The sequence below is a fragment of the Azolla caroliniana genome, unplaced genomic scaffold (genome assembly GCF_043228905.1).
Source record: "Azolla caroliniana isolate FFs.n. ecotype wild unplaced genomic scaffold, voAzoCaro1.0.p SCAF_1, whole genome shotgun sequence".
Classification (NCBI taxonomy): domain Eukaryota; kingdom Viridiplantae; phylum Streptophyta; class Polypodiopsida; order Salviniales; family Salviniaceae; genus Azolla; species Azolla caroliniana.
Genome location: NW_028230436.1, coordinates 32,897,859 through 33,039,083, shown reverse-complemented (window position 1 = coordinate 33,039,083; position 141,225 = coordinate 32,897,859). Strand labels below are relative to the sequence as shown.

Genomic DNA, 141,225 nt, shown 5'->3' with positions numbered 1-141,225 from the left:
AACATCCAAGAATTCCACAGAAGAACACCTTTCAATTTCTTCATATAGGCTTTCACCCCATGTCTACTATGAAACATAAAAACAAGATGCAATTTTCAATTATGTTACAATCCTCAATATTGAAAAATTTGGAATAACATCTCTAATTCATTTGGACCATTTCAAATATACTGAGAAAAAACCTAGTGTTGAGGCCTCAAATAACAATGGGTTAAATGTTGCCAAATGTTTGATAAGTACTTCCAAATGATATGCGCTATAACACATTTAATGAACCTATGTGTATTTTCCTCCACTGGACTGGTGCAAGAGAAGTACGTAGCCAAACCTAAGCCTTGTTTCTTTCAAGTTGAACCTAGCGGGAGCCCATCGATCATGAATACCTTTGCACGAAATGGCAAATGGGAATGCCAACCAAAATTGCAATAATTGCCACCACCTTGCATTTGGCTTACATATATATCCGGCTCGGCTCGGCTTGAGCCTTGCCAAACCGGCTTAAACTGGTTAAGCCGTTTAATAATTAGGCTTTAGAAAGTTAGAAATTAGACAGTTAGAAGTTAGAACTTGAATGTTGAGAGAGAGACTGATAGGAAGCCATAGTCTTTGTTGAGCGATGAGAGAGGGAGGGACAAAGAACTTGAATGTCGAGAGAGAGAGACTGATAGGAAGCCACAGTCAATAGACTTGTTGAGCGATGAGAGAGGGAGGGACAAAGAGGGAGAGGGAGCCCGCATAGTGGGCGATCACGAGGACCTCATTATTGTTGTTATATACATTATTTCTATACATATAGGTGAAATTTTAGTTCCAAATTCTCCCTTGAGTTGGACTTAGTACGCGGCGAGCTCAACCTAAAGGTGGTTGAGGGATGGGCAATAACATTCAAGAATGGACATATTGAGGTCCAGAAAGGGTTACATTGATCCACTCGTCGTGACTTTGCTATATTGGAGGTGCTCAAGGGTCGGGCGGTAGCAATCTACAAAGGAAGATGAAGAGGGTGGGGGCGGGGGGCATGCTAACTTTGGAGAAGGATTTGATCATCGAGAGTGAGAGGTTGCCATAGCCTCGGGGCTCGTGGTTTGGATGGTGGGAGGTAGGGGATTCGTGGATGTTAGTCGACCAACTGTAGTAGTATACGGAGTGGGAATCATGGAGGTGGGACTTGGAGTTGAATTCGGACTCATCAGTGGTAAGGCCGAGGGGGTGGGAGTTATGAGAAGGAGAAGAGTATGAGGAAATGGTGGTGGTATTTTTTGGGCACCTTTAAAGTTTTTTTGTCCCAAACCACTTCACAAAACGGTTTAGGGCAAACAGGTTTAGCCTAAACCGGTTTAGGGATCGGTTTGGTTCAAGTTTGAGAACCCCAAAATGGTTTAGGCTTAACTGGTTTGGCTTGGATAAGGCCAAACCGGTTAAGCCTAAACCGAACCGTTGCCGATTCCTAGTGAGGGCACACAATCTAAGACGACTGATAATTTGGGATGATGGATGCCATAAAGAAAGAAATGGCCTTCATTACGACTATTCCCCAACCACATGAATCACACCCAAAGGTAAGACAAGGTGAAATAGAGAAGACAAAGAAGGAGGATGGCGAGAGCTCCCTCGATGAAAAAACAAGTGTAGACAAACAATCAAAGAGACAAACATCAATACGAGAGAGGGCAAGGAAGAAAGGATGACCACGATTTAAAGAAATGTGACAAACTCGAAAAGATACAACAAAGACATGGTGAGGTGAGGCACTAGAAACTAACAACCAACAAGAAGAAGAAGAAGAAGAAGAAGAAGAAGAAGAAGAAGATGCCATAGGAGAGAGGAGCAGAGTGAGAGAGAACTTATTAGGGATTTTATGGTGACTTACGCCCACCGGTGTTGTTTGTATGCTCTGCACCCTACCTACTCCTACTATTGCTGTCACTATTACTACTACTACTACTCTATTCTCAACACTCGTCTCTTCCTCTCTCCCACTTCTCCTCTCCGCCGTCTTTCCTCTACTCCTACTTATTTACACACAGGTAAAGTAAGACCACTTTTTTTGTAGAGTTTCCTCAGAAAACCCTAACCCTAAAGCCCCCCCCCCCCCCCCCCCCCCTAAAAAGGTAATTTTTTTACTATCCGTTTTTTCTCTGTATTCTTTTGCTTATTTCCATGCTCTTCAGAGCATATTCTGTTTGTATTTCAGGTTGCTTTTCATCTTCTCCTTTGAACCCACCTAGAGTTAGATCATCGACGTCATCATCATCAAATATGGGCGTAGATGTGGTGGCTTCGATTCCCTCTGAATCAGTTCAAGGAGGTTATGATAAAGCCGTGATAAAGTCGCCTTCCGATGAACGAGAATATCAGCTTGTTCATTTGCCAAATGGCTTTTGTGCTCTTCTTATACACGATCCAAAGATATCAAACAATGATGAAGAAGAGGAGGACGAAGAAGACGACGACGAGAGTTATGACGAGGAAGAGGATGATAATGATTTAGAAAATGGCGCTCATGAGGACTACGATGATAGTGCTTCATCAGAAGAAGGTGGTCATAGACATGGATCCGAGTCCACTAAGAAAATGGTAATAAGCAACCTTAGTTTTTTGTATTGTGTGATTTTATAAGCAATGACAAAATGATATGATTTATAGAATTTTGTTTCTTGTGTGGTTATACCAATAAAGTGGTAGAATTGAATAGACTTGTTATTGTCATGTGGTTATATCAGCACCAACAAGATTGTAATTGATGACATTGTTATTGTTATGAGTGATAGAATTGTGGTAATATGGATTGGTGGCAAAATCACTCACATAAAATTGCTTTTTGTCATTTGGTCATGCGTTTATGATCCAAGCAAACTGTGTGATTGACAGAATTGTTTTTGTCATGTTGTCATATTGATCCCAATATATATGTATGTATGGTGACAAATTTGCTCACATTGTGATGCCATGTACTCTATGATTGACATATGTATGTATTCATGATGCAGTCATGGTGACATGGACATGGATGTGTCATGTGATTTTATGGATTTGACGTACATTGCAACGAAAATGCAATATATGCATTTCATGAAGTCAGAATCATTCCAAACAGTCATATAGCTGTGCGAATAAAAGTTTATTCATTCCTAGGTTCTGATTATATCTACATTTCTCATTTATACAGGCTGCGGCAGCTCTAGCTGTTGGGGTTGGAAGTTTCTCAGACCCAAAGGATGCCCAAGGACTTGCTCATTTTTTAGGTCAGTTAAATTAGGCTTGTAATGTATATTTGTGAAAATCTGAAATATTGTTTGAAATTTCTCTCATTACATCTGTTTTATGTATATGAAGACACATTTTTCTTTTCAAATTTCAACAACCTTGTTCATCTTTCAGTTTCATCTTTAATTAAATGCACGTCATTGACTCAAGTAATGAACTGATATAACAGGTTGAAATAACACTAAGAGAGTGCAAAATATAGGAACTGCTAAACATATATTAAGATGAGAAACGATGTTGTGGTGGTTGGGATGTGTGTGTGCACAATATTGAGACAATCTCCTAGGACACTGAACACACTTGTCCAGTGACATAAGAACGTGTAGACATTAAGTCTTCAAAAATTGCATTGTTTACCTTTCTGGATGTTGCAGCATGATCGCTCAAAGTAAGGTTTAATTTATGCAGAGCACATGCTTTTTATGGGGAGCTCAAAATTCCCAGATGAAAATGAGGTGATGTTCTGTAGCCTTCTGATTATCAATTCATTTGCTGGATCCGGTGATGTGACGCTTCTTGGTTATTTTTAGGACAACTGTAACTCAGTAAGCCTTTTTCATCATGTTTTTGCAGTATGATAGCTTTCTTTCAAAACATGGAGGTTCTTCCAACGCTTTTACCGACACTGAACAAACTTGTTATTACTTTGAGGTCAATCACAAGTTTCTAAAACCTGCTCTTGACAGGTATATGCTACTTCTAATGCATTGAAATTTGTTCAAGGTGCAAGATCAGTTGTTCAATATGATATTGCTTGTAGATTTTCGCAGTTCTTTATATCTCCTTTGGTAAAAGCAGATGCTATGGATCGTGAAGTTCAGGCAATAGATTCTGGTACATCTTTTGTGCCAGTGAAGATACGATGGAGGACAGTTGTATGTATGTCTGAATTTGATTTCTTGTATGGGGTTGAATGCAGAATTTGAAGGATATCTGCAGAATGATGATGCCCGTTTAGCACAGCTTCAATGTAACACAGCTTTTGAGAAACATCCATTCAACTGTTTTAGTTGGGGTATTTATGCTTCATTTACATGGTTTTACCTACATGTGATTAATATCAAAGCAGTTGAACAAATCAAGGATTATCACTATTGTGCCTGAAGAAAGCATGAAGCTGCCATATCTTTTTTTTGCTAATTCATTTTGCTTGTGCTTCTTCCTGAAGGAAATAGTAAAAGCTTACGTGAGCCTGTAGCTAGAGGTGTTGACATGCGAAGCAAGATTTTGAAGTTGTATGAAGATTATTATCATGCTGGGCGCATGAAACTTGCCGTCATCAGTGGAGGTGGGTAATTTTGAAACCTTCATAAGAAAACATATTTGTATGTGGTTTTTCTGGGATGCCAGTCAAATGTTTTTGGTGGGTTTACAGAACCATTGGAGACACTGAAGGAGTGGGTTGTTGAGTTGTTTAGTGAAGTTAAGTCTGGTATAAACAAGCCACTGCAATTTCCATGGGAAGGACCTGTTTGGGAGCCTGGAAAACTGTACCGGGTTAAGTCAGTTAAAGATCAACATTTTGTTTCGATTATATGGCCGTTTCCATGTCTTTCTGCAGAGTATGTGAAGAAGCCTTATGATTACATTTCGCATCTTGTTGGTCATGGTGAGAACACTGAACTTATATAATGCATACATATTACCTTGCAATAATGTACTTACGGTTTTTTTATTCTCATAAACAGAGGGTTCAGGAAGTTTGTTTTCTTTGCTTAAGCTCAATGGATGGGCCACTGAATTATCAGCTGGGATAGGTGAGGGTGGATTTGAGCGCTGCTCTGCAGGCTACATGTTTAATGTCAAAATCCACCTTACAGATACGGGTCTGGAAAAGGTTAGCTAGAACTTGCATATTGAATACTGTTCTATTGGCTATAAAAATCTGAGGTTTGAGACATATCTGATCAGCCCTGTTTGCATTTTCTTTAATTATGCTTGTTTGGATGGCTAAAGTACTGTTTTTGAGCATCTTAATTCAAATTTCAAATTGCAGTTTCCATGTTTATATTCCAAGTACTGATCTCCTTGGATCATCTATGCAAGTGGTTATTTTCAAATGTAAATATGCATCATCTCTGAGAGAAAAAAAATGTTAGTTTACTGCCTACTGGAAGCCAGTGGCCTAGATAGAGGGCATAGAAGAAGAATCCTTGAAGATGTTTATATCTGTATTCAGGTTCAAGAAGTTGTGGGTTTGCTCTATGAATACATTAAAATGCTACGCAAGATTGGTCCCCAAGAGTGGGTTTTCAAGGAACTACAGGATATGACCAATATGGAATTCAGATTTGTGGAGGATGATCACCCAGATGAATATGCAGTGAATCTTTCAAGTAAGGACAACCTTTACCTATTCAATATATGGATGATTTTATTTATCTTGGCTTGACTTTGGTTGACATTGCATAGCAAACATGCATATGTATCCGGAACATCATGTGATTTATGGTGATTATGCTCTTGAGCAATGGGATCCTGTCTTGACCCAAAAACTGCTGGATTTAATGGTTCCCAATAACATGCGTTTGGACATTGTATCAAAGTCTTTTGTTGCAGATAATGGTAAACCGACTTGTTTTTGTTACTAAAGATATATTGCCTTGTAAAATTCTTATCAACTCTTTTGCAACCGGTGGTTTGCAGGTGTACAATATGAACCATGGTTTAATTTCCCATATACAGTTGAGACAATTTCAGCAGATCTAATGAATCGTTGGGAAAATCCCACGATTGTAAACCCCTTGCTGCACATGCCTGTGGTTAATGAATTCATTCCAACAGATTTCTCTGTAAAGGAAATAGAAGGCATTGAGATAGAGAGTCCCCCCAAGTTCATAGTTGATGATTCCTCCTTGAAACTTTGGTACAAGCTGGATAAGAAGTTCAAGATGCCAAGAGCCAACACATATTTTTTAATTTCATGCAAGGGTGCTTATGACTCTGTAAAGGCTTCTGTTTTCACAGAATTGTATGTGATGCTTCTCAAAGATGCTCTTAATGAGACACTTTACTTGGTGAGCATTGGGAACGTCCAAAACCAATTGTAGGAAAAATGATAATTATTCACAGGCAATAGTTTTTCCTAAGTGAATTAAATCTTTGCCTGATATTCGCACAGGCTAATGTGGCAAGACTAGAGTCTTCAGTTTCAGTTTCTGTCGACAAAATTGAACTCAAAATGCATGGATTCAATGAGAAGTTACCCTGTTTGGCTTTAAAGATTGCTCAACTTTTGAAAACCTTTGTGCCATCTGCAAATCGCTATGAGGTAACACTGTCATTTATGCAAATTTTGTCATGTATGTATCATCCTTGATATAAAAAGTGGGTGCTTACCATCCTTATTTAGGTTATTAAAGAGGAATTGATCAGAGCTTACACAAATACAAACATGAAGCCTTCAAAGCATGCAACTTATTTACGCATACAAATACTGAAAGAACGATTTTTCCATGTGGAGGATAAGAAGGATTGCTTGATTTCGTCTTCACTTGAGGATCTTATTAATTTCATTCCTACCTTACTTAGCCAGGTATATGCATTACATATTACATGCATTTAATGTGTATACCTTCAACTTCTATGTCATCGCAGGTACATATTGTGTGTTTATATATGCCATAACATGTTATCTGCAAAACTCTTTATCATTTCCAGGTACATATTGAGGGTTTTTGCCATGGTAATCTTTTAGAACATGAGGCCATGGAGATTGCCACAATTTTCAAAGATAATCTCGTTGTGCAACCATTACCTGATGCAGTTGAGCCACGTGAGAGAATATTGAAGCTTCCTTCTTGTACAAGTCTCATTTATAATGCTGATGCAAAAAATAGCATGGAGGAGAACTCGGCCATTGAAGTGAGTATAACATATGTATAAACATACATACATACATACATATATATGTACTTACGTACATACGTACGTATATCTATATAAAGCTTATCCTGCTTTTTCCAGGATCAATGCATTATTTAATAAAAGCAATGGTGAAACTTGCAGATGTATTTTCAACTTGATCAAGATGTGGGTGCAGAAAGCATCAGAGAAAGAGCAATCTATGATCTCTTCGAAACAATTGTATCTGAACCTTGGTTCAATGAATTGAGGTAAATTATGAATACAACTACATTCTAGAACTCGGAGGTATATGTGAAATATCAAGATTTGAGATGGCATGATGAGGAAAGGCTGATTTAATTTGTTCAGAACAAAGGAGCAATTGGGTTATTCAGTGAGTAGCAGTGCAAGGATGACATACCGAGTTTTGGGATTTTGCTTCCGTATAGTGTCAGCTAAATATTCACCATCGTATTTGAAGAAACGAATTGATGCGTTTCTTGATAGCTTTGAAAGCTTTTTGGTATGCTGTCTCTTCGTAGTTTTATTTTACTTTTGTAGTTTGAATAAACAAATCTCATTCATGGAAAAGTTTTCACATGAACAAAATTCCTGTTGTAAATGATCTACGTTATTAGTTTGAAAAGCTATAAGGAAAATTGTCGTGCTCTGTTTGTATCAATCCCTAATAATTGAAAGAAGTAATCTGATGTTTTTTGTTAATAAATGAATTAGATCACTGCTCATACATCAATTTTGTCTAAGCCGAATTAAAATTTATAAAGTTGTCCAATAATTACACCCAGGGGAAGTGCTGCTTAAAACTAATTAAAAGTGGAAATTTTGGCCTTTCTAAGAAAGTAAGGAGGGGAGGGGGCTTTGTTGATGAATTTTGGAAATGAAGGGTATCCTTTCGAATACGGAAAGTATACACTTCATCAAAGAAGTTTCTTTTTATTTGGCATTCAATTTAGATTGAATCTCATAACTGACATGGCCTCTGTTTCTATGAAATGGTAGGTGGGGATGAATATTAGCGAGTTTGAAGAGTATGTCGAGGCATTAATTGAGGAGAAACTCGAGAGAGATCATCATTTGACTGAGGAAACTGATCGTCTCTGGCTTCAAATTGTGGAAAGAAGGTAATTGAGGAAACTCAGAAAACATATGATTATCACTTTTGTTCAGTTTTTAAACATGGTTTTAAGCCATGACTCATAACTAAATCATAGGTATATATTCGACATCAATCAACGAGAGGCTGAGGTGCTAAAGACTATTTCCAAGTCCGATGTGATTGAGTGGTACAAGAAATATCTCTGCCCGAAGTCTCGAGATGTCCGGAAATTGACAGTCTCAGTGTGGGGTTCGAATGCTCGGGCTGATAAAAACAACTCAAAAGCTGAAGGTGTAAATGAGGTGATTGAAGATATATTGGCATTCAAAGGAAACAAGGAGTATTTCCCGGCTTTGTGTTGATTGGATTTTTTACCAAAGGCATATTACGTACATCAAATTTTGCCATTTGATTCAAATTTTTTACCTTATGAGAACAAGAAAAATGTAATTTTTTGAACGAGTATTGTGACATTGAGGGGCATTCATTCTACATGATTTCCAATATTTGTTTCAATTATTTTATAATACGCACTGTGATAAATAAAAGCTGGGCATTTTCAAATTTAGTACCACGTAATAAAGCTGCATGAAAACCTTACCTATGTGTTGTAGCCAATAAATAAACTGTAAACCATACTGATATCATAGGTTTGAGGATAAGACATGCAAACGCACCTCATGACATGCAACAGACGCTCAATATTGTTCCACCTTATTGGCATGAATTTTAAATTTGGATCAAGCTGTAGTTTGTTGGTAGCAAAACATTGGTGGATAGTTATGGCTCACGTGTAATAGAAAGTTGAGAAGAATAGAGCAATATTGGCAGTCTCAAAAGCATGGATGAGCTCTATGGCCCAATGGTCGGGCTGGACATTAGCACAGGGCACTCTGTCTAGGATGGGTGGGAGCCCAATATCAATGGCAATGGACATAAAAACATGATATGGTGGCTAATCGAAGGTGAGGAACAAGATGAATGGGATGACATGGGATTGAAGTGGATCTGTTTGTCTTTTGGATGGGCAGATGGATGGACGGAAGGAGGCATAAAAGTGAGGAAACAACCCCTTCATGTAAGTAAGTAAAGGAAGTTATGGATGCTCCATGTGTGTGTGTGTGTGTGGCATTTAGCGGGTGGCCAAATATAATAAAAGAAGAGGTTTTGAGGTGGAAAAGCTCGGGAGGATGTGGGCCGTTGGATGTGGGGTTTTGAAAGATCCAACGGCCGTGCGTGTGGATAAGACCTCTTATCGTGTGTCTGTGGAAGGAACGTTCGTTTGGCTCCCGTCGCGCCCCTCTCTCAATCCATCCTCCTCCTCAAGATAACAAAATAAAAATAAAAGCAAAAGGCAAAGACGAGAGGAGCTCGTCTGATTCTCCATCGCCATGGCTTCCGTATCTTCACCTGCTGCTTCTCTCCACACCAAGGTCAGATCTCGCTCTCTCTCCTCGCCTCCTTATTGCTTCGGTTATGGTTTCTGCCAGAGTCCAACTTCAGCACTCATCTCCAACGAAACTTAGAGGATTTCCGATGTTCGGATCGTACATTAATTTCTTCTTGGAAAGTGTTTTAGTGACGAATTAGGTTGTGCTCCTTCCCATTCCCTTAGAAATCAGAAATCTGCTGGTAAAAACTTCACTGAATACCAGGTTCTTGTTCAGTTCATATTCTGGTTTGCACCCATGCGTCGGAACTATTAGGCTTGGAATAAGTTTAGATTTTTCGTCAGTTCTCATTTCTCATTTCTATTTGTTTCCTTTATTTGATCAAGTATTAATCTTGGATTAGCTTTGTACTACATTTCTTTTCTTTTCCTGTTGTATGCTTGCTACATGGAAAACTAATTTCGATCAAGCTAAAGCTTGGATACGATTATATTTCCCTATGTTTCAACATTTTTTCTCTGCGTAAGGATAGATAGTTTTGTTTCACTTGTTTCAACAGTTTATATGTTTCACATCTTATGCATTGTTACTTAGAGCTGATCTAGTAATGAATTGCAAGCTTGGATTTCCTTAGATTTATCGTCATTTTTAATTTCATTCGTTTCAACATTTCCTTAGATTCTGGTTAGAATGTCTCTACACAATGAAGATAACCTTGGATCGTGTTTAGATTATGTAAGCATCTCTTGCCACTACGCTTTATAAAGATAAGTATGAGAGCATTCGTGGTGTAATGAAAATATTCTTGGACCAGGTAAATCAGGTAAAACACTAGAATGGCCTAATGGTTCTGGCCATTTGCCAAAATATACTACTGCAGAGAAATATTCTGGTATTAAAATGGAAACTTGCTTTTTTTAAGGTTGCGTCTTCTAACAATGGAGTGTTTGCCTCTCAAGCCTTGCCTTTTTCACCATTAAGAGGGCAAATGATGAAGAATAAGCATGCTGGGAAAGTTGTGGCTATGGCTTCTGCTCCTGCAAGAGTACCAGATATGGGAAAGAGACAGACACTGAATTTGCTGCTTCTAGGTGCTATCTCCCTTCCAGCTGCTGGTGCCCTTGGCCCTTACCTCATCTTCTTTGTACCTCCGAGGTATAGAATTCTCTGCTTGAAACATCAGGTTTCATCATTAATTTGTTAATTTTCTGCTTTGAGAACATAAACCTAAGCCTCATGGTTAAGTAATTCCATCATGTAATTAGCAATACTATACCAATGTATCCTTTTCATTTTAACAAATGTCTGTTTTCCCTCTAGAAATATTACGATTTCTATGCTCTGTACACAAATGCTTAATAGATGAATGCAGCTCCAAAGTTCAGTTTCACGTTCAAAATCACATACTTCAAACCCACATTTGACAATGCAAACAGTGTACATGGTATTTGTATAATACATTTGGTTCTTGTTCAGAGTTATGGAAATGTACACAAATGCCTAATAGATGAATGCAGCTCCAAAGTTCAGTTTCACAATCAAAATCACATATTTCAAAAACACATTTGACAATGCAAACAGTGTACATGGTATTTGTATAATACATTTGGTTCTTGTTCTGAGTTATGGAAATGTTTGTATTGCTAAAGGGGGCTTAAAGTTTGGCTTTTAGGTGTCCTAAGTGCCTAAGAGATGAATATGACCCCCAATATCAATTCCACTTTCTAATCAATATCGAGATGTTGTATATCGTATATGATCTTGTGAAGGTGGTATATCACACTCTAGGACTCACAAGTAAGGTATCATTAAATATTAAACAATGAATTCCAAATACTGATGAACACTCTTAGTTTTTTAATCAGTGCAGATGTTTTTAAAGCTATGAAGGGTGTTTTTCATATCATCAATACAATCATTAAAACAGCCCAAAACTGGTAGATTGCTTAGAATGTATTCACTTAGAAGTGTATTTTCACTTGATGTACGAATTTGTTCTTTCTATATCATTGAGCTGGGGACTTGCTTTTAGGGACATTGTTTGGATGGGTGTTCACTGACTGGGTTACAAATGTGTGCATGCCAGTGTGGCTGGCAAACTATTTTGCCATTAGTGTTCACATTTGCCAACATAAAGGGGGCTTAAAGTTTGGCTTTTAGGTCTCCCAAGTGCCTAAGAGATGAATGTGCTCCCCAAACTAGAGTCCACTTTCTGAAAAATTGTTGAATGAAGATTTCTTTATATCTTATTTGATTGTATGAAAGTGGTATATCAATGTGGATGGTCTAATGTTTTTGTTGTTTGGGTTTGCAGTTGCCTGCATTATATTAATTGTGTGCACCAAAGTTTTGTCACATATGCTTTTGGGGTTATAAGTCTTTGTTTCTTCTGCTTTATTATTCTCTGTAGTAATGTAGTTTGCTCAACAAATGTTTTCAGGCAGAGTCTTGCAGGTAGGGAATTCTTTACGTTCGTTTCAAATGTATAAATTTTCTTATTCTTTTGTTATGTATACAGCACTGGAGGTGGTGGTGCTGGTCTCATTGCAAAGGATGCCCTAGGAAATGACATCACTGCCGCTGCTTGGCTCAAGGCTCATCCCCCTGGTGATAGAACTCTCAGCCAAGGATTGAAGGTAATGTAGAACTCTCAGCCCATGGAAAAGAAATTTCATTGATTCACAAGCAGAGATGCTTTAGTCTTATATATAAATCCTTTCTTTTAGGGAGACCCCACCTACTTGGTTGTCGAGAATGATGGAACTCTTGCCACCTTTGGTATCAATGCTGTGTGCACACATCTCGGTTGTGTGGTACCGTGGAATCCAGCAGAGAACAGATTCATTTGCCCGTGCCATGGTTCTCAATACAATAATCAAGGAAAGGTTGTGAGAGGACCAGCTCCATTGGTGAGTGTTTTGTTGGTCTCTATTTATGTTCATATGAAACAAAAAAGTAATTCAGCAGTAAAGCATAATTTAAAAGAAAGCATTGCCTTTTTACAACATATAAGAGACTTTACATTCCCACAAATGATTACTAATAGCTTCATCAAGGTTAGCTTGTTGAAATTTTAATAGATACAAATATAGTGCATCTGTAAAGTTTGTGCTTTTGGACATTAAGATTGTGGGCTCAAGTTTGTGGCAATGGGTTGTTCATCGTGAAAGCTCTTCATAAATTTAGTTGAGGTCATGGATACAGATACCAATAAAAAAACTGAGTGAAAACAACTACAGTAGGTTGAACTAGCTGAGTGACACAACTCAAGGGTACAAGAAGTGTACAATAAATAAAGAATGGTGGTTAGTTGCATATCATCACGGTGATAAAATGTGAAAGCATTGTATAATTCATACGAAACAAAGAAGTAATTCAGCAGTAAAGCATAATGTAAAAGAAAGCGTTGCCTTTTTACAACATATAAGAGACTTTACACTTCCCACAAATGATTACTAATAGCTTCATCAAGGTTAGCTTGTTGAAATTTTAATAGATACAAATATGGCGCATCTGTAAAGCTTGTGCTTTTGGACATTAAGATTGTGGGCTCAAGTTTGTGGCAATGGGTTGTTCATGGCGAAACTCTTCATAAATTTAGTTGAGGTCATGCCTACAGATACCAACTACACTAGGATGAACTAGCCTAGTGAGACAACTTAAGGGTACAAGAAGCGTGCAATAAATATAGAATGGTGGTTAGTTGCATATCATCACTGTGATAAAATGTGGAAGCATTGTATGATTTATAGGATTTATGCCTTGATTGATATGTTCTTTTCTATTTATTTGGCAGTCCCTTGCCCTTGCCCATTGTGATGTTGATGATGGCAAAGTGCTTTTGTCTCCATGGACTGAAACTGATTTCAGGACTGGCGAGGCTCCATGGTGGTCTTAGAGACATCGTTTTTCTGGATAATATCCAATATAAGAGGGGTTTGTTCCTCAGATATAGTGAATATCCTTTCTTCACTTCCTTCAACGGAGCAACCATCTGTATCATGTAATATTTTTAAAACTTGTTTTTGTGCTATATGGACAAATCCAGATTGCTGTCATCAATAAGCTTTGGTAAATGTATCTAGGGAGGAGGCCTCAATTCATCAAGTTTATGCAGGCAATTGGAACTACACATATTCTTTGTTCATACTAGTGTCTGGGCCATGTGTCAGGATATTGTTAGGATTCCATCCCTTCCATCTCTCTTGTTTGCATGAAAACTTTTTCAATTGATCTGTATTTGTATTTCATCCTTATACCTCAGCTAACTATGGAATTAAAATTTTCTGACAAGCAATTGGAATGTAGTAATTGTTTCTTTGAAATCTTTGTCAGAAAAGCTTTGAGAGAGCAAAACTAATAAAGTGGTTACGTTAATGACTCTCAAGGGGCAAAAATGCAGTATGCAAGGTTGTGTTTGAAAATAGTGAGTGAACCAAAATAAACTTGAGTGAATTTATAAAACGGTATCACCTATTAGCTACTAGCTGAAAGTGTTATGTTATGAGCTTCAGCAGGATTGAAACTATTAGTTGCCATATTGGATACAACAAACTGAAATAAACGTGAGCGAATTTATAGAACAGTATGATATACTAATTAGCTGAGAATGTGACGCTATGAGCTTCAGAGGGCTTGAAACTTTTAGTTGCCATAAAAAGTCCAATGAGATGTTTCAAGATCTAAAGGATACTAAAGAGAGATCGGCTTTGGTTGATAATTACTTTCATTTGACAACAAATTGATATTTTATCAGTTCTATTTGTATCCCCTTCAAGTCCATGAGCACATTACTCCCAGGCAGGAGAAAATGTTTCTTGTTTATTGTTAAAACATTAATTTAGATTGGACAAAATGATGCTAGAGAAATCTTCATGAGAGTTGGAAATTGACACAATTACAAATAATAATATATGTAGTGGCTATCTTCATCAAGCATACTCTTGAGCCATTCAATAGTTTTGCGCATCACCTCTTACCATTAATTGTGAACACATTTACTGTGACAAGAATTCATTTCGTTCCCAAATCCAAGGGTTACATAATTGGAAATCAAGCTTTACTTACAGCAACTAGAGGTTATGTAATAGTGCTATACAAGCTCAAACATTTATATGCATCGCACGTAGGAAAAATGCAATGAACTTAATTTGTACACAACATTACAGATCAATGTTGCATTTCTTTACCAATCCCTTGTAAACAATCTTCTTCCTTCCCATTAGTGCTAATAGAGTTAGCAATTACCCTTATCCATTTCAAAGTTTAAGTATGAATTATTTATGTTTACAACTCTATAGTTTTCTATATTTCACAATTGGCAAACCCAATCAAATAGTGTTACATTTATCCAAACTTTCCTAAAGTGTAAAATATATCTTGATTGACAAAGTCCTCGTTCAGTCCAAAGAGATAAAAAGGGTCTATTAAAAAGGCAAAAAAGGAATAGAGTCTAAACATACCAACAAACAAGTCAAAATGGAGGGAGAGGGCCTATGAAATTCTCATAGAAGGAAAGAGTAAACTCAAAGAGAAGATGAAACATGATCTAGTTGAAAACTCTAGTCACTAATGAACCATTGGTGAAATGAAAATGATCTATAAGATTGATCAACTTCAACAAAAAAGTGAAAATTACTATGTGTTTCTAAAAATATGCATAAGTTCATCATATGGTATTCATCCTATACAACATTATAGACATAAGGGATATTCACTTATTACCTCTTTATAATACGCAATACATGGGATCTCCACATCATATCATCAAGGTTGGGCATAGCAAGGTAACAACAAAGTTCATATTTCCCTAAAATATCATTAATTTGCTCCATTGAAGGAATGTACCGTCCAATTTATTTTTGTAAATTCACTCGTGAAGCTAATAAAAAATCTAAATTGTTATCAAGTAAACTGAGTTCCCATTTTGAGAGATAAACTAATCGGAGAAACTACATGAAATGTTGGGAGTCGGGACATTGAGCAAAGATCGTAAGTGGATTGTAGTGCTTCATTCTTACCGATAAAGCTATTTAAGTCGTGTGTACTTCACATAAATAAATGCTCCATTATTGATAAATTCTATGGGTTTCAAAAGAAAGTCTCACCATGTTGGAAGTTCCACAATCATCACTATTGCATGCGTTTATTTGACAAGTGGGGGATATTTATGTTGAAGCAAAACACTTCAAACATGCACATGAAGAGTTTTGAGCATAAACCGATACATTCTCAAGGCCATAGTCTATGTTATATTCCTTCCCCATTTCTTTCTTACCATGTGATAGGGGTCTAAATTTTCAAGATCCATGAATGTCACCACCCTCGCCGGTGCTCGAACAAACATTACCACTAGTACTACTGTGAATATGTTCAGGTATTTGATACTGTGAATGTACAAATTGCTGGTTAGGATACATATAATGTATGGGTTTGTGCATGCTTTGGAGGACCGAAGAAGAAGAAGCAGACGGAGAAGAAGAAGACCCACCGAGAATCCCGACATCTTTAGCTAAACCTACCCCTATAGCCAGGCCTTGAACTTCACCTTGTTTAGCCAATGTGCCTTTCTCACCTTCAAGCTCTCTATACTTGAGCAAATATACCTTGAGAGGTTCAAGGTAGTCTTCGAACCCAAGGGTTCCCATGGCCCATAGCAAGTCATCCCCATTCACCGTCTTCCTCTTCTCCCTTTGGCATTTATCCGAAGCTTCACCGGTGATGAAGCTAATAAACTCTGACACACATTCTTGGACGGTTTCCTTGGCTTCTTTCGAGATCTTTGCATTAGAAGGGAGGGCCTTTTTCATAATTCTACTAACATTAGCAATAGGAAGTAATCGGTCTTGTTCACGATGTAAGCCCAAATGTCCGCCTAAATGTCCGCCCAGCGACTCTTCATCAGATTGATAAGACATGGCTGAGAAAATGAACTGGAGGGGTTTTTCAATATCTCTGCAAACAAAACTTTATGGGTTATCTCTATGAATATGATTACAAAAACATGAAAGGGCAAGAAACCCTAATCTTTGGACGAATTACCAGAATAACCTTTACTGAATACCCCTTCTTTGGTGCTAAATAATGTGCTGCATATAGAGGAAAGGTTATTCTTGTCATTTCGAAAACCGATAAATCCTGGTTCTAGTTCTGATAATAGTAGCTCTAGTAAACCTTAATTCCGAAGCGGAAAGAGAAAGAGAGAAAGGAAAGAAAGACGTACATGGAGTACTTTTCTTTGCTTACCTGGGATGAGCTGAGCTTCCAAAAGCTTTTTCGTTCTGAAAGAATCGAACTAAATGTTATCTTTAACACAGTAGACCGCCATAGCTCTCAGAGAGAGAGAGAGAGAGAGAGAGAGAGAGAAGGGGGGGGGGGGGGGGGGGGAGCTCTCAACTTGCTCTAAATTTAGTGAGTAAGGCTACTATATAAAGGGCCCAACTTTAGAAGAGTCTCCATCATTTTTATTTCATACATTTGCACACTTAACACACATATGCTCATATTATGATCTCCACATTCTCTCCTCGACCCTAATGTTCTTCGGAAAATACACGTACACAGAAGATTACACAAACCTTTTTGTTTTGTCAGGCAATGATCCCCTCTCTCCCTCTCCCTCTCGGCACTCTCAAGACTCACATTTGAGGACATTCTGTTGCTCTAAGGACATCGAAATGTGTCAATCTGATAAGAACAAAAAAAGTATTGATTGCATTTCGTTCACTGTACGTGTGCGGGATTCTTCCTTTTCTGCTTCTGACCACCCCCAAAGGGTGCTCCAAGGCCCTGTAGGTGGAATGTCTTCTGAGTGGAAGATGTACCAATGATAATAAGACAAAATAACGTGTGTGTGTGTGTGTGTGTGTGTGAGAGAGAGAGAGAGAGAGTATGCACATTCCTAGTGAGTATGTGAAATGCAATGATGGTAGATGAAACCATTCCATCCGAAAAAGGGACAAAGTGATGCTTATTCTACCAATGGAATGACATTGATGAGATGTATTGTCCTATAAATCGATCTTTAGAAATGGCAAGATTTGATGTTGTATGCCTTATTGGTAAACTTGAACTCGTACTTTCTCCTTATGGCACGTGTACCTTCAACATTGAACCCTACAATCATCAAAGATAAAGAAATGTGTTAAAGGAGGTACTTATAGCAAAACAATAAGAAACATTTCTTTATTAATATCAAACCTCCTTTATAATAGGAATAATAGTAATCTTCTTATACTTTTGTCTCCCACATAATGTATAGAATTCACTTGTATACACATGTTTGTAGATAGCCCCTTCTATCAAACTCCAAGGGACTTCCAATTATCCATGCTTATTGACAAGTTAAAACACGTCACCCTTCACAAGACATTAAAAACATCAACAAATCACACAATATGTAAGAATACCTTGATGTTAATTTTACAATAAAGTTTTCCTACACAGAGTATACCAATAGTACATGGGGCATATTGAGCATAGACAGGGATTCAAGTCTCTCTCTCTCATAATTAGCTTACCCTAGTGGTAAGTTGTTAACACTATAAGCATTGCGTCTTGGGTTCGAAACCCAATTTTCTCACTTCTCTCTATTATATATTGTACTATCCCCAATCTAACATGGAGCAACCATGTTGCAACCTTGCAACCTTTTAATAGCTTATATATCTCTTAATTCACTAGATGCCACAGTGGAATGTAGGGGTTGAACCCATGACCACTTGGTTCTCTCTCTCTCTCTCTCTCTCTCTCTCTCTCTCTCTTTGGTGAAAACACACAATTATATTAATAAATATGTGTAAAAAACACTTCTTACAATGGGTGTGACAATGGAGTATGGTCACCCACTAACTACACTACATGGGTAGTGGAACATGTTGAATTGCCAATAGGCAAGACAAACACTCCACCGAGGTAAGAATTTCCACTTGCTCCAGTAAAGAAAATTGTCAAATTAGTACTCTCGTCAACTTTCGTAGATATGCTTTCACTCCATGTCTACAATCGAATACAAAAGTGTGGCGCATATTCCAGTTATGACGCAATCCCCAATATCTCATAAATAGAAAAACGATCTCCATCTCTGATTTTGGGTCAACCTGTGTAAATTGTGCAAACACCCACTGTCTAGGTGTCAAATAACATTGTGATAAGACTTGCCAAATTTGAATGTAACTCCAAATCTGACATGCATCGGACATTGTATAAATCGATGAGTATTATCTTCCATTTGAACAGTGCAAAAAAAGCAATTACCCGTTGCTAGTCTAGGACACTTTAGAGCTAATCCCAAAGGCAATCCTCCAATCAAAACTCTCCAAATGAAGATCTTTGCTACAAGTGGCAATTTAGAATCCAACTACGTTGTAAGGTTGCAAAACAAAATGCAAAGCCTTTTTTTCCATGGCAAAATGGCAAGTAATATAATATCATAGGTTCCATAATACATTGTACAACCTTCAAACGTACGTGAAATGGCCAAGATTGTGACTTCCAATACATGAACTTATCCCTCAACTTATTAGACATCCGTTCAATCAATTGACCATTTGTAACATTCATTCCTAATGGATAGCCTAAGTGTCGAAAAATAGAGCCTTTCTTCATTACGGATCCTTGTCATCCTAAACATTCCAAATCCCTTTCAGTACATGATATGAGACTAAACTTCCTCCAATTAATATGTAATCTGGAATCCAATGCAAATTGGTTCCATACAAGCATCCCCTTCTCAAGATTCTTTCGTGAGGCTTGTAGAAACATGAAAGAATCATCAGCCAAAGTGTGTGCTACTAGTTGCCCTCCAGACAGAAGGTGTAGACCCACAATGTCACCAGTGTTTGCAAGCCTTGATAACATCACTAACAAGGGATCAATAACAATAACAAACAACAATGGGCTAAGAGGGTATCCTTGACGAATGGATCTTGTGAGGGCAATATCTGATGTAACTCCCCCATTAAGCATTACTCGAGACACCACATCTTGTCCTAATAAAAATATGAGGCAAGACATACGAGGTCTAAAGCCCATTGTATGCATTAACCCAAAAACAAAGGATCAATTAACATGATCAAGCTTTCACCAAATCTAATTGCACCATAATCAAATCTTGATGAGTGTTTCGAGCATAATCCATGGCCATTTGAACATTCAACACATTATGCAATATATTCCTACCTGCAATAAAACCATATTGGTCGGGATGTATCAACTTTGGCAAATACTTTTGTAATCTATTTGCCAAGACCTTTGTAAATATCTTATACAACCTCCCCATCAAAGAAATAGGTCTCCATTGATGAAAGGACTAGGGAGATACCACCTTTGGAACTAATTTAATTAGACCAACCTTCCAAGCTTGAAGCATATGACCAGACTCCGAAGAATGTTGAAACATAACCCCTTTAAAATGTTCGAATATCGCATTAAAACTTCATTTTTCAAGCCATCCCAAACAGGGCTCTTACCACTAGGAAGATGCCTTAAAACTATGAAATCTACATCAAATTCATGACTAATGAGGTCATGCACAATACATCCAATCACATCATAAAACTCATGATGTGGTCTACTCACCTCATTTGTCATTAATTGTGGGTCAATCAACTCCTTAAAATAATGAACACATATGTCAATTATTGTAGTATGATCGACTATCCATTCATCCCCTTGCTTCACATGTACCACATTAGATCGAGCATAAGTAGGATGTAACACTTCAAAAAATAAATGAGATTGACATTGATTATCTATGAGCCCATCCCTCAGTTGTCATATCTTCGCATAACGATAACTTTGGCATTGCAACTGAGAAATAATAACATGCAATTGACTTTAGATATCCAAAAGCTCCTCATCTAATGGTGCATGTATCAATAATGCATTACACCTAGAGAGAACTTGTGAGAATTGTCGAAGAAGACCTCTTCTTCGTTGAGCATTAGTTACTCCATACATACGATGAATGATCTTAATGTTTCGTAACATGATATCTCATGCTTTAACTCCTTTAATATTCACTTCTTGTGAAAAATTTACCAAAATTTGCTCCATGAGAGAATAAAAGTGAGGTTGAAGCAAAAGAGAAGAGTTAAAGCGTAATGGAGGCTTTCCAAGTAAGGATTTATACATGTCAATTGCATGATTACAAACCTCCAAACAAATAGGAAAGTGATATGAAACAAACTCTCTCTCTCTCTCTCTCTCTCTCTCTCTCTCTCTCTCTCTCTCTCTCTTTCTGTAAAAGCACACAATTATATTAATTGTTTGTAAAATCCACTTAGTTAAAACACTTCTTAGTCTCCTCTACCTATCATATGCTTATGTCGAGAGAGGGACACCCTGTAATGTCATTTAAAAACCTGAATATGCATTTGAGAAAATGATCCCCACATGCTCTAACATCCAAAAATTCCACATGAGCATACCTTTCAGCTTCTTTATATAGGCTTTCACCCCATGTCTATTATCAAATCATGACTCTCCATATGAATACCTTTGCATGAAATGGTAGATGGGAATGCCAACCACGTTATAATATTATCCACCACCTTGCATCTAATTTACATACATTCCACAACTTCGCTCCTTTAGGAGATAGCCAAGATAATGATGTCATTGCATGATGATACACTATATTTGTAGTGACCTATAACAAGCATGTACCATCTTGTAACCACCAATCCACCCAAGGTGCAACATTTGTTTCAATGGCAAAGATCCTTACAACAGTAGTATATCTTGTAATTTCTCCCAAATAAATCCATAATTTGGGGGAATACATAACCATCGCTTAACATCAACAAATTCCAACAACCTTTGAGATTCATTATCAACCACATCTTCCAAATGTACAATCCCCAATCGAAATAAACGATTGAATTGAGTTCTCAACTTCTCTTTCCCATGCCAAAACAACACTTGAGAAGAAATAAGCAATTCATTTTGTAATGAATTACAAGATTCTCGATCACTTGATAGTCCCCATTCAAAAAGAGATAATGCATCTTGCCATTATCTTATAAAATGTTTTCCACATACAGAATGTCGAATCTTTAAATAAATACTTCCATTGAGTAATGACCACCAGGATCTCTCTCTCTCTCTCTCTCTCTCTCTCTCTCTCTCTCTCTCTCTCTCTCTCTCTCTCTCTCTCTCTCTCTCTCTCTCTCTCTCTAACTCTTAACTATATCGTGGCATTAGAGCTAAGATGGTTGGTTTATATTTAATAGTCGTCATCTTCACAAGTAATTGTGCATTGGCAATTTCTTGAATATGATCTTTGTGTCTTCCATTGCTTCTTTCTTATGTTGATTGTCTGACTCTATTTTTATGGTCAATGGTTATTAGTCTCAACGTATTAATTTGACATGTTTCCCACCATAAAATGATGAATGTAACTTTTGGATATTTTCTTCATATAGAAATGGATGCTAATTGAATGAATTTGTTAACTCATATATTCATAATTATGTAGAGATAAAAGTTGCACAAAAGTGATTTAGTCATATCCCATTTTCAAGAGGAATAATAGTGCACTTTTGTGGGCTACATAAGGAAAGAAAGAAAGGATAAGATAATAGTTAAAACGAGATTATTGAGGTATCATTTTAAGATTTAATAATGGCTTGTGCAACATGCAAAAAAAGTTCCAAACATGACTCTGACATGATAAAACAAAGTATGTAAGCATTGTCTTTATAATACATAAACAATATACTTATGAAGCCTCAACGATTTATTGGTTCAATGTTCCCAAATTTACCATATTGAGATTCTAAAGTTGAAATTTGTCCCAATCTTAAGGTTGTCTTCAGCCACGTGTTTAAAACGAACAACGTTATTTTGGTCTGTAAAGTAGATTACAGAAACATGAAATTTCTTTCCCAAAAATCTATGAGTAAAAGTGAAAACATTACCAACGATCCTAACAAATAGAATGAAGGTGAAATTGAAAACACAAGAGACAAGCGTATTGTGAAAGAGAAATCATAGAACTAAGTACATTATTTTACTAGTATCAAAATAATGTATTTCTACAAATATTACTGAAATAATGGTAAATATTATATCGTATCTATCTAAGGAAATGCCCTCATGGCATACTCCAAATTATTTCAGTTTTTCCAAGTAAAACCTAATCATGTTTGACACTCTAAAAGATATGAAAGAAATTGAGGTTCCTTCATTCTTAATTTCTTAAGTGCAACCGAAAACTAAATAATGTCCCCAAGTTGAATGGATTATTTTATATTTATCCTAAATGCATTTCCTTGTTTGGTTAGGGATTTCAAACAAATGAACAAATATTTGGTCTCTACTTCTCTCGATATCCACCTCATGTGAAAAGCGTCATGTGAGAAATTAATAACATAATGTTCAGATGTTATAAGCTGCATATTGTTTCTTTATATCAAGCATGTTCATCTCAAAGTACTTTCTATGCATGAATAAGAGGTGTAGTCAACCAATACATTACTAGAAATCTACTATCATGTGAGGCATCAAAATATCCTGGACTTATACATCCATAATAATTCTCAAATTCATATTCGGCTTTTGGTTTATATAAACGGTAGATTCTGAGATTATACTAGTCAATTGTGGTTTGATGTTACTATCATTTGATACTTTTTGTAATAAACGTGTTAGGAGGCCATATTGAGAGAATTTCTCATGGCTTTGCAATCACTTTAACCACAACATGATGAATGTTTGATCAAAGAAATTCTAATCTAAGAATATCTGAAACAGTTGCCTGGAGTGTTTTTGGTGTTTGCCATCAACTTTAGATTCTTATGCAAATTGCCTCTCCAACTCAGCTCCACAACTATTCTGTATGCATCACTATGCTACAAAGAGGCTCCTACTCTATTGTTTGGTATGGTAGCTTCCCAACAAGCTAACCAGGTAATCACAATCTTTCTATAATTCTTCATATCTTCATGTAACCTATATCAACAAGCATTTTAGCTTGTATCATGAACTCATTTATCCATCAATTGCCCCAAACCTTACTGTGCCTAAAAGCATCATTAACACTAACAGCTTGTATTACACATCAAAATACACATCAGTTTGTATTACCCAGATTTTCCCTTCCTTTTGAATAACATTCAAATTTTAAAAACAATACTCAAATCATTTTTCTAAACATAAGGGTATTCTAATAAAGATCTAAAATGTTTCACCTTTTCTGGTGCACTTTGAAGACTGTCAACTGAACCATTTCATTTTGAGAGCAAAAAACATCAAAATATTTCTTTTCGATGGTCCTCTGAACTCACACGAAAATGCTTGAGACACATAATAGTAATAATATGGATGTATATGCATTACAAGAGGTCCATGGATGACAATGATGATACATGGGAATAGCATTAAAAGAAGCTCTCAAAAATTGGGCCATACATGTAGATAGATGACTTTCCCAGCACCACAATCATTCCTTGTCAACAAAAATATCTCTCTCTAATCTGAAGAAGCTTCATCAGATGAGACATTTCCAGTAGGTGCTGTAGTCTTCCCACCACTCTTGTATTCCGCCATCTCAGAGGTGTACCTTGTCTTGTCACGCTTCGCACTAGACTCATATGGTTCTTTCTCTTCCTCTGCATGTATATATATATATATATATATTTATATACGAAATTAAACGGAGCGCCAAAAATACAAGTCATCATACTCCTGGAAACACGTAGGCTCAATTTATTGCCATAGAGCTACTATTTGTTTTCAAGGATTTTGGAAACTCTTGACTATATTTTCCATGACTGAGGTTATTGAAAATATTAGCCTAGTTTTACAATGCAGCAAGTATAAAGTAACATTCCCCAAAAGAGAAAGGGCCTTATTTTCTATACTTTCAGGGTTTTAATAGCCTACAATTTCGCCCATCCATTTGCGTCTATTGACTGAGCCTATGAGGTTCCTTATTCTTTTACAGAATCCATAGACAACCAAAATCCAGCATAACATATTTTAATTATAGACTTTTTCGATATATTCATCCAAACGTGTTTACTAAAAAGATTACCTGACATTTTCTTCCATCTCTCCCCAAGCAATCTTGCAACATCAGTAAATTGCATGCCTGGATTGGTCTTCTTAAGTTTCTGCAAGCATATAATTCTATTTGTAGTAACTAGTTTGTACGGTTGGTAGAAGTAAAAAAAACAGTTACCTGTATCTCATAAGATTAGAACATCCAAGGAAAATGGCAAGCATATCATATTATCCATGAAAACCTTAAATATAAGGTGAGAAACCACAAGTATACTGACAAAATATAAATTTACAAGAATTTTGGCAGAATAAGACAACCATTCCCTACTTGGGAGAGAAATGTTATGCTTGTGACAAAAAAAGGTGGGCAGATGACTGCTTTCATCATAGACCTTAGGGTTTGAAGATATAAGTCATCGTTCTTAACTCTCTTTAATCATTGTTCTCTGCCATATTGATTGTAATCACAGGTTGATAACCCAAGGTATATGCTAGATGGGTTGTAACCTAGTATGAGATGCATCGATGCTTCTAGGCAGCTCAAGGGATTATGATTGGGGTGATAATTAGACTCTAACCTTTTAAATGAATATTTTAAGATTATGATACTTGAAATGTTAATAAACTTTCGAGAGACTGATAATAATACTCAGAGGACATACACACATACCTCCCTTTCAACTTGTGAGAAGTACATAAAGCTTGACATTGCCCTCTTTGGTGCATTTGGATCCTTCTTCCTCTTTTTCTTCTTCTTTGCATCCTCATCATCCTCATCCTTTTTCTTTTTCTTTACTGAAGCCTTGGGTTCCTTCTTCTTTGGTTCCTTCTTTGCAGCCTTCTGTTAGGGTGGTAACCAGAAGTGAAATTAGAATTGCAAAAGAGAGAGAAAATTACGAGAAAAATAACGTTGCATTCAAAAGCACGCCGTTATTGCCTCAGAATTTTCTAGCCCATCATCACTAGCATCTGATCCTTCCTCTTCTGAATCATCGGTAGGTGAGCCTGCATCGTCTTTTTCAGCAACAAAGTCTTCATCCTGTGGAGTAAAGAGTCAAAAGTAGGCCTTCACACTGTCAATCATAACGAAAATTAAAAGGGTGTGGGAGATTTCACCTCTTCATCACTATCATCTCCACCACCTTCGCGTGCATTCTTGATGCGATTCAAGTGGGGATCAACTGCCTCATCATCTGATCCATCAAGAACAGATGCAACTCCGCCAGTTCCCTGTAGTTCTCCTAGGTTTAAGATCTTCAAGTTCTTGGAACTACATCAGTACAACAGTAGCTTATTTAATGTTTATATTCACTGTCAATATATTCGGATATATTAATCCATATAGAGCCAAATAGAAGTTAACGGTATTTGGAAATACTAAAACAAAGAAACCAAACTTTCTAGAATAATTGACATAAATTGCCCACCTCAGAAAATGCTTATATGAATCGATATTTGTCACATTGAGAAACCATATCCAACTTTCCAACCACTCGCAGAATTTACTTACCTCTTTAGAAAAACAAATAGCCAGACCTTCATGAGGAAAAGTCACACAAAATAAATGCAGCAAACAGAATTCTTACTTTGCACCATATATTTTCCACAATCAAGAACACCAAACAGATGGTATTACACAATCTAAGAACTTCCATAAAGAGTATAATTAGATTTTGATGGGAAATCTTAGCATAATATGTTTCTGTAATGAAAACGGAGTATACTTGGAGTAACCTTCTAGCTATTGTTCTAACTAGGACTTCTTGCTCTCTAGAGCCAAGTGAAGCACAGTGATCATTGGAATGCAAGGCCATGAACGTCCCTGGAGTTCGCTAACTGATATCTATACAGCAAGGAGGATATGAAGCTATCAATTCCGTAGGGTCCTAGATTGGTCTTGAAGCACTTGTCCAGTACATGCTGCAATCAGTCCGTATGGTACTCGCTGCAACCAGTCCCGGACCCAAAATGATCATCCAAAAAGATCAGCTAAGCATCTGCGTCTTGGTCAGCCTTTACCCAACGAACTACCTAATACTACGCAGGCTCATCAAACAGCACTTTTTAGCTTTATATTTCCTTGGCTGCCGAAAGTGATAGATCAGTATGCATAACGCCAAACAGATTTAATTAAATAATGTTCAATACATGAGAATGTTTCTACGAATCCTCAAGGTAACCCCCCGACACCACTATAGCAAAAAATGTCTAAGACGAAAAATTGCATATGTATTAAGCACCAAAAAAATACTTATTTCAAGATTAGTGGTAGCTGTAATGCATATTGCAAGAAATATTTCAAGGTTCCATTACAATGCATCAACTTTACTGATAAAAAAAAACCAACGAGGTTCAAGGTTGTGATGTTGTTGGATTGCAATGCATTGTAGTCACATGCAGGATTTGACACATTAGCTCTTATGATATTGATTCACTCAGTTTACATGGATTCAATTGAAGACATTTTGGTCCAACACTACATGATTATGAATATAATATCAGATATGCAACATGACTATTAAGGAACCATTTGAAAGCTTTATTCATCTGCAAATCAACTCACTTAATGAAATTAAAAAGGTTGTGGTATTCATTCCGCTGAATGTTCCTGAACTGATGCTCTTGCTCACTTTTGAGACGTACTATAAGATCAAAGTAATGTGATGACATGCTGCTTGTACCAGCTCCACCATGCCTTTCAAACTCAACGTAATCAATCTGTGATAAGAAGCAAAAGCCATATAAGACCCTTGAACATTGATGGGTACATCGACGCATGGAGCTCCAAAATAAAGTTCCCCATTATACAACCTCCAACATCACATATTAGAGAAACCTTAAGCCCCCAATGAAGTTTGAAATTTCAATAGAATAAAGAAATAAACCTCATCATGAAGTATGAGTGTTGGTGGTTTTGGAAGGAAAAAGAAGCCTTTCTCTAATGGATAAAGCACACCATCCTCTGCTTTGAGAGATGATCGCACAGCATAGCCATCTTGACTACTGCGGAATTTTCCAGGCCGCGTGACTTTAGCCCCAGATAAACCCCGTAAGATTTGTGCAAATACCTCAAATGCCAACCCCTATAACAAATAGCAGATAGTCAAAATATACCTTATGAATCTGTATAAAAAATCTCTGAACACAATTAGAAAGTGGCATGAACCTTGTAGGAAGCTTCTAACCGATCTTTGTACTTGGCATTGAGTAATTCTTCGCTGATTGTCAACTCACATTCATAGATCTCTTCAGTGTGGAACTGCAAAGCATATACCGTTAACATTCAAAGCATAGACATATTCCGTCTTTAACAAGTAGGAAAAATAAATACCAAAACTCCCAAAGACAAGGTAATAAACAAATGCAATAATCTCATCCATGCAAAGATCAAATTGCAACCTTCATACCTTGAACATCATAATCCCAACTCAATATGGCAGGTTATCAACTTCATCATGCATCTCATAATCACAAATTGTGAACTTTGCCTAATCTATGCAAGCCATAATACATAGAACCATGTCTAAGTATTGCTGTGTATGATCCGGTTTCCTCAAGAAAAATATGCAAAACTTGAGATCTTATTTCATTAGGATTCACAAATCAACTTATTGACATATTCAGTTATCACTGCAGTCCTCATAAGTCACAATAGATCAATTTACTACTTCTAGATGTTAACCATACTTTTCTTTGTGAGTGTAACACCAAGTACATAAAAAGTCACAAGAAGTAAACTTACACAGATTTATGTCTGAATCAAAATAGTACCTGTAGAACTATGTGTGGGTAAAATGTCTGACCCTTTCTAATCGGGGGATCCAATGTGATTACTACATAGGTAAGTGGTTGATTCCACTGAAACACAACATCCAAAAGAAGTTCTCATTCAGGTTGCAGGAGCGTCATACCTGTTTTTCTTTCTCTGAAAAATGAAAAATTAAACCACACTAAACACACAGAATGCATCCATAGGTTACGTAAAATGTCCCTAATAACCTTACGGGAATTATGGGATACGAATCCTATAAGACTTGAGCGTGGCATGTAGTACCAAATGTAAATGAATGCATAAAAAAAACAAGTAATAATATAGCCACCACAAGTTAGAAAAAGAAAATATCTAAACTACACAGCTAAACTTTTGGAAGGTCATGTCTAACACCTACTGAACTAATGGAGATTAAATTAAGCAATCCACATGACATTCCCAAAAATATAGCCAGAGATTTCCCCCAAATACATTACTAGAAGCGTCTCCAGTTAGTTATGTCACTAATGCAAGCTCTGTTTTTTAGTGATAGTTTTTCCAACATTTTCAAATCCTATCTGATTATACTTTGGAATTTAGATAGGTTGTGTTCTAAGTCTTTGAGACTGAGTTCAATACCCGTCATTCAAGAGATCTGGCTGAAATCTACCTCACACACAAGATGCTAAACGAGAAGTTGAAGGAGCCTAAGCATATACCAAGAAATGAAATGCACCTTTGGCAGAACAAATAGTCGCACCACACTGCTATATTGAATCTTGAAGTCATTTGCCTGTCCTTGAATACGTAGAAATGAAAAATGCAACTCCACACTGTACCGTCCCCTGTAATAACAAAAATTCAATTTATTTAGACAGTAAATCATTTTTTCTTCTAATTTAAAAAAGCCTATTACCTTCCAAGGGCCATGATCTCTTGGACATACATAGACAGATTTTTTAGGGAACATACATATATGTCCAGCAGTCGAATTTTAGTTCACAGTATAATCAGCAGGAATGAAATTTTATTAAGCCAGTTCAATCACCTCGGAGTCAAGATGGTAACCTCCTTAAACCAGGCAACAGCCTCAGCACCAGATGGACCAACATCGGCCATTGATAAAATCTTATTGCAGAATACCTGGTTATCAAAAACACAATATAGTCAATTAAAATTTAATTGGCAGATAATTTTAAATAGAAGGGAATTATAGAAAACCCATCAACACAATTAGAAGGATGTTTTGGGTGTCTGGGCCTTTGCTACATAAGTAAGAAACTCACAGCTGTAAGAGAAGGAGATGATTTTACTTTTAATCATATTACTCACAGCTGTAGATGTGTACAGGGATGTCAAGGACAGCCGTTTCCAACCTTGACAAATAATATTTGGAAGGGGAGGGAGGGTATCTCTAAAACGTAACTATGTATATACATCCATTAGTATTCATCTTACACCAACCATCCTAGGTTTCCCATTTTCCCAGTAGTGTAAGTATGTGTTTCAATGTAAATGAAATCATACAAGTTCTCCATCCATTTATAGAGCTTAAAAACATGTCAAGTTTATGTATTCATGCAGAGAGGGACTTCAAGACGCCCACACAATTATCTATGTACATACACCTACATCCAAAGGAAATAATAATACCCTCAGGTATGTATATCCTTCTCACTAGCTCCATCCTTCTTCACCTTCTGATTTATGTAGATTGATTTGACCATTTCCTTGTAATTGGTCATTCCAAATGACTTTCTACGAACACTTCTATTGAGATATCAACTCTCCATTTTTTTGGTAAATATATATATTGTTCAAGGGAATAGATCAATGCCAATATTATAAAACTCATTGGGAAGTCAATGGTTTCTTTCCTTTGACCTAATGGAATGATAACGTATGTTTCTACCTATTTGGGACAAAATAGTAGCTCTAGGCCCCAACACTGAGCCTTCTGCCACCCTCTAAGAGCATAGCTCACTAGTTCCTCTCGAGCATCATTTGAACCTTGTGTTTATTTTATTTTCTAATAAATGAATATTTTTCAGAATATATGTTTAAACATAAACATGGTAGTTCAATTTCTATTGTTCATAAGCTGTGAGAAACAACAACGAACCTGTGCTGGTGGATGGTTTTCATCACCCACATAATTGGTATTAGTATTGGGTATGTGGAAACTCATTTCCATTAGGCAAACTTTCTGGACATTCAAAACCAGGTCAAATCTTACATCAATGTCCGAGTTGAGCAAACATTTATCATTTGAAAATAAGATATGATAGAAACTGTCATCTTATCACCTCATTTGCACCTGTGGTGTCATCCACATGAAATTCCAACAACACATCATTCTTCCCTTGCATCTGTGTTTGTGATACATCAGCCAATGATAATTCAAATGCTTGCTTACCACCAACAATAAATGATAGCATGTTTCCTGGAAATGGAATCAATAATTTACGCCACTGTGTAGGAGAGAATTAGGAAAAAACAGAGCATTAAAATCCCACCATCTAAATCTGCATCCCCCCAATTCCGTCCACTCACAGACAAGGGTTTATCCTGGGGTGTCACACCCATGTTTGCAGACATGAAGCTTGACAAAGTAGGCACATCCTATAGTTTTCATCATGAAATATCAACAAAAAAAAGGTCAGTAAACCTATAGCAATATGTGTCACAAACTATATGTTTGAAAGCAAGAAACAGAATGGGTGGAAACAACGCATCAAATTAGAAGCTCAAAAATTAAGGATGTTTAGTTCAAGTTTAAACCACAGAAGACAATCTTAAATATGGGTAATATGCTAAAGGACAATTCGTTCAAGCTTAAACCATATAAGAAAATCTCAAAAGTGAAGCATCAGATACTTTTATGTTGTGTGTACATTATCAAGCACAACTCTTGATTAACTAGATCAACCCAAATACCAATGAAGAGGTAAGAATGCAGCAATAGTATATTCTACAATATAGCCATATAACTTCATAGTCCATATTGGACTGTCGCATAATATTTCCTCATTTTAGACAGATGAACCTGCTCTTTGAAGCCATTGAATTTCACATTTGATCCAGCCTTCAGGCGTACACTGAGTTGATAACCTCTAGGAACTCTTGTCCAGCTCAAGCTAAAGATATCTGTCTTTGAAACTTCCACCACCTTCCCGCCCCCAGACTTCTTCCATAAAAACCCACCTGGATAGATCTTCAATTGCCCTACATTCTGCAAAAAAACAGTTTAAATCAAGCACTACATTGTCTATTTTCTTTAACATTAATTTCATTGCTGTCTTCATGACCACCGAAGACCTTATTGCAACAAGTTCATTACTAAGAACCTCATCACAAATCTCTTGATATCCCAACGCTCTAAAAACATATAAGGGATAGATGTTACGACTTCTCTGGATATCTGAATGGTAATGGAGAGAGCTAGTTTAAAAACATATATTGATTATATACAGCAATGTTATACAAGAATAAAGATAATAGAAAAGAGTACAAATATTGCCAGAAGCCTATGTTGTAAATTATTTATTAACTCGAATATTTCCACTTTTTATACATATACAATAGAAACAATGGATATCTGAATGGTAATGGAGAGAGCTAGCCTAAAAACATATATTGATTATATACAGCAATGTTATACAAGGATAAAGATAATAGAAAAGAGTACAAATATAGCCAGAATCCTATGTTGTAAAAAATTTATTAAACAATGGAAAGTTTGTGTGGTGACCAGATACTTTTAAATACATGGGCATGCAATAGGTAGATAGATTATATTATTAATGTTTCCAATGGGACCAATGATGCTTAGTGGCTAACTAGAACCAAATGATGATTTCTCTAATGTCAAAAAGTAAGTAATTTTTCAAAACAACACATATTTTATCATGTGTGGCACCTTGAGAGTTATGGTAAAGTGGAGTGTTATTTTAATCAATTTTCCATAGCTATGTTGCATTCAGAAGCCACGGACTTTTAGCCATTATTATTGCCTCCAGAATCCAAAGATTTTTTAACTAGATTGCATCCAAATATGAGCAAGGGAAAGGGAAAAACTGCACGGAATCCATAGCAATGCAGGCAAAAGATTGATCACCATTGATTATCCACATAGAAATGTACTCAAAAAAAAGAATTCGTAGCTATGTATTCACACTCGTATAGGTTTTACATCTCGACCTCTCTAATCATCCATAAGAAGCGGGAACTTGTACAGATTCTACCACAAGAGGAGGATCAATGATCATCGAATCTATATTTAGTCAATTTACACAATATATTGTATATATATCAGTAAATTTCGACACACTGAGGAAAAGGAAAAATCTTTAGAAAAACACAATATGCACAGCTCTGTAAGCATGCTCATATGGTTCTAGCTCAAGAAAACAATAGAAAATCATTGAAGAATAACGATAAACCTTACCATTTCTACATGTGCTTGGTTGATCTCTGAAACAAATCTATGGATGGAGATAGAAAGAATGAGATGATGACGACGAAGACAGTGAAAGAGAAGAAGCTTACCATTCCACCCCTGCCTCCGAGCATGATGTTTCCATACTGATGAACGTTATCAGACGCCATTGCCGAGAGAGGGAAAGGAGGAGGGAGCGATGAGGGTAGGAAGGAAGGAAGGAAGGAAGGAATAGTTTAGTACAGTAGGTTTTGAGCACAATGCAACTGCGAAGAAGAAGAAGAAGAAGGAGAAGGAGAAGAAAAGGGCCCACTGAAGAATGAAGTTTATTCAGTCAGTAGTAAGTGAATGAATCGGATGGACACTTCACTTCCTCTCCGCAATCTCTTCTATGAAGTGTGTTCTGTGTGTTATGTATGTGTGTGTTAGCCTAGCCTCTCTATGATGTGTGTGTGGCGATTGTCCGTGTCCGTGTCCGTGTGTCTACCTACGGTGGCCATTTCATGCCTTGGCTCTCTTGCCTTATTATTGTCGGTGTCACAACACTTTCTATTATAATGTGCACGACTAGGACACGTTTATTGGCCCACGATAGATTTGATCAGCCCGCCCTTTTGCCTTGTCTCGCCTTCTCTTCATCTCTCTTGTGTTTTTGTTGTGTTATGACATATTAGCATTCTTTGTTAGACGAGTCTAATGCTCGTAACTAGGGAAAGAAGTTTCCATCTTACCTTCTTTATTGAGCATCTTCTCTCTTTCTCACGATGGGTACATTTAATTTGTTTGGTTATTCCATCTTAACTTATTTGTCCACTTTCCTCTAACCTTCTCTTCATTAATCTCTCGTAGCCTTTTAAAACACTAGTGTTTTATAACATTATGCATGGTAGATTATGTATGCAGCTCTAGTTTATCCACCATAGCTTCTTTATTAGTGGCCCACAATCTCTAATTAATTTCATTGTTGGGCTATCAAAACTTAATGGTGGATAACAAGAATGGCATTTGTTAGCCAAAAAATCCACCTCAAATACCTTTTAACTTGCTTCTCTCTACATTTTGGCAAATAGTACGACATGGGTTTGTTGTTAGTCAAATGTACCCGATATGATCACATGGAGTTCATTAGAACACATATATGTAATGCATGATGAGTGATTATTGTAAGAAGTTTGTATGCAAAATTGTTGAGGGGATGCATCATTTTATCCTCTTTTGTTTGCATGTGTCTAATTGTGGATATTTTTCAAACTTTTATTGACAAATGAATACTTTAGATTGAGTTATTCTTTCTCAAACCCCTCCCCTCTCCCTATCCAAACCCTCTTGTCAAAATGATGCGTGGACAAAAAGAGAATTGTTTGCGTACCCCATGCCCATGGCTAGGGACCAAGAAGTGAAGAGATGCTTTGAGTTGAATCCCTACGTTTCATAACGACTGACATGAGTTGGGTTTACACCGTCGTGGATAGATTAGTTTTACCTTATTGATGAGCAAAGCCACAATAGTAATTCAACTTCGTATGAGAGGAATTGTTGGTTCACATAATTATTCATTGCGCTTGGTTGAAAAGCCAATGGTGTGAGGCTACCATGTTTAGGGTTTTGACCGAATGTCTCTAAACAAAATCCATGCTGTAAAGTGGCACTCTCTACCTCTCTGGTTGTTACTCGACTTATAATAGGGGCGCTTGTAGTCCCCAAGGGCATGTGTCGGGAGTCTCCCTCGAGGTAGTGGAAGTATTGCTCTCGAGAGCGTTGAATGGGAATTCCAAACGATTGGGGAGATGAATCCTTTGCGTACGACTTAAAGATGTGGCCGGGGATTGTAAGTGGTAGAGCAGCCTTGCAACTACAATCCACCGAGATTCAGCTCGTCACTGCACCGATCTTCTCTCCGCAAACCTTGGAAGAGGGGTTCTAGAAAATACCATGAAGGATTTCCCTGGAATGTATATCAATGTGACTGTGGTGAGTAGAAAGAAAATTAGGGGAAGCCACCAAGCCGGGCAGAGAGGGAGGCATTTTGAATGCCCAAGCAAGCAAGCAGAAAGGCCCTATTTGTTTTGACACACACACACACACACTCACTCTCTCTGCCTCTTAAGAAGGGGGTGTGTGCTGATTTAGAACAAAATCAGAGCACACAGACCAGAAGCCAGATATGAATACGAGCAACAGCGTCGTCCTCTGCTCCCCTGCTTCTTTCGACACCCTCTTCCTTGCCAGAAAACCGCGCACATCTCTCTCCGTTGCTCCTCGCAGAACTTCGTGGCTGTGTATCTCTGAACCTCTTCACAACGAGAATGGTGCAGTATCGGAATCATCATCACGGGGACAGGTTGGATTCTTTTGTTCTTTTAGTGACGTGCTTATGTGTATGTGACAGAGAGTATATCATACACGGATACATCTATATTGTTTGAGAGATCACCATCACCATCACCACACTCTACAAATATACAATCATTTATTGGATTCAATTTGCTCTGGCAATATTGATTATCATATACTCTCTATACCTTGAGAGGGCAAGGAGTGGAGGCCTCTAATACTCAGTTTGCGGTTGATTTTCATTCTTCAGTAGGCAGAGAGTAGTAAAATAGCAACTTTTGTCACATGTTTCTTTATTTTCTTTCCCAGAGTGGATATGTTATATATTTGTGTCGCACACAATGTGTTACAATCCATTGCACGGATAGATTGTTAAATAGATCTACTAGTGTCCCTGGAAGCCAAATGGGACCTTGAAATTCAGTACGAGAAAAATATGCTAGGGTCTTTAGTGGGTTTTTATGTATACTAGTTTGTGCTCCTTTGAAGTTTATGCACATGCAGGCCTTCAAGCATTAGTGGGAGACGATGACAATGTTATATCGACTTTCATGGAAGGGCACCATGTATCATGGGACCAACAATCGTTTACAAAATAATGCTCTCAGTTGTGTAGGCAAGGTTGTTTAAACAGTAGAAAAAAAATCATCTGGAAAATATTGTCCGTGGAGTACATAGAGAGAGAGGATAGAATTATATTTTTATCATCCCAGAGCAAGCCAGTTTTGACGTATGGGACCAAATAAAAATATCTTTTATGTGACTCCTTCCTAAGAAGGGGGATTACTTCTCTATAGTAAAACCTCTCTATGTGACATCAATTCATTTATCCAACAACAAGCTATGTTGCAGTCTATGGAAATTCCAGATAACATCAATGGTATGAGCCGGTCAGGCCTCTTCAGAACACCTATTTCAGGAGGTGTACAAAGTGCTACCCTTGCACATCGCCTTCCAGATCCTGCAGTGGCTGTCAGGAATCTCATGGAACAGGTATTGTTTTCAATATATTTTATATGTCTCATAGTTTTTTTAATAGATGAATTCTTGAATATTCTAGCTTTCATGCCAATTATTACTATATAAACTATTTAACTTCCAAAATTTAGAGAAAATCCAAAGCAGTTAACTATATGTAGTAAAACTCATCTATCCTTATGTGGAAAAAAATGTTCTTGTTTTATAATATTGGCAAGAAATTGTTGTATCTTATCAAAATTTTGAAGGCCCATGATTTTAACATCTTTGTGCTACAAAAATATTACGAGAGACCTATCCTCTCATCACATTTATAGCATGCCTTTGATGGAACGTTCTTAATGATGAGGTAAATTTAAAGCTTCTCTAAACATTAAAACCTCAATATAACTTGCTTTCATTCTATGATAGTTGTAGTAATCAAAGTTGGGGTGGATAACTTCTTAAGGGCTTATTTCTGCTTTTCATGTGTCTTCAATTTCAATGCTTTATGCTCCTTATCAAAATTATTGTCTTCATTATCATTATGCATAGTAGACCAAACACGGCCTTTTTATCTGATTTGTAATCTAGAAGCTTATTATAGGATCCAAACAATATTGCATTTTGCATTGGGTTGCAAATATACTTTTTTATATTATCAATCTTATTACTTGCATTCTTTGTTTAAAGGCAGAAAGTTAAGAAACAAAAGGAGTACATGTGTCTCTTCACTTCTGTAATAAAACATACTGTTGATGTAAAATTCAGGCTCGCTTTGCGCATATGTCTACCATCATGTCACGGATGCATCATCGACGTAAAGGCTATCCATTCGGTTCTTTTGTGGACTTTGCTCCAGACGCTTATGGACGTAAGGTGTTGTTTCTTTTGAAGGTTTGTCATGAGAAATCACATTGTAACAATGTAATATTAACTCAAGGATTGTAGTCCTCACAGCAATTAAGGCATTTCATGATGCATTTTTATTGAATGTATAGAGTACCATCATCAGTATGCATTTGTGAGATGTTTTTGATGATAGTGTGTATCATTCATAAATTGGTCATTGTTCATGGAGCGAGTTTGTTTGCATATCTTATTGTCTCTTCCTAATGTTCATCTAAAGGTTTTCTTTTGTTACAGATCCTATATTTTCACTGTCTCCTCTAGCTATACACACACGCAATCTGCTGGCTGATCCACGATGCTCGCTACTTGTTCAGGTATAACCAATCCTGAAAGGGAAGAACAATCATAATTTTACGTTGGGGTTTACATGCTCATGAAGTTTGTATGGGTCATCCTATAAATGGCTTGTTGATTTTGCAATATTATATGTGATTTGGATAATTATGTGGAATATCCTCTAGATTCTTCCAAGCTGTAGATAAGGTCTATGTTCTTTTCAAAATATCTTTTTGATATTAAGCAACATTATCATCTGATACTGAAATCATGTGCAGAATCCAGGATGGAGTGGGCTTGCAAATGCTAGGGTTACACTCTTTGGAGACGTATATCCTCTTAGACCAGATCAGCAGGTTGTTTTGAGGATGTTGACATTGTGTATGAGGGTATTGCATTAATAAAAGCATGATGTTTTCTACATTTTGTCATAGGTTTGGGTCATGTAGACTACTGAATATTAGGATTTGACTCATGTAATCTATTAGTTAAAGGTTGATATAATTGTCCTGATACCTCCTTTCATTTGTGCCATCAGGAGTATGCTCACAAACACTTCATGGCGAAACACCAGCAAGCAGCATCCCAGCAATGGCGAAACTTTGACTATTTTAGAATGGATGTAATAAGGTTGAATCTCATTTCTAGCAACCAAGTTCAGCCTTTTGGACTTTCTTCTAACATTACCTTTCCAAAGTGACATATATTTCATAGGGGGTTTTGGAACTGTTGCATGGATTGATGTTGCAAGCTACGAGTCTGCAACGCCAGATATCATTGCCAAAGATGGATCCGAGAAAACTTTGAAGGTTTTCCTGAGTTTTGATTAGTGTTTGCAAAAATTATTCCATATTTTGGATAGTGTTCAAAAAATCTTTTGTATAGAAGAATTTCAAATTGTGTTCATGACAACGTTTTACATATTAAAACATTTCATTGATGCTCATAAATTTGTTTATATAATTAAAGTTTTCAATTCATGCTCACAAATGTTTTATGTAAATATCAGTGTTTACACAATCTTTTATACAGGACAGTTTTATCAGGGTTCATATTATATATATATATATATATATATATATATATATATATGTATGTATGTATTACTGCAGAAACTAAAATTTGTGCAGTTGATGACAGGAACTGAATAACATCTTTTCCAAACGCCTTCGAGATACGTTTTCAGTTGATTCAGAAATAGATGATGCTGCCTTTATATCAATCGACAGCCAAGGTGTTGATGTTCGTGTGCGACAAGGGGCCCAGGCAAGTTTCTCTGGGAGTTGTGTTCCATGCAAATTTCTTTTTTAAACTAATCGGCCAAACTTCCTTTCCATTCATGAAATAATAAAGCAAATTGTAAGAAAATACCAGAACCTTATTGGAATATAGTAGAAGTTTCTATTGGATTGTTTATTGTCGATTGTGCCTTTCGAATATAATGTCTTGTATAGATTGGCTTTCATATATGTTTTTGATATAGTGTGGCACTTCATGATTACAGTACAATGTCCAGAGGCTGTCTTTCAGTGATGGGTTCAAAGTGGAGACTCTTGAACAAGCTGTAGATGCTCTCAATGCTCAGTTAACAAAGGAGGGCCATATACTTGGCAACATATAGTTCAGTACATTTGGGAACATATAATTTACTATGAAAACAAATTAAGTAGAGCCATCTGCTCCTGGCAACATATAATAATAAAATATGATGCTTGAAATTGGTATATTTCCAAAAGGAAAAATTTGCATGTCTTACGACAATTTTACATTTTTAGATCTATAAATTGTGTAATATGACCTTCGTTTTCAGAAACATGAAGCAAATGCTTTTTAAAGCATTGAGCTCAGAAATCATGAGAGCACAAAAGAACCAAGCATGTAAACTATGTTTGAATTTATTTTCTTTGCAATAACAAATGTTTTAATAAATGTCTGATAAATGTTTTCATAACTGCATGGTCAATAAATGTTTTAATATATGCCAGATAAATTAGGTCTTTGAAATTTCTTTGCAATAATGAATAACTTCTTTAATAAGTGCATTTGTTCTTGATTTTTCTCTACTGAATAAATGTGTTTTGAGAAGTTGTTGGTTAATCTTTTGTTGCAATATCAAATGTTTTGATAAGTGTGAGAATGCTTTATGTAGAGGATGCTGGTTGTATCCTTTGGTTGTGTAAGTTAATATATCATTGTGCAGTATATTAAAGTCCTTGTAATTGTGCTTAATAATGTCAAGGGGGCACATCCAAATTTGTGTCTTTGAAGATGGGGCCCGTCATCTTTTTATCAAGTTTCAATCTTGTATGATTTGATGCCAACATAATTGTGGGGATGTCTTTAATGTATAGGGGCATTACCATTGTGCTCACATTTTCCATAGTTTGATGCTTCATTCCAATTGTTTCAACTTTCCACCAAGGCTCTTAGATCTTTGAAGTTATAGTTGGACATTCATCTTATTTGTTGCTTGTTTGAACCAACTAATTTTCTTCATGACCTTTGAACTTCTTGATTCAGCACCATTGAAAAATGGCTTGGTGCTATATTTGGAATGGCATATGAAGCCCCTAAATACATACATTCCCTCATGAATAAATCCTTTTTTAGTTCCTATTATGTTTCCAACTAGATTTTGAAAAGTCCGGCATATTGATGGATGTGTTTTCAATTCTCACCTAAATATAGTTCAGATTATAAAGATAGGTCATACTTTCTATTAGAAAAAAATTGCTAATCCAACTTTACAAATTCACGATCACTCGTAAGCGTTGGTGCAAACAAGAAGCATCAACAATATCCAAGTATTGAAATTCATATGATAAGAAAGACCATTAAGATGATGAAATTTGTAAAAGTGGCATATAGATTCAAAATGGCTATCTTTGTACGTAAAAAACAAGGATTGTTGTCACTTGGATCCCATTCTATTGTGGGGATGAATGAAATAGGCAAAGACAACTCTTACAAGCAAGTGGAGTGCACATTGTTTTGATGTAGGCACATTGTTTGCTCATGAGTGAAACCTAAAACTAAATAATGCCCTTTATGCAATAGCCTTGTAGTTGCTTATTGCCAACAACATGGACAATCAACGTCTAAGATGGATTTGAACACCATAAACTCAAAGCTCTTCCTCGTCTATGTATAGAAGGCCTTTTATTGTAATGTTTATAGTCTTCATTGAACTTCTTGATCGCCATGCATACATATGTGTGTATATGTGAGCCTCCCATGATCCATCACACTTTAGTTGAAATAATATAGCATTCTTCTTGCATGCTAAGGAATTATTATTTATGCTTGAGTATAATTGATAATGTGATGATTGTCCACTATGAGTAAAGCCTCTCACTTTGTCAAAAATTCTCAAAATAAATTGATAAAAATCTTCTTGTTGAAATGTTTTGCAATTTTATTCGATTCCTAATTATGGAAGTTTATTTTGATTTTGTATTTGTTGTTCTTCTTCACAAGTGCTTCAAGATCTTCCTTGTTTGGCTTCATTTTTATATTTTCTCACTCATATCTCGTCTAGTATGTGGTAGTGCTAATTGGTAGAAGTAAGAACAAAATACGGTAGAAATTTATTTATTGTGGAAAGAAAATACATTTCTATCACTAAAGGGCAGCTTGTGTATGGAGAAAACATTATGTAATATCCGATTAGGATTGTTATCACTACATTTTGATGATGTCAATTTTAGACAATGTTGTCGAGTCTTACAAGTTGGTATAATGATCTCCTCTATTCCATACTCTTTTAAACATCCATCATCATATTACTATATAAGTGGTTCGCCTCATTTTTATTGGACAAGGAGTGAGCAACTTCTATTTAAGAGGTATCTAATTGAATAAAGGATGGATATTTTGTTTGATTATTATAAGAGATGAAAGAATGTTTTGGTATGTCAAAAGAAACCACAATAATAGGTGCATCCATTTCCGTCTTAAATTCAAGTTTTGGGTGTTGGCACAATTCACCCAAAATTGTCTATAGATATACAATAAATGTTATAGACATATTGAAATACATGATAGTGTAGGTGCACCCAAGACGATCTTAATCTCTCACGTTTAGTGTGTGCCACACCTCAAAATAACTCCCTCGTCTATTGAAATGCAAGAATAACCATACAATTTTCTATTAGCCCTAATGTTGGTGTTCTTACGAATATGCTTAAAGAGTGTGAATTTGACTTTAATTTTAGAGGTACAATGTGTGGTAACCACAAAATGCAGCTTAGGAATCCAACTCTTGCATGCAAATTTGGTCTCCTCATTATTTAGTAATAACTTGAATCTCAATTATAAAGTCAAAAACCATAATGGTTACGGAAGATACACGATGTAATCGAAATATGCATCCAATGAGCTTGTTTAATGACATCTGTCTTAATAAATGTGATTGTAGTAAGTCTCCCATTCCAATTCATTTTCATGGTTTCCATTACATCTAAATCATTTTATAACAGAATTATCATTAATTTGACATAACATACATTTAACTCCTCTCGCAAAATCTAATCAAAATTCAGAAAAAATATTTGTGTATTAAATATCTCATGGACGCTTAATGTTAGCTTTGGAATAATTACCTTTGTATCAATGAATCCACAACATTACATTTTAGTTTTGGGGCCTCTCATTCCATATTTATAGTCTTAAGTACTCATATGGCATTTTTCAGTTGGGGATTAAAGTGGATGTTGGTTGGTCGATAAATAATTTTCACATAAACAACATTGAGTTTAGAAGTCGAATCCAACATAGATTTGTATAAAAAAGTCACGAGTGGGGTATCATATATCTGTGTATGAAGTTTCTCAAAATGGGTGGTTAAGCATTGTTTTCATGGTGCACTTGTCCACATGATATGACAATTTTCACCTAAACAACACTAAGTTTAGAAGTCGAATCCAACATAGATTTGTACCAAAAAGTCACGAGTGGTGTATCATATACCAATGTATGAAGTTTCTCGAAATATTCCACTTGTGATCTACATCAAGTTTTGAAAGAACATGATTCTTGCTTGAATCTTCATAGGCCAATAGTCACTAACTTTTTGGGGGAATATCAATGCATGTTAAGAGGCCATAACTTTATGCTTCTTTCATTGTGGTTTAGAATAAGGTTCAAAATGGTAAGTGTTTCACTTTCAATAACTTTTCAAAAATATAGAATCAATTATGGTTGTTGTTAATTGCGTGTTTGACCGTGACAAGGGAGATAAATTTGTTGAGAATGATATATCTATGCCGAGAACTTAAAATTGGAACAAATCAACAGAAGCACATATATGTGGAAAGTTAACAACCACCCCCGAGGGATTTTGGAGTAGAGGGGCTTTTGAAAGCAACTTCACTCTAGTAGATGAAATTGGAGAAAGATTTTCTAGAGCTCAAATGCTATTACATGATTCTAATGTAAAGAATGACTCTTGAACTTACTTTTCAACTTTGATGTTCTCAAATGCATATGCATGCTTTTGCTTTGATAATATCATGGATTGGATTGTGCGCTAATTAAAGTCGAATTAAAAGTATGCCCATTAACAAATCTACGAACGTTGTGGGTGGCTATGGCATGGACATCGACCTTAGGGTTATACTAGCACATGTATAATTTTGCTTTAACATTGTCATTGACTTGAATACACATATCTAGGTATATTTATGTGTTGATTGCACTTGAATGAAAAGCAGATCAATTAAAAAATCTACAAACATTGTGGATGGTTATGCCATGGACATCAACCTTAGGGTTTAACATAATATCAATATTTGATTAGTTACATTTTGGATATGCATTGTAGGGATTTATCAATATGCAAAATGTTAGTTAATGGTCCGACAATAATTGTAGTTAACCTTTGATAGTTTGATAATGCACATGATAATAAAATTGCAACGTATGGGCAATTTCTAGGAGCTTCATTTCTATAATTTAGTAGAACTTTGGCTGATGTGCACCTCCTGAAATGAAGCTTTCCAAGAGAACAATCATTTTCCCACAATCTTCAATAGACTTATTCTAACATCACGTTTTAAAAGCATCTTAACTTTGACAAGGACCACAATTGCTCAAAGTTCTAATTTCATGTTATATAAAACATTGGATATGAAAGGAAGAGCAAAACATGAAGGACAACCTTGTAAGTTTGTAACGTATTCCACAAATAAAGATGTGTACACGATTTATGAGCACTTTTACGCTAGTGTCAAGCTGCATGTTTTATTATTATTATTCTTATGGCAACGGTTTTGCAAATTACTTCCCAATGGAATTCACACAATGTAGAATAGAGCTACTCCACACACCAATTGCTACTCTAAGATCTCTTGCAGACGGTAAGAGAACGAGGAGCAAGGCACGTTAAAAATGAAACGAATGGAAGCTGTCTATAGTAATGATTTCCTGGGATCCATGATAAATCCACATGGAAAGGGGCAAGGATTAGATGAATGATATATATATATATATATATAAATCCCAAATCCTTCTTTATTTTTTGTATAGTTTTTTTTCAAGTGAGCATAGTGTAATGTAAAGAACAAGTAAGTGATCCAATCCAATTCATTGAGACACCCCCACCAACACACACACACACACACACACACACACACACACACACACACACACACACACACACACACACACACACACACACACACACACACGCACGCACGCACACACACACATACCCTTAAAGATGAAAAGAACAATTGAATGCTAAATAAATAGATGAGAGAGAGGAGCCATTTCTTTTATAATTTGTTTGATTCATTATTTATATGTACATATGCAGTAGTAGTGAGTAAATTGAGTAGACAGACACAAGAAGAGCAGCAGCAGCCCCAAAATGGAAGGTGGAGGCAACCCCCAAATTTCAATAACTCCAAAAGAAGAAAGTGGTGAGAGAGAGAAAGACAGAGAACAGAGTAGAGAGAGACAGAGAACAGAGTAGAGAGAGAAAATGGCAGTTTCGTTTAGCTATGGCGACTCGGCGTTCTCTTCCCCCCCCCCCTAACCCTCCTCTCTCTCTCTCTCTCTCTCTCTCTAGCTAAATCATCATAAACGTGGTAATGGGCCTTCCTTCTTTCCTCCATTTTGGATCTCTTTACCTCTCCCCTGCTCTGTGTCCTCTCCTCTCCCCTCCCCCCCCCTCTCTCTCTCTCTGCGCGTTAAGGGTAACCTCCGCCATGGCCACACCCATCAATGGAAACGACTGTGAGCTCCCTCTGTTTCTTTGATGTTTAAAAAAAATAAAAATTCTTCGACCTCCGCTGTTTAAAATTCACCTACCATCGCCATACTGTCTACTGCAGAGAAACAGATTTTGAAAGGCCCCCAAATGGTGAAAATGCTGATAATGACACTGTATTTGTTCTAAAGAGATAGTAAAAGAAGTTTTCTTTTGCTAAGGCAATTCGATTCAGTATCGGTCAGATATACTACTTACTATCTCTGATTCGTAATTTTCTGTGCTCTGATGATAACCTTACAAAAGAAAATGTACTCAGCATTGATCACGTATTTAATGTTGTTTGCTTTGATCGGTTTCATGTTATGTTTCCTTTGGTAATGACCCTACACCATTGATTTAAGAAAAGAGAAGTTTATACCAAGAAAAATCCCCTAATTATTCAGCTCTTGCACTATTTGCGAAGAATCTTTTTTCAAACCACAAGAGAGATTAAAATTAAACCCTAATCTAATCGGAAAGCTTAATCTTTAATATATATACACAGGAGAAAGCTAATCTCTAATTGTTCAATTTGTACTGTTTTTCTTAAAGATGAAATTTGAAATCTTTAGGTCCAATCGAAAATAATTATGTTATTTGAAACCACACTATAGATTAAGAGCTAAAAACTAATTTACAAAGGTTAATCTCTAACACAGGATAAGATGAATCCCCGGAGTGTTCAACTTTCAGCTCATTGAAAGAAACTTCTGAATTCAACAGAGACAACAGTGGTTAAGCTTAAGCTCTAACTTACAAGAGTTAAGATTTCAGTGCTAAATAAATCGACTTCATTGATAGATCGCCTCCCATGGAAGATACAAAGAATGGGCTGTCTAGCAGGAGCTCAACATTGGATAAAGTTTCAGATCTATATAAATCCAGTGGAAATCGTTTTTCTCTACATGTTTTCAATTGGAAAACAATAGAATCATGGAGATCTCATAGTGATCCTAGCATTAGATCAATGCCTAGCCAAAATGCTCATGACAATGTATCACCATTTAAGCGATCCATTGACAACGAGAAGACAAAAGGAGCTATCAAAATGGGAAACTTTGCCTCCACAAGCCCTATTAAGGCTAATTTGGGTTATTCTGGACAAGGTCGAAACAAGAGGGCTTTTGCATTTTCTCTGGGATCCAGTATGTTATTCTCCTTTGTGAGCATTTATATGCTCATTGGAATGCTTGGAACAAGAAATCCTCGGTATAACTTGAAACTGGTGCCATCTTTAGGCACAACACATAGACCACATCGACGAATTCAAGAGGATATTGTTCTGGATACTTTGAAAGGAGGGGTTTTTGACCATGATTCAGCCCGAATGAAGGAATTCCCAGCATGTGATATTGTTGAAGAAGATTTTGTTCCTTGTTATAAAAGCCTTATGCTTGACGAATCTAATGATAGACATTGTGAAATAAGAAAGCAATGTTTGATTCCACCTCCAAATGGATACAAGATTCCTCCAAGGTGGCCTGCGTCTAGCAATGGTGTTTGGCATGGAAACATGAAGTTTACTGGACAGTTGGGTTTATCGGGGGCAAGTCTAATAAGGTGATAAGGATCTCTTAGCATATACGTTATTCATGTATATTGAAATGTGAATTTATTTACAACTTTACTTCTCCATATTTCTATGTTCTAGACTGAAGCTAGAGGCTGGCAATGTTGTTAGCCTTGACATGGCGCAAATATCCGTTGATGGATTGGACAAACATTTACACTTGATGGCTAAAGTCATCGATGATTTATATGGCAAACAAGATCAAGTAAGTTGGATTTGACCTATCTCATTTGACCGAAAGGAAATTTACATTCTTTTGTTCTGAATATTGTGATAATACATTTATTATTATTATTCCTTATCTTTCAATTGACATCACTAATATGCGTACTGAAGTATCTAAAATGGCGCTAGATATCAAATATGCTCTTCTAGGTTGTGAATTGCATCCTCTTGATGTGGATGGAAGATTATAGTGCTACTCATGTGACCGGAAAGGAATTTAATTGTTTGTTGTTTTTGTACTGATGAAATGAGTATCGATTATTTTCTAATGACATAACTTGTATTATCAAAGGTCCAGATGGTGTTGGATATCAATTGTGGACTGAGTCGAATCAGCAGTTATAATCACTTTTTAAGAGATGCCATTGTTTTATGTATGGCTCCCTATGAGGTCAATGGCAGTCAAGTTCAGTTCTCTCTTGAGAGAGGATTGCCAGCAGTTATTGGTTCGCTGGTTAACTCACAATTGCCATTCCCGAAATCATCTTTTGATATGATCCATTGCATGGATTGCAACTTTGACTGGACATGGAAAGGTGATTATTGAATGACTCTTATTTATTTATTTATTGCTAGCCTCTCTCCATGAGGAAAGATATCTAGTTGTTTTGCCTCTTGATGGAAGATTATTCAAGTTGAGACATCCTCTCAGAAGTCATGCATACGTATATACATATATACATATGTATAATGTAGATCTTTAGTGAAAGATATGCAAACCATTGCCTAATTTACAGCCTATGCTTTCAGAGGGTCTTCAGATTCTGGAGTTGGATAGGTTGTTAAAACCTGGTGGAATCTTTGCATCTTCTTCATTTCCAGTGCCAACAGTTGATGATGTGCCTACGGAAGTGAACAAAGAACAAGCAAACAATATGTGTTGGTCAGCAGTATCGGAAAATGATAAATCAACTGTTTGGCAAAAGACATCAAACCATAGTTGTTACTTATCACGGTATGTCCTTTTTTCTGTTTTATTTGAGTCTAATATTTACTGGCATATGCTCATATTTTACATGACTTTTCCCTATGTGTCAACCTATCTTTTGTATGACCTTTTTGCTCCTGGCCGAAAGTTTACCAGCTCGCAATATAACTTAAATTTCTGAAGTTATGTGAGCTATGTGAATTTCTTAAATTCACAGTGTGAACCTATCTTTTGTATGACCTTTTTGCTCCTGGCTTAAAGTTTACCAGCTCACATTTTGTGAAAGTATTCATACAATTAATCTTCTAAATTTCTTGCCTCTGTTGATAGGAGTTTGGAGGCCAAACCAAAGCTCTGTGATCAATTGGTGGAAACAAGGTCTTCTGGGCATGCATCGTTACATCCTTGTATTAGTGTAAATACCCGGAGTGTGGCTCATTGGAAAGATGAAGTGAAGAATATGAATCATGTTAATGGTAATGATCTTGAATAAATCTTGTAAAATTTCTTAAGAGATTAAGAGAGTGAATAAGCCTACAAAAAATTATGAAATATGTGACAAGGTAGTGGGTCTTGTACACTATAAGAGATATATTAAACCCACTAAAATATATCATGGGATGTGGGTCTTGGACAACTTAACATCCTTGCTGTTTATCCAGGATTTTCGACTGAAGAATTTCAAGATGTTTCTGAGGATTCAGTGATTTGGTCAGCGGTAGTGAAAAGCTACTGGTCTTTGCTATCTCCGTTAATCTTTTCAGACCACCCTAAACGTCCGGGAGAAGAAGACCCATTACCCCCAACAAACATTGTACGCAATGTGATGGACATGAATGCCTTACATGGTAGTTTGAATGTTGCTCTCATGAAAGCTAAGAAGTCCGTGTGGGTCATGAATGTTGTCCCTAAAAATGGTCCCATCTCACTATCTTCAATCTACAGCCGAGGGTTGATCGGGATACAACATGATTGGTATGTGTTTATAGCACGAGCAATCAATATTAATGCCAGTAGCAACAGTAATAGCTATTACTGACAAACAAAGTCTTCCTAGTATCTATCTATCTAATGTTGGAATGGTTGTAGGTGTGAACCCTTCCCAACATATCCTCGAACGTATGATCTTTTGCATGGGATTGGTCTTCTTTCTCAACAAGAAGCCAAGAAATCCGCTGTATGTGGGCTCTCAAATTTGCTCCTAGAAATGGATCGGATCTTGCGTCCTGAAGTAAGCAATATTTCCTCCAACCTCTCTCTCTCTACAAGTTACAATCTCCTCTCTTTCTCTCCTGAAGATTTGTAGTAATGTGTAATATTTGATGTAGGGATGGGTTATCTTGCGGGACAGTGTTGATTTGATTGAAGATGCAAGGGCAGCTGTTTCTCAAATGAAATGGGAATCTCGTGTTATTTCGGTCGATGGTGTTGAAGATCAACAACTTCTTGTTTGCCAAAAACCCTTTTGGAGGGCTGAACCATTGCATGCTTGGTGAAATCATTTGAACTGTAAATTATTCACAATGTTCTAAGGGGCAATAAATGCTTTTTATGCACGGCCTTATCCAAGGAGAAATCGCCTCTTCAATGGGTAAAAGCTATGTTCAAAAGTTCAAGATTTTGTCCTTTATTTTTGGAGGCAGAGGCCATATGCACATGAACACGCGTGCTCATGTCTTTTCTTCCTCACATTCCTCATATTATTTACCCTCTATAGAATAATATAAACACACTAAGGTGTTCTATTCCTGTCTGCATATACTAGTGAGACATCCAACAAATTTGGGTGTTATCTCGTTCTACTGAAATCCTGTTTTCAATTCATTTTTAGCTCAATGTAATGAAATTGAACTCTGAAATCATGAATCCATGGGTTCTGTATTATTGGCGTTCTTAGTTTTTGGAAATTCTGGAATCTACTTGATATCCATTGGGAAGAGAGAGGCCATGGAATTTTGAGGTTTATTGATCGCTAGCCATCTCTAAGGTCTGTATGCATGTCCATTAGGCCCTTAATAACATTGAGTCTCCATTTAAATTTAGCTATTGAAATGATCTTGGTAAGACAAGGGCATGCAACTCTTGACGATCACCTTTTTGGATCCATTTGTAAGGAAATTTGCCAATCCCAATGGATCACAACACTCTCACTTTTTGTAAAATTTGAACAAGATTATATGGTTTTGGTCAGCTTAATGTTGGTGAATCTAATTAAGAACTTACAATAATAATCCTTCAAGCCAATGCGAGTATTATGTGACCATACAAAAACTAAGAAGGGCTCGAAACGAGACTAATATGGTATGATGTAGCTCAAAAAATATGAGAAGCCTTGGAACACCACAGGAGAATTTCATTTAGGAATTGATAAACGGTTGTAGCTCAAAAAGATGATGAACAACCCGCATAGCATGTGAGGGATACAAGCCTTTTGTGTCACACTATTAAAAACCAAACTTCTTATATCCACCAACTTTCTATGTCTTTCCCTCAAGTGCATCAAACATTCCCAATTTGGCAAGGATTTGTTGAATTCGGTAGAAATATGCAAGACCGATAGGTGGTACATTTGTTGCTTGTATCTATTTACATTATGGCTTTGTTATGGTTGAGAAGGATAGAGTGGGAAACGTTGTGTGACAATTCAAATAGCTGACATGAGTGGAACTTTTTCCAACGATCACAATTTTTTATGTGTGTTGTTCATGTTTCATTGATAATAATTAGCACTCTAGTATATCCCCTCATTGAGTGGGGAATTATTTTGTGGTGCTACATGCTTGCCGCTACTCAACCTACATCTGAATGCCCTCAACATGGCCAAAGTTATGTAAAAAGCTAGCTCAAAAGCTTTTCTTGGCCACAACACGCGAGAAAGTGATCCGCATCACCCGTTAGACTTGGATAGACACACGATAACATGTTCAAGGCGGGAGATTGATATCGGGTATGCGGTTTCACCAACGCTTTTGTTCTTGATTTCGATGGCCTGAACAAGGACTGGACACACTATTTTGTCGAATTCAAGTGCACTAACATGTTCATCCAAACATCATCACCATCTCCATTGGGTACTTCCATTTCTGAAAATTTCAAAATTGTCCCCTAAAACAGGGGAGGGCAAACCCTAACAGCAAAGAAGAGTAAGGACAAGCTTTCCCATTTCTGCAGGCTTGATGAACGTGGAGAAGGAGTATAAGAAGGAAGGGAACTAGGATTGCGGACAGTCTTTCTTTCCGTCTTAACCCTGGGCCTAATCCAAAGGGCCATGAGATCTCTTCCTTGTGACTGAATCCATGGCGCCTATTTCACCAGGCCGACATCTGTTCTGATCCTTTCTGGACGACGGGGCTTAAAATATTTTTTCTCTCTGACGCAACAGAAAAAAGAAACTCCATCTTTTCCTTCTCTGTTGCGCCATGTTTTACGCCCTAAATTGTCTATGCAAGGTAGTATTTTTCCAGCATTCCAATGTTTTTCTTTCTTTTCTGCGGGGATTCCCCACAGGATTTCCTGTCTTCGTCGCCTGTTTGGTTTCTCCGTGATCTGGCAGGCTTTTCTGTATAGTCTTGGGTTAAAGTACTCCTTTCTTTGTCCTTGAGAAATGAAAGAAATGTTTTTACGGTGAAAATTAGAATATAACAATTAGATTAAATTTCCACTCTTATTACTTGTTGAATTGAGCAAATGAAGCAGCGCTCCTGTGGTTTCATGGCAAAGAGAATTTTGGGGCTCGCATTCATTGATGAAGTTAAGCAGCCTTTATCTGATTTCGTGACATCGAGTAATTAGAATGCAGTACCCTAAACAGGGGAATGCAGTAGCTGTACTCTCATTTCTATAACATACATGAAGATAAAGTAGCGCGGTTTTTATTATTAGAAATGGGTAATAATGAAATAAGAGTTTCCATAGCTTTCTGAGTTTTTGACGTAAAGAAGCTGTAAAGGATACGAGTTTTTTGTAACTGAAGGAAACTAGTAAAGACTAATTCTATATTATTGCTAGGCAGGTTAAAGACGAAGGCTTTGTTGGGTTTTTGTACGAGGAAAATCACTGAATCCCTGACATGGAAGACCTGCGCAACGGATAAAGTGCAAGTCACCCAGATCTTTATTGTGTTATTGCATTGCCAAGAACTAATTGGAATACGCATACGGAATGCATTTGTTAAAGATGTGTTATGTATATGTTGGTGCCTCTTGAGGTCCGTCAATGAAGGCAAAGAAAGATCGGACGGGGAAGGCTTACTGAAGTGGTCTTCACGTTGTAGGCTTAATCCGAATAACCCTTAATCCGCCTTCTTACACGCAGATGCAGAATTGGATTACTCAGAAGTAATCCCAATCGCGTTTTAACCATCGTTATGTGATAAGCAGGAATTGTTGTAAACACAATCTCTTTCTCTGTATTCTCCTCATTATCGTCTTTTTATAATTTCAATAATCAGAACTTTGGGCCACAGTTACATGTCATCTGTTTTCTTAAATTTCAGTTCAGAAAACCGTTATGGTGTCACAAAGCGTACTAGGTCGTAGATGTGCATCATAATGATGATGCCAACAAGCATTTTGTTCTGTTGAAAGACTCGAAAAAAGAGCAGATAGTGTAATACCTTTAACACTCGCATATTTTCCTTTACAGATATAATAGAAATCTGAGCAGAGGAGTGAAGTAACACAAGAAAATGCAGTATATATGGACCCACCCCTTCTATCATTTGCTCTCCTCAAATAATTTGATTCATCCTACTTACACTTTCTCACAATCATTTAAATGTACTTTTGTGCACTCTACTTGTAGAAGAAGGTAGCCAAATATCTTGTCCGTATGGAAGCTGAGACGTTTTTGGTGCTTGGCAATGGCAAGCGATCTGCACTAGTCCATTGTTCTAACTATGGAAATGTGAATGAAATCAGAAGTGTTATTAAATTAATTGTGCAATGTTTCTGTAAATGATACTCTTGTAATCCATTGTGCAAAGTTTCTGCTAATAATACTCTTTGGATGGGTTTGGAATGAAATCGAAGTGGGGTGTGTTGTGATCCTTGGAGGGACTTACCTGTATTTAATGCCAAGAAGCTGAAACCTAGTATATAACTATTCATGTTCCGATGGGATGCTTCCAATTATATTAGTCATCAGCATTTGCAATATTCACGTGTGATGTTTTCCTAGCCTTATCCCTTAGCAAAAGGCTCGTTTATAAGTCTGTCTTAGTATCCACAACTCTAAACTTCGACTTTGACGTGGGGAAAAATGAGATTTTGTTTATATGTAACCAGGAGAATCTCGTGAAAAAATGCATTATTACATGTCTCGTCTGAATTCTGTTGTGGTGAAATTCCATTCTCTGCATCTGATCATGTTTACTGTATAGTGTTGAAACGTTTCCAACATGGCATGAATAATAAGAAGCGAGCGAGTTGCACGGCATAATCAATCAAAGGATGTGCTACTAGAGTCCCCTATCTTTTGCTTGGATTATGTGTGTGTGTGTGTGTGTGTGTGTGTGTGTTGGGACTCGGGAGTAGGTGTTGTCTGTGTAACAAGCACACATCAGCAGCAGAGGTTTCCATAGTGTGAAAGCTGGTTCATTTGTCTGCATGGGCAAAGGAAGGGTAGTTTTGATGGTCCCCTGCGCTATAAAACAAACTAGATTGATGCTCCCGTAGCGACATGGAACTCACATTGGCCTGATTCTCGTGGTGACGGGGGTTAAAACTCATCAATAAACGAATAAATAGATATGGACGTGTGTGTACATGTATGACCACTGTGTTTGGATTATTTTAGATAGATCGACAGATAGATATAGATTCCTGAAGCAATGGAACGAGGAGGAGAAAAGGAGAATCTAAGTTTCTTTCTTCTTAGCGGCTGCTATCATTGTCTTTCATTGCCTCTTTGGTTATATCGACAGCAGAGTGGAAGCTGACAAAGCAAAAGCATAAAGCATAAAGCAAATGGACTGCTTTTCTTCGGGGAAGGAGAAGGGATGTGGGGTCTCTAAAATTGCACCAACACGGCAAAGAAGTAAGGGCTGAATGACTGATTGGACTCTCCCCTTCTCAAACGATTCCTTGAAAGAATGGTAATAATAGAGGCATAGATGGCACCGACCAAACTTAACTAACTTCGATCCAAATTATGCAATATGCAATGTTGAAATGCTTTTTATCGACGATACCCTAAATGGAGGCATATTTATATCAATGATATATACAAACTGCTCATTACTTGTCACAAATCCTTCAAGCACACTCCACTTAGCAACTAAACCCTAAAAATATACACACAACTAAACCCTAAGTCCATAGTTTTAATGTTTAAACGTCAACTGGTTACTGCTGTCCATGTTTTAGTGTTCCCTGATATTCTTGCTCTTTTTCCTTATTCATATATGCACTAGAAAGCATGGCCCTTACTGCCGTTGGGTGAGGTAAACTCCAAGGGTCTCTTCTTTGATTTGTGGACACAGTTTAGATAGGTTTGCAGTTGAGATTAGGCATACCTAGTCAATTACAACGTAAGGTTATTAGGCGGGAAGCTTATTAAAACATGGCATTGATAGGTTAGCTTCTATATGTAGAGCAGTAATTATGAATTATTAGCGGGCATAACTAGTTTCTTCAAGTTCTTTAATGCCTGCTGCTACTGTTATTTCCGAGCCATACAAAGCGAATAGTATTATCTTTTAAACTCTGTAGAAGTTCTTAGCCATGAGCTACTACCCTTTGCTACAAATGCATATTTAAGTTAGCATCACTGATGACAACTCTTTTTGAAAGGAGAACTTTTTATATCATACTTCTGGCACATATAATTACTTCTTTGGAAGGCTGCTGATAAAGTTTGGGAACTTCAAAAATGAAGGAGAATAGTAAAGAATGCATTCATTTAGTCTACTGGAGCAGCAATACATTCATCTAGTCTACCGGAGGAGTCCTGTCTGTGTCGGAAAACATGTCCAAATGCTTGATTATACCAGCTAGGTTGAATTGTATGTGCCCTTCTCCGTAAATTCTAAAACTCAGTTTTGTGCTCTTATTTTGCAGGCAATAACTGTACCAGTACTACACATCATTGGGTACAACTCTGGCATCATCCCATTCTCATACCGCACACTTAATGCTTGTTTTCGAGCAATCCTTTAGGTGACATGCATATGTATACTTGTTATGATTTGTTGTACAGTGTTAGGGCTAAATACATGAGTCACACCTCACAATTATATTATGTGGCCCCAAAATATTTTTCTTATCTGCGTACCAATGCTTCGTTCTCCAATTCTTTCTTAAATCGAATGAAAGAGTCGTGGAGTAAATTAGTTGTGGATAGTCAATAGTTTTATTTGGTGGTTTTTTGTAAGGTGTTGGGGCGGGGGGTGATGAAACAGTTGTATGGGACATGCAGCCATGTTTCTTTAGCACATTATCCGTTATTATGTTTAAAAAGCTCGTAAACGAAACCATATTGAGTAAACCTGTAATATTACATAATTAACGAACCCACTATCAATCCATCGATATGCGCAAATGTTCAATCTCGAATTTTCTTGATAACGTATTTTTACCATGCGAGATCGAGACATCCTATATGATGCCACCTGAAACGTTCGTTCATTCCATCTAGTTCTTAAATTGTTGTCCAATGCAATATTAAATCTTCTATGGAAAGTATCTGTCCAGACTACTATCAGGATTAATTATTAGCACAGACTATCAGCCATATTCAATTACTTTGATTGGAACTGGACTTTATAGGTGCTATTGTATCATCTTAATTTCATCTCACTCCACTGAGAAATTTATGTTGCATTATCTGATCTGCATATACATATACAGATGTATCTGTATATGTATGTATGACAACATATATGTAAAGAAAGGCATGTATCATTTCAATCAGAAACTAGTAGCAGGAACACGTACTACCAATATGTATGTGTAAGGTGATTGATTAGTTGATGTAGTTTCCACATACATAGCTGTATGAATTAAAAACAATTCTTCCATGGATGAAATTCAAGGTCAGGTGGAGGAGGAGCAGGAACCACATCATCAATGGTGGCACCGCCCACCGGACTACTGGGACCCGACCAGGAGAAAATGCTGGCTTTCCTGAGCCACTGGTGGATCTCCATCGGCACCATCGCCAGCCTCCTCCTGCAGATCCTGCTTCTCCTCACGGGCGGAACACGGAAATGGAACAGGACATGCCGCTTCATAGCTTGGAGCAGCTACAGCATGTCCGACTTCGTGGCCATCCTGGTGCTGGGGGGCCTCGCCCAAAACGCAGCCCTGAGTGGGAAGACCATCTACGCAGTGTGGGCGCCCATCCTCCTGCTTCATCTCGGCGCCCCTGATAACATCTCCGCATACGCCACCGAGGACTCCGAGCTCTGGCTCCGTCACGGCTTCACGGTTCTCCTCCAGATCGCGTCCGCCATGTACATCGTCGCGAGCTGTGTCACACCATGGCGCTATGCTGTCATTAGCTTCTGCCTCCTTGCCGCAGGAAGCATCAAATCCGCAGAGCGGACGCTGGCCCTCCACCACGCCTCCAAATCAGCGATCAAAGAATCGGCTCTCACCATCTTCGAGTTCATGCGGCTCGAGCCGTTTATCGCCCAGAAGATCAAAGACGAAGAACTGTCCAGGCGAAACGCTCATGCTGTGGATGTGGCCACAATACCACAACCTGACCATGACCACGAGGAATTCACCTACCATTACGTTCTCACCGGGGAGCATGAATGGCATCATAAGTTCCTCCATCTCTCCAATGTCTACAATGGCACCGAAGAAGAAGAAGACGAGCCGGGCTTCCAAGCTGTAAAGAAGACGCCTGAGCTTGTGACTCTCCATGATGTCTTGTCTTCCCCAGCCCTGAAACCCCATCACCATGTCGTCCTTATGTGCGTGGGCTTCTCTCTCTTCAAACTCTACCGCCGCCGCCTCGTGAGCCTCTACATGTACGAGTGGAGGCAGACCAAGAAGACTCTCCAATTCTTGGGTAGTCACAGGATCTTCCAGCCAGTGACGGACCTGGCATTCGTGCTCGATGTCGAGTTGAGGTTCATATTCGACAGTCTCTACACAAAGGCTGCGGGCACCGCCTTCACCAAGCTAGGCGTCGCCTTCCGTATCGTCACCACAATCTTCCTCATCGTATCGGGATTCTTTCTTCTCTCCCCCGCCATGAAGCTACATGAGCAAGACAAGCTTGTGAAAGAGGCAAAGAGCATAACATTCTTGCTACTGGCAACGGCTTTTACCGTCGAGGTATATCAGCTCATTCGCCTGGCATTGTCAGACTGGACAAAAGTGTGGTTGGCCTGCATATACATCCGCGTGCAGAAGGACATATCCCGGCAAACCGATTCCTACCGGAATTGTGGGTTTAAGATAGCGATGCAGAATTGGGTGGCCGTGGGCATTCTGGAGATGATCAGGGTGAGGAATTCTTTTGCAAGGCACAAGTATTGGAACAACAGGATAGGTCAATATGCCATGAGAGGAAAGAGTCATGTCGAGAAGGACCCTATTTATAATTGCCGGCACAGAGAATTCAGTATCAACAACATGCTATCCAATCTATGGCAGAACTTGATTCTACATTCCGGATTCGGGAAGTGGATTCTGCAGGGTCGGCCACGTCTGTTTGGGTTGCTAATTCAGCCTCAGTACGAGTACGACCCTCGAACCCTCGATGATTTCAAGCACTTGGTGCTGTCGAGGGTCTTAGATTCATGTAAGAGTTGGCCTAAGTTGCATGTGATGACGCTCTCGACCCATCGCATCGAGCAACTCCGTGACCGATTCGGTAAACGTGAGGATATTACACATGAGAAGTGCTTCTCAGCCGCGTTGGGGGGCACCACATACACAGACCTGGAGAACCTCCTAGTAAATTGGCATGTGGCCACTTGTATCTGCGAGCTGCTTGATAATCCTGTCACACAAAATGGCAGTAGTAGCGTGAAGGCGCCTCGCCACCCAAGCTTATCCGATGGTTTTCCGGAGTCAAGAGTAGATGATGATGATGATGGCACAGACAACTCTAACAGTGGGAGGCCACCGGCCGGACTGGCGACGGAGAATCTAAATGATAGTGACTATATTATGTCATACCGGCACGACGTAGTCGCCCACAACAGCTCGGGACAAAATTCTTACAGGAATGTGGGGGAACAAGAGGATGTGTCATCGAGAAGCTGCAGGGGTATGGATTGTGATGAAGATCAAGATAGACGGGTACTACAGGATTCATCGGACCATTGGGGCAACCAAATGCCTGGCGAGCAGCAGGAAGAGGCGGTATTCAAAGATACGCCGCCGCCGCCGCCGCCGCCACTGGCGGTATTAGTTGGGATGAGTAAGCTTCTGTCGCGGTACATGGCGTACTTGCTGGTACACAAGATGGAGTTACTGCCATGCCAGCCAGACATCGCCAGGAAGCTGGCGATGGACACTCAGAGAGCTCTGTTGCACGAGGCGACGTGTAGGACGTGGGACAGGGCGCACATCGCCGTGATGGTGCAGGCGGTACGGCAGGATCAGAGCGCGGCGGCGGTGCCGTACCGGCTGCGCGCAGGGACGCTGGCGGCGAGTGAGCTACTGGACATCCGGGACGCGGGGGAGAGGTGGGGGCTCATCCTGGAGATCTGGGTGGAGATCCTCGTCTCCGCCGCCGCCGCCAACAAATCGGCGGAGCATCTCCAGCAGCTCACCATGGGCGGCGAGCTCCTCACCAACGTCTGGGTCCTCCTCGGCCACCTAGGCGCCGGGGAAAAATAATCATATTATTATTTTACCATTACTGCAATTCTAACTATCCATACTACTACTACCACTACTACTAGGGACAGACTGAATGCCGCCGGTGAGTCAGCGTGTCCCCGGTCGTCGGAACACGTGACCCGATACTTCACCGTTCCGATCACGACTAGGTTTATGTCGGTCGAGAGTGTGTCCGCTCAAGCCAAGCATTGGGAGGCTATATATTATTGGCAATGTGTAAGTTTTATGTAATAGATTGGAGTGGGATGATGACCCTAATCATATAAAGGGCCATGCCGGTTGTCATGGGTGAAAAACTATGTTGCTACCGGCGAAGAATTAGTATCTAGCCTCATTGGAGATGATCTTTTTCGATCTACGCGCTATGTTTTTTGCTCTTACATAATCATAAAAATAGCCATGTCCATCACATAGTATGTATATGATTAGTCTCATGTGTGTGTTTACTAAAAATGATCAACTCTACTAAAATAGCCATGTTTGGTTTTAATGGGTCCTAGTGTATTGATGTTTGATGTGTATTGAACCATGTCAAATGCGTTTGAGCTTCATTGTTGGTGGAATAAGGAATAAGAAAAAGGCACGTGGTGTGTGGTTTTAGCCTATCAGTTCAAACTACATACTTTAGTATATCCCTTAATCCAACTTTTCATTCCACGCATTGCGCAGTGCTTTGCCCATAAGATATTGGGTTACAACATGCTTCAACTGCGCATGCATTTACATGGTTTTGTGCAATTGAATGTACAAGTTCAACAATCTTCATGTTGTCTCAATATTTTACTAGTTTGTGCATGCTTTCGTCCTATTCGTTATACATGCAACCGTTTTACGTATGTACATTGTGATGTTGCTCACCTCACTCTTGTCATATTCACATACATTTTTGCATGCAATAAATGTGGAAGGTTCAAGATCTCAATTGACTTATGTTTCAAAAGGGTTTTGTTTTATGTCTTAAAAATTTTATGGGATTACAAGTTGTGCTTTCCCGAATAGAATACTTGCCATAAGCTTGTATTAGCATATCATCATGCACATGGTATTTATTGCGTTGTAGTCTAGGTCAATTTATATTACAATTGAGTTCTCATATAAGAAAATGCAAATAGCATTCGAGGAATTTTATAATTCTAGTTACCATAATTTAGAACCCGTGATACAATTAAGTATATAGTTACATGATATTACTATGGCGTAAAACTATCCTAGTGTAGTGTGGAGTCATCATAATTTTCTTCCCATCGAGATCATACAATATAGCACAATTTACCATATTTTAACAAATTGAGATGTTGTTGCTATTAAATATTGTGACTTCGTCTATTACACACGAACCCTTTCATGTATGAATTTGAAGCTTTTTCATCATTTGAAAGCTTCAAGTATTGAAAGCCAAACTCCCTTTTGTTTCATCATTCCTGTGTAAATTACTATAACAAGTCAGGTGGTCACTACTTAGTTGTTCTAAAAGTGTAGCACAGCTAGTGGGTGTTCTTCTAAGTATAAAAAGTAAGCAGTACAATATTCACAATATATGTTATGGTTGGTTAGGAATGAGTTCATGTTCTACTTTGGCATCATTTTTAAACGTCCCCACCTTCCTTAAAATCTTTGCAATGACCTATAAGCCCTTTATAATGAAGTGGGAGAATGGAGGACCTTCCTCTGATATTGTAAAGCTAAGAAACTAAGAAAAGATTATGAACACATTGAAATCGCCTTGAAAGAACATCGGCTTCCTCCTAGGTGAAACATTTGCGATATCATTTCAACACTGTCTGTCAATGTTAGAATACACCAATCTTAATTTGTCAGCCAAATAAATTTCCAAGAATTTCAAACATATGTGTGGGTTATAAAAGAGCCAAAGTGGATTCGATTAAAATGGATTGTTTCTTCTATATAAAGTAGCTCAATGGGTTGCGTGTTGCACTGAAAAGGGAGACGTATGGTGAACTCTAATTTGGTAATACCTTTTTCTCTTGGATTAGATTGGTGGAAGATGGTAGGGCACGAGGAACAAGATCCCCTTCCTAAGGTGAAGTTATGTAGCCCACAATATGAAAGTGTAAAGCCCAAAACTCCTTCTCAATGAGATGACATCAGTTGCGACTCGCGAGATTGATGTCCATGCACATGTTGGCTCATCAATGTATTCAACGTAGTGACATACATGTGTGTGTGTATGTGGATGAGAAAAAATACATAAATCTACAAAAATCAAGCGTTGTTATCATTCTACTTCTTATAAAGGTAGATTCCTCGAGTAAAAGGCATGATGAAAAGAAAGAAGAAGGAGAAAAAGCTAAGTATTTGCTTGTTTGTTTAACCTTTTGATTGCATCCACAAAAGAGTGTAACTATTCTTCGTGGATGGGGGGATCAAATTTCCTATGTGGCTGAATAATGAGGAAATGAATGATTGTTCCGAGAAAGAGAGAATCTGCCGGTTCTTTTCTTTTCTTTTCTTCCCGGCCGTTTATTCAGAGAATGGATTGATATGTTGCCCTTCGAGAATAACGTCAAGGTAATATACATATGAGAGATACAAGCACTATATTCCATACTAAATAAAACCAAAATTGTTTTATCTAGCAAGTTCAAAAGTCTTTTCATCGAGCATATCTAATGTTGCCAATTTGGCAAGCGCTCGATGAATTCGGATAAAAATATGGAGGGCCCATAAGCATGGCACTTTTCGTTGCCGGTGGATGTTTTTGGTGTGGCTTCTTATGGATGACAAGGTTGGGGTAGGAAACTCTCTGTGACAATTCGAACGGTGGTCCAGATGCTACAATGCCTCACTTGAGCTCGTTTGAACAACACCAACTTCTAATTATGGCACGTTGCTCATGTTCCATTTGTGATAACAATCTACATTTCTACTATCGAGGCACAAACATACATTTGCGTTTGACAAAGCAAATGAAATGATACTCGCTATGTGACAAGGATTTGATGATATCCTTACGTTTATCGGTGGTTTTCGAAGAGGCCAACGTATGTAAGAAAGTTAATCCACATTATGCGAAGCGTGGATGGGATCATGAGGTGTGTGTCGAAGGCCGGCCCACGCGGGTGAACAACAAAGGGTCCGCGGTTTTTGCCAACGTATGTAAGAAAGTTAATCCACATTATGCGAAGCGTGGATGGGATCATGAGGTGTGTGTCGAAGGCCGGCCCACGCGGGTGAACAACAAAGGGTCCGCGGTTTTTGCCAACGTATGTAAGAAAGTTAATCCACATTATGCGAAGCGTGGATGGGATCATGAGGTGTGTGTCGAAGGCCGGCCCACGCGGGTGAACAACAAAGGGTCCGCGGTTTTTGCCAACGTATGTAAGAAAGTTAATCCACATTATGCGAAGCGTGGATGGGATCATGAGGTGTGTGTCGAAGGCCGGCCCACGCGGGTGAACAACAAAGGGTCCGCGGTTTTTGCCAATGCTTTCTTTAGGGTTTTTGTTTAGGGCTCTTGCCCCTCATTATCTTTTTGGCAATGCTTCAATTCGTGTAATTCTCAAATTTGTCCCCTAAGCAGGACACCCGAAACCCTAACAACAAAGAGTCTGTCCCTGTAGAGAACCAAAAAACCCCTTCTTTCTGTTTATTATGCACCCCCTCAAGACGGAGGAGCAAACAGAAGAAGACGACGATGAAGAAAGAAGAATTGAGATGCTGATAACACTGCTCCACCTCCTGTTCTACCTTGGGCCTTTTCCAAAGGGCCATGAGATCTCCTCTTTATGTGACAGAATCCATGGCGCCTATTTCACCAGGCCAACATCTGTTCTGATCCTTTCTGGACAATGGGGCTTCAAACACTTCCTTTCTGACGCTGCAGGGAAAAGATACATCGTCTTATCCCTCTCTGCTGTGCCGTGTGTTACGCCCTAAATTATCCACGCAAGTTATCTCAGAATTTAATGCTCATCTTGTGGAACCAAGAAGTAATTCTCATATTTTCTTTGGCAAACGGGAAGTTAAAAAAGTGTCTGTTTTTCTCAAAGCGCTAATGTTTTTCTGAGAATTAGAGAGTAGGTCTCAAACTGCACTATAAACGGTGAAGGGAGTCATATTTGTAATGTGTTATTGCCTTGCCAAGAACTCATTGGATTACGTTTACAGAATACATTTGTAACACATGTATTATGTTCACGTTGATGTCTCTTGAGATCCGTTTAAGAAAGGCGAAGAAAGAAGGAACAAAGGAGGCGTACTGAAGGGAATCTCATGTTCTCTTATTCGAGGTTTCATCTGAAATTCCCTTAATCCGCCTCCTTACATGAAGATAATCAAATGGGATACACAGAAGCAGGTGCACTAGTCTTTCGACTATTTTCCTGAGATGAATGAAATAGTTTTAAACATATTTTCGCTTTTTCTGTCTCAATCTCAGTCTCTCCCCATCCGTTTCGTGTTTACGTTTTCTATTATCGAATATTTTTCCACGCTTTATTTCCAATCACTTATTACATTTGCACAGGAAAACTCCGAGTGGTTGGATTTTTTTTCTTAGATTGTCTGCGCACTAGGCTGTACTAAGTCGTAATGGTGATGGTGTTTGATCCTTGTAGAATTGGCTCTTCACCAAAAAACAGGATATTTTGGTTTTGCAATGCGCTCACACCGTTTAACTGTGAAGTCCATTTTACTGGTACACATGGAAAGCGAGAAATTGGAAGATACCAGCGATGGAACAGAATATAATCCCCTAGGTTGATCTAGTCTATGCGCTATACACTCCTGAAATAATTTGACTCAGCCGACCTAAACTTCCTTGAAATCATTCAAATCTAATCGTAAATACTTCCTTCGAAAGAAGTTTATGGTGTTTAGGTGAGATATTTTGGTGCTTTATGAGATATATCCACGGCAATGCAACTGAATCGTATATGCTGTCTGAATGTGATTCTTGCATGGATATTTAAAGTATACCGTCATGCTTCCGACGGTATACTTTAAATATCCATCTATGATGTCTTGGCGACCATCCTCCTGTTTCGTCTCGATGCTCCCTGCATACGCCACTGAAGATGCCAAGCTCTGAATGTGTCTATGTGGTTGCAAGGCGCATCACCACATTGGGCTATGCTCGCGTTAGCTTCGGTTTCATTGCTGCAGGAATTATCAAATCAGACAAACGGACACCTACCCTTGAATGTTCATCCAAATTGGCGATCAAAGAATCTGCTTTGTACAAATACGATTTATGCGGCTTGAGCCTTTTATCGTTCAGCTGATCCGTAAGGAACCTGACGAGCAATTTACATACCGCTATGTTCTCAGTGGGAGGATCAGTGGAATCAAAATTTCCTTCATCCCTTCAATGTCTTCGATAGCCCCCAAAAAGATGAAGACAAGCCAGGCTTCGAAGCTGTCAAAAAAACGCCTCAGCTCGTGAGTCTCCATGATGTTTTGTGAACGGAAGATCTTGAAGACACGCCCACCCCATGTTGACCTTATGTGTATGGGTTTCTCTCTTTTCAAATTTTGACCGTCACCGCATCTACATGTACGAGTGGAGGCAGACCAAGAAGACTCGTGATTTCTTCATTGGTCACGAGATATTAAAGTCGATGAAGGACGTGGCATTCGTGCTCGATGTCGAGTTGAGGTTCATATTCAATGATCTGTACGCGAAGGCTGCAGCTACCGCCTTCACCAAATGCGGGGTCTTCTTCTGTATTGTAACCATGATCTTGCTCATAGTGTCGGTATTCTTTTTTCTCTCCCCCCACCATGAAGCAACACGAGGAAGAGAAGCTAGTGGAAGAGGCGCGGAACATAACATTCTCGCTTCTGGGGACTGCTGTTATGGAGGCATTCATCTCACTCGGCTAGTTTTGTCAAACCGGACATAAGTATGGTTGGTATGGGCATGCCTCTGCATGAAGAAGGCAGTAGGTCAGCAAAGCAAACTGTGCCAGTGTGGCAGACCAAGAAGATAGACATGCAGGATCGATTGGAGGAGCGTATTCCCGGGATGGTCAGGATAGGGAACTCCATAGAAATGCACGAGTGCTGCAACAACTACAATTACACCATACCATTCAACATACAGTTCAACAATATCCATTTAGAATTGAACAATATCGATGTATCACATGTGGAGTCATAGTTATTTCAATTCTATCAAGATCATATGTTATAGCACAATATACCATAATTTTACATTTAAATAAGTTGTTAATACTCAAAATAGATATCATTTTAAATCTTCAAATCTTGAGTAGCTATACTACTCATAATTGGTAAAATGTTCTTCTAGAAGTTAAAGGCAACCATTGGGTATCATTCTAAGTAATGTTCAAGGCAACCATTGGGTATCATTCTAGAAGTGTTTAGTGCTGCTCAATTTCTCCTAGAAGTTCAAGGCAACCATTGGGTATCATTCTAAGTAATGTTCACAAGCTTTGTTTGGTTGCTCACAAATGAGATCACTTCCTACTTACGCATCATTTTAAGTTGTCTTCACCTTCCTTAAATCCTTTTTGTGACCTATAGAAACTACAAAATGAGTGTATTGGCTTTTGAAGTGTGAAAATGAAGGACCTTATTGGAAGTCTAGGTGGATCAGCATGCAAAATACATTGGTAGACTAGTAGAAACATTTGTGTGATCATTGTAGCATATTGTTGACGTAAGAAATTAGAATGTAGCATTGTTAGTGTCGACCATGTACATTTCCAAGTTTTTTAGTTGATTATATTGATTATAAAAAGAACCAAAGTTGATGCAATCAAAATGGTACACTCTCTTGCTTGCATGTTGCATTGGAAAGGGAGACGTATGTTGAACTCTAGTTTGGCAAGTAATACATTTTTCTCTTGGATTTTTTTGGTGGGAGATGGTCGGCCTCTATGTGCAAGTCATGACATTGATATCCATGCACATGTTTGCCTCGACAATGTGTTCATCTTCCTTACAACGTGGGAGTGTATGTGAATAAGGGAAATTATATTTTTGCTAAAAAATGAATGCTATTATCGTTCTACTACTTAGAAAGGCAGATTCCTCGAGTTAAAGGCATGAGGAGAAAAAGGCTTCGGTTGCATCGAACAAAAGAGTGAGGCTAACAAAAGCAAAACCCTCCTCCGAATAGAGTGCGTGTGCCTTTTCCTTTTGGGATAGGGGAGCAAAATTCCTATGTAGCAAGTTAGGGAAGGAATGAATGATTGGACCATATACACGTGATCGATATGAGATCCTCCCCCTTTTTCAAATGTATACCCAAAAACACTCACGACACTCACGTTGCTTCTCTTGTATAGTTATCGTCCATTGCGTACTCATCCCCTACATACATATATACATATCAACATACGTAAAACCAATTGTTTGCCGGTTTTTGCTTATTCATGACTTATTTCTCATCATATAGGCTGCGGGGAAGATGCAAGCATAACATAATGTACCATAGTTTAACATTTTCAACATTTTGCTGATGGTAAATACATTAATCTTCTCGAATATTCTGCCAACCCAAAGCTTTTAGATAGTTCTTGTTTCTGCATATCTATGGAACCCTAAACCCTTATTTACAAACCAAAAACAAAAAGTCCAAGGAGTAGACATGGGAGAACTCCCCCCAGCCGTGGTAGACCAAGAGATAAAGAAAAAACGAAACAAAACGCTGATGTGAAAGGCTGACACTTGTGGATCAAAATTCCATAGAATTCTCATATTCAAAACTCCAATCCAAATACATCCGTCTTACTGACAGTCATGAGTGCATAAAGATATCAGATCAATTCACCCTCAACTACTAAACGCTTACATCGCTGAATGATAGGAACATCCAATAAGCTAGCGATATGCCCACATCTGCGTTCCTCCGGTTGTCTACTCTATGCTCAAGCTCACTGATCATTCATTTATAAGAATATATCCATCCCCTAATCCTCATTTGCTATATTGAAACTCTGCAAAGGGAACATGTTGACAGATGGATATGTCAACACCAATTATCGCTAGCCATAGTTTAAGGTTTTTGCAAAGGCATCATCATGTATCTCTTTGTACAAATGTATAAATCACATGATCCCCATTTTCACTTAGTGGCCACTTCTTGTTCTACCAAAGAACCTACTGAACCCAGACGAGGAGCCATGCTTCTCTCCATTCTCATTATTCTCGAGGAGCAATCTCCATTTTCACTTAGTGGCCACTTCTTGTTCTACCAAAGAACCTACTGAACCCAGACGACGAGCCATGCTTCTCTCCATTCTCATTATTCTCGAGGTACTTATACGATGATTGATCAAGGGGACTATTAACACTAGACTTGCTTCTCAAACTCAAAAACCTCGAAGGAGATCGCATTGGAGATAGATCAGAACTAGTACTCGTTTTGCTCTGCAGGCTTTCCTGAATGATATCACCATGAGTTGGTGACGGAAATCTATTCAAATTACCCCTATAGTTGTCATTGTTGTATGTATCAAGAGATTGTGTTTGTCTTCCATTGGCATGTCTTCCTTTTCTAATATCCCCTTCTTCATGAACTCCACTAGAGCGAGGAGCTGTTAAAGGCTTCATTACCATGATATCTTGTCTTTGTTCTCTTCCACTCTGGCATAAAGAAGCTTCTTTCAAATCATCATTATCACCCTTCCCTTTCATCTCATACAAAGATGTATCTTGATCACTTGATGTTTCCTGATGAGGTAAAATAGGTAATGAAGTATGCATAGGTAGATCCAATATATTCTTTGAAACACCCAACGCCTTGAGCTGTTTTCCTAAATCGAGAATGGTTTGCTGACATTCTGAAAGTTTTTCCGCTGCGGCAGCTATTTCTTGCTCCTGAAAAAAAAAAGATAATTAGGATGGGCAAGAGTTAAGCACAAGTTTTTAACATTAATATGATATTGGACAAATACATGTTTTGGGTAAAGAGAGATATGAGTGAGGATTTAACATCAATATTATGCTGGACAAACACCATTTGTCATATGGGGAATACATATAACATGCCTAGGTAGTTACTGTGTTTTGAAATTTGAGATTGCAATGACCTATAAGATACAAATATGTCATTTAAAGACAGTGACCTTCTTACGGACCTCCAGTATAGTTGTAATGATACTTTTATGGAGATAATGGGATATGATTTCCAGTAAGGTATTCAATTACGATTATACTCTTGTAATACATATGATTACCATAAAGCGATCAATAAGGCCAACGATAGAGGCATTAAGGCATAATTAAGATGTGTTCATGGCAGATATAAAAATAATATTCAAATTCTAGAGCTTCATGTTCCATGATGGATAGAATAAACAATTCTTACCTTCTTCAATCTCTCTCCTTCCTCATCGGATGAAGATCCGAAATTGCTTTTTCCATATACATTTCTTTCCCTAAATGCAACCACAATAGCACTATTAAGTAATGAATTCAGACATTCCAAGCACGAAATCCATATCTCAACCTAATGCTAGTAAAATAATAGACTGAATCAAATGGGACTCTAATTCTTCGTATCATAAAGATGAAGCCGAGTGGGAATGTATATAGCCTCACCCTTTATATAGCTTTTGCAGTTCAAAGTATTGCATCTCTGCTTCCTTACGACATCTCATCTCTTGATCAAGTTCTTTCTCTAGGTTCACAACCTTCCGCTGAAGAGCTTCAATATTTTCCTTGGCATTATAGAGCTCTGACTCTAGTGCATTTTTTTCATACTCAAGCTCTTCAACACTGTTCTCCATAACTTGTTTCCTGTCAATAGATTCATAAAGCTGAGCTTTCAATTCAGCCGAGCATTTCTGTGATTCCATGAGCTCATCAGTTAGTTCATGAACCTTTTGATTTGCTGCATTCACTTGTGAATAAAGATCTGTAAGCTTCTCCATGGTAATCTCATGGTTACGCTTGTTTTGATCATTCACAAGCTTCAATCTCAAAATTTCACCTTCATATCTGTTGTTCTTTTTCAATTCAGCCTCAAGACTCAACTTGAGAAATCCATGTTCACAGGAAAGCTTAGAAATATCATCCTCTTGAACAGATGACTCAGAAAATTGGAAGCTTAAATTTGAAACCGAGCTATGGTCAAGAGCTACAACATCCCGTGATTGTGATTCAATGGCTTTATACTCCTTCTCTAGATAACTTGCATTATGCATTTCTTGAACAGGACTATTGCCTGCACTAGTAAGGTCAGAATCACTACTATGATATACCTGCTCTTCAGTATTATCACTATATCTCTTACCACCATGTGTCTGAGTCGAGTTTCTTGAAAGTGTCTTCTCTGGAGGAGTGAATATGAGACCAACAAGCCAATCCAATGCAGAGGCAACCTCTGCAATAAAATCAATAATATCTACTTTCCCTTGTACAAGACTATTGCATAGATTGATAATGCTTTCCACACATGCATTTAAACTCGAGCTTCTTTGTTTCTTAGGACTACCATTGTCACCATCATCATCATCATCATGTCCCTCTGAAACCCATTGAGAATAAGGAAAATTATAGTCAGTTTGGCCGACGCTTTCTACAATCTCAAGAACTTTTCTCACTGCTGAAGTTAATGCTGCACCTGTGTTATTATAGAAACCCATATCCGAACTCTTATGTTGGTCTATTTGCGAAATAGAGTTAGTCATTGACCACACATTCATACCATCACCTGAATCACTCTCTCTGTAAAGAAGCTCACCATGGCCATGCCCATTTACATAATTATTAACCTCTGCATCAATTTTTTTATCTTCCATTAATGCAAGCCTACCTACCTCTATGGCTTTGTTCCCGTTTCCTTGCTTCATTGTTATAAGCCCTTCAAGATGGTCAATGGGGATATCACTTGACACTTGTTTTTCTTGCAAAGAAGAGAGTTGAGCTTCAGTTTCTTCAAGCTTCTTCTGAAGATGTTTACAAAGCACCTCCAACTCAGAAACCTTTTCATTTCCTGTTTGGCTATGGTCTGACTTCGCTTGGACAAGGGAATCCAATACTTTATCTTCAGAAGAAGAAGATTCTCTCCCTAGGCTGTGAAGCTTCTTCTCACCTTCAAATTCCATATCTTGAGGAGTATCGGATAAAGATGCCAGTTTCTCCATCTCTGCAAAGTCATCCATCATGCCTAAGCTAACTAGAGATGTGTGGAAACTCTCACAGAGAGAGGTTCCGCTATTATCCTTTCTGAACTCTGATCCCATTCCTGAAATAAGAGCACTAGCAGTTGACCATCTCAATTCATCAGAAACAGAAGCAACATTAGCTTGAATCGTATGTGGATTTGTCTCTGATTTAGTTGAGCAATGAGAGCCAGATCGAGTTTCCAAATGCTCTACTTCAAGGGAAACCTGGTTTAAATCCTTTTTTACAAATATCTGTTTCAATGATTTCGCTTCTTCATCGTCTTCTGTTTGTATGGCCATAAACCTGCCATGGAAAAGCCTAGTTTCTTCCTTTATATTAGATTCAAATTCTACCTCGGATGATAAATCTGCATCACCATATATGCCTGAATCTGTCTTAAGAGAAAGGGACGAGGAACTCTTACAAGGAGAATGACGTCTTCTGCTCAGCTTATCGGTACTTAAAGACATTTCAAAGCCTTGAGGTTTCATAGACATCGTATTAACTGTGTTTTTTCTCTTGGCGTTAAGGAGAGTTCTGAGATGTTGACACTCTTCATCAAGATTTGCCATCTTCTTTCTGCTCTCCTGCACAATTTTCTTGTTTACACGATCTTCATTGATTCTCATCTCTAAATCCTTGCTAAGAATATGAAGATCAGATTTGAACCTCATGTTTTCTTTCTCTAGAGCAGCCAAGCGAACTCTGAACCTGTTATTCTCACCTTCTAGGCGAGTTTTACCATCTCTGAGCTTAGCCATGGTTTCTTGACATTCCAGCAGAGACTTGGACATGGTCCTATTCTCTGCTATGGCCTTAGAGACCTCGCTTCTTGAGTCTCGAAGCTTTGTTTCCAGCTCTATTATTCTGCTAAATTTACCGTCTTTGAGTTCAGCTATAGTTTCTTCACATTCCTTCAGAGATTTTGATAAGGCTCGATTTTCTTCCATGGCCACAAAGAGCTCCTTTCTTGTGTCTTGAAGCTTAGTTTCCATATCTGTGCAGCTCGCTTTCTCCCATTCATGAGTTTTCTTCATCACTGCTTCATGGATCTTCTGTTCCTGTTCTTCTCGGACATGTCTGAGCTGCTTCATACACTCTTTCAAAGCTCCATCAAGGTGAGATACTCGATCTTCAGTGGCTAATTTCTGCTCCATTAAAGTTTCTAACTTCTCCTTCATCTCTGCAGATTCTGCTTCTGCTCTCTCCCATCCTGTATAGTATGGTTCAAAACTTCTATCAATAATTATATGTAGACCATAATCCATCTCTCATTTATATTTCTACGGATATATATACATGAAGAATTGCATGTCCTATAAGTCATTTCTATGAAAAATCCCAGTACCTGCAATTGCTTCCTCAGCAATTTTTATGTGTTGCTTCACTAGTTCATCTTTGGCATTGGTCGCTTCAGACTCCGTTGAAAGTAAGGTACTGTCAGTCATGGTTGCGCCTAGCTGCTTCCTTGGTTAGCTGCAGAACCTAGTTAATCGAAACCTGCAAAGCCAAAAAGGAAGAAAAAGATATATTGATGAAAGGAATACCAGCAGAAACAGATAAGAGCTAAAAGGTAATAATTTGGCTAGCATACAACAATTTTAGGATGACACCTAAAATACTGCCAGTAAGAACACAGAGATATATATAGAAAGAGACGTGAGCTGTGCAGGAAAAAATGTATGTGAAATGCTGCCAGCCAGAACACAGATATATATATATATATATATATAGAGAGAGAGAGAGAGAGAGAGAAAGAGACATCACTTGGCACTGCAAATTAATAACCGAAGCACATTTGTCTTCTCCCAAAAGACGTGTCCAGAAAATAATTAAGAAACTAATGATGATCTATTTCGGTACTACTGGAAACTCCCATATAGACGGACAGAATTGATGTGTTTAAGCTGATCAGTGCGATGATGTGTTTTCTTTTTCGAATTTCTTCTACGCTCACCTAAGCATGTCCAGGTCAATTCCCACATACAATTTATAAGGTTCTTTTCGTCTTAGAACGAAATTCATTTCTGCAGTACAATATTTCAGAGAAACTGATTGGCAGTTAAAAATGTTTGATTCTGATAATAATGCAGAAATTAGCATGACTAGTTAGTTGCCCATTTGTTTCAAAATCCTGGTTTAAGATCTATAGATGCAAAAGCGTGATTCGAATGGAAACATAAAATTAGGCTGAATTTTATATATTGATCGACAGCAGCTCAGAGGTTAGAATATTACCTGTTTAGAATTATCGAGGAGCGAGAAAAACGCAGGAATTACAGCTGATACAAAAATATGCAATTTGCCGATTCAGAGGAACACGATTGAAACGCAGCGACGGCAGAAGCTCAGCGACAAGGTAGTTAATTCATTTTTTCATTAAACAACAATATACTGTAATTAGCTGGATTCTCATGTGGATAATTGTATCTAGCATTTCCGCATCTTAAGTTAGGTCATATGAGGAAGATCGAGTTAATATAACTAGATGGGTGAGTAGCTATAACTAAGAATAATTTGCCTACGGAAAGGTAATAAGAAGAATAACAAAGTAGAAACCCTAATTTAAGGTGGGGGAAAGAAGAAGATATTAATTTGAACGAAGAACAAGAATAAACCTTAATTGTCGAATGGGAGGAAAGACGAAGGAAAGTAGGAAGACCAAACCCTAATTGAATTGGAGGAGAAGCAAGAGTAAGACAGAAAGAACAAAAGCCAAGAGAAGAAGAAGATGGTGATGGTGGTGGTGATGATGACAAATAAAGGTAAGAGAGAGGGAATTATGAAGGGATCGCCATAGCCCGACAGACCTGCAAAAGCTTGACAGTGAAGGAAAAAAAACACAGTTTTCTGTCTGGCTGTGAGGACATGACGACCTACGATTGCCGGTTCCTAACCGGTAGCTCTGGGCATTGTGCTTTAAACTATTCGAATTCTGGGTTTCCCGCCAATGGCAGGCCCGTCACCATCATTTAATTTTAAAGCTTTTACTTCTGCTTCTTCTTTTCGCCAATTAATTTGCTGAATCTTTACGCAATAAATTTTAACACGATATTTATTATTTATTTATCTATTTATTGTATTGATTTGGTCTATTGACTTACATACATATAATGTTACACGTATGTATGTATATGTATATGTATTTTGAGCACTTTAGCTTATTACAAATTTAAGTAATTTGACCTACTATATATACCTCTTTAAGTAGATGGATTATGATCTCTAAAATATTTCTCTATGTTATTTATTTATTCAATGGATTTCTTTCGCGGTCATGTGGAGAATGAGTGGGCGCAATAATTCTAAAGAGAGATAGGACATAGGTATTGATCTTCTGCATGAGAAACAAAATGTTGCCGCAACTTGCAATCACGACAATAAAATCAAGTGATGCCCAAAACTAAAGAATTTGATCAATCATGATTGGATTATCATTCAAATGCATATAATTATGTTACCTTCCTTTTTCGTAAAGGAAAATCCGCATACAAACTATTTATATATTTATTTATTTATTTATTTAAAAACAAATAATGAACGGTAGTATACATCACATAGTCAAAGCTTTGATTATATGCCATAAGGTAAAATTGCTCCATTCATATCATCTAGGAGTTGCTTAAGAGAATATTTGTTATCTTCCATGTGCATTACACAATATCTACGAGAAATGACAATGAAGTTAACTACAATATAATTGTGATACCATTCTCACCAAAAAATACCTAATATGGGCCTTTACAAGCTGTCATCTAAAGTTTATGTTTGTATTACCCATCACATTGTGTCTTTGTGGCTTGTATATTGGAGTGTGTTGGTGTTCATGAGCTTGGTTAAGTGGCACCTTGGTTATTGATGGTGGTTTCATGTGCTTTGAGAGTAGGGGGGGTTCTAATCAATTTGGCAAATGGATGCCTTAAGAGTTGCTCCAACTCCTCTTCATAGTTTTCGGTGAGGTATGGGGTGTTTTGCTATGAAGTATTTTGATCAACCACCAACTACTCAATGTCACTGGCAAAGTGATGAGTTCCAAACAAGATTCTCTCCCTCGTGACTCCACACAATGTCATTATTGCCAATTGATTGTGTTTGAAGATAGTCATGGGTTGGAATGACATATTTTAGCTTAGGACGGAATAACCCACCTTTCTCATTACATGAAAAAGAAGAGAACCTCAACATAGCTCTCTTTTCAAGTGGTATCGTGTGTTGCAACAAAGGAGATGGATCTCATTGCTGGTCTTTGTGGTATGATGTCCCCTAAACGTGTTGTCAATTGACTTGATGGTCGCAACATGGGGTTTCTATACTTTGTGTTAGCCTCCTCTATGAGAGGCAAATTGATAAAAAAGAATAAGAGTGTGCTATCCAATGAGGTTGCACCAATGTCCAGGCACGTAATGTATCACATGGTATGGTAAAAAACGTTGTCTCAAGCTGAGGAAAGGCTTGAGGTGAGACCACGCATATTGAAGGGATTCAATCATTAGTTATGATCCAAGATCCATGTCTTGGTCCACACGGTACTCAAAGACTCACTAATTTTTGACTCATAGTGGCACAATAATTGCTCAAACCAGGTGGAAAACTATGGCAACATCTCGTGGGGAAGTTGATTTTCCATGTAAAAGTAGAGCCTCCTATAAAGATATCTTCCTACCAGACATGCATCTAAACTCAGCACAAGCATGCATTCAAATGGATCGATCAGTAATTGATAACACCATTATGAAGATTTGGGCCATCCAAGATGAGGCCAAACTCTATGCACTTCAAGAGGTCAACATGACCGATGTCTAGGTGTTGAGCTAACTGGTTACCGCATTGCATACTTATTTGAAACTCACCATGTACTGTTCCTCATTGGTCCCTTCACAAAACTTGGAACGTGGATATAACATATTTGTCCAATCATTTGTATTTATGCCTACAAGTCAATCAAGGGCTATACAAGTGAACAAACAAAGGGGTCACAACAGGTTCGCCATGTCGCCATCAACATGTCCGTCATTCTCTGCAACATTCTGATGAGTTCCAGCTTAATCATAATCAGGAGTCTCTGCATCCCAGATATATTAAACATACTAATCTGACCTATAGTTCAATTGACAATAGCAATCTGCAATTGAATCTTGAACATAGCATCGATGGCAATGCAGGTGTCTATATACAAAATGTGACGGATTCTTTAAATCTTCCTCCTGCACAGAGTTCCCTCCCGGAAACAACCATCATCAATGGAGGTTGAGTCATTTCATTCCTCTTGCAGGTCTGAAAAAGAGTAGTATAAGCTCATGCAGTCATGGGGGGCAAAATAATTTCATTGTTTTCTCTGTATGACCTGAATGGAGGCCCAGGGCAAAGCTGAACAATGATGGAGATGTATGCTCATTGAAATAAAATTTATCTCTCAACAGGCTTCAATCTCCTCAAGTATGACGTCGAATTTTTAGAGTTTGGACTATATACTTGCATACAAGCTTGTCTTTCAATCTTTTTTTTCTTCACCTGGGATGGTAGTATTACTTGCATAGATGTAGGACATTAATATATATGCTGCAGCATCCTTTTTATCCAATTGCAATGCATGCTGAAATGCTTGTTTTGCAAACTCTAGGTTTCCCCATTGTCTACAAGCATCTAAAACGCCATGCCATATCACAAGATTACCATAGCCTTGAATCTTATTTATCATTGTTACAACTTTATCTAAATGCCCTGCTCGTCCAAGGAGATCAATCATACAGTTATGATGCTCCACTGTTGGCAGAACTCCATACACTTTGTTCATTGCTTCATAGTATATTTGCGCCTCATCAAAAAGCCCTTTCTGAGAACATGCTTTCAGTATGTTAACAAAGGTCACAAGGGTTGGGTTTATACCATGTTCTACCATTTTGTCAAATATATTGCCAACATTCATTATTTCTCCTTGCTGAGCATATCCTGAAATAAGGACATTCCAAGATACTACATCTGGGGTGGAAAGTTGCTCAAAAACACTTTGTGCTTCAGCAAACATGCCATGTTTAGCATAAAAATCAATTAAGGTGTTGCCAACATCTTTTTCAAGGAAACCCTTTCGCTCTATCTCCACATGGAACTTGAGAGCTCTGTCTAAGGCTCCCATATTGCTACAAGCTTTCAAGCAATAAATAAACGTGACAACATCTCCACTAACACCCTCACTTTGCATCTTCTCAAAATACTCTAGGGCTTCTTCATTGTATTCATGTTCAGCATACCCTCCAATAATTGTATTCCACGAGACCACATTTCTTGAAGGAAGATTATTAAACACTTCTTGTGCTTTCATAAGAGAATCACATTTTGCATACATGTCAATCAAGGCATTACAAACTGAAAGATCTTTTAACAAAGACGTTTTAATAAGCTGATTATGTATTTCATAACCTTTGTTTAAATCACCTATAAAACTGCAAGCTTTCAAGCTGGTAGCAAATGTTACAACATCTGGCAAAACACCCTCAACGTGCATCTTGTCAAAATAATGTAGAGCATTCTCAGCTTGTCCATATTCGGCATAACTCACAATTAAAGTATTCCATGTGATCACATCTCGTACCTTAAGCATATCAAACACTTCTTTTGCTTTGGCAACATAACCATGCTCAGCATATCCTGCCATCAGTGCATTCCATGAAACTAAATCTGGATGTGGTAGTTCTTCTAACACTTCCCGTGCTTTGGCAATGAAGTTACCTTTTGCATACATATCGATCAATATATTGCCAACAGAAATATCTTTTTCAAGCCAACCTTTTCTAGCAATTTCAGCGTATATTTCTTGGCCTCTATCAATGGCTCCTCTGCTGCTACAAGCTTTCAAGGCACAAACAAATGTGACATTATTTGGGGGTACATTCTCTTGCTGCATTTTATCAAAGCATTCAATTGCTTCTTTGTCGTATCCATATTCAACATACCCTGCAATGAGTGCATTCCATGATATGACCCCTTGAACCTGCAGTTCGTTGAATATTTTGTGAGCTTCTGCAAATAAACCATGTTTTGCATATCCTGCAACTAATGCTGTCAGTGAAACTGTATCTTGTGATGGAAGCATCTTGTATACTTCATATGCCTTAGAAAAAGCACCACATTTTGCATACATATCTATCAAGCTTCTCCTAACCATGAGGTCTTTTCCTACAAGTTTTCTTTTTATTATCTCATTATGTATTTTTCTACCATCATCTTCTGCTCCTATGCTACCACAAGCTTTTAGAGTGGAAATAAAAGTAGAAGAATTTGGTGAAATGCCATCTTGCAACATTTGGTCGTAGCACTTCAAAGCTTCCCTGGCATTGCCATTTTCAGCATATCCTGCTATTAATGCATTCCATGAAACTATATCACGAGCTAAGAGTTTATCAAATAGTTCTTGTGCTTTTACAAGTAAACCATGTCTAGCATATGCTGTAATCAATACATTCCATGAAATTGTGTCATGGACTGGAAGAATATCAAATATTTGTTGTGCTTTTGCTAAGAAACCACACTTAGCATACATATCAACCAAAGCATTTCCAAGAAAAGGATTTTCATCCAAATAAGCAAGGGCAATTCTAGTATGTATTTCATGGCCCTTGCCTATGGCTTGTACAATGCCACAAACTTTCAACATGCAAACAAAAGTTATAGAATTTGGTAAGACGCCTCTCATTTGCATGTTTTCAAAACAATTTAGTACCTGCTTACCATCTCCAAATGCCACATACCCTGAAATGAGTGCATTCCAAGAAGATATATCTTGGTTTTGATGCATGTTGAATACTTCTTGTGCATTCACAAGTGATCCACATTTGGCATACATAGTGATCAATGCTGTACCTACAAAAATGTTTTGTTCAAAACAGCCTATCCTAGCTACCTCAGCATGTAATTGAAGTGCTATTTCTGGGTCTTTTAAATCTGTACAGGCCTTTATTACAGCCACGAAATCATGTCCATTAAGATGTAATGAATCAATCAATTCCAGTTTCTCATACAGAGTGAATGCTAGCTGAAAGTTCCTGCGATGGATACAACAAATAATGAGTGCATTCCAAGAATGGCGATATTGATATTCCAATCTGTTAAGGATTTCATGGGCATCATCCACTCTTCCATTTTCGAGAAACATTGCAACGAGATAGCTCCCAAGTAACTTATGAACTATTGAACCACATTTTTTCATGTAGCCATGCAAACACCGAGTAGGATATAAATTCCCCTCTTTCATGCATCTTTGCAAGATGGACACTAAGTCCTCTACAGAAGACAATACTGGCATCTGCTTCCTTTCAAGGGAATGGATCGGCTATCATTGTTTGCATACTATAAGTTCAGATTCTATAATTCATATGAATCAGAAAATAATCCAGTCCTATTTTCTTTGAGTTTCCAATCCTATTTTATTACTCCTGACTACCATGATTCGATACTCGTTCGGAAGGAAGGACCTGGAACATAACGTTGGAGCCATTTCTTCTCTTTTCCTTTCAAGGGATGAAGAAAAACTGCAAAGTCTGTGATTCTTCTTTAGAAATTGAACTGCCAATCCTAAAGCTATAAGTGTCATGGCCCCGTAATTGCCTGTACATTTCCATTGAACGAGCCAATACTAGCATCATCAACATTTCTTTCTTTTATAAATCTAACATATACAATTTTGTTTCTTCCTTCCAGTTCTGCAATGTTGTAGATAATGTTTGTACTTTCTAGCTGAGGAGTCTAGAGCTCAATGACGATTTCATATAATCACAGAGTTACATTCCTTTACAAATCTAACATATACAACCCCATTCCTTCTAGCCATTTCAGCACCATTTTTTATACTGCTCAGACATGCTATTTGGTATGTAATTGCAGTTTTTTATCGCATTCTTTCTTTCCTTTATGAATCTTAACATTTAAAATCCATCTTCTTCCTTCCATAGATGCTTTTTTATAGACAATGGTCAGAATTTCTCGGTTTGGGCTTTACAGATTCATGAATCTATTTGGTGTATATGTCCAATTTCTATCCATTCATTCATTCATTCTATCATGATATCTAGCATTTAAAAGGTATCTTTTTCCTTCCATTGTTGCAGATAAGCCTCATACATTCTTGATGAAAACGCTAGAGCTCTCGAGTCTAATTGACATAATCCATGGTTTTCATCAGAATTTTGATCATAAATCTAACATTCAAACCCCATCGTCTTGCTTTCATTGTTGCATTAATTCGTTTCTATTTTGATTCAAACACTTACAGTCTTTTTCTCCCATCAATTTCTTGCTAATAGTCATAAATCGCATGGATTACTTAGTTATACTCACATAAATTAATAGTCACCTTTCCTTTATGAATCTACATTATTCTCTTCCATTTCTCTTCCGGCCGTTTCTGCATATTTTGCAGCTAATGCTCATAATTGTTTCATTCTCTGGGTATCGTGAAGCTCTCTGATATATAAAATAAAATCAGACTTTTCACTGTACACGAAAGAGAAGAAAGCAGTCCAAACCCTGATTTTTCATGACGCTATACGAATTTGGTGTTTTTCTTTCGCATACGTAGTCACTTACTTCACTTGTTGATACATATCCACATCAATTGCTCTACCAATTGGCATTACTTCTTCTCCTTCTTCTAAAAGACAGAAACAAATATGTGAGTTCGATGAATAGCAGCAGCAGGGAAACATTTGGTTCTTCTTCTTCTTCTTAATCTTTGAGGGAGTGAAAGGCGGTCTTCTGTGATTGTTAAAAAATGATGGAGGGGCATTCCGGTAAATAAAAACCCAAGAGGTTTAAGTAAGAAGGGTATTTATTCTCGAATCAAAGAGGCTCATACATTTTCCGAGGAAATGAAGCGTGCACAACGTGTTATAATCTCAAAGGAGAATGTGATGATGGTGGCCATGTTGCCAAAGGAGCGTGCGTGACTTGAGTTGCCCTTTGTACTCTACAAAGAGACTCTTATGGTCAAGAAAGAAAATGTGATATACTTTCAAAAGAGAGATTGGTTATAATCTCAAATGAGTAACAACAGCAAAATATATTATTGATAGGAAGCCTAGGAATTCATGGGTGTGAATCATCATCATCATCATAGATTCATAGTTATGTGCTTTGCAAGTTGATAAATGATAAAGAAGATTTGGTTGTTTTCGATATATTCATTCGCTTAAGCTCACGACCTAAAAAGATAATCAACGACTAATAAACGTCTTATTTTATTTCCATGATAGGAAGCCTTGAAAAATAGGTGTCATGATGCTTGGTAGCCTTGATAATATTGTTGTAAAATATTTATGATCAATTCAAGTGGGTGCAATAGATTTGTTAGGATTATTGCAATACATTTCAAATAGCTTCAATAATAAGATCGCAAAAGTCTTTTAGCAGACAACTTAATTTGGTATACTTGAAATTGCCACCCCTCTAGGAATAAGGCTTTTTCCTACTGGAATTGAGAAAATGGACACAAAAGAAAATGCCATCGTTTCTCTTCCCATATTCAAGGGACAATTACTTGAAAATGTTGATATGCTATATAGAAATAAAATTAGCATGCTTGTTCATTTTGGAAATTATTGAAAAATACTCATTTTTTAAAATAGAAGAAAAGGGAGGGGGGATGACCTTACTCATGAAGATGAGACCCAGAAAATTCATTAACCTTCTCTCACTCAACTTAATGGGATTGTCGATGTTAAAGTTTTCTAGAGTCATTCCATGTATTCATAGACACATATTCTACTACGGGTTTTGATTTCATGGCCATTCGGTCGATGACCGATTCATGCGAAGTGTGGCCGGAGAAGGAAAGGTCTGATTTCTATAAGGTATATGGCAAGGTTCTTACTTAAATGATATGTCCCACCTTGCCTCCACACATGTACATTCATCGGTAGGTCTCAAAAAACAAGCTAAAATAACGTATATTAGTAAAAAAGCACACGCATAGGAGGCAAATTGGAATTAATCTGACGATAAGAAAAAAAGCAAGAGTTTGATCAATCTGGGCTCGAGCCTGAGACCCCTCGTTTGGGTTTTTTTGAGCAACATCACTTGGTAATAATAAGTTTTAAGTCAGTTTATGTACATATTTCGGTGCTGATCAAATCTTGTTTTGTAAGCTCAGAGAGAGAGAGAGAGAGAGAGAGAGAGAGAAGTAAGGCAGCAGCAGGAGCAGAAGAGATTTCCTTCCTTCCTTCCTTCCGTTTCCCGTTCGTTTGAGCGAGCGCGACAGAACACATGGCCGCCCTCGAAATCGAAGCTCCCGAGTAAGTAAATTCTCTGATACAACCCTAAGAAACATGTACACAGCACATACATATATGTACACGCACAGACAGCTCACGGTGAATGGAAAAGAATGCAGTGATGACCGTGATCCTTCTTTTTTATTTGTTTCCTTCCGGAGGAAAAAGAGAGATGACATGAAGGTTTTGTGTTTAAGTGTTTCTCAGTGGCTCTGAGTGGGGACTAGGAGCCGAACTTGGAGAAATGAGAAAAAATTAAATTGCTTTTTTTACTATCTAATTGTATTGAGGCGTTGAATCTACCAAGTGAAAGAGGGAGCTCTGATCGAAACATTAGCAAACCGTGGAATTTTTTTTTGAAACTGCTCTATGTTAAGAGGCCTGTCCTAGGGAGGATTATTGGAAAGGTGGTGCACTCACGCAAAAAAACTCTTTTAATTTTCAGCATTATTCTAGGCACACAACAGCCGCATTCACCATATTTTCTTGGGTTTGTTAAGACCATGTAATTCACACACAAACTTGCGTCTTCTTCTCAAATGTCAGCCACCCATTTCTATTTGAAAACCTTCTGGGAACATGTATGCAGCAGTGTGAGGGAATGTGAGTCTGAGCCGCAGCTTTCCACTGCTTCCTATTTTCCCAACGAAATTGAGGATTTATGTTATGTTAGCAGTTATTCAAACTTTGACCGATGTATCGTGGTCTTGGTCTTCCATTCAGGCTGCAAGTTATCAAGTGTGGCAAGGTATTAATTTCACTTTATTCTTCATGGTCGTATCCTTCTTGATAGCGGGGATTCAAGAAACCATGGTCTGGTCTACTTTTCCACCATAAATTTGATTCTACGATCTACTTTTCAGCATGCAAATGGAATGTCACGAAATTAGAACGCATTGTAAGAAACTTTCATGATTTATCCTATTTCCCATGCGACAACATTGGCCTGAAACGAAACAATCAGTTTTAGTATTGGGAAATGACATCTCTTCTTTGTCATAGATTTTTGAGGTTCTGTAATACACAATGATTATTTTACCTTTTTTATGACTATGAATATCTGTTTCTATTTCTCTTTATTTCTCAACCCCTCTTTTCACTGCGCAACTCTTATTTATCCACTCTCTCACCAAGGATGATAATAAAGTCTCCAGGAGCGTAATCGAGTTTCTGGAGAGCTCTATATCCAAAATTGCAGCTGTACCTTCCTCCATTCTCCATATCAAGGGTTTCTTTCAAGTGAGTTACGTGGGGTGCCAATTCACAAGTATTTAAAAAGCTGTCCACTATCTCAACTTCATGTCCAGAGTATGGAGTGTCCACTGATTCTCAGGTTTATTGGTACTGAGAGATCATGGCCCAGATCGTTGCAACGCAGTTGATAAGGTTGTCCAGTGGCAACCAGAAGGTCATGCATTCAACCATACATTCTACAGTAAAGTAGTGCATATAGTGAGATTTGAACCTGGATCAAAAAACTTGGCTTGCCTCTCAGCAGTATATACCTAATATACAGAGAGAGAGAGGTTTTGTTGGGCCATATGTAGTATTGTTTTAAGAAACATGTGATAATGATGGGGCATAAACATAATTTTCCTTCTTCGTATTTTTTCGCAGTGTTATCAGAATTGTACTGCAATTCTGTAAAGAGAATTCCTTGCACCAGACATTCCAGATGCTGCAAAATGAGTGTCAGGTGTCACTAAACACGGTTGATAGTTTAGAGACATTTGTAGCAGATATCAACAATGGCCGTTGGGATGCAGTCCTTCCTCAAGTTTCTCAGCTCAAGCTTCCAAGGAAGAAGCTAGAAGATCTTTATGAACAGGTATTTTTGTCTTCTCCCTATTTTTATGACAGGTACAATATTGTAATGGTTTATATTATCTGATTTGTTCATACAATATTGTTACCATATGTAGATTTTCTCTTGTGACCTTAGGATCTGATTTCTTCAAGTGATCTTATTATCATATATACTATGTTTGCTCATTGCAATCTTCTGACACATGTAGTATCTGATTTATCTCTGTTCTTATCAAACGTATTAAGGATGACATCGTGCTTTGTTAGATTGTATTGGAAATGATAGAATTACGGGAGCTAGACACAGCAAGGGCAATATTGAGGCAAACACAAGCAATGGGGTTCATGAAACAAGAACAACCTGAAAGATATCTTCGACTTGAGCACTTGTTAGTGCGTACATACTTTGACCCCAGAGAGGTAAATACACAAAAATTGGGTCAGAATTCTTTCTTTTCACAAAAATAAAGAGCTGACTATGTCGCTGAAATGTGGCAGGCTTATCAAGACTCATCAAAAGAGAAGAGGAGAGCTCTCATTGGACAAGGCAAGTCACATATCCAGAGATTCTATAAGATTCACGTGGACGTAATGATTGGTTTTGTAGAAAATTCTGGTCTTTGAAGGCATTACGATAACATTTCGTTTCTACTAGCATGCTGGTGTCCAGGTCTCACTAGGTGTAAACTTTCTTGATTTATGATTTTTTTTGAACTTTCTGCAGCTCTTGCCTCTGAGGTAACAGTGGTGCCTCCATCAAGATTAATGGCACTTATTGGCCAGTCTTTGAAATGGCAACAACATCAAGGTGTGTTTCTCGCTTTCTTTTTATGTAACTATTATTTTTTTATCTCCATCAATATCAGGTCTAATGTTGCTTTCTTTCTTTTCACAAAATTTGCTTCAGGGCTTCTGCCACCAGGAACACAATTTGATCTTTTCAGAGGTACAGCAGCAGTGAAAGCAGATGAAGAAGAAAATTTCCCTACAATGCTAGCTCATTCTATAAAGGTAATTAATATTTGTCTTTTCTTATTAAAGATGTATAGTTATTGAATCTCTGTAATATGGATGTCAACCACCTAGCGGTGACTGTAGTCTAGACAATCAATATGCAACATTGTAATGAGAATTTCAGTCTATTTTGGAACTGACTGTAATTAATTTTACTTGAATCTGGTAGTTTGGCAAGCAAAGCCATCCAGAATCGGCTCGGTTTTCTCCTGATGGTCAATATCTTGTTTCTTCGTCAGTTGACGGCTTTCTTGAGGTTGGTTTGGAACTTTGTCAGTAAGGCATGTTTTAGTTTTTTCTGAATTAAAAGATCTAAATCAGTGTGAATGGACATTCTTTTGGATTCTAGGTCTGGGATTACATCAGTGGAAAATTGAAGAAGGATTTGCAATACCAGGCTGATGTAAGTTAATGGAACTTCTTCCCTTTCCTTTTTTGTAGCTAGGTTTAGATGATTAGTAGCGCTCATGTAAGGTATGCCACAATATGTATGCATTTTTTTTTCTGAATATACACTCAATCTCACGCCAGAATGTCTTAATTTGAGAGGCAAAATCATAAAGAAATCATGCCAGAATGTCTTAATGATATAGAGAATTTTCACATCATTGTTGAATTTAAGTTGTTGTTTGATTGTGTGACAGGATGCATTTATGATGCATGATGAAGCAGTGTTATGTGCAGATTTCAGTAGGGATTCAGAAATGATAGCATCTGGTTCACAAGATGGAAAGATTAAGGTAAGTAACTTTTGTAAGAACCCCTTTTTTCTTTGTTGATGCCTTCAACATCATTTCATGTTTTTCTTTGATTTTAGAAGCTGATACCTTATGCAGTTAAGTCAAGTCATTAGTCTGAATATCTTATTATATCAGCATTTTAGTCCAAATAAATCTGAAAGGAAATATAGCTCTGAAGTTGTGTGTCGATACTTGTTAATTATGGGCATTCAATGTTGAAACAAATGGGCTATAAAAAGGTGTGGAATATGAGGCCTGAATTTGCATATATGCATGAGTCCACTATTATAGAAGAGCATTTGTGGTAATGGAGACAACCATATGACTTATAAATGATAGCGAATATCAGATATCATGACGAATTTGTGAGGCAAACAATCCACACATGTTTTTGACCTTGCTTTACATTTGTACCTGGATTCTAGCTCATGGTAAGTGCTAGGTACAGCTAGGCATAGTACAGCAAATTGTTCACTTTTCTGACTAAAAATGTCTCACCTGAGCCAATGGCCTTAGCTTGAGAAATTATTAGTCAAGTGGAGAGTTTTTCTAGCCTTCTCTTTTTTTTCATTAATTTGATAAAATATGCTAATTGAACTTAGATCCCTGAAACTAAACTATCTAGCTGATGGGGCAACCTTATGGTTGACAGCATCAATGATAATACCTATGTCGATACTCATCGTCCAATGCCTTCATGCAGAATTTCACCAGCCAGTTGTCTCATTCACAGCAGACACATCTGTCTTTTCCTCATCAAATTTTTTGAGATATTCCAAAAATGCATTCAGAACTTTTCTACTGCTAGTTTAGCATTTCAAAGTTCATGAACAGAAAAAAGTAAAAAGTCTTAATCAGCAACATATTGGCAAACAATCCCAATGTGGTGCATAAGGGAAATACTTTTACTTGCATATGCTAAGAATTAGAGGTGGACATTGATACTTGCTTGTGAACAGGGATGTTACAATGAATAGTCCTCACAATTGATAATGTCCAGTATGTTCTTTGCCTGGGCCATGGGGTTTTTGCTTGTGTTCTCTCTCATGAACAGAAACTTTGTTTTTTTTATGGTCTGCTGTTAAGCTATTTATAGTCCTGTTTTTGTTTCTCCTGTTCTCGCCATTCGTTTAATGATTTGCATTGTAGCAGCAAAAATACAAAGTTGAGAGAACCCAACTTTGAATCTAGCCATGACATGAATATGCATTTGGGTACTTCAAAACGGTGGCCCTTGTAAAGGCTTGATATTAGATATCCACACCAAAAGCCAGCTGTTTGATCTGTGTGATATCTATTTGAACTGTAACTAGCATGACGATTCTAAATAGACATTATGATGTCTTAGGTAGACTTATCAATTTCTTTCAGAAGTTCACTATATTTCTTTTTTTGGGTGGTAAAGGATTCTTGTACAGCCAATGCATAAAAAGTTTTTAGCACAATGTAATATTTTGAGCCTTCCATTTTTAATCTCTTAAATATTGTATACATTCGTTATTGGTATTTTCTTTATAGTAATAATGTATGTAGAATCTTGATAGTGCCCCTTCCTTTATTTTGTTTTGAAGTTCACTACTGGAATGCCCATCACTTGTTTGATGTGATTTGCCGATTTACAGTTCCAACTGTCTTTAACTGAAACCGGCAATATAAGGGTAGTGAGGTCGAGTTCTAAATATGTTCCGTTTGCACTTCAGGTTTGGAGAATCCGGACAGGGCAGTGTCTGCGTCGACTTGAGCGTGCACATTCTCAAGGAGTAACAAGCATTACTTTTTCCAGAGATAGTAGTCAAATTTTAAGTACTTCTTTTGATGGAACTGCAAGGTAAGTTTGCATTGAACAGTAGATAAGAATATTGAGCACACCATGATTTTTTTATGATCAATCCTAAATCTGTGTTCTCTGTATAATGAACAGAATACATGGCTTGAAATCCGGCAAGGCCCTCAAAGAATTCAGAGGACATTCATCTTATGTTAACCATGCTATTTTCACCAGTGATGGAACACGCATCTTGACAGCTTCTAGTGATGGTTCTGTTAAGGTAAAATGATGGGTTCCTACATTAATAGAATTTGAAACACTTTATGACAACTGTATATATTTGCAAATAAATGAAATTTTAAGTACTTAATGACAACTTTACATTAATTTATATAGAATGCATTTGTAGGTATGGGATGTGAAGACTACAGATTGCCTTCATACGTTCAGGCCACCTCCTCCATTACGGGTAAGAAAATGATTCTAATATGATATACATTCTTTCAGAATTAAATGAGTGTGGCATTAACATCATCTTATAACAGGGAGGGGATGCAACAGTCAATTCAGTTCATTTGTTTCCGAAGAATCCAGATCATGTTGTTGTATGCAATAGAGCTTCTTCTATCTACATTATGACTCTTCAGGGCCAGGTAATGGCTTTTATAATGCTGTATCTATCACATAGAGAATGAGTAATCTGGGATGCATTTTCAGTTGGAAAGTTTCTTTTGGGCGTATACAGGTGGTAAAGAGCTTTTCATCGGGTAAAAGAGAAGGAGGAGACTTTGTAGGTGCTTGTGTCTCTCCAAAAGGCGAATGGATCTACTGTGTGGGAGAAGATAGGTAAGAATTTGATTCTTCATCTGAGCAGATAATATACTACAGCTTTATTTGAAAAACGAAAGAAAATAGAAAGGAGAAAGAAGAAAGGTACTAAGATAAAATAAATTAAGAGAGAAAAGAGAAAGAACAATGAAAAGATAAAAGAAATTGATTCTTCAAGGCAAGAGGTATGCAAGCTTATTTTTTATATGATACAGGATGCTATATTGCTTTAGTCAGCAAACGGGGAAACTGGAACATTTGATGAAGGTAGGAGGATCATTAAAGTTTGTTATCATTTTAGTTTTGCTTTCCCATCTGAAGCATACTAAAGAAGAAAATTGAGATATCTTCTATTTTTTCCAGGTTCATGAAAAGGATGTGATTGGGGTTACTCATCACCCACACAGAAATCTATTAGTGACGTATGGAGAAGACAATGTTATGAAGCTGTGGAAGCCTTGATATAATAGTTGGATGATTGAAAGAGAAGACAATGTAGGTGTGGAAGCCTTGATACAGCAAATATTTATCATTTTTCCGTCCTAACCTAAAATGTTAGTTTGGCTTCGCGTTCCATGTTAAAGAGAAAATAGAAAATGTAATGCACCATTCAAACATTATGATGATGTGGCGAAATAGTTCTTTTGTAATTCACCTAGCAATGTTTTACAGTGGAAATATCTCTCATTTTCGAGATATGTATTCATTCAACCTGTTGAGAGTCTATAAAAATTGGTTTCTTTAAGAGTTCAGAAAAACTTCTGGAGTTTCTAGAGGATGATGTATGAGATGCACTGTTGAGATAACGATACTATGCATAAGACTTTGACTTATATCAAATTTCTGAAAGTGCCATCCGATTGAAGCATGCTAACCCAGCTGCTCAAGATCTGAAACCCAAATTTCAACTACAAACTGAACTAGAAACAAGTTTAGTAACCAATTATACTGATCTTCTGAGTTTATTTGGTATATTTAACCTGCTTGTTTCTTCAATCTCATTTTAGTAGGCCTCTGAAGGATCAAATACGTGATGTGATGGTTTTTTATCTTACAATCCTGAAAGGAATATATTTCCCAGTACATCATCAAGATAATGTTCTATCCTGTATCTTTGATAAAACAAGGAAATTTCAAAGTATGCTTTGTACCTTTTTAACCTACATTTTCCCTCAATTTTTAAAGTGGCGAGCCACCAAGATGATCATTACATACTTAAACCACACAAAATGTGATTGATCTATATAATGAAATTAAACAAAACATTGATTGAAATCAGATTGACATTAAATACACTTGTAACCCTAACATTGAAAGATGATGATCAAATGATTGAAATTTAAAAATGTGGAAATTAAGATTAGACAATTGTCTTAGTGAGGTTGACATTCATCAAAACTCCAAAGATAGTTGTTGCTCGGTGCTTCAAATTCTTGGAGTAATTTTTTGACCATGCAAAAAATGAATCAAAATATCAACCTCAACACCTATGAAATTGCATATGACAAAAAAATGCGATTGAATACACAAAATATACATGGAAATAAACATTAACACATTCGCATACTTGGGTCAACACACTCTTATGCGAACAAAAAACATCCACATTTATGCATGCAATTTAATATGGAAAGACATATGCACACTTTAATGCACACATATGGACAATGCTAGAGGTCGAAAGGACTACCAAGAAAGAGAAGAAACTACCATAACAAACATGGATTTAGACAAGATGAATCAAAAACATATGAGGAAAACACACTTGAATTAGACAAAAGGCAAAACAATATGAAATTTTGGGGTAAATTGTTTTATTTGAGGAAGATATTCATTAATTGGGACATAGTCTATATCTATGAATGAAAACCATTATGTAAGGATTTGTATGTCATTCTTACAAGGAGATTGTCAAAGCTCATCAATTTCAAGTATCTAATTTATGTTTATGTCTTTTATTTGCAAAACAATAAATCATGGACAATTTTTTTTGTTCATACCCATAACGACAAGATAAAGACGTGTCTATTTTCATTTTAAACAATTACAATTCAAGAAGGAGAAGTGTAATTACAGGTCAAACTTTGTGTAATTACAAAATTGTTTTCATTTTGGAGAAGGATTAGTTCATGTTTTCTTATATCATACACTTCCACATAAGCATCGAGGAATTAAAACACATAATGTGACATTGATAACGCTGGTGTACAATCCAGTCACATCGTGTCATGATGTCAATGATACTGTAACATGCCTCATAAATACCTTTCTTTGAAATACTTTTTTATTTTCTACGTTGACACCTAAAAATTTGATTCTTGCTTGGCTCAACAACTATACAAAGCACTTTTTTTCTTGGAAAGTGCTTTAGCTTCCTTCAATAAATGTCAGAAATAACTCTAAAAGATGTTAATGTCATTGTTTTAGTGAGTGCACTTGAGTGATGAATAGCCTTAGATGAGTTGCTCTTTTAGTGAGTGCACTTACGTGGTCAATTAGGTTAAATTGACTTTTAAAATTGATGAGAAGCTGTCGTAAGTTGATTGAGTATACACCTTGGTTGTTGGTAAGGTGTAGCTAAAACTAAGGAGCTTGGTGATAATTAACGTAAATACAATATGTTTAAATTCAAAACTCTATAATCCATAGTACTTTGTGTTATTTTTCTAAGATACGTGAACTTCTCTGTGACTTTAAAGTAGGACCATCAATCTCTTTTCGTTAAGTCTAGAGTATTTTTCTTCCATATATCCAATAAGGTCACATTAAACTTGACTTTATGTCTAGTTCATGTAATGTTCAATCATCAATGTAGAATATATATATGTATATAAATATATAGATAGTTTGTACTTGTAGATAGTTTTGGTTAGTTATCTTGAAAAACCTTGAGCTAGTTTGTTTTATTCCATACATTCTCAACATTATTTTGAATTATGAGTCCTCACTTACATCTTTTCCATCATAAATCTCTCTATTTGAAAATATGGCGATGAAGATTCCATTAAGATCAAACACTCAATTACAAAGCATACTAACAAAAGAGACACAAGACCATTTTTAAGCAATCATTCAAATTGGAGGAAATATGCAATAATATTTAAGTGCATCCATAAATATTGAAGAAGATATTTGGTTTTCTTAGAATAACAAGTCAAAACTTTATTGCTAGTAATAGTATCAGAATTTAAATAATGAAAAATCATTGGACATATGACTATGTGCAAATCATTGGCATTGTCACTTAGTGGCACACCAAACTCCATTCCCATATTAAATGTCGTGTATATTCATGTGATGGTGTCCCTAACGCTCATGACTTGGTTCCTTTTGAGTAAAGTGCAGTTTTCAAATTGCTAAATGGCATAAATTGCATTTGGATTTATCCACTTCTATCATAGTAACCTAAGATACTACTTCATAGGTATATTGTGTTCAACAATAGTTTTCCTTGCTAAAAAGCTTCATGTTATACATATTTTTCTTTTACTCCATCTCAAATACTAATATGATTCATTCTAGGATAAAATATGTGATGTTTTCTTTAAAACAAAGACATAGGTTGTCCTCCATTTTAAAGTGACTCTCCACATTCAACAAGAAGCAACATGAAACACAAAAGCCAAGACAATGGTGAAGCAAGCTATTCGTGTCACAAAAGAAAACAAAAACACCATTGAATAAAAGGTTGTTACAATGTTTCTTTAATATGCATCAACAAGTCACACTCAACTTCCCGAGGGATCCTTTTTTTATTATTAAATCGATTTTTTTTAACGAATTTGAAGTTGATTCCACATACATACATATACAAATGAAATGTTAAGGCGAGCTAATAAAATTTAATGAGTATTCCAAAGTTGGGTGGCCTAACTTGCTATTTAAATGGAACATCAACCATCAAGAAAAAAGCATTGCCCATTTTGTGAGTGTTACTATATTTTCAGAAAAAAGTATCAAAGAACTTACAAAGTCTATCAAAAACTACAAAAACAAGCCTAATGTTTTTTAATAATAGAATGCCCTTAATATTTTTTAATGCTTACCACAATACCCCTATTTTCGAATTAACTTAAACATATTTTCGAATTAACTTAAACATATTTTCGAATTAACTTAAATTAAGTTTATTAATCACGTTAAACCTCAAGAATTAGAGCTAAAATTTTAGGCTTGCATCAAATTATATTTAGATTATAGGCATGATCCAATGTTTATAAAAGCCCTTAGTCTACCATGTAGCAAATCTTCAATTGGTTGTTCAAACATAACAATGTTCAATGCATGGCTATAAGCACGTGTGTCCATGAATTACAACCTTATTTTCAACAAATGAAAACATTCTTTGTAGAAATCTTCACCTATATTATTCAAAGTACCTATATTATTTAATGTGATTTTGATGCATGTGAAAAACTCAACAAACCTAGTTTTATGTAGAGAAATATACACAATTTTACAAAAGGCAAATCAAAACTCCTTCATAATGGCCACATGAGGGTTCCTATCAATATATTTTTTCATATTTACCTTTTGCAATACATCTATGGGCTCAAGAAAATTGACAAACACACATGGATCATATGTTTCACATATACACGTATGTGTGCATGTGTGTGCCATTGGGTTGAGGAGGCATCCTTTATATACATAAGTGCAATTATATTGGATTGCCTAATTAGGAACATGGTGCAATATCATGTATGGTACAAACACTCCTAAGTTCAATTTTCTCTTCAATAGTCTCACACATTACCCAATTAGAATCTCATGTGAAAGAGTATGATCTTCAGTGCAAATGTAGTAGAACCGCGGTGTTTGTGTGTGGTTAATGGGTTAGAGTATCACATCCATTATTTACATGACTCACACAACCTCATTAGCACAAGATGAAAAGCTTGGTTGGTATGGTGTAACACTCAAAACACATTGCACGACAACATTAGTTATGAGTCATGACAGTTACGCAAGCATGTGCGTGCGTATGCAACGTCTTCTCTAAAGGGACAACAAAATTAGATAAGGTATTTATATAAACCCTCTCACAACATAAATGAGGAATTCTAGTATCTAAACATAATTGTTGTGGGTCTCAAAATTAATCGGAGGTTATAGACAAATTGGATCCATGTAAGTTAGGATCTTGAAGTCATAATGATATGCAATTTAAATGTTTTATTCAAAATGATGTGTTTACAACTTTTAGCTTGTTGCATAGGCATGTACGCAATACATATATGTACAAAAACATACATAGTTTTCGTACTATCATGTCCACAATGGCATGTTCCCATGCACAAACTCATACTTGGTAAGTTTACGTGTCAATGATGCCACTAGCAAACTAGGGTCTCTCTCTCTCTCTCTCTCTCTCACACACACACACACACACAACCTTACAACCAAACATGTCCCACACTAGAGCCACATTCACGTGTATAACCGAATGTGCAAACCAACACATGAGGTGTCTCTGGGTTTCTCTTTTTCTTTTCAGTTTTTTCTTTTTTTGCTCCTTATCGATCCACATAAACTGAGTAAGTTAAAAAGTGTGTTGTCATGGAACCGCGCGGGAGGGGAGGAGCATTCGGGGTTAGGAAAGTGATAAAATGGAGATGAATAGATAAGCAAGGTGTGTGAAGACTATACTACACCACACTACATTGACATGTGAAGACTTGGAGAAGAAAATATCAAAAGTAGGTCCCTAATATATTCATTCACATAACATTGGTTGCAAAACACAAATAGTTCTATGTGCATGCATAGTATATTATAGTCTTTAATCTCATCATCATCAACCTCTACATAGTCTTGCATAACCAATTATTGACCATATCACTTGACTACAATATGAATTGATAGGCCACAATCTCAACAAATACCAGCCTTGTTTATAATAATAGCTAATTATTAATCATGTATCACTTTGACTACACTATATGAATTCATAGGCAATCTCAGCAAATACTACCAATGATCAGTATCAATCAAAATTTATACATACTGTATTTGTAACATAATAGAATCATGTGAGGCTTATCTGGGGGAAAAAAAAATGATATGCTGATGGAATGCAGCAATCAGCTTGGTCATGGGCTCCTTAATAATACCTCCACTCTACTGTCTCCAGATCTACAGATTCCAGAATATAATAGCAGCCAATTTCTGACAAGCAGCAACTCTTCCTCCTCCTTCTCATCAATCCACGAAGATCATCAATTTGTGAAACAGCCTGGCCCTCCTCAGGCTCAGAATAATCATCACCATAACCATAACCATAACCATAACCATACATTTAACGAGACATCCATCGCTACCACCGGCTTGATCAGTTTTAGTAGTAATACGAAGAAGAGGAAGCTGAGCGAGGATCAAGCATCGGGATTGGAGAAGAGCTTCGTGGAGAAGCGTGCGTTGGATTCGGGAAAGAAGGCGAGGCTGGCACGAGAGCTGGGGCTGGACGAGCGGCAGGTGGCGATATGGTACCAGAACAGGCGTGCGCGCTCCAAGGCGAAGCAGCTGGAGATGGACTTCACCGCCCTGAGAGAGAGCTACGAGGCTCTGCAGGGCCAGCGCAGCCTCCTCCTCACCCAAGTGAGTCTACTCAGTCTCTCTCCATATCTCCTCCTCAGAAGAAACAGAAGAAGAAGAAGAAGAAGAAGAAGAAGAAGAACATGTTTGTTGGTGGTTCACTCACATGATGACCTCCACATCTATCTATCTATCTATCTATCTATCTATGCTAAATAACTCTATCTCTATCTCTATATCTATCTATCTCTGCTATAAATAACTAGGGTAGTTAATAAACTTAGTTGTCGCTCTAGGAAATCCTTGTAAGGCCGTGTGTGTGTGTGTGTAGTGTGTAGTGTGTAGTGTGTTCATTCTATTCATAGTACCCGATTGTAACCCCTGCCCACGGTCAAGGGCACCTAGGCCATTATTGTTCCTTCATATCCATCAATCAGTTTTCGTAGTTTCGGTTATAACTTCATGTTGAATCATCATGAAATCACCCCCCTCGAGACCAAGATTCAATGGAATCATCCCCCCCTTGAGACCAAGATTCAATTGGAATCATCCCTTGAGATAGACCCAAGGGCATCGTTTCATTTCGTACCACGATCAAATTGTCCCCTGGACTTGCTTCCTTCTTTAAGTATGTGTTATGATTATTACCTTGATGGCTTTTCATAGAAACCTTCTTTGCCCACAAAAATAAGAAATTTTCATTTTTGCATCATTTGTTTTGCAAGGACACGTTTAGATTTGTATGCCAATGCTAGGACTCATGGCATAATATACCAATGCTAGGTCATAAGGAAAATAGATTTGAGAGATATTCATTCCCAACCTCCACCTTCTATAGCTAGCCCCCAAGGCTTGCTTGAACCCTAGGCTGGAAAAGTTCTCCAACTCATCTACTCACATATACTAATGTTTATGTCATAACATTAAACCTCCTTGAAAATACCTTTTTGTCGTTGTAAACAAAATAGGGATAATATTCACACACCGTAACCAATATACTTCTATATACTTTATTCTTTTAAACAATCACATCAATCTGATTAATAACAATACAACGAATCCTTTTCATACTAAAATAATACAATGGCATCATGCCCGTGTAGTGTCACAACAAGCTCTATAAGATTACTCAAGAAAAATACTTCATTGATCATATTCATATCATTTGCAATCACCCCCACTTTTAATTTAGCATTACATTATAAACCCTAAAGCCATACAATATGCAAAGATTTTAACCATTGAAAAACATTCCAAATATGCCCATAAATGTCATAAGAGACATAACAAACATAAAGGGATTCTGGGAGAGAAACATCCATAGAACTCAAGGTTCCTAAAAAGCTAGAGAGACAAAAGAACTTTCAAGATTTGAGTAAGGAACCATTACTGTACCCTTCTAATGCATGAGGACAAGTTCCAATATCTTGTTGAAAAATCTTTTAAATATTGCATTCAGGCTTCTTTAATATAATTGAGATTTATACCATATATGTACTTTTATCTTTACCTATGTGACAAACAAGTTTACTAACACACTTTGTGGATACTAGATTGCGAATCTAGCTAAACAACTTAATGAGAAGATCAATGAAGGCTACAACCATCAGTATAACCTGAAAACAATTTCCCCCACCAATTCAGATGTTAAGGAGCGATATTCGAAGAACACCAGCACCAAAAGAACATGATGTCTTCCATGATATATATTCTCATAATTCTAAATTTGTGAGATACAAAACTACAAGATAGTAAGTAATAACAATTTTTGCAATCTAACAATCATAACACTCTGCACACTTCATGAAAAGCACATTGCATATTGAGGAATCGCCATTGATATGGACGTTCTTAATATAGAACAAGTAGATATTATGCATTGCATGTTCATGGAAAATAAGGAATGTTTCATTCATGTAGTTGGATTTTAAAATGTACATGTTGCTGAATTGATGCCATCCAATGTTATGATCATTTGATTATTTTAATTTCAAATATTTCAATAGCAATACATCTCAATGTCATAAGGTTTTAAGACAGAAGACATTTCATATTAGCTGTCGTGTGCCGACAGCAACACCACATTACATTACAGCTGCACTAAGTATATTTTATGAGGTGCCTAATGGGATCGCACCCTTCAAATTACTGCATGGACTGGAATATGTGATCCCTATGCAATTCTCGGTCTCAGCAAGAGCATTATGTGCATAAAAAATAGTCACCAGTAGTTGTGACTAATGATATCACACCCTTCAAGTTACTGCATGATCCCTATGGAATTCTCAGTCTCAGCAAGAGCATTGGGTCATATAATAAGTAGTCACCATTAGTTCTATCAGATTGGATAATTTCTTTACAGCTTTTCCCTTAATAGAGAATCTTGAAGCATCCGTATTATGCACAGGAGCTTCTAAGATACTGGTGCATAATGAGTGACAAAGTATTCCAAACATATGGCTGTCCACAAGCTAATGGGTTTGTGTTCAACTTCCTGGGTAGAACACATACGATTGGCGCATAAAAAAAAAGAGTGGCGTACAAATGTAGTAGCATCCAAAGCCCTCTTATTTTGCACCTCTTTTCAAGGGCGCCTCAGCTAATTGTCATGATAGCAACTTAGAGAAAGCTTATCTAAACAAGCCTGCAATAATAAAATTAACTAACCATAAGAAGCAATACAGACAGTTTAAATACTTTGGTTCTGATGTTTTTATCAGTAAACAGAAATTTTATGATACTACTTGCTTGGAGAATGTTGACTGCTGAGAATTTATCAACAATAGCTTTATGTTCACAAGGACCAAACTTGTAACCCATCAGCACACGCTCAACAAGCTGCAGGAAGCTCAATTTTAGGATATGAAAATAGAATGTTTCCCAGCCTGCTAATAATCTTATAGTGACATCATTGAGGAGAAAAATAAGATTTTTATTAAATTCTAGTCTCCGGACACCACCAAATGCAGGATATAAAATTTTAACAGTATAAAGAAAATGTTGTTACAAACTCTAACCACAATAATATAGCTAACATAAAATCAGAAAAATATTTAATTTTCTACCTCAGGAAGGACGTAAACTTGATTTTGATTAATATTCATGATAAATCCTAGGTTTTAAAGGTTTAGTGGACAGAAAATGAAAAAATGGTACGACACAAAAGGTTTAATATGGACCAAAATTTACCATAAATCTATTCAAATTTAAATTAATTGCAAAAACTGGTATGAGACATTATTATGTAGTGGGACATGTGCCTCTTACATGAAATGTTTTAAAAAACAAAAAACAAAAAATCATCTTACCCGGGATGTAAACCGTTCGTCCTGGCAAAAGTAGAGCATATCATCAAACTTCTTAGATTTTTGAAGCCCTTTCACAAAATCGTCTACTTTAACTGTCTGCAAGATATATAAAACATAAGCTTAAACATTTGAATCCACAAAATGTCAATGTGGATCAAACAAAATCCATGATAAGCAAAAAAAATGTCATATGATTAGCAAATCCATGCAAAATAATTAAAATGTCAATGTGGATAAATAAAGCCATGCCAGAAAATGTTATTACGGATAAGAAAACCGACAATGATAAGAAAATGCTACATTTTACCTGTGCGCTTCGCGATCCCGATATATTTAATGGGTAACCAATCACAAAGCCTGCAGTATTGTACTCCTTTGTCTACACAAAGTTCCATGCAAAACCTTAGTCTTAGGCTTCAATTTGATTCAGTTCTCTCTATTTATGGCCTCATATATGGTTATTCACTTAACTCAAATTAAGATTATCCCTCAAACGTGATCATTTTAACTGTAATGTTCCCATGAACTTTAAGTCGATTTAAAATTTTCCATAAAACTTATTTATTTTAACTAAAAAGTCAATAAATATAATTAAATGGAGAGAGACAACGAGGAAGGCCTGGAGATACATACTAAAGCTACCAGATTTTCAACATTACGCATAAAAGAAGACTGCTTCAGCGTAAGAACACTGCAAAAAAAGCCCAAAAATGAACTTAACGATAATAAAGACATAAAATATCATTTTTATTTTCCCGAGAAATTAATATGCCAAAATAAGAACCCAAACGAAAATAAAAGAAGATTAATTAAGAACGCTGCAAAAAAAAAAAAAAACTCCATTTTATGTGATCTAAACAATTAACAATATAGACAACCCAAATAACACAATGAGATGTAAAAAACAGAAAGAACGAATAAAACTAGATGCAAATGCTTTTGAAATGGGAATGAGGGGAGAGAGAGAGAGAGAGAGAGAGAGAGAGAGAGAGAGAGAGAGAGAGAGTGTGTGTGTGTGTGTGTGTGTGTGTGAATGAAAGATTTGGACCACGATCAGTTGAAGAAGAAGAAGAAGAAGAAGAAGAGGATACCTGAGGGGTATGGCGATGCGGCAGCGTTGATCAGAAACAGAGATGCCCAGATATTTGAGGCCCACATCGAAGCCCAGTAGCCTCTTCTTCTCCTCCACCACAACTCTCCTCAACTCTCCTAAACCCACTCTCTTCATCTTCTCTCACCTTCCATCCCTCAGAAGTCTCCTAAATCTCAAAACTACCCTTCCCCTTCTCCTCCTCTCCAGACTCCCACATTTTTTAGAATCCCCCAAATGCCCTTCTTTCTCTTCTGCTCACAAAATCACAAATATGTAATGCAATTTTAAATAACACTAATTTCCCTCTTATCCTTGGATTTATGAGGAGTTTCTTCGGGTAACCCAAATCTTCAAAAAAAATACAATTGGAAATTTAGCGTAAGTTGTTGCAATTATCTAAAGACGAGAATGTGGAACCAGATGCCCCTGTGAACCATCTCGATACACTTGTTGCATTAGCCTTAACTCACAAATGTTCCATGTTCTTAACTATGCAAGTTTGTTGCACATTAGGGGTCTATCCAGGGTTGATTTTATCCCTCGCCAAGTATGAGCTTCATCAAGTTGCCACTGAAAACCATAGTAATGTCAAAGCATGGCACTCATGAAAGAAAAGTTATAATTGTTCGTGATCTCCTAACATCTTTAAATCTTCTATGGTAATAATAAGAGTTACGAAACATTTCGAGATCTTTTGGTGGGAGAATTTTTAGTGCATTTTAAGGTTTGAATGCTTCGTGCTTAGCTAGTGAGAATCCCTATTGTAGTAGGTTGGTTTACTAATTCCATTATATTTGTTTTGGTTTGTTGTTCTTAAATCTGAGAAAATACCTCATGATTTAATCTCGCTCTTAAAATACTCTGACATCTCACTTCTCTCTCTCACGCACACACAAGTTAAGCATGAATATTGTGGTGAGCATCTTAGCCTCTCAAGCTCACAAAGAGATTCGCAAGATGACATGTCGTAAAAGACAAGATTGGGAAGCATCTCAATATTAGGAACTCTACCATATGCTCATGAGTAGGGACTGCGCCCTTGCATGGAAGAGACTACGGGAACCGAAACCACAAACACCCATCGAGGATCCCAATATTTGGCACACATATATCGAGAGACTCTACCATGTCCCCAACGAACCACCCATTCCAATGCATTCCACACCTCGACCTACCATGGGGACACTTTTCACGACCTCTATGGTCACCAAGGTCATAAAAAAATTACAACATAGGAAATCCATAGACCACACGGGATTGTGAGCCGAGCACACCATATATGCTCAAGAGTGCTTAGCCCCCTTTCTCGCTCTAATCTTCAATCGCGCCCTCGTCGAGGGTTTTCCACCACAATGGGCCATGAACACAATGGCCCCTATACATAAAGGAGGGGACCCAATGGACCCAAATACATATAGGACCATTATGATAGGTCATTCGCTCGCTAAACTATATGGTGCAGTAATGGAAGCGGAGCTCAACGATTATATGGAAACATTAAGTCTTCGAGCACCTGAGCAGGTTGGCTTTAGACGAGCATTGTCCACCATTGACCATATCTTCACACTTAAGTGCTTAATTGACCAGACCAAGGCTTGTAAGAAGAAACTATATTGTTGTTTTGTGGACTTTCACAGAGCCTTTGACACAGTTCATAGGGAGAGGTTTTTTGATAGACTTAAGAGCTTGGAGATACCAAATGACATGATATGGGCCATTTTATGCCCTATATGAGCAAGTCTCTAGGTGTGTAAGATGCCCAAGTGGCCTATATGATTGTTTCACTAGCACCATTGGTGTGAAACAAGGTTGCCCCCTATCACCGACTCTTTTTGGGATCTACATTGATGAGATCACGGAATTTATTGCTCGTAAGGGAGGCAAGGGAGTAGTTATTGGGGATATGCAAGTTAGCCTCTTACTTTACGCTGACGACATTGTCCTCCTCTCAGAGTCAGAACACGACCTACAAAAGCATCTTAATGCCCTAGATGACTTTTGTACACAACAAGAACTGGTAGTGAATCTAGCGAAAACTAAAGTCCTTATCTTTCATACATCGTCCCGAGTTAGGACTAAATGTCACCTAACCCTCTCTCATAAACTAGTTGAGGTAGTTGGATCATATGTATACTTGGGAGTCACTTTTAGTGCTCGCTGAGGTAAATTCTCAATGACCTAGGCAACCAAAGATAGGCTAACGAGAGGGTATGCATCCCTCTCACTCTTAGAGAGACAATGCCACCATGCATACTTTCAAGAGCCATGGACCAAGGAATGGCTCTTCGACTCATTAGTGACCCCTTGCCTCATGTATGCATCAATAGTATGGGCTCCGGGTCTACCATCTTTCATGTGGACGCAATTAGAGAGACCTTTGGTGACGATGTTATCACGTCAACTTCAAAGCAAATCGACAATATCACATGACATTATTAGAGCAAAGTTCAGTCTACCCCTAATGTTAGTAGAAGCACTCTTTCAAGGGGTAGTTTTTATTCATCAGATACATAGCCAACCACGAGATAGGGTATCCCATCGAGCCTTTGAGGCATCCCGATCCTTACATGCGTCTGGAGACACTAGCTCTTGGTATAGCACTGTGGTGAGTTGGTTACTTGCAAACGACATAGATATTAATAACCTACCCCCCCTTAAGTACAACCATGGGACTGATCAAACTCTCTCTCATGAAGATAGTAATAAAGTGGTACGCCAAGAAATATGGCAAATTTACACTCGATATAAATGGATCACCCCACGAGAGCCACTCCCATCTAAAATGTTGTACCATAAGGAACACTTCTTGCACTTTTGTAAGTTAGGTTTTATTACACGACCAAGATATCTAGATACATTCTTATCAAATGCACTAAGGGTGGCCATTGGACAACTTAGGATATCATCTCACCAACTTGAGATTGAGAATGGTCGGGCTAATAGAGTCTGTAGAGAGGAAAGGCTATGTAGGTTATGCCACATAGAGATAGAGGATGAGCATCACTTCACATGCAAGTGCCCAATTTATGCAGAGATACGATCGGAATACCAAGACATATTAGGACCCTCTCCAAACTATTAGATACCCCGAGTGTAAAGAGACTAGGCAGGTATATTTTAGAGCTAAAACAACATAGGGAGAATAAATTACAAAGTGTTAACCATAACCCTTTTACTATTCATCAACATGTAACTAGTGTAAATTTTCAGGAACAAGGGGAGATGATGTATGTGGATACACTTATGTCGCTCGGCCTCTCTCTTGAGGAAGCATAAATGGAAAGAACAACTAAATGCCCTCGGATGTTGAGCTTCAAAACAAGTTGACGTGGAGTAAAAAAGATTAAGAAGATAAGGGAACGTGAGCTATGTCGACTAGAAGCTATGGTTGGGGTACCTTTTACATTGACATCACGGGCCACATCCACATCGCAACCCCTTTGATGTCCCACTTCTCTTCAAGTGAGTTGGATGGAAATGAAATTAGGCCTAGTATAACATTTTCATTGTAGAACATGATTTTTATATAGAACATGTTTGTTATTTTACTAAAACTATTTAGCTTAAACTCTATTTTATCTTATTTTTATTTATTTATTACTCTCGATTAATGGGTAAATATCCCATTTTTTGTTGTAAACCATTTGTCTCATGGGCCAAATTTGGCCTTAGAAGACGTTAATATATCTTTCTACCTCAAAAAAATGTTGGCCTTATGAAAACAAGTATTCAAAGACCGAATGATCGAAATGGAGCAAATTTGAAATTTGAAATTTTGTAGCCATGTTATCATACACGAGAAAAACTCAAAGAGGATTCCAAGACTTGGTGGATATGTTGGATATTTAAGAGTTGATGGCTTTGCACAATTTGGGGGAGCCTAACTAAGATAAGATTGAGATATTAGGACTAAGGTTCGTTTTAGAACGTTGGCATTCAAGGCTTTATTAGAAATGCCTCGAAGGATTTCAACTAGTGACAAGCACGGTGGGACTACATGAATAGTGCAAAACACATGGTCACATGGATCCCACGTCATTAACCAAGTGTAGCCCACCCAACACACTAAAACAATATTTAGAACTAACTTTGGTTTGTAGACCAAAAAGGGAAGGAAAAAACAATGACTTTATAAGAGCATCTAGCTTGCTTGCAAAAAAAGGGGGATGTACCACAAAATGGTCAAGGGACTAGGTAGGCCGCAACTTTGAAATGTTCTTTGAGAATCACAAAGAAGAGAATAAATAGAAGCATTTGGAACTTAGAGTGGATATGTTGGGAGTAAACGATGGAGCGTTTCAAAACCTATTCATTAGTTGAGAAATGAAGCAATAGATGATTTCAACTAAAGGGTTCACCTTAATAATTTTTGAATTGTCTAATTTTAGCGATATTATCAATCTCTCTACCATTCATGTAAATCTCTTACAATTCTACATCACCCCCGTTTGTTGAACTTGTAGAGCCACATTAAATACATATGGAATGGTGACAATTGTAATAATAGATTCTCGCTAAGTATATTAGATTTATATGAATTGTTTATTCTGAAATATCTCTCTTAACACCATCTATGCATCAAAATACTTCGTATATAGAGCCACATTAAATACATATGGAATGGTCACAATTGTAATAATAGATTCTCACTAAGTATATTAGATTTATATGAATTATTTATTCTAAAATCTCTCTCTTAACACCATCTATGCACCGAAATGCTTCGTATATAAAAACTATTTTTATTTGAATAGAAAGTATCTTCTAGATAAGAAATGATATATCTTTATTGAATATGCTATTGTTGACAAAGAGAGACTCAAATCATCAAGATAAAACAATGTGATTCTATTTAACTATTATGAGGGACATGCCAACATGGCATGAGATATGAGTCATCACCCTTTGATACAACAATTTACCTTTGAGAAAGTGTATTGGACTAAAACAAAGAGAAAATTAAAACATGACACTAACTTATGAGCATGAATACAATGTAAAGTCATAATCTTAGTGTTAAAGACTCAATCTTTTAGATTTGCGGCATCTTTGGATGTGTTATGAATGATGACTATTGAAATTAATTAGTCACAAGGTCAAACTTCTCGTGTAAATAATTTCCTTCCAACCCAACTCCATATGAACTCTTTGGTTTGATTAGACAACCAAGAGCAACATATCTCCCAATAACAAATTTAGTATAAAGGAGTTTTTTGTGTACTCTCATTATTGACTATCAAAATTAATTGCCATACATGAAATACTATATTTTGACAAGACATAACTTGTAAATTCATACAATAACAAAGAAGGATTTGAAAGGGAGAGAGGGATTTATTTATTTATTGATATCTCACAGATATGTAGGATAAGAGGAAAGTTGATTTGGCAATTTTCACAGTTATGTTGTATGGGAACTTTATCCCCAAACGAGTTACATTTGTGTCGCTTTGTATTGCGGCACCTTAGAAGGTTGCCTTGCCACATCGCTACCTTTGACGTAGTTTTGATAGCAAGGTTTTTTTGTATTATCATGTTGTTTTAATATAAACATACATTTACGAGAAAAAAAAAGATTACATTTTTGAGAAATTTGAGATATAAGATTTTGAAACAAGAAGGGTAGTTTGAGAAATGTGTGAGTTTGCAATTCTCAGGTATGGAACCAAAAGTGAAATATTATCATATAATACGTGTCAAGTTGAATATTAACTCTTGATGTTTGAAAGGAATCAAAATGACAATGTGTGAAAACAAACTAAGATGTAATTGAAGGTTGAGCATTGTAATAAAGGGCGATGCTCATAGTCTCCTTTTCATGGAGAATCAATGTTTTTGCATCATTTAGGTTTCATACTCACCATTCCAAGTATGAAAACTAGAAAAGTCATTAGCTAGTTGATAGGACACTATCTTAGCAAAATCAACATAGTCTCTTCATAAGCTTGTGGGGGGGGGGGGCAAAATCAAATGCAATCACATGCGTCTCCACATCTCATTTCACTCAAAGAATTGGAAGCATGCGTTCACTTAGTGCTTCAAGTGATCTTCCATAGATCTCTGAAAGAAGCTCACGATGCACCATATCACAAAAGCATACTCGAAGTCAATGAGGCGAAGCAGCAAAATACAGGCAAGCCATTTACGTTTTTCAAGCAACTGCTTTTTCCTATGGGCATGTCAGCAAGAAGAGGGTGAAAATGGTCCTATGGTGTGGATGTTTCAAAAACATGGGTAGGGGTAGTTGAGTAAACTTTCGTGTTATTTTTATTGCGGAACCCTCTAAGCCAAACCCATGACAAAACGCATAATGGTCTTCTGAGAGCTCAGCTCTCTGTGTATGTTTTCTTCAATAGCGCACGCACTATTGAAAAACGAGAGGGAGGACATATATACATATATGATATACTGTTATACATATACATACATATATGTACATACGTACATAATATGTATATATTGTGAAGCAGACACACGAGGCAGGCGAGGCGAGGGTAGTTCGGGAATTTCGTGAAAGTTTTGGAAGGAGAGAGAGAGAGAGAGAGAGAGAGTGAAAATTCCCAACTCTGTTGAATCGAGGCCTGCATCCATCGTTCCACTTCTCTGTGTGTTTCAGAGACAGAAAAACAACAGACAGACAGACAGACAGACAGAGCGAGGTCGCGAAGCTTCGTCTAGCAGATCAGGTATGTTCGTCTTCTTTCCGTCTCCGTTTCTCTGCTACCCCGTGGATTCTTGCTTCTTCCCACACACCTAAAACTTCCATCCATCCATCCGTCTTCTTATTTTTTCCCCTCCCGCTCCCCTTGTCTTCGTGGAAATTGTCATATCCTCGACGAAGAGAGACATGGGACTTTTTGAAATTCTCGAGGATATAGGTCATTCTTTAACGCGTGTAGGCAAGCACATGTTGAAACGAGCAGAAGTGCGTATAGCGATGTTTTATAAAGATCCTCTTTTTCCTTAAGGGATCTGTAGCTACTGTCCGGATGTGGAATAGAAACTATTTGTTATCTCTATGATATCTGAGAGTATGTATGGTTCTATCTATTTTCATAGATTTATGTATCAGCTAGCAGCTCATCAGCTAGGTCGATACTGCTTGAAAGGAGTTTTTCTCCTGTTTTTTTCAGTCTGTGGGAACAGAAATTCTTGATTATCTCTATGCCGTTTGGAAAGGCACGAGTTTTCTTCATTAGACATAATTTCTGTGGTTTATGTAAGGATCTATGCATCAGCTAGTAGCTTATTTAGGTATTGAAAAAATGCAAAATTTTCATAAAAGGACACCTCAGTTTGATCAACTCAAGAAAACCCCCAAAAAACACTTCATATCCTGGCTTGATTATTATTATGTTTTCATTCTATGAATGCATATAGGCTGTTTCCAAAGCCTTATTTATCCTCTCAAGAGCGTCAGTTATTTTCATTTGCATACCATGGGAATGGAAGTGATCTACATTTTTATGATTGTTGTAAGACTAGATAATACTATCTGTCAATGTATCAGCTCCTTCTACATCAATTTATTGAGAAGTGCCCTCTCCAGTACAGGGGACTCATAGAAGATAACTGAAAGAAAACAATCTTTAAGACAATTTACATTGGGTAACTGAAGGAAAAACATCCCGGGCAATCAAAGACCTTGATAATAGGAACCAGGGTGAGTGGTGTCCTTAGGTATGGGATTATTTTAACATGGTGAACAATTGTGCAAGAGTGTTTGTTACTGCTCCTGAGCAACACGGGGTCGGATACTCACTGCCTAGGTATCCTGATCAAGGTATTGTGGTTGAAGGATGGGAAATACTGACTGGTCACACTTGGCAGTGCAATGCTACACACAGATGTATAAAGGTACCTCCACACAGAACTATACCTGATCAGACTATAGTATGCGCTTGAACACAAGATCTGAGCCGGCTACACCGATTGGTTAATTACAGTACACAGTTTTAAAAGAGTCTCTCAGAACCCAGAGACCAAGTATAAGCAAACAGAGATTCTATTAGAAGACTGACTCAATACAACCGGTAACCATTTTACAAGACTACATGTCTCTTTTTATAGGGAGCTTGGCCAGTTACGTCAAGAACGTAAAACCGTTACTATTCCATCTAATCATTTACATAAGTTACATAAGCTCCCCTTGTGTCAGCCACCTGTCTGGCCCCACCCGTATTGGTTTCGACCTGCGCTTGTCCGTATGGCCTGGCCCTTTTTCACACCTTGGCTGTCCGGACCGGCCAACAGTGTTAGGACCAGAATCTGCAGCTTTTATAATAACCAAATGAACATGACTAATTAACACAAATTCATGCAAGAATATTAGCAACAAACTTCTCTAATCAACTAATAATCCAATGAACGTCAGTAATGAACACAAATTTAATGCTAGAGTGTTGGGATGGAACTCTCTTAATCAATTAATTAACCCAATGAATCAGATAACAAATTTCCTCCATGTCAATGTTAATAAGATGTCTTGATTCTATCTGTAGATTGCAAAGTACGAGATTAAGAATCCCTTTCCTTATATGTTTTCAATGGATGTATTTCTGTTCAATCTGTAATGACCCCCTATATGATAGGTAGCCATTCTTACGGTAGGCAAACCATAATGTACTTTCTTTGTTGTATATGTTGACACCCTTCTTCTGCTTTTTTGCTTGTGCTACATTTGGTTCAAAATTTGATGTGCACATTTCCTTTTTGCAGATTGTAGCATAAATTTACTGTAGATTATTTAAGTAAACTGAGGAAGGCAGTGTGAACGTTTCAGTAAGTATTCCTTTTCTCATTGCACTGAAGTCCAGTTTTTGGTAATGATTCCTTCGTCACAATAATTAACTCCATTGATTTCAGGGAAGTAAATGGCCATGGTCGACGAACCGTTGTATCCAATAGCAATTCTTATTGATGAATTGAAGAATGATGACATTCAATTGCGACTTAATTCTATACGACGTTTATCCACCATTGCCCGAGCTCTTGGAGAGGAGAGGACAAGAAAAGAGTTGATTCCCTTTCTAAATGAAAATAATGATGATGATGATGAAGTTCTACTGGCTATGGCTGAAGAGCTAGGTGCATTTATTCCTTATGTTGGTGGTGTAGAGTATGCACATGTCCTGTTATCTCCTCTCGAAACACTTTGCACTGTAGAAGAAACAGTTGTTAGAGACAAGGCTGTGGAATCTCTATGCCGGATTGGATCTCAAATGAAAGAGGGAGATTTAGCTGAATGGTTTGTTCCACTGGTGAAGGTAGATATTGATCTCTCCAGTTTTAATGAGAAAAGCTTCAAAATACCCTGAGTTTTCTTTATTCTCTGCCCTTGACTGTGTATTGTTTCGCCACATACCATCTAGAGGCCTTTTCCTAATGAAATACTCAAGGTTTTCCTAACCTTTTCCGTTCTAATTGAATTTTGTGATGTTCTCTCTCACATTGCATTTAGCAAATAAAATGATATATATATATATATATATAGTGAAAAATGCATTTATCTGGAAAATATAGGGAAAATAATGAAATACTCAAGGTTTTCCTAACCTTTTCTGTTCTAATTGAGTTTTGTGATGTTCTCTCTCACTTTGCATTTAGCAAATAAAATGATATATATATATATATGTATGTATGTATGTATGTATATATAGTGAAAAATGCATTTATCTGGAAACCTCTACCGACTCACCAAGTTGTGTACTACTGTAATTCCCTGTGTAGAGGCTTGGGGCTGGTGAATGGTTCACAGCACGTGTATCTGCTTGTGGGCTCTTTCATATTGCATATCCGAGTGCTAGAGAAGTGCTTCGTTCTGATTTACGAGCAGTATACAATCAACTTTGTCATGATGATTTGCCAATGGTGAGACGATCAGCTGCCTCAAATCTGGGCAAATTTGCTGCGACTGTTGAGCCTTCATATCTCAAGTCAGAGATCCTGTCCTTTTTTAGGGACTTGACTCAAGATGGTACTTTTTGTTCACATGAATCTGCATTCTGAATGAAACTGGAGTGTTCGAATCCTAAGTTTTATCGTACTACTGCTACTTTGCTATTATATGTCTTACAAATTCTAATGACTTGCAGTTCAGGATTCTGTAAGGATTCTTGCAGTCGAGGGGTGTGCTGCATTAGGCAAGCTTTTGGAACCACAGGATTGTGTTGCAAGCATTCTACCTGTTATAATCAGTTTTTCTCAGGTTTGTGTGTATATCTATAACATAATATTTAACTTCATCAGACATTGATTTTGTCGTATGTTTATGGGGTGGATGTTTCCTTATGCATGACTATATCAGGATAAATCATGGAGGGTGCGATACATGGTTGCCAATCAGTTGTATGACCTCTGTGAGGCAGTGGGTCCCGAATCAACAATGTTAGTGAGTTTGTTTAGTGTAGTTTTAATGAATGTTTAGCACACTCTTTTCAGTTAACCATAAACATTCTTATTTGGCTCATGTGTCAGGGCTGAACTAGTACCAGCTTATGTACGCTTGCTCCGTGACAATGAGGCTGAAGTAAGAATTGCTGCTGCTGGAAAGGTGACCAAGTTCTGCAAGATTGTGAGCTTTCCACTTGCAATTCAATCTATACTCCCCTGTGTTAAGGTAAGCCAAACTCTTTTATGTTATGTTGAGAGAATTGTTTTGAAACCTCATAATCGACTTTAAATATTGTACATATCAATGATAGGACTTGGCATCTGACTCATCACAACATGTCCGGGCTGCCCTTGCATCAGTCATCATGGGCATGGCTCCTATTCTAGGGAAAGTATGGTTATTTCTTGACATCTTTTGGCTTGCCTTACCGGATCTTCTGTTTTATATTCTTTTTGTGTGATACTTTTCTTTTAGGAAGCCACAATTGAGCAACTGCTGCCTATCTTTCTTTCACTCTTGAAAGATGAATTTCCGGATGTGCGGTTGAATATAATTAGCAAGCTTGACCAAGTTAATCAGGTACGGATTTTAAAGCCAGGGTCTAAATTTTTTGTTTTTAACTATGTTAATTTTTGTTCATTTCATCTCTCTCTCTCTCTCCCAATGTACACAGTATTGTGTCAGACATATTTGTACAGTAATGATAAAGCTTAGAATATGCTACTTTGCAATGGTTTATATTCAATGATGAGAGTCGAGCAATGTTTGAAAACCTGAGAGTTTATATGTTTGCTCAACTTTGGAACTAAACATTGTATGAATAACTATCAAAGAAAATTGAGGGTTAAATGGCAGCTGTTCTTGTGTGCAGGTTATTGGTATTGATTTGCTTTCACAGTCTCTTCTACCTGCAATTGTAGAACTGGCAGAAGACAAGCATTGGCGAGTTCGACTTGCAATAATTGAGTATATTCCTCTGTTAGCAAGCCAATTGGGCGTTGATTTCTTTGATGATAAACTTGGAGCCTTATGCATGCAGTGGCTTGGTGATCAGGTAAGCTTCTGCTTAAAGGAAAATAAGAGACTATTTCTCCAATTGAAATAATCCTATGTTCTGTCAAATATATTCGAATGATGTTTAGTTTCAGTAGAGGTTTTGTCTCAAATATATCATTTGATACTCCAACTCACTTGAACAGACCAAAACGTAGAAGAGATCCTTGTAATTGTCCAAAACTAACCAGATGTATGGTCACTTGCCCTTCTTCTCTCTGAAGTGATATTGAGCCCTATTCCCCCTGTCCATGTCTTTTTCCCATCTTCATTGTTAATCTTCAATTAAACTTTCCTCTAGGATGACAAGAAAAGTCAAGGAAACTCTCAAAAGTAGAAGACATGAACAAGAAACATAGTGGCTCTGCACTCAATGTGTTAGACTTGTAAGGTTATTGCTCTGGAAAGTGCACATACATTCTTGAGAAAAAAAATCAAGAACTTGGAAAAGAGCTCCAACCCACATGCATATGCCAAGGTATTATTTTGAAAGAGCTTCAATTATTCAACATTGAATACATGAACTTACACAAATGTGATGATAGAGAGATATCAAAGGGGAGCTCAAGAAGGATTGGATTGAGATTGAGAAAGAGGAATCGAAAATAACAATCAAGAAACCAAGTTTGTTGCACAAAAAGAGGAAACTAACCAAGGCTATTGTACGCACTAACCAAGAAGAATGTGACATGTCTGTCAATTTAACATTGGGGTCACTAGGATTGTTGAGAACATATATACGCCTCAGGTAGGTAGGTGGTGGAGAAGCACACATGTAACCTGGCCATGTGAATGGAGATCTGTTTCTATTTGTTGAAAAGCACGTAAAGCTAGGCAGAATCCCTCATCCTCCAATTTCCATCTGAAGTATGGTTGTTTACGTACCCGTATTTAACATTTAAATACGTGTAGTACCTCATAATTTGTATAGTACGTACTATACCTCAATGTTGTTCAGTCAAAGATCATGTATATTTGTCCAATACAATATTTAACGTACATTTGAAAAAACAGGTATAATATGTATTTATAAGAAGAAAAACCCCAACAAAAAGCAATAGAAAAAAAAGATTTTAGTGAAAAAGAAGCAAAAAGAAGAATAGAAGAGATGATGATGGACGAAGAAGAAGAAAAAGAAAAAGAAGAAAAAGAAGAAAAAGAGAGAAAAGAAGACAGAAACCTGTCCTGACTCTGAGTGTGATAATCATAGAAGATAGAAGAAGTAGAAGAAGAGAGAAAAGACGACAGAAACCTATCTTGAGTGTAATAATCGTAGATGATTCCTCAATCTATGAAGGCATAATCGTAAATAATTACAATTTGAAGTAGAACATCGCGATACACACTTACATTGATTTATAGAATAAGTGAATGTCGACATCCATATTATAAGTATTTTAGGATGTGAAATGTTCAAATGTCTTATATGCGTTTTAGGATATAGAACTATAATGTACATCACAAAAGTGTGTAAACATAGATGCTTTTTACAATATTATAAATATTTTTTAGAAAGATAAATAATTTTTCAAATTCTAGAAGTATTTAACGTACTATACGTATTTTATAAGTATTAACATATTAAAAAACGTATTTAACGTATTTTTAAATTGGGAGGTACTATACGCGTATTAATATGTTATATACGTATGGTATCCGTACCGTATCTAACGTACCTAACAACCTTGATCCGAAGAGGTAAGAAGTACCTCAATCCCAAGCAAATGATCCCACTTGGCCTTAAAGGGCTGCTTGTTTACCTTGATGATAACCTCACCAAATTCAATGTCACTCTTAGGAGAGTTTGCATGCCTGAAGTGGACCGAGAACATAAGGGAAGAGAACCAACTACCGTGATAGGGATTCGTCATTGATGGAAACTCATCACATAGGAACTCCTGGCCTGTGGAACACAAAACTAGGAGCATCAGGTTGATGTTTAGGACTGCAATGAAGATCTAATGGATGGATTCAGAGTGACTCATGGATGTGATGGGTGGTTGAGATATCATATTTCTCAAAAGAGATGGATGAGAGCCTCCAGAGAGGCCTACTCAGGGTACATGGTTTTCAGTGAGACTGTCTATGGCATCTGTGTAATTTGGGTCAGACCTTGATCCCGGTGAAATTGTACATGGTGGAACAATTCATACAGTCTGGCCATTCTCTTTAGAGAGTAAGTCAAATGGATATGACTTGTTGCTCATAAACCAATTGCAAGTTTCTTGCGAACCAATCTAGCGCTTGCAGAGGATCAAACTTTATACATTGCCTTACATGATTTTGCCTCATGCTCTAGATTTGCTATGACATAGAAGGAAGTGGGCGGAGCGAAGGTGTCCCATACCCATGCTTGGCAGAGGGTATGTGGAGTATTTCACCTTTGGGGACGTCTTCCTTATGGGAATTTCAATGCTAAAGCTGGTCACCACTCATGCATATCCTTGATTAAAAAATCCCGAGATTGTATGCACCATCACAGATGATGATTCTGTGAGAACCTTGCCAAATATGATTCATGCTAGTCTCCATGATGCCATGTACTTAGATTAGGTTCCCAGCACCATCTCATTCTCTATTATGTAGCATTGGCCATGTATATTATTGTCTTCTTTTCCACAGTCACCACCCAAATAGCATCTATGTCCTTACATCATCCATTGTTAGATGTATTCTTGCCCTGGGACTATTCCCCAAAGTCAAAGATACGATGATGAGCTCTTCTGGAGCTTATGATCTAAGCAAGCAGTAGGAGAGACTATACAAGTATGGGTAACTGGAACATCCTCAAAGAGCGTCAACAGACTATGCCTATGAAGCTTCCAGTTGAAAGGCATGAAGGCATGATTAAGAGAGATTATATGAGTGCACATTGCCATCTTCTCAATGTCGGGAACAGCTTCTGATGCAGTCCTTGTGGGAGGCTACCTGTCAGCAATAATCACACTATGTTCACACCTGTATATATCATTCTTTGTCCACGGATTATTACAGGCTGAAACTAGGTATATTGTGGTTTTCTCTCATAATTGCATTCATTTTATCATTGTGCTACCCTGGCCATATCGCCACAAGCTATATCAGGGAGTTGTTTCTCATCACCTTGTACTATGGGAAGCTACCTGTCAGCCATATTCACACCATGTTCACCTGGATATTTCATTCTTTGTCCATAGATCATTGCATGCTGAAGCTAGGTATATTGTGGTTTCATTTCATCATTGTATTCATTTTATCATTGTACTACCCTGGGCATATCGCCACAAGCTAGATTATGGAACTTTTATTTCTCACCACTTTGTGTTATGGGATCATATAGACACCTTATGTTCCATTGTTATCATTCGTGTACTCTTTTTTGTACAGACATACACACTGTTTTATATACTTATCTATCAGTATTGAAGGATACAAATTCAACATGCAGGTATTTTCCATAAGAGAAGCTGCTGCTAATAATCTTAAAAGGCTAGCAGAGGAATTTGGGCCTGAATGGGCTATGCAACACATTGTTCCCCAGGTATTGTTTCTAGAGGCATTCCATCTTTTACTTGTGTAATTTTCATTTCAATGATCCTTAGCATTTTAAACCTCATTTCACTGCTTTTTCAATTGAGTCGCTCAACTATATGCAAGATAACAATCAGTGTGCCACTTCTATTGTTTTACCTGTAAGCACACAAGTTAAAAGGTTGTTATTGAAGTGAGTTCAAAATATATGTATTGGTACAAAATTTTCATGTCTGTCTGAGTAGCATTACCTGCAGAAATCTGTACTGCTTAACTACAGGTTCTTCTTTTGCCAGGTTCTTGAGATGATTAATAATGGTCATTATCTATATCGAATGACTATTTTAAATGCTATATCACTACTTGCTCCAGTGATGGGAGCTGAAGTAACATGTCAAACTATGCTTCCTGTGGTCATTGAGGCTGCAAAGGATAGGTATGCCAATAACTTCTTATTCAAAAAAACTGTAGGGGTTGTATTGGACTCTACATTCCTCCCAAAATGGACAGATTTTCGAACTGTTCTGTGACTATAGTCGAAGAGCTCAAAAATGATAGAAAGAATGTAGCTTCATGGAGAATAAGTTAGGATATCTGGATTAGTGAGCAAAGAATTTAGTTCTCGTTTTCCGCAAATTTCGATTTGAGTTTGACTCACAGTTTATGGCATTACTGTAGGGTGCCAAACATCAAATTTAATGTGGCTAAAGTTTTACAAGCTTTGACGTCTGTTGTGGATGCGACGGTAACTCCTCATTTTTCAATTCAAACTTGATTAATATTGATTTTTCTTATTGGGCTTTGTACGGTTTATGCACAAGTATTTATTGTTTGTGATCAGTGGCCGTGAAACACAAGTATAGATCTGCAAGGAACATAGAGAGATGCATGTGTATTATGTATATTATGATTGAGGACCACTCATTTTTGTTCTGAAAGCATCATTGCATTTTTGTTTTAATTGGGTTGTTTCTCATACAAATCAAACCTCATTATTTCATCCCAATTACATTGCGGATTTGTATGAGAGAAGCAATCTCACTCAAAGCAAATCCTAATTTCTTTGATATGAAGAAAGATGTGCATAACAGTTAGCTGCCAAAATATGTGTACTGCTATCTATGTATGCACATGTTCTATACAGAAGCTGATTTACTGTATTCATTTCATTTGTTCACCTAACTCTAAAACAATCTCTCAGAAACTTGCGGATTTATTTACTTTTGGTTGGATTGTTTTGCAACAATTGAACTGGATACTACATCATTGCTCTTCTCTTCTATAGGTTGTGGAGCAAAGCATTCGGCCTTGTCTGATAGAGCTAAGTGAGGATCCAGATGTTGATGTGAGATATTTTGCTGCTCAGGCTTTGCAGACCTGTGACCAATATATGTCGACTTGATTGTGACAATTTTCTGAAGGAACCAACAATACTTGTTCACATCTTTGCCATTCAATTCTGCTGAGTTTCTATCTGGTAATGTTTTCTATACTTCAAAGTTCAGTAGGAGAGATCTCCTAATGAAGGGAGTAGGATGCATTTCTGGATATATTTTTTTAAATTAAGTTGAACCAGTTTGTTGTGATGATTATAGAACTACTTCAGTAGCATAAATCATGTTATTCACAAACTCAGGCGTGCTTAGTTTTCTGTGGGGATGTCGGAATGGAAAGTCCCCATCCTCGTTGTATGTAAGATATCAGCATTGTTAAAAACTTGTTTAGTTGTTTGTTGAGCTATGAGGTTGAGACGTTAAAACCGCTATGTCAAAAAAGTTTTTGGTTCTTATTTTTGGCTAAAACGCAGTACCCATGTTAGTCTGGAAGTTGCAGTTATACTAAGGATTCTGCATTCAGATTTCACTTCAACAGATTTTTATATTGGATACACTAAACACATCATTCTTGTAGAATAAGTTATCTACCATTCACTATAATTTCTTGTTGCATTTCATGTATAATGCTGTTGATTGGTTTGTTGATGATACGTGAGAAATGAGTCGTGCCCATATATTAGGATTACTCCTGTAAAGCCTATTTATTAAGATTCAAAAAGTTTTCAATAATGTCACCATGGTTTAGTTGAGGTCAAATGATTCACCAATGTAATATCTTGAAATAGATTAATTTCACCTTGAAATAGATTAATTGATCGAATAGTCATGATTTGGGAGCTATTTACTATGAACCAAGCAAAAACATAAAAAATGGCAAAAACTTGTTTACTCTATGGGAAATCCTGAAAAAGACCTAATGGTCCTTCTCTCTGAATCATTGGAAGGTACAATACAATGTGTTGGTTGACCGAGAGTCTGTCTTTCGAAATTATACCATACACCTGGAGTTCATCTTCTAAGTAAATTGCTATTACGAAATGTGTATTGACAAAGTTGTTAAAGTTGAGCATGTCTTGCTTGGTGTGGCAAATAAATAAAATTCAAAATTGACTCCAAATTGTGGTCTTGCACATTAAATAGGACGTGTTGCCAACATTGTCAAAGATTTTCAATTCCAAAATTTCCAAAGATTATCTTTGTAAAATTGTATGAACCTCCAACAACATATCCTAAATATCATACGATCTATTTTCACTAAATTGACTCCAAATTGTGGTCTTGCACATTAATTAGGACGTGTTGCCAACATTGTCAAAGATTTTCAATTCCAAAATTTCCAAAGATTATCTTTGTAAAATTGTATGAACCTCCAACAGCATATCCTAAATATCATACGATCTATTTTCACTATACTTCAAAAGTAAACATCATTACAACAAAATTGACACAAGGGGCTATATTTCACAAGGGGCTGTGTGATGACAAGACGCTATCATAAGTAACAAAACCCCCAACAAATTACAACGCTCACAAGTAACAATGCACCATTACATGGGCAACATAATCAGTAGGGACACTTTATCATGTGCATCCATGATTTCATTAAGGCTTGAAATTGGACATGTAGTTGCTGCGCCCATTGTCTCTCTAAAATAACAGTTAGGGGTGTTATCCATAAATGCAGAATTTTCTCTGTTTGTCTCGCTCTCATATATCTTTTGTTCTTTTTCTAATAGCTTAATGCCTTAAATATATAAATATATATATTTACAAATAATACATTACTTAAATATAAATATAAATATGTATTGACAAAATGCTGTTGTGTCTTTGCAATCCAAAGTTCGTGGCTGCCCGGAACACATGAAATTAGATGACACTCTATAGCAAAGAACATACCGATATCTCTCAACTGTCAAACAATTAAATATATGATTTCTGACATTCTCATCATTCATATGTATGGGCTCTATCAAGTATTAATTGAATGAGATCAACATGTCACAAAAGGTGCCTACCCCAATCTTGGGTATGAGAATGTTGTACAATGGTTTGCTGATTGGTGAAGCAAAGTTCAAACCACTCGTGGTCAACATTTAACAGTAGACCTGTTGGATAAAAATCAGAAATATTAAAATAATCAGATTCAACAATTGAAAATAAAGTCAGAAGCATTGAGTATTAAACTGTGTTTCATCATACCTTAAATTTCTGATTGCCAGCAAAACCAACAAGAAAAATTTTCATAACCCCATGTTGAATCCACCACCTAGAACTTTCGGATGTGATGGACCCTCTGTATTAAGCCCTGTTAATTGATTTGCATCTCTGATCTTTTGCTTTTGTTTTTGTTCTTTTGATTTCTTTTCATAGAGCTTATGCTTTATTCCATCAAGTTCTGCATTCAACCTTTTTATTTCAGCTGAATGCTCCTTCACTTGACCCTGCACCAAAGTTCAAATAAGAATTAACATTGATATATATATAAGGTGCACGAGATATTCAAAAACAGAATGCTTCCAGTTCTAATCCGACTGCTCTAGGATTGGTTCAAAGATGCATTATACCCTTCAATTGTAGAATGTGGTGTATTTCACATCAGAATTGCATGGCTAGTTGGTGATGTGAAAAAATATAAGATAGTATTGTCCAACTCGGTCAACTACAATGATTCAGCTACAGGATCAATTAGTTAGACAACCGATTATTACTATATAATACACAATCATACGCCATTTATGGGATTACAAATTTTTAGCTGAAATATCGTAGTACCCATCACACATTCGCTCAAGAGGTTGCATCTTCATGGAGTAAGGGACCAAACACAGAATTTTTGTATTTATTATAGATTTCACATGTACTTAGTGTCTCTGATCATCAGGACAGCCCACAGGGTGTCTTTGTACATCTTTGAGTAACAAAATCTTGTTTTATGTGTACTACAGGTGTGTCTTACGAGAGTACCTTTGGAATCTGGAGATAATAGACTTTATTTGTCAACAACAAGGTTGACAAACCCATTGTCTAGATGGATTAAATGTTGAGACCAGACACATTGTAAACTAAACAAAGAATAAGCATGTAGTGTGAACACAACTCAACACCACCATAAAGATGTTTGAGGATTAAATGTTTTGCCATAAAATGTTACCTCTAAGCAAGAGTACAGTGAAACCTTGTAATGAGATGGGTGCATAGAGAGCTGTCTGACCTGATACATCTGGAGTTCTGATGTCATTGATTGCATTTGATGGGTCTTCTCTTTCAAAGTTTTCGCATACAGCCCCAGTTGTTCAGAAACTTCTGGGCCAGGTTGTCGAGCCAAAATCTTTCTGAGCTCAACGTAAAGTTTCTCTTTTTCTTGAATCAAAATATCCTTTTCCACAACCTACACGAGACCGCAAAAAAAGCATTTTGATAAGACAAATGCACGCTCAGAAAAGTATGCTTAGATAAAATCACTGAGGGAAAAGAAAGGAGGATCAGTTGCCTGAAGCGTCTCAACAAACAAGATGAAAGCATTAGAAAGTCCCCAAACTACTGAAATTCCAAAGAGCAAATTTTTTGTTTGTCGTCTTCTTTAACTTCAAATATATCACTCTCCAAGTAGGGGTAACGTTGAGATAATACTTGTCTATTATGCTAAGTATAACAATTACATGCAGTCTTGAGCACAACAAACTGAAAGGTTGCTTTCCATACTTCTCTTTGGAGCTATCTCTCAGAGAGAAGTCCATTAACACTACCTGTGGTGTCTTGAAATAGTCCTTTAATGTTGAATGTAGACCTTGGTATTCTAGTTCTTCCAAAACTTCATTGGCATTATACAAATTAATGATTGTGAAGCATTGAAAAGAAAGAAAAAACAAGATCACACCTGTTCAGTTTTGAGTATCAACCGTTTTTGCAGAGTTTGAATTTTCAAAATCATTTCATAAGCAGTTGGGTCACTTCCTTCAAGTTGGCGCCAGCGGTGCACATTCAAGGGGTTTTCCAGCTCTTCTGATAATGCTTTGACCTGTAACCAAGTTTTCATCATAATGATTACTTGTTTAACATCTGAAGCATATTTGAGATTCATACGGGAGCAGGGAGCCGCACCTTTGTACGCTCTTGCAGTAGTTCTCGACCTAAACTATGTACTTCTCGTTTTAGAACCTGAATGTTTTGAACTGATCCTCGCAGGACCCCATGTTCTCTTTTTAACTCTGTAAGCTTTATTTTGAGAAGACGCAACTCATTAAGTCGACATCTGTATTGAACTTGTCCTTTACTAAGAGTGGACTGTTGAATCTTTATCTTCTCATACAGCAGGGCCAGCTCCTCATTTCTTCGTGTAAGCTACGAAACATTGAATAAGACCTTAACTCAGAACACTAAATTAGTGCAGATATAGATCAGTTGTGGGGTGCAGCTACCTGCTCACAGAAGTGACGGATATTAAACAGTTTCTATTTCTATTCATTTAATTACTCATACTAATAATGTTGACACTCTCAATCACCTGTGTTCCTAGAATGTCCCTCTCATTTTTTATGATATCTAGCTCCTTTTTCTGCCTGAATTTCTCATCATCTGCCTCACTGATAATATGGTTCATGTTCTCTATTTCTGTATTATGTGATGCAATGATTGCCTCTCCTTCTTTTATCTCCTGGTGAGCTTTGCTCAATTCTTGTTTCAGTGTTTCTCTTTCCTTCTCTACCTGTTACAAAGACTTCCATCAGAAACATTTTACTTGGGGATCTTACAGGAATTTCTTTATATTAGTGATAAAGAACATTCATAATTACAAAAGCTGTGAAAACCTAATTTTCAGCAAACAGAAGGAAGCAATTTTACAAAACTGCTGTTCTTATAATTGCTTTTTATAAATTTTAAGTTTCAATAGTATTTCCCAGATGTTTCTGCTATTTTCTCTTTCTCGTTCTGTTACAATTTTCTTGCATAACCACTCACATATAATGAGATTTATCTTAAGGGGCTTTCTGAAAATGAGATTCGTTTTAATACTATCGAAATCACCCATTTGATATTGCTACATCTGAAGTAAAAATGAAATTGATTAGATTTTTGCAATTATTTCTATGTAGGTGACATATCTCCAGCAAACATTGTGGGCTTTGCTGGCCCCTATGAGCCAAAAATATGCTTCCAAACATAATCATATAAAAACCTTTGCTGCTTCTATATATTTCTGAATAAGAATGGTATGCAAAAGTTCATAATCCTGTGACACTATCATCTATCCATCCCAGGAAATACCCAAATACCCATCCACTGTGTACTGAAATTGCAGAAAAAATTGGTAAACTTTACCATTTGTTAGGCAAAGGATGAGCTATATCATTTTCTGATGTTCAATATTAATTGTAATGCTACTTTTAGCAGATTTGACCTGAACTTGATGCTATTTTAGTCAATTTGACCTAAATAAAACCTTGACGTTATGTATGATCCTACCCATGTCATATTTCTGCCTGCAACATGGCAACAAATAATATTACAATCAAATGTAGACAGTACTATTTGACAAGGTATGCTAATAGAATAATGATAATACAGGTCAGGTGATACTCCAACATTGAGAAAATATAGATGATCACCTTTGTGAAGTCAAAGTGCTCTTTGATAAGCGCAAGTTCCTTTGTGTTGATCTCTTCCTTCATCTGCTCAATCTGATGATTCATGACTTTAATTCGTCTCCTGAGTTCATTTATTTCATCTTGGGCATCAACTAAGTTTTTGCTCAGAAGGTTCCTTTCACTCCGAACTGTCTCATAGAGATTTTGCTGCTGTTTAAGGCGATTTTCACCTTCTACTATTCTCTTTTGTAGATCCATGATGGTAACTTCTCTTGCACTCACCTCATCAAGTGCCTGTAAGGAGGAGATTCAGTATTCCCCATTCATCTTACATAAGATGATTCACACCATCTACCTTCAGAAATGAGCATAGAAAAAAAAATCATGAACATACTTGCATATACTTGACACCAGCTTGAGATGCTTCTGCACCATACTTCTGCCGCTCTTTCTCCAATTTACTAATCAATCTTTCTTGTTTTTGTGATGAATCTCGATAATTTTGTATTTCTGCTTCAAGATTGTGGATTGAAACCTCATTTATCTTAACCAAATCACTTTGTTTCTCTATCGAATTTTCAGCCTAATTTATATAGGAGAAACAAATCATGTCAGCTTATTATGAAGCAGAGATGCAAAAAATATTACGATGCTTATATCCAGAAATATACACACTTTCAAATGTTCTAGTTTAAAAACACACACCATTGAAGTATAATATGAGCTCTAAAACATTCTTAAAGCATCACGAAGCTGCAGACAAAATGGTCTATGGGTACAAACTAGAAAAAAAAGTAACTCTCCCCCAGAAAATGATCTTCATACCATATGAGGTCTACACACATGAAGCATGTTGAATTTACAAGTCAAGACACCAAACTGTTGCTGATCATGAGGTTTCAACTTGTGTATTATTCAGAAAATCTGAGTATCCCCTATATTCGACCCAGATACCAAGTACTCAACAAAAGTGAAAGGTCTGGAATATAGGATCTTGACTTGTCTTTCCATTTTTCTTTAAGAAAAATAGTCATCTAGTACTTTGAACTTTGACATCCAAAAGCAATTACATACATCAATTGACACCTGCATAAAGTTCACACAACATGTTTCCCTTCAACTATACAAGATCAATTATTTGAGGTTGGAAGCCAGTTTTACTCTACAAACAACATATATCGCACCACATGTGAGGCACGGTGTGCGGTAGAGTATCTACATATCCATTATTTGCCGGATATTCTCTCCAAGCCAACAAAATTGCTGTTTCCCAGTGTTTTAACCCCTTTGAATGTTGTGGTCAAGGCTCTACATGTGAAGCCGTTTTTATTGAGTTCTAGCATGTAAAGGAGCAACTGAGAAAACATTTTTTCTAACATAGCATGATCTCTCTACTGTGAATATGCAAGAGCTCTCATGTGTCTGCTCGTGGGCTTTGCTCTATAACAGACATTGGGAGTTACTTACACTGAGTAATCCGCAAATTTCAGAGTGAATGGGGTGCATCTCTCTTTTCTCATGGACATCTCACAAAAAGCTAGAAGTTAGAACATGTTCACTTAGTCTGGTGACACACTGCTATTTTCTTCTGTTTACAGAAAGGGTTTGTACATGCTGCCCAATCACCTAAAATCAAAGTTGCTTACAGCACTTCTGAGGCCCCTCCATCTTGAATCGACAAATCATGGAGATCTTTTAATGACAAAAGTTTCAGATCATCAAAGCTTGGAGTGTTAATTGCTTAGATAGCAAGATTGTTTGGTACCCTACACAATTTTACTAATATATTTATGTTTGTTTTGACTTATTGTTCTCAAAGATGAGATCACATTTCAAGACAAACTTTCATTCAGTCTCGTACATCATGTTATCGTCCTAAAAAACATTAACATTTCTTTCTTCCTTAAATATCCCACTAGAAGTCAGTAAGACAAATTTGTCTGAGTCATTGTTTCAAATTAATGTCCGCTCTTCACATACCAATTATGAGAGTCTCCCCAATCCTCAGTACAAATTTTGTAGTTGTCTTTCTTCTCATATTCCACTACTCTTATATATAAGAGTAAGACTTTAAATTCTCTATTCAGAGAGGAACTCGTGGCATTTAAAAATCAATGCATGGAATCACAACCTTGAAACCTAGAGTTATTAATATTGCCTTCATACATCTTTTTTCCTAGTTCTTCCAAAATTTCTCTAGAAAGCAGCATATGTGCATTCATATGTGCATACTTCCTAACTGACATGCAAAACATGGCTATCTTGTCCTCAGGTTCCCATTTTGTTTATGTACAGATTGAAGGGCTCACTCAATTTTGTTTCTCCATCCAAACATTGCCTAATAACATGGTTTGGAGAGGATCACGCACCATCGGGGCAGTTTAAACACTTGGGTTCCAGCAGAAGAAAGAATGTGATTTATTGGGGATCTCGTTGTCAGGTTACTTTTCTCCATACAAAAAATTTGCAAAATTCTGATGTCTTTGCCTTTGTCATTTTGTACAGTTTTATAACAGCAGCAGACGGATGGCCATAGGCTACCAGTTCACCACCCATAACATGTCTCATGACATCATGCTCCACATATTTCAGGACCAGATTATTCAACAAACCTACAAGCCACTTACCCATATCCCACTTAGGAAAACTTCCCTAGCCATTTCATATGAAAATTTATTCAAGGGGCTCTACAGTTCTTGAAATGAAATTAACTATATGGGTGCTTAAAGCATGCACTGAAATCTGCATGTGCATTTCCATGAGTTTTCGACTCAAGAAATCAAGAAAATCCCATTAGGATACCAAATGTTGCTACATTTCACTTATTGCTAACAAAATGGGGTTGCAGAAAACTGTTCTCTAGTACGTAGTAGCTATCTGTAATGTTCAAGATGTCATTTATAATGTATTTTTCATAGCATCATAGCTAATACTATACTTGAGTCTTCAGCTTGTTCAAAACATCACGTTCACGTAGAAGCTCCTCTTGTCTCTTGCGTTCTTGTTCTGCTAGCTTTCTCTGTAGCTCTACTTCTTTTCCCAAACTTTGAATTTCTGCTCGTAACTCCTCTCTTTGGGCTTCTACTTCTTCCTTATGTTTCTCCAATGCTTTCAGTTTTAAAACAGTGGCTTCCCGGATCTGGCCAAAATAAGGAAAAATAGTGAGATTCCTCTTGACTATATTGAATAAATCATATCAAAAACATCCTTCTGCCTGTAAAAACATTAACCTCGGGTGTTTTCATTTAAAGAGCTGCAGTAGACTGTTACCTTATTAATGCGTACAACCTCAGCTTTGACTGATTGTATTTCATCATCTTTTATCTTTAGCTCTACCTGTTTCTGGCTATTTTCTGCTAGAAGTTGTGTATTAGCATGAATTTGCTCCTCAAGATCACTATGAAGCTTTATAACCTGTCCTAAAACATGTTCAGGAAGAAGTACCATGTTGAAAACCTACATGCTATTGCACGGGCATACATGGTCATTACTCATTCACAAACATTTAGGAGAAATCTTTTCCACTAAACCTTCTGGTTAACTGCATCAAATTCCTTTTGAACTTTATCTACAAGTTGCTTGTGTTCACGAAGCTGGTGTTCAAGTTTTTCAACATGTTCTTGGCTTTCTATTACTTCTTGCTGCTTTCCTTTAATTTCAGTCTGTCTGGTTTCCAATGAAACCTTAAGTTCTCTGATTTCCTTCTCCATTCGTTCTTTTTTTTTCATTTCCCTGTCATCAAACCTCCAGTTAACATCTCATTCTCCTCACTATTATAACCTAGTAGAAACAAGAACATTAAATTGTCACATAAGTTAAAGACTACGCAACTATACAGGTTATGTAGCTTCCTGCATTCTGTACACTGCCCTACATGTTTAGGTTTCTAGAGGGAATATCTTAATCTTTTTAGCGACTTCCAGTTAAAGCTAGAAACATTTAATGCTATTACAGCACTACAGAGATTTGATGGCAGCTGGAGAATAAAGCAATTCTCAATAAGCTATCAGCATTATACATCTTCCAGCCAAGAAGTATGTGCATAGTAGTTACTGATATTTTTGTTCAGAAGATTTATAAGTTAAAGAAGTCTTTTGGAGAAGGCAAAAACGACTTTTTGTCACATCTAAGAATTTGTAGAAAAAAATCCATTTCTATTAAGCTTTGAATACTGAAACCACACTTACCTTTCACATTCTGCTTTTTTTGAAGCTATTTGGTCTTTTTGACTGTTTGATTCATGTTCAAAGGCCAACTTTTCCTCCTCAGAGATTCGTAATTTCTCACTCATCTCTGTTATCTCTTTTCTTAGCTGAACAATATGTGTGAGTTGCTGATCTCTCTCTCGACAAGCATCCTCTTTTTGCTTTATCAAATCATTAAGCTGCAAGTGCAATATAAATTTAGAATAACATAAAAATATTTCCATACCAATCACATCAAAATAATTCAATAGGTACAGCATTCATGCTACTCTATTCTTTTGTATACCTCTTGCTCCTGGCCAACACTTAGCCCTGTTCCCTGATCGATGATCTGGCTCAAATTTGATATCTCTATTTTTAACTGTCTGTGTGTAAATTTTATATAGAATTAAAGAAGATTTCAAATGTATTAACATCATAGCAAATAATTATGTGGTATTTTTAAGGACCATCCACTTCAAGTTAAAATTTTGGATGCTCTAACCCAATGACATTTCTAACAAACTTATAGAAAATAATTTTGCTGGAAGTACAAGATATGTCCAAACATTATCAACAGACTGACTACTATAGAATGAAACTGTGATTCGCAACATCTCCAAAATGGGATGTAGCCAACACAACAATCTCCAAAATACATTAGTCTAGATCAATCAAGAAAACAGAAAAGGTTTACATAAGAGGAAGAAAGTATACTACTACCAACACTAGAAATCATAAACTTGAATAACCTGAAATATCAAGTTCATCTTTTACAACTTGGAGGCAAAGATGTCAGTCCTTGTTTTCTTATAAAGTAGTTTCTTTTATATGTCTGAGTCAAACAAAGGTACCTAAAAAATGGTGCAAATCAACCATGGGGATGGATTTGCTTATAAATAGGAAATAATGGGTGTGAGGCTACACTCTACATTGTTATTTCTTAGTCATGCAAGAGATTCACAAAATCACCAAGCCAGATTCTGATTGATGGAATGTGAAAGTGATAGCATACAACCAATGAACCTCTATATTTTTTTAACTCAAGTGATACAAAATTCTATACATTAGATTTCCTGTAGGTGAGTTTCAGCCTACTGCAGGATACGTACTGCTGTATGTTGCAATGTGTTGCATATCTTTCTGAAGGCGTGCATTAGATATTGTGAACATGTATGAAATTTTTAATTGTTTTTTCTTGAATACTTTTATTTTACCTGTGTTTCCACTTGCACAAGGAGGAAATGAGGAAATGAGGAAATAACCAATTTCTTAACTTTTGTACAACATTACTTATACTAGAGTGGGCTATTTGGGGTCATGTGTGATAAAAAACAAAGAAATCAGAGGTAGTCGCCAGAATACAAAGGGATGTACCTTTGAATACCTTACTAAAAATACTATATAAAATACTCAAAGAAAAAACGTAGCATTTTTCCAGCACCACAAATAACGAACATGTTTGAAACATTTTCACCAAGCTCGTAAGTACAAAGCAACATTGAATCACATATTTGGGCAACATAAGGGAAACTAGATTGGGAAGAGGCATCACTGGTTAAAAACCACTTTTTTCCACCTGCAAAATGCCTCCCCCATTTTGACTGTTATAGCAGACAATCCTATGGAACTGAGGCCCGTCAAGAATATGTTTTTAATAATATAACACAAAAAGGATATATTGTAGAAGAATTTAAGTGCATGCTCAAATTTTCTTGCGGGTATGATAAGATTCGTCTCAACTAAATGTGGCATATCTACACTTCATATGTGTGAATCTAAAATTTGTTTTGTTTTAACTTCTGCAGACTGCAAATGAGAAGGAATAACACGAGTTCTGGGAGCATGTCATAGCACATCAGGTAACAACATTTGATTAAGCTATAATATTTAGTATTCTCTGAGGCTGCAAAAGTTCGTGAACAACCGGCAATTATGTTATACAATTTGCACAATTTTATCATGAATTGATACAATTCATACATTAATTTTATATTTAAACAAATTATTATGTCAGAGCCCTACTGTATATTGTCTTTTGCCTTCTCTTCCCGTTCTTGAGAAGCATCAACCAGTTTCCATGCCTTATCAATTTCTTTCTTCAATGCAAGAACCGTCATTTGGTCTTCTTCATTTAATTTCAGTGCATTTTGAACTTTTGCAGCATTTGCAAGAATCTCATTGTTGAGGTCCCGGCATTTTTTTATGAGTCTTTTCTCACTTTCTAACATTGAAGAGACAAATGGCAATACAAGAAGCTAAATTTTTATGAACATGAATCATATATTATCAACAACATTAAAACACCACAATATTCTCTATGAGATTTGTGGAAATTTTGTTATAGCTGATGAGCCTAAAGTTGGTAAGTACCAGAATTGTTAATCAACAAGTAATAAGTAGCCTTGTGCAAACAAGAACTTAAAGCACTGAAAATCAGAGCATCCAAGCTTCATACTAGCTATGATACAATACTTCTAATTCAAGCATGATTTATTTGTTACTTAGGGTTAATGTAAAGAATAATATGGAAATTTCATTAAACTTGTTTGATTATTGTATTTGCATTCCAGATGATTCCCCATTTAAAGAGATTATAAAGGAGAGAGTTCAATTGAGTTGATACAAGGTCATTTCACTCTCCAATGGCAAACCTCAGTGTCTCTCAGATATTTTGTTTTATTTTCCATGAACACAAAAGCTACAAGGTAAAACCTTCAAACGTTTTTCCCCTGAGATCCTTCTTTTGAGAAGGATATCTACGTTGAATCCTTTACATTTCATTACAAGAAACATAAAGCAGAGAGATAGTTCGTTTCATGAAAGAATATTTGGAGGCAAAAACTACAAATTTGTGGATAATAAAGAAGAACATTCTAATTCTCCTAAGCATTATGAAGTCAAGTTGTTCAAAGATATTGAATGAAAGACATCAAACTAGCATGTCCAGTTGTCCACACCAGAACAAATTCCCAAAAGGTTACATTGCAGATTGCTAAATTCCTAAAAAAATACTAGAGAGCTTGATATATTGCAAGTGTATCTTCGGAAACTTATGGGTTCTGGAAAGTTTGGTGTCCAATAAATACATGTCGCACACAACAAACAGGAAGTTGTTGCAAACCTACAGCCATCAGTTCCCAACTTGGATCCTGACTCTCCATCAATAACTTTCCCTCATTTTATTCAAATAATCGCACTGGGAATCAATAATTGACTTTAACCTTAAGAATAACTTCTCCCTGTGGCAGCTCAGGAAAACGTACTTCTAATTCAAAATAAAAAAGATTTATAATCACATATGGCAAGATGGGTTACTGAAGACAGCAGCACGTGCTGCCATTACATAAAGAATGAGAAAGCTTCTGGAACAAACAATGAAGTTTATCTTTTTTCTGTAGGGTTTAGAAGGCTCAGTTTTTTGTGGGGTTGACTAAGTCTCCAATAGCTAAGTTGGAAATAATCGTAGAAAGTGCTATCTCTAAAGAAACACTCTCAGACATGTATTTAATATTTCTTTCTCTATAGCTATGGAAAAATAAGAAAACCAACCATGAGACTTCTTCAAAGCTCGGTGTAGCTTCTCGTATTCGGCCCGGAACCGGTCCAAACTCCTGTCTTGTTGCAATTCTTGCAAAACCTACACAAATATATCCAGTAGCATAAGAAGACAAGTTTGCAAAACCTACACAAATATATCCAGTAGCATAAGACGACAAGTTTGCAAATCCCTAAAGTCAGTTCTATGCAATGATTAACAAATTTCAATCTTAACCCTTAAATCATCTACTTATATCGGCTTGAATAACAATGAGTTTCATTTACAACTTTAAAAATTTTAGAATTCCTTTGGAAACCACAATGGATCTCAATTTAAGAAATGTCTACATGGTAAGCATCTCCAGGGCCCTAAAAATTTTAATAATGAACCGGAATTTGCACAACTTTTACAGAATTTTGATGTGTTAGCCTACACAGTGATACGCTTACAAACCCTAGAAGAATCAGTTATATAACTAAAATTTGCACAAAAATGTTTGCAGTGTTTTGATAGAATAAAGCTACAAACTGACCAGGAACATGGAATTTTCAGCACAGGATTGATATTTGGAAAGATATTTTCAATCTTGTGTCAATTAAAACCATAAAATGTGCCAAGTTTTCAAAACCCTAAATTTTCCCAGACAAAATCAGAGTTTGGGCCAAAAACTTCAATGTATCAATGCCTTAAACTTACACATTCATAAAAACTACAGAATATGACATGTTTACCAAATCTCCAAAAACTTCCAAGCATTTTCAAAGCAATAAAAAGAGAGATACATTGTGCCTAAAAAAATGACAATTTCTCGAAAACCCTAAATTCTTCAAATTAGATCAGAAATTACACATAAAAAACGAAATGTATTGGGGATAGTTTTTTGATTCATTAAACAAACCTCTTGAAATTCCCTTTCAAGTGCCTCGAACGCCTTTAGCTCGAAGCCACCTAAAGAAGCTTCATAAGCCCTGAGTTTCTCCTTCTTCATGGCATCCATATCGCCATCATCAGGATCAGCCATTGCTGCGGAGAGAAAAACAAATAAAAAACGTCTTCTTCTTCTTCTTCTCCTTCTAATAAAGCAATCTCTCCTCTGCTCCTCCTCTTCTTCTTCTTCTTGCTAAGAATGTCAGAACAGAAGGAAGAAGACGAATAGCCCTAAAACCTGCGCATCGATCTCTCTCCTTCCATGTCGTGGTTTGGGCTATGGAGAGGCGCTCCTCGTTTGTTTTGTTTGTTATATTTATTTATTTATTTTGCTTTTGGGTTGGGGGGGGGGGGGGGGGGGGGGGGTCTCTTTACAAATTACATGTTTCTGTTATGTTACCTTGCACACACAAAAAACACACACAAACACCCAAACCTTCTACGCCCCACAAAACAAAGCAAAACTCGTACCTAAGTTTCCAGAAATTCCACGGTTGCCCCCGTCTCCTTTCCTTTTAACTTCTCACGAAATTCCACTGCTACCCTTTTAACCTCCTCCAATTTTTTTATACCTCCCTCATGTTTCCAAGACATTGACGTGCCACCCTTTTCAAATTTGCCCACCCCTCGCCCATTCGTGATGTATTATGGCCAGCCTGCCGTTACTATCCTAAAAATCCCCCCCCCCCCCCCCCTCTTTTCCGTTCTCACAATTTTCCTAAACTCCCTGCCCGAAACTTTCATCACATTCCTGCTAACACTACCTGCCCTCGCCCGTCCATTCCTTTTGAATATTTGCCCAACAATAATTACCACCCCCCCCCCTCCTCCTTTCTCGCAAAATCCCTCCAATGCTCCCGGTTTATGTTTCATGTTTTCTTTTTCCTTCAAACAAGAGGTCTTTTTCTCAAAATGCCATTCAATTTCCCAAAATCCCCTCGACGTCACGTGCTTGCCATTCATCACCACTAAATCCCCCCTTTCTATGCCATTGCCACCTTCGAAACGATACTAAATTACACCCCTCCCGATTCTTCACGAACACACTAAGATGGCAGTTTCCCTACGTGTGTTGTACTTTAGTGTAAACCCAAAATGCAAGAGCTTTGCATGTTCATGAAAACTTTCCTTTTGATTAAATTATTCATAAAAAGAAAGTTACAAGTTTTCTCGACATCAACTATGGAGAGGTGACTTGATTGGCAATGATGTAAGGTAAAGTTTTTAAAAGTTTATTCCAATAAGAAAACATTAAATATCTAGGTCCTTGACTTGACATAAAGTATATATGTACATAGTTCTTTTAACTTATTTGGTGCCCTTATCACACGTAGAACGTATGTATGGGTTACGTTTGTCTCGATTGTTGACATTTGGAAAGTGAAATATCTTTTGTGGAAAGAAAGGATCGACATTTTTGAAATGGTGAGCTTGTGGTGAAAATTCCCCTTGTAACGTGTAACTAATGCAATGATGTTACATGTGGAAAAAACCCCAAATGTTGTATAACATCACCCTAAGTTCATATTGCTTTCTTATCAACGTAAAATAATGATCCAAACATGCCCATCAACGTTTATAATATCCAAGTGTTGGAATAACACGCAAACACCTTTACTTCGATGGTAGAATATTCCTGAACTTAAAAGTGAAGATTCTATAAACCATAGAAATGTCCTAAGTTAGTTCTTCCCCTGAGCAATGCTCATCAATACGACATGGCGTACATGTGTTAATGTCTTATCTCCTCATATGTGTGTTGAATCATCAAAGAGTGTTGAAATTGATACCAACCGACTACTTACCTATCTACCCTCAATGGAATGTGTTTAAACAACATAACCATAGTTATAATACAATCATGACAAATATTTTGATCTATCATTAAATAGGATCAAAGAGTATCTCCCTCTCACTTGATCTTGTGTGGACTAGCTTTGAAGGTTTTTAAATTTCATAAGCAACATCTAAAGAAGTATAAGATTGCCCATGACAATGGCAGGGCCTCCACAACCCACATAATCACACTACCTCCATACATGCATCAATTGAGTACCTACAATGGATATAGAATAAAATCCAATTGGCATAGATCAAAACAAGACAATGATACATCAACACGAAAACCCTTTATGAGGTTCATTTGCTATTAACATTCAAACAAACAAACGTGTCATCGCCATTATAATGTTTCATATACTTAGTTGCAACTTACACATAGGTGTTATGGGAGTTGGTCTCGGGTTTGTGCGCGTCACCTTTACTAGTGACGAATGGATCCACTAAAAACCCTATAAGGTCAATGCAATGAATGAGATCTAACAAAAACTACTCATTGATTGAACGTGTCGTGTGTACCAATGGGCATGCATTTAGTTTTTACATGCAAATCAGATGTAGTGGATGGGTGCTTTGTGATCAAGATTGTTATTCGGCAAAGTCCATGAGAACCATTTTGAGTAAATAAAAAAGGGGGCTACCATAAAATTGGTTGGCATGCTTCCCTCCTTAGATGCTTTCAACAACCATATTCTCCACACCATGGTTTCCGAGGTATCGGGGATCACACACCATAATTGGGATATGTGCAACGCGTTCATATTTGACGGTAGGCACGGAGCCAAAACATGTCTACGAAAGTTGAAAGGGAGTACTAAGGTGACAATTTTTCATTACTGGAAGCAAATAGAAATGATTTCTTGAGTGGAGTGTTTGTTCGTCTTGCGTATTGGCAATTCAACATGCGTAGTGGAACATGGCCATTGTAAGTTAGTGTAGTGGGTGACCATGCTCCATTGGGGATGCATGCCCATTGTAAGTATGTATTGTTTATCGCTCACATACATTTATTAATGTAAATGTGTGTTCTCACTAGAGAGAAAGAAGAGAGAGAGAAGGAGAGATCAAAGAGAACGAACAATGGCACTAAACGATATTTAACGTTTGATTTGGAAAGAGGGAGATTGGAAGGATCCAGGCTCCCCTTTAAAAATGACACATCATCATCCCCATCACCAGAAGAGGAAGTAGAACTCCACAGAGAGAGGAAAGAAACAGACAGCAAACAAAGCTCCGAGTTGAGCATGGCCATGGCAAGTTCTTACCAAATTTCTAGCGCATACAAGAAATTCCCAGACTCTGCTTCCTCCTCTCCTCCCTTGTTCCATTCCGTTTCTTGTAGATATGGAAGAAAGCAGAGGAGTCCTGCTATTTCATCTATCACGCTCTCTGGTCCTCAACAATTCAGGTTTTTTTCCGGCCCCTCTCTATCTTTAAAAAAATAAAACTGTTAAAATGGCGGTGATGCTGTATCGAGATATGATCATTGGTAATGTCTGATGATGTATCAATGCATCCGGATTTAATAGACGATAGGTCCATGTAAGGATCTACAATTGATTGATAGGATGGGTCAATATTGTTTCTTTCTTTAATTTTGCAGGTCAATATTCTCTCCTTTCTTTACTGATGCTGGAATCATTAAGCTCAGAGGAGATCTTCTAAGGATGAAAAGGACTAATGCTTCTGGAGGATCATGTTTGTCCAGCAATGCCATATATTTATCAGCGGAAACCCTAAGATGGGTTTTCACAGGAACTGCAGGGTATAAAGCCACACACACACACTCAAATTTTCACGCTGTATATTATGCCGAATTTAATATGAAAGGAGAGTACATCAATTTGATCCCAAATATTGTAAAGAATCCCACTTTTATTGTAAAGATACACTACAGCACCATTTTGATTTAGTATCTCATGGACATCCAAGCTCATCAATGCATGATGCATCGACATATAGGTTTATTCATGTGTGCATGAATGTATATGTAGGTAGATCCTTACATCCATAGAATGGGATGCGATGAAAGATCACTTTACTTCCATATTTTTCACAGGATAATAGACATCTACATATGCATGCACGCATATATACATGCCCAACATCTTATCCATTGGTCGCCTCATCTCATCTGATTCGACGCATGCGCATATGTAAATATGCACGTGGGAAGTGGAAACTAGACAGCATGTATGTATGCATGTGAGAAATGGAGTCTAGGAAACATGTATGTATGGATATCAAATAAGAAATGGAGATGGAGGTCTGTATGCTTGTGTGCACCTATATGGGAGTGGAACCATTTTATTTGTGATCACAGTGGGGAAAAGATAGGCTAAGAATACATGACATGTTAATTTACTTTTTCAATTGAATACACATCCTACCTATTTGCCCCTTTATTTCTTATTACGGATTAAGTGTTTACGTACCTTAGTAATGCAGGTTGCTTATGTTGTTGAAAAATGCAAAGATCAACAAGTCATTTTTGGTACCTTTATTAGCTTTACAAGCGCCTCATGATGCAATTACTTGGATCAGGTAATGTGTGTTATTTATATACTTGTTGGATAACTCTAGCTCTATATCTATTCGGTGAGTCACTCTAGCCCTATATATAGGCATGCATGATGTCTGTATATATCTATATCTATACCTATTTATTAATCTATCTAGCTCTATCAATAGACCCATCTATTCGTTGAACTATTAATTTATTGATTGAGTTTGACAGATTAATATTCAGAATACAAAGGAATTTGCATCTTAAGTGTTTGTAGAAACTCTTGCAGGGGAGAATATGGTTATTGGGCAGTATTCTTGGCACTACTCGTACGATTATTCTATTACATCCCTGGTAAATGTCACGTGAAACTCATGAAGTTTCTTTTCTTTTGAAATTGTGTATTTTATAACTCAAACATAATCCTTCACAAATAATCAGGAGAGCTTGAATTGCCCCTGATACTTCTGCTGATTGTCATTACGGCCCCTTATCAAGTGATGGATTTCAGGTGAAGTTAATCAAACCCAATAATTTCTTATATCATTGTATTAATTGTCCTTAATTGGGACACCAAATTTCTGTTAATAATTTATGATATTCCATGACATGGATTTGTAGGTTCATTGGCCACACTTTGTAGTTTCTCTCTAGTGATTACTCACTAGAATACCTGGGAACTGTCTTTAGGATAAATTTGTGTTTAAATTCTAATCTGGGATGATTTGATACTTTGTAAAGTTAAAAGACTTATAAAAGCAGGGTGAAAATAGCAAACCGTCTGAGACTCACCAGGCATTTGGATGATTGGGCAATTTTATTTATTTATGATGAAACATTCAAAAGTATCTCTATAGTTTGGGGGCTAGTATATCAACTTCCGATGACATTTATAGGTTGTTTTTGGTACATACAACTAGTAAATTCATGGAACTTATGTATAAAATTTACATCTTTTATCAAAAAATTTCTAATAAATATGGGCTAAATCTAGTCACAAACACTGGTCAATACCCATTTAGAAATGTTACAAAAAGGCAATACGTCAGGGTTTTTATTTTTTCTCACATTGGATGTTTTATTCTTGATACAATGTATTAGCCAACAACATGATTCCAATTTCCAAAATCTTCAACATTCACATTACTCATTTATGGAAATATTATATGGTCTTGTAGGGGGACAACAGGAAGTATTGTTGCATGTGCTGTGGTTGCTACATACTTGGCATACCAACACTTTTCATCACAATCGGGAATCAAAGGTTCTTTCGGAGAAGGGTCATTTCTTGCGAGTTTCGCAATGGTTGTGCTAGTAGCTGTGCCATACATTTTCTTGCTTGGAGGTTTTTGAGAAAAATTTAATATCCATGTTAATTTTGTGTAGTATATAATAGTGGTTCAAAAAATACTTATGTATATATGCTTTTGCATTCTATTGTGCCTGTGATTGCAACTAGCAACTAGTTCATGAAAAGTAGCTTGAGCAGGCACACCACCAATGGCAATGATGGTTTTCCTTCCATGTAGTTTTCTTGACGAATAATAGGTCTTCAATATATGCTTCTTGTAAATAATGATGATGCTGTTTACTATATTATGTGGTTTTTAAGTTGAAAGTTTGTTGTGCTTTTAGTCAATGTAAGTTGTGCATCCATTTGTTTCGTTTTTATGAATAGCATGGCGTTTTTGTCAAAATAGTAAACTTTTTAAATTATATCCTTCTTGGCTTTTTAAATTATATTCTTCTTGGCCATTAAAACATTCTTATTCCACATTGAATTGTAAAATGTCCTAATTTCATATGTAATGATATTTGCATTTAAGTGTACTTATTTATTGTTACTTATCAAAGCGGTGATGCCTCTCTTCTTGCCAACTTTTTAAAACATTGTTGCACCTCCACCCTGATTTTCCAATGCTGTTGTCCAATAATGTAGGCCTTTCCAAGCCCATAAGACTGAATTGAAAGTTTGTAGCTATTTATAGGAAATATCATTGAGCCCATAAGACTGAATTGAAAGTTTGTAGCTATTTATAGGAAATATCATTGAGCCCATAAGACTGAATTGAAAGTTTGTAGCTATTTATAGGAAATATAATTGAGCCCATAAGACTGAATTGAAAGTTTGTAGCCATCATAGGAAATATCTCCCTTGATTGCCTTGGCCATAAGAAGGTTTTTTTAGGACAAGCTTTTAAGGCATATTGTGCAACCCAACTCTTTGTTTGTCCATGGTACTTTATGGTTATTTAGAATTCATGTGCTTTACACCAAAAAAAGAATAGAGTCTTTTACTAGCCTATAAGAAGCAAATTACAAATACCAATAGTGAATAAGTTTGTGTGCAATTCCTTTTGATGTTATTGATGTTATCATTCGAGCAACTTACAACTAAAAATAATGAATGGAAAGCCTTATCTTCTAGGCGTACTCTATGTTCACATATTTGACTTAAGCATATGGAATGGATGCATAATTTATATTCAAAAGTTGTGTTTTGAGATATTGCAAACTCACTAGCAAAGATTCATATTTTACAATGATTTTACATGTCCCAAATACAATTATTTTGAAAATGCAATGCTTTGAATTTAGGTGTTTGTGCAATTCATAAGCATCCCTTCCATCATGTTTAGGAAAGCAAATTATAAGAACATAACATCTTCATCAACATAATTACTTTGTGCATGCTATTCCAATTGCAATAGATCCTTATAAAGATGGGAGTTCCACAAATGTACAATCCTTTTTCTAGTCTTGTTTTCCCCTCCATTGACATAAATTTCTTTTGCCTTCATCCACACATGATTACATTTTTGTTCTTTCTTGCATATGTATATATGATCACATGCCTTCACCTTAGGTTTATGGAGTAAATAAAACATGATCATGTTTCCTCTTATTTTGTTTAGAGAACAAATTATTTTTATTTTTATTTTTATTTTTAATTTTTTTTGAGAGAGAGAGAGAGCAAAGAATGAAAAACGACAACAAAAAGAGAATAACTTCTCTTATGAACTTTGGCAAAGGGGAGCACTGATGCCTACCAATTAGGCCAAACAACTATATTTTCTGATCGGGCTACAATTCACATGAATCCATCTCAATTCCTTGGAGACTTGGTGGTCTTTAGTTTCAACACGTGGCATGCAATTTAGTAGAAGCAAATATAACATAATAAATATGTGTGAAATTAAACCTTACATTAAAACCCATGTTTCTAGGTTAATAACGTGATCACTTACCATTTGGCATTGAGTACACCTATTTTACAAAAAAGTTTTTTTTTTTAATAATAGATACAAACATAGGAGAGAAGTGTTGCTAGAAATACAAACATAAATACGAGGACATCAATCTCAAAACACGGATACCGTGTTTGAATAATGATCGAACGTGGAACGATAAAATCCCTTTATGCGGCCTCTCAAATGCCATCTTTTGCTGAATTTTTTCTATGCTTTGATCTGTGATTGCCATTTTGGATGCAAAATCATTGCACTCACTACATATCGATCCGCGATTGACCTCCAAGAGGGACCCGAGTTGGTCGGACAATGCCTTCCCTTTTTTACTTAGGAAATTGCACGTATAAAATTTCGAGCATTCAGGCAGGCATGAATAGAATACATTATGAAAACAAAAAATTAAGCCATTATAATTTATAAGTAAATAACTAAATAAATAAAATAGTAAAAATAAATAAATAATAATTTTTTTCTCTCATAAAAAAAAAAAACTAGTAAAATAAGAAATTAAATAAATAAGTAAATAAATAAAATTTCTCTCATCTCAATGAGATGATCATCGTCATCGTCATCATCATCACATCTGAAGACACTCAGGGAAATCCATCGCCATCGCCACCATCATCACCATCATCGTTCGCCGTCGCCATTGCCATCACTATCGCCATCGTCGTCTCCCAATCTAAGAGTATCTCGAGGATTCTGTTTCTCGCTTCAGCCGGAAAATCAGGTTTGTTTTGTTTTCCTCAGGAATCCGATGAAATCCTGAAGATGCATAGAGCATCGAGAATTAGGTTTTCTGTTTTTTTTACTGAGAAACTGGGTTAAGAACAACTTCACCGTAAGACAGGGATTGTTTTTTATTAACTGTCGAATCAGTGTATTATTTAAGAACCAAGAATTATGATTTCTGTTTTGTTTTACTGGAAATCATGGGAAAATTTCAAGAACAGAGCTTTGCAAATTAAGTTTTTTTGTTTTGTTTTCTGAAGGGTATTGCACTAGGAGTTAGGGTTTTCCTGAGGTATCAATGTAAGAAGGGAGATCACCACTGAATTATTTTCCTTATCGAGAAAGTTATTGATGAAGAACCGGACACCCAATTTGTTTTTGATCTCCTGTGGACTCAGAGAAAAATTTAAAGGACAGAGTGTTGAGAATTTGATTATATTTCTTAAAAATCAGAGGAAAATCTCAAGAAGAACGGAGCATTACAAATTATGTTTTTGTTTTTTTCTCTCCATGAATCAATGGAAATTTAAAGAATAGAGTTTTGGAAATTAGGGTTTTCTTTCCTGGAAAGATTCGGAACAAGTGAAGAAAAAGACACTGAGAGTTAGGGTTTTTTTGTTTTCTGAGGAATAAGGAGGAAAGTTCGAAGAGCAGCAGAGCGTTGCAAATTAGATTTTGTTTCGTTTTCTCAAGGAATCAAGGAGAAAACCGAAGAGCAGAGAACTGAGGATTAGGTTTTATTGGCTTCTTGAGGAATCAGGAGAAAATTTTAACGAAGAACAGAACATTGATAATTATCTTTATTGTTTGGTTTCCGAAAGAATCAAATGGAAAACTCAACTTGATGAGAATTAACTTTCTTGTTTGGTTTCCTGTGGAATGAGGAAAAAGTATAAAAACAGAGAATTAAGAATAAGGTTTCTTGGTTTCTTAAAGTGTTGGAGGAATGTTTTCAGAAGAACAAGAATGCTGAGAATTAGGGTTTTAGTTTTCAGAGGAATTTAGTGACAACAACTGAGAATTAGGGTTTTTTCTGCTCTCCTATTGAACCACGGGAAATTGTTAAGAAGAACAGAACACTGAGGCGCACCATTTTCTAATTCAGACCTGGATGATCATCTGATGGATGCTTCAAGATTTAGCTAATTTGTACCAATTTGCTCTTCTCCCTCTACATGGGGAAGGGCAAGCTACTGTAGTTATTCAAGTTGGGGCAATTGCATCTCACCAAATTCTAATGTTTGAAGAAAGGGAATTATAGTCTTCATTTGGGCTCTTTGGATTTACTGAATATAACTGAAGTGACAAGACTTATACGTCATTTGATGATGAATTTGGTAGGCTAAGCACAACATTTGATCAATTTCGACAAAATTTACAGGTATTGCTTATGTTATCTGCAGATAAATTAAGCAATGTGGTTTTTATTTGGTCACATAAAAGTACTCGTATCTGTGGAATTTTATCTCTCAAGAAAAGGAGTGCCCAATTAGAAAGATAAAAATGTTTGAAAATATTATTGTAAATGTTTCAAACACATTAGCTAAACTGAACTCCATAATTGACCAATGAAAATAATATAACGTCCATCAATTTTAGAAGAGTTCCCATAAATGTTTAAAATATACAAGATAAAATGTTGACCATCATTGATCAATGAAAAATAATTCGGAGCTGGAGAATGCTCAAATTGAAGTTTAAGAGCCGCATGTGCGCACACACATACACACATGCCCACATGTACGTGTGTGCACACACGTATATGTGTGTGTAGCTAGATTGTATACTATATAATGATCAATAATCTAAACATTTCCCAGTCAGGCAGCTAAATATTTGAAAGAGTTAGCATAAATGTCTCAAACATATTAGATAAACCGGAGACCATCATTGACATCCATAGCATAATGTTTGAAATGTACATGATAAAATGGAGAACACTGGTCAATTCGAAATAATTGGGAGTTGAAAATTGCTCAGATATAAGTAGAAGAGCATATATTTAAATGGTGCCCAATCAGATAGATAACTGTTTGAAGGAGTTGGCAGAATGTTTAAAACACGCTAGGTTTACTGGAGTCCATCTTTGATCGATGGGAAATATATAGCATCCATCAAGAATAGAAGAGTTACATAAATGTTTAAATCATCAAGATAAAATGGACTTCATCATTGATCAATTGGAAGAATTCAGAGCTAGAAAAAGCTCATAGTGAAGTGGAACAGTATGTATAATTGTGTATGTATGGTGAGTATAAACCCATTTGTAATATAAACGTCAAATCAGGTAGATGCATGTTTGAAAGAGTCCACATGGTTGTATCAAATATATTAGATAAATTAGAGAGCATCGCTGGTCATTGTGAAATAGTTCGGATGTGAATTTTTTGTGGACAGAAGTGAGAGTTTATGTATGTGTGTGTGTGTGTGTATATATATATATATATATCAGCCACATAGCTCACATTCAGCTGGTGGTGCTCATGAACCTGAAATTTGTATTGCTCACAGTTTCTAAGGAAATCTGTTGATAAAAGCAAACTGGCATTTCTCACCCCCTACATTCTATTACCAGGTATTACAATTGCAGGATTTCTCTCACAAGATAGAACAGTTAATAACAATGTACGAGGTCTTATGAAGGGAGTATTAAAAAAATTCTACTGCAGCTCAAATGTGTTGACATTGGAGTGGGAATAATATAGCTAGCAAATGAATTTAATGCATATAGACATATATACTCATATAGACAAATATACGTAAGGTACTTTAGAGATGCAAGCACATTCACGACTGTCAGGACAACCACACACACAGGTATCTGGGCAATTATCTGCCCCATCTCCAAGTATGAACTCATTGACATCGCATGGAGGAACTCATAGATCATGGCATACAGAATCAGATGTTGGAACAAGACGAATGATTGCAGAAAGGATGTGAGTTATTCTTTTCTCGACTCTGGAAGTTGTGGCTTCCTTGCATGAATGTATGTAATCTATCTATAGATTTGTATTTATATATTTACTGTACAAGTATATGTCTATATTTATTGTAATAGCGTGATATATGTATGTAAATATACATGTATATGGATGTGACTTTCTGAAATAAAGAAGCATTTATACACTTTCCTGAAGCTTACGTTTGTAATTTTTGAAAGATGTCTACATGCAAATGTACATGTATGTGGGCATGCTTTTGTGAAGTAAAGAAGCATGTGCACATTTTTCTTTAAGCATACATAGGTAATCTTTTTTGATGCAAAATTTGAAGCAAAGAAGCATGTCCACTTTACCAAATTTATAAACTGATCCAAAATACTGTAGCCATAAGTGTAGGAGTTACAGAAAATCCAACCTTGAAAATGGCTTAGTACTAGTCTCCATGTAGAGATTAAGAAACTTTAGATTCCAATAATGGTTTGGCTCCAATACATGATCCAGATACCGGACTTTACATGTGACTGTGGTGAGAAATACCTTAGGCTTATAATATCCAAGCGGTGTTTCAAAGTAGTGTGAAAACGTTTACACCTCCTATGAAACATTTCCAGAAAGCAAGAAAGGAAGAGTTTGGAGATAAAGTTCGTCATTGTTTAATCACGCTTCGAGATGGAAAATCTATTCAAAATACTGCAAAACTGTCTTTCAGCCTGTGAAGGTCTGCATGCACCGTTGCCTTCAAAAATTTCATTTGTATGATCTGGGAAAGTGGGTATGCTTCTTTATTTCGAAAATGACATGTGCATGCTTCTAAAGGTCTGTACATGCAACCATGGTTTTGCTCTAGAATCACGGATTTATAAGAATATAATCTATTCCTAGATTAAATACTTTTGTGCTGTTTATGGTTTGAAATCCAGTTTGCATCTCTTTGAAAAGCGCAAACCTCGACTTTCTATTGAATCACAACAGAAGTTGCCTGAGCTGGTTAAGCGTTTGGAAGACTCACTCTATCGTGGTGCTAGTTCAAAGGTATCTTATGCTTCAAATCCTTAATAAATTCAATCTGGAAGTTAATTTGAACATCACATGCATGTTATGCTAGGATGAATATGCAGATATTTCTACATTGGAGCAACGTCTTCAGGTGATAGTGAAACATGCACCGGCAAGGACCAATCTTACGGCTTCTATTCATGGAGTCAATTCATCAAGCTCTTCTATGATTCCAACACCAGGAAGTACCATGATCCCTACCCCAGGAGCAATAAATAGTAATTCCAGTGGTTTACGAAATGTGATGACACATCACACTACCTCTCCGTTGCAAGGTCAGGGACAGCCATCAATCACTGATGCAAACAACATGGTTCCAACACCTGGGATTAATTCTAATATGTTCACACGTTCAGAGTCATCAAATATAAATGCAGGTAATTCAATTATGTCAGGTAAGGGCATGGTTATATGGTTTGGTAATCTTGCTAGTGGGACCATTATGTAACTAGGATTTATTGACTGGAAGAGCAGGTCAAGTTCAACAACAAATATACAATTCTGGATCAAGTGGGCTTGCGAATAGGAATGCCAGTGGTCAACTGGGGGTGGCCAATAACATGCAGAGGCCATTCACATATATAAATAGCAATGTAGCAAATGGGTCATTGCATTTTCCAAACCCTCCTATGTACACTTCACCTCAGTTTGGTAATATGCCACTACAGGCCCCACACCATCTGAATCAGCAACTTCAGCAACACATGCCTGTCCATCGTAAGCTAGTTGACTTGATTTAAAATTTGTCGAGGTGTTCTTTTCTAAGCTATATGAGCAAGTTGTTTAAATGTCAATTGCAGCGACCAGATCAAGCCATTTGGTTACAAATTCTATGG

General features: G+C 37.0%; 15 protein-coding genes, 1 long non-coding RNA gene and 3 pseudogenes across 24 annotated transcripts in view; 13 read left to right on the top strand and 6 right to left on the bottom strand.

Moving 5' to 3' along the window:
• Positions 1-1,826: 1,826 nt before the first annotated feature.
• Positions 1,827-8,752, top strand: LOC147869887 (Insulinase (Peptidase family M16) family protein). Of its 2 annotated transcripts, none has more exons than XM_087334389.1 (20): positions 1,827-2,027; positions 2,195-2,577; positions 3,170-3,245; positions 3,676-3,722; positions 3,841-3,953; positions 4,028-4,101; positions 4,187-4,282; positions 4,436-4,555; positions 4,643-4,876; positions 4,956-5,104; positions 5,447-5,603; positions 5,680-5,832; positions 5,914-6,284; positions 6,389-6,538; positions 6,620-6,802; positions 6,928-7,131; positions 7,276-7,382; positions 7,483-7,636; positions 8,134-8,255; positions 8,346-8,752. In XM_087334389.1, exons 1-20 carry the CDS (start codon positions 1,859-1,861, stop codon positions 8,590-8,592), a joined length of 3,309 nt encoding a protein of 1,102 aa, XP_087190515.1. In that variant the 5' UTR covers positions 1,827-1,858; the 3' UTR covers positions 8,593-8,752. The 2 variants fall into 2 exon arrangements, with proteins under 2 accessions (XP_087190515.1, XP_087190520.1); XM_087334394.1 differs by having other exon boundaries at positions 1,887-2,027; positions 2,172-2,577.
• Positions 8,753-9,521: 769 nt separating this feature from the next.
• PETC (photosynthetic electron transfer C) lies at positions 9,522-13,877 on the top strand. Its single transcript, XM_087334380.1, has 5 exons — positions 9,522-9,663; positions 10,544-10,776; positions 12,140-12,257; positions 12,348-12,530; positions 13,418-13,877. The coding sequence occupies exons 1-5, from the start codon at positions 9,622-9,624 to the stop codon at positions 13,517-13,519; spliced, it is 678 nt and encodes a 225-aa protein (XP_087190506.1). The 5' UTR covers positions 9,522-9,621; the 3' UTR covers positions 13,520-13,877.
• Positions 13,878-15,668: 1,791 nt separating this feature from the next.
• On the bottom strand, positions 15,669-16,983 carry LOC147869885 (nuclear transcription factor Y subunit B-1-like). Of its 4 annotated transcripts, none has more exons than XM_087334360.1 (3): positions 16,867-16,983; positions 16,642-16,709; positions 15,669-16,553 (listed from the first exon to the last, which is right to left on the bottom strand). In XM_087334360.1, exon 3 carries the CDS (start codon positions 16,536-16,538, stop codon positions 15,921-15,923), a length of 618 nt encoding a protein of 205 aa, XP_087190486.1. In that variant the 5' UTR covers positions 16,539-16,553; positions 16,642-16,709; positions 16,867-16,983; the 3' UTR covers positions 15,669-15,920. The 4 variants fall into 4 exon arrangements, with proteins under 4 accessions (XP_087190486.1, XP_087190478.1, XP_087190495.1 ...); XM_087334352.1 differs by having other exon boundaries at positions 15,669-16,575; positions 16,663-16,709; XM_087334369.1 differs by lacking the exon at positions 16,642-16,709 and having other exon boundaries at positions 15,669-16,575.
• Positions 16,984-23,928: 6,945 nt separating this feature from the next.
• Positions 23,929-33,095, bottom strand: LOC147869884 (FACT complex subunit SSRP1-B-like). The gene is made up of 16 exons (XM_087334334.1): positions 32,927-33,095; positions 31,425-31,610; positions 30,895-31,000; positions 30,685-30,821; positions 30,501-30,584; positions 29,427-29,521; positions 29,115-29,223; positions 28,399-28,485; positions 27,794-27,886; positions 27,513-27,710; positions 27,191-27,345; positions 25,744-25,897; positions 25,565-25,666; positions 25,298-25,468; positions 24,659-24,737; positions 23,929-24,233 (listed from the first exon to the last, which is right to left on the bottom strand). The coding sequence occupies exons 1-16, from the start codon at positions 32,984-32,986 to the stop codon at positions 24,094-24,096; spliced, it is 1,956 nt and encodes a 651-aa protein (XP_087190460.1). The 5' UTR covers positions 32,987-33,095; the 3' UTR covers positions 23,929-24,093.
• Positions 33,096-34,905: 1,810 nt separating this feature from the next.
• Positions 34,906-39,133, top strand: LOC147869883 (non-canonical heme oxygenase HOZ, chloroplastic-like). 2 transcript variants are annotated; one of them, XM_087334314.1, is made up of 9 exons: positions 34,906-35,157; positions 36,003-36,143; positions 36,879-36,981; positions 37,254-37,333; positions 37,574-37,684; positions 37,834-37,925; positions 37,993-38,104; positions 38,436-38,561; positions 38,800-39,133. In XM_087334314.1, exons 1-9 carry the CDS (start codon positions 34,981-34,983, stop codon positions 38,914-38,916), a joined length of 1,059 nt encoding a protein of 352 aa, XP_087190440.1. In that variant the 5' UTR covers positions 34,906-34,980; the 3' UTR covers positions 38,917-39,133. The 2 variants fall into 2 exon arrangements, with proteins under 2 accessions (XP_087190440.1, XP_087190448.1); XM_087334322.1 differs by having other exon boundaries at positions 34,907-35,157; positions 37,574-37,651.
• Positions 39,134-45,275: 6,142 nt separating this feature from the next.
• On the top strand, positions 45,276-48,826 carry LOC147869882 (putative methyltransferase PMT5). Its single transcript, XM_087334300.1, has 8 exons — positions 45,276-46,107; positions 46,199-46,322; positions 46,635-46,878; positions 47,093-47,297; positions 47,601-47,746; positions 47,933-48,245; positions 48,360-48,501; positions 48,599-48,826. The coding sequence occupies exons 1-8, from the start codon at positions 45,359-45,361 to the stop codon at positions 48,764-48,766; spliced, it is 2,091 nt and encodes a 696-aa protein (XP_087190426.1). The 5' UTR covers positions 45,276-45,358; the 3' UTR covers positions 48,767-48,826.
• A 4,702-nt stretch (positions 48,827-53,528) lies between these two features.
• Positions 53,529-54,487, top strand: LOC147869881 (uncharacterized). The gene is made up of 2 exons (XR_015531459.1): positions 53,529-53,712; positions 54,329-54,487. It is a non-coding gene; the product is annotated as an uncharacterized LOC147869881 (long non-coding RNA).
• Positions 54,488-55,272: 785 nt separating this feature from the next.
• On the top strand, positions 55,273-58,429 carry LOC147869880 (uncharacterized). Its single transcript, XM_087334284.1, has one exon. The coding sequence runs from the start codon at positions 55,337-55,339 to the stop codon at positions 58,070-58,072; it is 2,736 nt and encodes a 911-aa protein (XP_087190410.1). The 5' UTR covers positions 55,273-55,336; the 3' UTR covers positions 58,073-58,429.
• Positions 58,430-66,093: 7,664 nt separating this feature from the next.
• Positions 66,094-70,813, bottom strand: LOC147869879 (uncharacterized). The gene is made up of 4 exons (XM_087334273.1): positions 70,524-70,813; positions 67,607-70,388; positions 67,374-67,443; positions 66,094-66,883 (listed from the first exon to the last, which is right to left on the bottom strand). The coding sequence occupies exons 1-4, from the start codon at positions 70,621-70,623 to the stop codon at positions 66,236-66,238; spliced, it is 3,600 nt and encodes a 1,199-aa protein (XP_087190399.1). The 5' UTR covers positions 70,624-70,813; the 3' UTR covers positions 66,094-66,235.
• A 2,729-nt stretch (positions 70,814-73,542) lies between these two features.
• Positions 73,543-78,907, bottom strand: LOC147869878 (pentatricopeptide repeat-containing protein At3g53360, mitochondrial-like; annotated as a pseudogene).
• A 1,405-nt stretch (positions 78,908-80,312) lies between these two features.
• SMU1 (transducin family protein / WD-40 repeat family protein) lies at positions 80,313-87,335 on the top strand. Its single transcript, XM_087334249.1, has 16 exons — positions 80,313-80,457; positions 82,054-82,264; positions 82,510-82,662; positions 82,741-82,789; positions 82,967-83,050; positions 83,150-83,253; positions 83,426-83,512; positions 83,606-83,659; positions 83,901-83,996; positions 85,697-85,824; positions 85,918-86,044; positions 86,174-86,233; positions 86,310-86,417; positions 86,510-86,610; positions 86,808-86,859; positions 86,956-87,335. The coding sequence occupies exons 1-16, from the start codon at positions 80,429-80,431 to the stop codon at positions 87,052-87,054; spliced, it is 1,542 nt and encodes a 513-aa protein (XP_087190375.1). The 5' UTR covers positions 80,313-80,428; the 3' UTR covers positions 87,055-87,335.
• Positions 87,336-92,420: 5,085 nt separating this feature from the next.
• Positions 92,421-95,135, top strand: LOC147869876 (uncharacterized). The gene is made up of 2 exons (XM_087334212.1): positions 92,421-93,189; positions 94,680-95,135. Exons 1-2 carry the CDS (start codon positions 92,656-92,658, stop codon positions 94,815-94,817), a joined length of 672 nt encoding a protein of 223 aa, XP_087190338.1. The 5' UTR covers positions 92,421-92,655; the 3' UTR covers positions 94,818-95,135.
• Positions 95,013-97,717, bottom strand: LOC147869875 (Polynucleotidyl transferase, ribonuclease H-like superfamily protein). 3 transcript variants are annotated; one of them, XM_087334229.1, is made up of 6 exons: positions 97,526-97,717; positions 97,068-97,125; positions 96,742-96,813; positions 96,435-96,530; positions 95,871-95,964; positions 95,013-95,770 (listed from the first exon to the last, which is right to left on the bottom strand). In XM_087334229.1, the coding sequence occupies exons 1-6, from the start codon at positions 97,660-97,662 to the stop codon at positions 95,757-95,759; spliced, it is 471 nt and encodes a 156-aa protein (XP_087190355.1). In that variant the 5' UTR covers positions 97,663-97,717; the 3' UTR covers positions 95,013-95,756. The 3 variants fall into 3 exon arrangements, with proteins under 3 accessions (XP_087190355.1, XP_087190347.1, XP_087190363.1); XM_087334221.1 differs by having other exon boundaries at positions 95,013-95,964; XM_087334237.1 differs by lacking the exon at positions 95,013-95,770 and having other exon boundaries at positions 95,871-96,022.
• Positions 97,718-98,547: 830 nt separating this feature from the next.
• LOC147869874 (uncharacterized) lies at positions 98,548-99,173 on the top strand (annotated as a pseudogene).
• Positions 99,174-99,231: 58 nt separating this feature from the next.
• On the top strand, positions 99,232-100,609 carry LOC147869873 (uncharacterized; annotated as a pseudogene).
• A 3,494-nt stretch (positions 100,610-104,103) lies between these two features.
• LOC147869872 (uncharacterized) lies at positions 104,104-114,272 on the top strand. The gene is made up of 14 exons (XM_087334199.1): positions 104,104-104,213; positions 106,246-106,308; positions 106,393-106,793; positions 107,257-107,503; positions 107,622-107,734; positions 107,834-107,913; positions 108,004-108,145; positions 108,231-108,311; positions 108,395-108,499; positions 108,792-108,974; positions 112,401-112,493; positions 112,780-112,919; positions 113,162-113,228; positions 113,769-114,272. The coding sequence occupies exons 3-14, from the start codon at positions 106,401-106,403 to the stop codon at positions 113,883-113,885; spliced, it is 1,761 nt and encodes a 586-aa protein (XP_087190325.1). The 5' UTR covers positions 104,104-104,213; positions 106,246-106,308; positions 106,393-106,400; the 3' UTR covers positions 113,886-114,272.
• Positions 114,273-115,605: 1,333 nt separating this feature from the next.
• LOC147869871 (cilia- and flagella-associated protein 58-like) lies at positions 115,606-128,343 on the bottom strand. Of its 2 annotated transcripts, XM_087334188.1 has the most exons (16): positions 128,032-128,343; positions 127,145-127,232; positions 125,618-125,816; positions 123,900-123,978; positions 123,596-123,792; positions 122,939-123,140; positions 122,679-122,822; positions 122,347-122,547; positions 119,803-119,991; positions 119,430-119,702; positions 118,328-118,528; positions 117,925-118,164; positions 117,701-117,841; positions 117,035-117,211; positions 116,023-116,264; positions 115,606-115,928 (listed from the first exon to the last, which is right to left on the bottom strand). In XM_087334188.1, the coding sequence occupies exons 1-15, from the start codon at positions 128,152-128,154 to the stop codon at positions 116,064-116,066; spliced, it is 2,655 nt and encodes an 884-aa protein (XP_087190314.1). In that variant the 5' UTR covers positions 128,155-128,343; the 3' UTR covers positions 115,606-115,928; positions 116,023-116,063. The 2 variants fall into 2 exon arrangements, with proteins under 2 accessions (XP_087190314.1, XP_087190308.1); XM_087334182.1 differs by lacking the exon at positions 125,618-125,816 and having other exon boundaries at positions 123,900-123,974; positions 128,032-128,069.
• Positions 128,344-131,091: 2,748 nt separating this feature from the next.
• Positions 131,092-134,023, top strand: LOC147869870 (cold-regulated 413 inner membrane protein 1, chloroplastic-like). The gene is made up of 6 exons (XM_087334161.1): positions 131,092-131,307; positions 131,503-131,664; positions 132,348-132,443; positions 132,695-132,759; positions 132,847-132,916; positions 133,584-134,023. Exons 1-6 carry the CDS (start codon positions 131,144-131,146, stop codon positions 133,756-133,758), a joined length of 732 nt encoding a protein of 243 aa, XP_087190287.1. The 5' UTR covers positions 131,092-131,143; the 3' UTR covers positions 133,759-134,023.
• Positions 134,024-136,229: 2,206 nt separating this feature from the next.
• LOC147869869 (histone acetyltransferase HAC1-like) overlaps positions 136,230-141,225 on the top strand; it is a 13,245-nt gene continuing 8,249 nt past the window's right edge. Inside the window, exons 1-7 of the mRNA XM_087334151.1 lie at positions 136,230-136,386; positions 136,649-137,769; positions 138,964-139,327; positions 140,254-140,365; positions 140,439-140,784; positions 140,864-141,106; positions 141,190-141,225. The exon at positions 141,190-141,225 is cut by the window's right edge and continues 1,781 nt beyond it. Of these exons, the coding sequence (XP_087190277.1) occupies positions 139,164-139,327; positions 140,254-140,365; positions 140,439-140,784; positions 140,864-141,106; positions 141,190-141,225 (901 nt within the window). The 5' untranslated portion in view covers positions 136,230-136,386; positions 136,649-137,769; positions 138,964-139,163. The remainder of the gene's footprint in view (positions 136,387-136,648; positions 137,770-138,963; positions 139,328-140,253; positions 140,366-140,438; positions 140,785-140,863; positions 141,107-141,189) is intronic.

Bases quoted from the DNA above. Each gene is read 5' to 3' on its own strand.
- LOC147869882 (XM_087334300.1), top strand. From the start codon at position 45,359: ATGGAAGATACAAAGAATGGGCTGTCTAGCAGGAGCTCAACATTGGAT. The intron at 46,879-47,092 runs GTGATTATTGAA...CTATGCTTTCAG, and splicing joins CTTTGACTGGACATGGAAAG to AGGGTCTTCAGATTCTGGAG. The intron at 48,502-48,598 runs GTAAGCAATATT...TATTTGATGTAG, and splicing joins ATCGGATCTTGCGTCCTGAA to GGATGGGTTATCTTGCGGGA.
- LOC147869871 (XM_087334188.1), bottom strand. From the start codon at position 128,154: ATGGCTGATCCTGATGATGGCGATATGGATGCCATGAAGAAGGAGAAA. The intron at 122,823-122,938 runs GTTTAGTGGAAA...GTTTTAGGACAG, and splicing joins TTGATGCAGTTAACCAGAAG to GTTATAAAGCTTCATAGTGA. The intron at 118,529-119,429 runs GTGATCATCTAT...TCTTTGTAACAG, and splicing joins AGCACTTTGACTTCACAAAG to GTAGAGAAGGAAAGAGAAAC.
- PETC (XM_087334380.1), top strand. From the start codon at position 9,622: ATGGCTTCCGTATCTTCACCTGCTGCTTCTCTCCACACCAAG. The intron at 9,664-10,543 runs GTCAGATCTCGC...GCTTTTTTTAAG, and splicing joins CTGCTTCTCTCCACACCAAG to GTTGCGTCTTCTAACAATGG. The intron at 12,258-12,347 runs GTAATGTAGAAC...CCTTTCTTTTAG, and splicing joins CTCTCAGCCAAGGATTGAAG to GGAGACCCCACCTACTTGGT.
- LOC147869870 (XM_087334161.1), top strand. From the start codon at position 131,144: ATGGCCATGGCAAGTTCTTACCAAATTTCTAGCGCATACAAGAAATTC. The intron at 131,308-131,502 runs GTTTTTTTCCGG...TTAATTTTGCAG, and splicing joins TCTGGTCCTCAACAATTCAG to GTCAATATTCTCTCCTTTCT. The intron at 132,760-132,846 runs GTAAATGTCACG...ACAAATAATCAG, and splicing joins ATTATTCTATTACATCCCTG to GAGAGCTTGAATTGCCCCTG.
- LOC147869879 (XM_087334273.1), bottom strand. From the start codon at position 70,623: ATGACTGACAGTACCTTACTTTCAACGGAGTCTGAAGCGACCAATGCC. The intron at 70,389-70,523 runs GTACTGGGATTT...CATACTATACAG, and splicing joins TGCTGAGGAAGCAATTGCAG to GATGGGAGAGAGCAGAAGCA. The intron at 66,884-67,373 runs GTAAGAATTGTT...TTTTTTTTTCAG, and splicing joins AAGGAGAGAGATTGAAGAAG to GAGCAAGAAATAGCTGCCGC.
- LOC147869876 (XM_087334212.1), top strand. From the start codon at position 92,656: ATGCTGATGGAATGCAGCAATCAGCTTGGTCATGGGCTCCTTAATAAT. The intron at 93,190-94,679 runs GTGAGTCTACTC...TGTGGATACTAG, and splicing joins GCAGCCTCCTCCTCACCCAA to ATTGCGAATCTAGCTAAACA.
- LOC147869884 (XM_087334334.1), bottom strand. From the start codon at position 32,986: ATGGCGTCTGATAACGTTCATCAGTATGGAAACATCATGCTCGGAGGC. The intron at 30,822-30,894 runs GTGGGATTTTAA...TTCCATTTCCAG, and splicing joins GGGGGATGCAGATTTAGATG to GAAACATGCTATCATTTATT. The intron at 24,738-25,297 runs GTATGTGTGTAT...ATATGCTTGCAG, and splicing joins TCTCACAAGTTGAAAGGGAG to AAACTTAAGAAGACCAATCC.
- LOC147869887 (XM_087334389.1), top strand. From the start codon at position 1,859: ATGGTGACTTACGCCCACCGGTGTTGTTTGTATGCTCTGCACCCTACC. The intron at 2,028-2,194 runs GTAAAGTAAGAC...TTTGTATTTCAG, and splicing joins TCCTACTTATTTACACACAG to GTTGCTTTTCATCTTCTCCT. The intron at 5,604-5,679 runs GTAAGGACAACC...GACATTGCATAG, and splicing joins ATATGCAGTGAATCTTTCAA to CAAACATGCATATGTATCCG.
- LOC147869880 (XM_087334284.1), top strand. From the start codon at position 55,337: ATGGTGGCACCGCCCACCGGACTACTGGGACCCGACCAGGAGAAAATG.
- LOC147869872 (XM_087334199.1), top strand. From the start codon at position 106,401: ATGGCCATGGTCGACGAACCGTTGTATCCAATAGCAATTCTTATTGAT. The intron at 106,794-107,256 runs GTAGATATTGAT...TTCCCTGTGTAG, and splicing joins GGTTTGTTCCACTGGTGAAG to AGGCTTGGGGCTGGTGAATG. The intron at 108,500-108,791 runs GTACGGATTTTA...TCTTGTGTGCAG, and splicing joins AGCTTGACCAAGTTAATCAG to GTTATTGGTATTGATTTGCT.
- LOC147869875 (XM_087334221.1), bottom strand. From the start codon at position 97,662: ATGAAGAGAGTGGGTTTAGGAGAGTTGAGGAGAGTTGTGGTGGAGGAG. The intron at 97,126-97,525 runs GTATCCTCTTCT...CTTTTTTTGCAG, and splicing joins CGCATCGCCATACCCCTCAG to TGTTCTTACGCTGAAGCAGT. The intron at 96,814-97,067 runs GTATGTATCTCC...AACTTTGTGTAG, and splicing joins TTGAAAATCTGGTAGCTTTA to ACAAAGGAGTACAATACTGC.
- SMU1 (XM_087334249.1), top strand. From the start codon at position 80,429: ATGGCCGCCCTCGAAATCGAAGCTCCCGA. The intron at 82,663-82,740 runs GTAAATACACAA...GAAATGTGGCAG, and splicing joins CATACTTTGACCCCAGAGAG to GCTTATCAAGACTCATCAAA. The intron at 86,418-86,509 runs GTAATGGCTTTT...GGGCGTATACAG, and splicing joins TTATGACTCTTCAGGGCCAG to GTGGTAAAGAGCTTTTCATC.
- LOC147869885 (XM_087334343.1), bottom strand. From the start codon at position 16,740: ATGACAAGAATAACCTTTCCTCTATATGCAGCACATTATTTAGCACCA. The intron at 16,554-16,641 runs GTTTCTTGCCCT...AAACCCCTCCAG, and splicing joins TAATTCGTCCAAAGATTAGG to TTCATTTTCTCAGCCATGTC.
- LOC147869883 (XM_087334314.1), top strand. From the start codon at position 34,981: ATGAATACGAGCAACAGCGTCGTCCTCTGCTCCCCTGCTTCTTTCGAC. The intron at 36,144-36,878 runs GTATTGTTTTCA...TGTAAAATTCAG, and splicing joins TCAGGAATCTCATGGAACAG to GCTCGCTTTGCGCATATGTC. The intron at 37,926-37,992 runs GTTGAATCTCAT...ACCTTTCCAAAG, and splicing joins TTTAGAATGGATGTAATAAG to TGACATATATTTCATAGGGG.